General features: G+C 43.3%; 2 protein-coding genes across 3 annotated transcripts; one reads left to right on the top strand and one right to left on the bottom strand.

Annotated features, from left to right (window-relative positions):
- Nucleotides 1-603: 603 nt before the first annotated feature.
- On the top strand, nt 604-42,738 carry SCRN1 (secernin 1). Of its 2 annotated transcripts, none has more exons than XM_049785285.1 (8): nt 604-678; nt 6,311-6,470; nt 24,597-24,778; nt 28,760-28,959; nt 30,785-30,979; nt 36,496-36,661; nt 37,948-38,128; nt 42,141-42,738. In XM_049785285.1, exons 2-8 carry the CDS (start codon nt 6,312-6,314, stop codon nt 42,297-42,299), a joined length of 1,242 nt encoding a protein of 413 aa, XP_049641242.1. In that variant the 5' UTR covers nt 604-678; nt 6,311; the 3' UTR covers nt 42,300-42,738. The 2 variants fall into 2 exon arrangements, with proteins under 2 accessions (XP_049641242.1, XP_049641243.1); XM_049785286.1 differs by lacking the exon at nt 604-678 and adding an exon at nt 1,226-1,264.
- Nucleotides 42,739-57,082: 14,344 nt separating this feature from the next.
- WIPF3 (WAS/WASL interacting protein family member 3) lies at nt 57,083-78,489 on the bottom strand. The gene is made up of 8 exons (XM_049785973.1): nt 78,466-78,489; nt 75,993-76,125; nt 74,037-74,168; nt 70,870-71,346; nt 66,083-66,226; nt 65,002-65,103; nt 60,339-60,415; nt 57,083-57,540 (listed from the first exon to the last, which is right to left on the bottom strand). Exons 1-8 carry the CDS (start codon nt 78,487-78,489, stop codon nt 57,517-57,519), a joined length of 1,113 nt encoding a protein of 370 aa, XP_049641930.1. The 3' UTR covers nt 57,083-57,516.
- Between the last annotated feature and the right edge of the window lie 43,407 nt (nt 78,490-121,896).

The raw sequence follows: 121,896 nt of genomic DNA, 5'->3' as shown, positions 1-121,896 counted from the left end.
CAATGAAGAAGCTAAACATCTTTTCAAGGCCCTGAGTAGGACTGCATCTCCTGTAAACTGGCTCTTCGTGTGTTTGGAGAGGATCTTCTCTTAATCTTGTATAGAGATAGAGTCAGTGACATGTTAGCTGGCAGCACACCTCTCTCTCTCTCTCTCTCTCTCTCTCTCTCTCTCTCTCTCTCTCTCTCTCTCTCTCTCTCTCTCTCTCTCTCTCTCTCTCTCTCTCTCTCTCTCACACACACACACACACACACAGTCACCTGTCTGCAAGAATAACTCGGCCACCTCCGGTGTGACCTTGGGCCAGTCGGTGCCTTCCCCTGCATTTCCATGTCCAGGTCTGACTTCCATTCATCCCGCTGCAAGTCTGGCCTTCTTTCTTTCCTTCTTTCTTTCCTTTTGGAAAGTCAGAACCTCCTCCCTTCTTCCCTAGGAGGGCTTGGACTCGCGCGCACCCTTTTTCCCCTTTCCGGGGACCCTCCCTGAACCTTCCCTGCGCCCAGGCGGGCGGGCACGGGTGTCCACTCCCTCGCGCGGTGGACTCGGCGGTCACGTGGGCCTGGCCAGCCGCTGGGGACAGCGCCCCAGAGCGCCCCACCTTGAGCGAGTTGCAGCATCGGGTCGGGTCCGTCTCTGCTAGTCTGCTAGGTCGCAGCCGCAGCTCCGCGCCCGGTGCGGGTGAGTCGAGCCTCTGCGGGCATCGCAGGCTCAGGGCGTGGCTGGTCGGTCCCCGGGGGTCCGGGAGGGTGTCCAGGGGGGGCCGGCAGAGGCTGACCGGCTGCGGGGACGAATGGATCGCCGCACCCAGGGGTGCGCATCGCATTGCATTGCATTGCACCGCATCGCACCGCGCTGCAGGCCTCTCCGTCCCCCTTCCCGCATCGCGGCCAGCGCAGAAGCCTGCACCTGCGGCTGCTTTCTTGGGGTCCCGCTGCATGCCCACGTCCGCGGCCCGGGGCTGCCCCTGGCATCCCTGCTTGCAAAGCGGGGCCATGCACCTTCCCCGGGATGCACGCGCCCCATCGCGGCCACCAGTGGGCAGTGGGTGCGGGGCCCGTGTCCAGGGACAGACGTGGCAGAGTCGCTCGGTTGGATGGGCCGGTGCAAAACCTCACACGGCTCCCAACCTTCTGGGTCGCACCGAACCGGGGGTGCTCAGGGCGGGTTGGCCCCGTGGCCCCTCTTCTGGGCCTCTCCTGGGTTTCTGGGGGGTTTGTCCCTCCTGTTTGGCTTCTGCTCCCCTCCCTGGATTCTCTTTGTGAGGGTAGGTCTCTTGGGCCGGGTGGGGTGGGGAGGGGAGAGCAAGAGGGAGGGTATGGAGCTGAGTCCGAACTCGGGTTCAAGAGGGAGGGTGGGTTCCTTCATTCAGGGTGGGGACCCGCAGGGCTCTGGAATGTCCTGATCCTGTGGCCCTTCTGTTTGCTGTTTAATTGTGACTTGCAAGTGTCTTGAAGCATGCTTTTGTGCTGGTGGTGGTGATGATGATGAGGTTGATGATTTTGTGTGTGTGTGTGTGTGTGTGTGTGTGTGTGTGTGTGTGTGTGTGTGTGTGTGTGTCCACGGGATCCGAGGAGGCCTCAGATGCAGAGGGAAAATCTATGTTCATTCAAAATGGCAGCATAAAAAAAAGAATCAGGCCAGATGGAAACCACACAGGCCTCAGCTACTTGGAGCCCCTCCCGTGGGGAGGGGTTTGTGCAGCAGGCTAGCTTTTAGGGTGTTCTAAGGTTCAGGGGGTTGAGTGGGAAGTTTCAAGAGCTATAATTAACATCTCTAACTTATCCAGAGCTGGTGCAAAGAGTTGGCTGCAATGCTGTATAATTCCGATTTGATTTTCTCCAGTCATGTTGAGGAGTGCGACTGCTGATATTCTGTATGAGTGTTTTGCGTCTACAAGTGGTTCTGAAAATACAGTGCACAGTAGTAGCCTGCACAGTACAGACAGAGAACAGCAGGTTCTTAGAGAAAAAATTGAACACCATGACCAAATAGCAGACATCAAGAAAAGAAAATACCTGACAGGTGACTCATTTTATTCCAACAACCTTTCTGTTTCCAGGCTGTGCTGACAGCTTTCTTTACATTCAGGAAGGAGGAGATGCATGCGGAGGCTCAGTGCTCCAGGAAGGAGAAAGGTTAGACCAAAAGTCAGAGTTTGAGGCAGCTACAGTGTCAGGGCTGCAATCTCAGTTACCTAGGTGAATCCTCCAGCTAAATACAAAGCCTCAATTCCTACAGTTGGCAACTAGCTCTGAGAATTGAAATCTTCCAACCTGCCAGGTCCAGGAAAATGATTCCACATTTTGTTGTTGTTGTTGCTGGTGGTGTTGTTGTTCTTCTTCTCCTTCTTTTCTTCTTCTTCTTCTTCTTCTTCTTCTTCTTCTTCTTCTTCTTCTTCTTCTTCTTCTTCTTCTTCTTCTCCTTCTCCTCCTTCTTTCTCCTCCTCCTCCTCCTCCTCCTCCTCCTTCTTCTTCTTCTTCTTCTTCTTCTTCTTCTTCTCCTTCTCCTCCTTCTTTCTTCTTCTCCTCCTCCTCCTCCTCCTCCTCCTCCTTCTTCTTCTTCTTCTTCTTCTTCTTCTCCTTCTCCTCCTTCTTTCTTCTTCTTCTTCTCCTCCTCCTCCTCCTCCTCCTTCTTCTTCTTCTTCTTCTTCTTCTTCTTCTTCTTCTTCTTCTTCTTCTCCTTCTCCTCCTTCTTTCTTCTCCTCCTCCTCCTCCTCCTCCTCCTCCTCCTCCTCCTCCTTCTTCTTCTTCTTCTTCTTCTTCTTCTTCTTCTTCTTCTTCTTCTTCCTCTTCCTCCTTCGACTTCTCCTCAGCTTTGTCCTCCTCCTCCTTCAAACCAAGTGGTGCTCAGGGGTTACTATTGGCTTTACACTCAGGAATTACTACTGGTGGTCTTGGGGGACTAGATGGATTACTCCTGCCTATGCGCTCAGAAATCACTCCTGACTATATAGGACACCGGGAGGATGGAACAGTGGTCGGTCCTAGGTTAGCACATGCAAGGCAAATGCCCTACCCTTGCGCCACCGCTTTGGTTCCCCTGAGTGTCGATTCTGATGCAAATTAAAAGATTAACAAAATGCCAAGTTTTCCTATAAAAGTTCCTTTTATCTAAAGGAACAGATTTTTTTGCTTTTAGTGTTTTTGTAGATAACTAACTTAACTAAAAAGCATATTTTTGTAAAAAAGGGTGAAGTCTGACTTAAAAAAAGACAAGCTTGATTAGAAAAGGGGGGCAAATATTTACCTGGGAAATGCTTTCTTTTTCTTTTTCTTTTTTTTTTTGTTTTTTTTTGTTTTGTTTTGTTTTGTTTTTGGGCCACACCCGTTTGACGCTCAGGGGTTACTCTTGGCTAAACGCTCAGAAATTGCCCCTGGCTTGGGGGGACCACCATATGGGATGCTGGGGGATTGAACCGCGGTCCTTCTTTGGCTAGCGCTTGCAAGACAGACACCTTACCTCTAGCGCCACCTCTCCGGCCCCAGAAATGCTTTCCTAACAAACCATTGTTATTTCCAGGCCAAATCTTGGATGTTATATCCTAGGTAAAAAATTAGAAAGTTACTCAGAGTCTCTTAGATATGTCCCAAAACAAACATTTCTTTCATTCAAGAGGGCAGACTGTTGGAAGATACAGTGCATCCTTTAAAAGACTAACTTCACTTTCAGTAATACAGTTATTTTTATGTCTCTCTTGATGCTGATTTTTCCAGGTAAAGGGATATTTAATCAAGGCCACATTTGCCTGTACTAATTCTTTCATCTAGAGGTAAAAACTCAAATATATACATACTTAGCACAGCAGAACAGAGATTCATATTTAGGCCAAATAAATGTTTGCAACTATCAATGAACTAAGATTGAGAAATACCACCCTCACTATCAGGGAAGTGATCTCTTTGAGATTTGGACTCAGTTATTTGCAATGGGGCCACTCGACAGTGGACCTACTGATTTTAGCTTCCCTTAAACCATGGCGGTGAAACTATCACTTCAGTCCCTACCCTTGATCTTTGCCAGATCTGCTTTGATAAAAAAAAAAAAAAGCATCCTTTCCATCAAAGGTTGCTTTGATGGTTGCTCCTTTGAGTGGTGCACCCTTAGTTAATGTCTTTTTTGAGACCAAAATGGTCCATATAATCACCTCTGAGTGTATCTGAGCTTAGGAGAAAGTAAACAACAAGCCTACTTTAAAATAAAATTGAAGTGGGATGGAAGAAAAAGGCTTTTCCTAGAATTTCCCAGAATTTGAATTTAAGACTTTCTGTCCTGTGCCAGTGACTTCGGATCAAAAAAAGCAGGTAGGGAAATTATGCTTGAAGAAGTGTTTGTGTAGAGGCTATAAGGAATTTGGATCATTATTAAGTGGAAAGTGTGTATCATCAGCCTAGTGATCTGTAGTAGCATTGTTTAGTAGATCAGCGCTGTAAGTCTATTACTTTTAGAGATTTTTGTTGAAATCCCACAGTAAGAAAGAAATGTGTCTCCATGCAGTATAGGAACATGCCTGTATGTGTATATATGTGTGGAGGGAAGGTGACTTCCTCAGCAGTGCTTAGGTGAGGTTAGATGATTTTAACTTTAAAAAGGTAGGAAACCATGCCCACAAATACAGCCTCCATGTCTGCATTTGGCCAGTTCCATAGACTCACTCTGTTCTTGAAAGATATGTATGTAAACCAAGCCATGAAAAATAATGAATACACCAGCCCACAGAGCTGAAAGCTGACAACCTTGGGAAAAGAGGGTGGGCCAAATTCCCAACTTACTGAAGCCACACCTGTTGCAACTATCATCCACAATCATGGCTGTGCCAATGGTCCTGCTTCACCACTCCTCTGTGGCTCTCTGCAAAGACATCAATCTGACCAAAACTCCAAGTAGGCTGGTATTTGGGTTGACATCACCAGGACTTTTTTCTTCATACTTCTGGAAGCTCTGGCAGTCAAATCCATGGTCCACAAAATCATCAACAGTGCTTGGAATTCCTGGACAACTCGAATCTTTTAATGCTGTCATCCCAATTATACGCCAATGTGTATCTGAAGCCACCTAATATTCAAAAACAAAAAAAGTAACAGAATGATAACTATCAATAAGAGCTTAATAAATTTTCTAACAATGACTTAATGACATCAGTGAAAGATATAATCATTTCACAAATTTTCTTGTTGCCATAATCCTCTTTGCACCATCTTTCTTTCTTTCTTTCTTTCTTCTTTCTTTCTTTTTCTTTCTTTCTTTCTTTCTTCTTTCTTTCTTTCTTTCTTTTTCTTTCTTTCTCTCTTTCTTCTTTCTTTCTTCCTTTCTTCTCTTATTCTTTCTTTTCTATTTCTTCTTTCTTTCTTTCTTTCTTTTTCTTTCTTTCTCTCTTTCTTTCTCTTTCTTCTTTCTTTCTTCTTTCTTTCCTTTTTCTTTCTTTCTTCTTTCTTTCTTTCTTTCTTTTTCTTCTTTCTTTTTTTCTTTCTTCTTTTTCTTTTCTTTCTTTCTTTCTTTCTTTCTTCTTCTATTCTTTCTTTCTTTTTCTTTCTTCTTTCTTTCTTTCTTTCTTTCTTTCTTTCTTCTTCTTCGCTGTGTAGTGGGGATGCAGAAGGTAAGGTAAGAACTTTAGTTTGGGAAAAAGCTGATGAAATCAGGTAGGCTTCTGAGTCTTTACATTGGATGCCCAGAGATAAAGATTTCATTGCAATGAAATGTGTAGGTCTTTGGCACATGAAGAACACATAGGCATAGGTGATTTTTTCCAGGGAGAAAGACTATCAAGTGAGGAAATAAAATATATGTGGTGAGGATTTCCAGGAATGAAGTAGAAGAGAATAAAACAGCTCAATGGCAGTTTGAAAGGTGGAAGGGAAACCAAGAGATGCTTGAATCTTCTATTGTTGATGAAGGAGGAGTATCTTTTTTATTGATGGGGACCCATACCGCATCCCTACTCCAAATCTGTTCTGTGGCAGCCATGCTTCTTTTGATCTGAGATTTCAGTGATGTACTGATACAAGGTGTGTGTATTTATTTTTCAGTTGCTGCAACAAATTGCAGTGTGTGTTTTGCCTGGGACACAATCCTCTTTCCCTTTCTCTTACATCATTGCACTTTTAGCTGCCAATGAGCTTATCTCATCCCACACTATCTGATCTTGGTAGCTTGGCCATTCTACTCCCACTGCCCTACTCTCCTCTGCTAACTGGTGTCTCTGAATTAGTTGAAGGCACTCCATTCCATAGAAAAATTATTTGGCTGGTGAGATACATGTCAAGAATTCCCTTTTAGAATGTGTTTCCATTCTGGTTTTGGTCTTCTCTTGCAGGATGGCTGTTGCTCCACCCAGTTACTGTTTTGTGGCCTTCCCTCCATGGGCAAAGGACGGTATGGTCATTTTTGGAAAAAATTCTGCACGACCTAGGGATGAAGTACAGGAGGTTGTATATTTCCCAGCTGCTGATCATGATCCAGAGAGCAAGGTCGAGGTAAGTGGATGTAATAGGTTCTCAACGAATACTTATTTCTGACTTTGTTCAGTAGATCTTAACTTCCTTTGTGATGCTTGCTTTCTAGTCAAAGGATCATGTTAGGTCTGTTGATTCCTGTTTTCATTAAACTTTGTCCATACTCTTTGAAACAAGCTCATCTCGACAATTCCATTTTTGTAGTACTAGCATTATACAGTAGAAATTTATAAAACTCAAAAGTCAGATCTATTTATTATGTTCACACCTCCCCACGTCCAGCACCATGTGTTACCATATTTAGGATTTATTTTTGTTTCTATTTTGATTAAAATTTGCATGTTTAAATTATTCCCAATTTTTTTCCACCTTTGGTATATGGAAGCATTATGTATGTGTGTGTATGTGTGTATTTATATATATATATATATATATATATATATATATATATATATTCCACTTAGCCTTTTTTTGGGAAGAGGTCACACCCAGTAGCACTCAGGGGTTACTCCTGGCTCTATGCTCAGAAATCACTCCTGCCAGGATTCGAACCACTACCCTTTTGTATACAAGGCAATTGACCTACCTATCTCAGAGGTTCCCTTAGCTTTTTTTTTAATATATTTTTTATTTAAACACCTTGATTACATACATGATTGTGTTGTTTGGGTTTCAGTCATGAAAAGAACACCACCCATCACCAGTGCAACATTCCCATCACCAATGTCTCAAGTCTCCCTGCTTCCCACAAAACCCCCACCTGTACTCTAGACAGGCTTTCTATTTCCTTCATACATTCTCATTATTAGGATAGTTCAAAATGTAGTTATTTCTCTAACAAAACTCATCCCTGTTTGTGGTGAGCTTCATGAGGTGAGCTGTAACTTCCAGCCCTTCTCTCTTTTGTGTCTGAAAATGATTATTGCAAGAATGTCTTTCATTTTTCTTAAAACCCATAGATGAGTGAGACCATTCTGCATTTTTCTCTCTCTCTGACTTATTTCACTCAGCATAATAGATTCCATGTACATCCATGTATAGGAAAATTTCATGACTTCATCTCTCCTGACAGCTGCATAATATTCCATTGTGTATATGTACCACAGTTTCTTTGTCTGTTGAAGAGTATCTTGGTTGTTTCCAGAGTCTTGCTTTGGTAAATAGTGCTGCAATGAATATAGGTGTAAGGAAGGGATTTTTGTATTGTATTTTTGTGTTCCTAGTGTATATTCCTAGGAGTGGTATAGCTGGATCGTATGGGAGCTCAATTTCCAGTTTTTGGAGGAATCTCCATATCACTTTCCATAAAGGTTGAACTAGACAGCATTCCCACCAGCAGTGGATAAGAGTTCCTTTCTCTCCACATCCCCGCCAACACTGTTTGTTCTCATTCTTTGTGATGTGTGCCAATCTCTGGGGTGTGAGGTGGTACCTCATAGTTGTTTTGATTTGCATCTCCCTGATGATTAGTGATGAGAAGCATTTTTTCATGTGTCTTTTGGTCATTTGTATTTCTTCTTTGTCAAAGTGTCTGTCCATTTCTTCTCCCCATTTTTTGATGGGATTAGATTTTTTTTCTTGTAAAGTTCTGTCAGTGCCTTGTATATTTTGGAGATTAGCCCCTAATCTGATGGGTATTTGGTGAATAGTTTCTCCCACTCAGTGGGTGGCTCTTGTATCCTGGGTGCTATTTCCTTTGAGAAGCAGAAGCTTCTCAGCTTAATATATTCCCATCTGTTAATCTCTGCTTTCATTTGCTTGGAGAGTGCAGTTTCCTCCTTGAATATGCCTGTAGTCTCAATGTCCTGGAGTGTTTTACCTACATGCTGTTCTATATATCTTATGGTTTTGGGTCTGATATAAAGGTCTTTAATCCATTTGGATTTTACCTTGTACATGATGTTAACTGGAGGTCTAAGTTTAATTTTTTGCAAGTGGCTAGCCAGTTGTGCCAACACCACTTGTTGAAGAGGCTTTCTTTGCTCCATTTAGGATTTTTTGCTCCTTTATCAAAAATTAGGTGATTGTATGTCTGTGGAACATTCTCAGAGTATTCAAGCCTATTCCACTGATCTGAGGTCCTGTCTTTATTCCAATACCATGCCTTTTTTTTAACAGCAAATATATGCCAGAGATGATTCCTAATGGAGTGTATACTATATACATATATGTATATATACATATATATATACATATATATACATATATATATATATATACATACCCTGATTTAGCACTTTGGAGTTCTGTATTCCTCTCTATCTATTGGTGCATCTTTCTGAAATTGGGATCTCTTTACAGTCTCAAATGAGTAAGAACCACATCTGTTTCTTACATGAAAGTCTCTAGTTTTATTCTGTATATTTTTATTGGTAAAACTTTACCTTGCAAGGCAAGCGCTCTACCCACTGTACTATCTGTGGTGTACCCCAAGACCCGCCCATATCTGGGAGGAGTTTTGGGAACCGGATAATAGGTGTAACTACCTGCAAGACCTCCCATTTCTGGGAGGGGTCTGGAAAAGGATAGATAAACCTCTGAGCCAGGGGATTCCCCCCTTTTTTGCCGTTTCTCTCTTGGCCCGGCTTGGCTTCCTGGCTTTTGGATCTTTGGGCCGCATGGAGCCCAAAGGGAAGATGGCTAACAGGAGATAAGATGCAGGGCTAGCAAAATATAGCTGAATGCTTAAAAGGTTGACATAGGCCACACACCTGTGGTGGCTAGGGCATAAATAAAGATGATTCTTCCTGAAGCCTGCGTGTGAGTGATTTCACCTGGGCCTGGAACTCGCCGGCTGCATGGAGGTTGCAGAGCCATGTGGGCTGGATGGCATCATCCACCATCCAGCCCCATCGTTAATTATTTAATGCAACATCTGGCGCTCCGAACTTTGACCTGAATCCTAAACCCAACAAAACAGCGAAAATGGTGATATTTCTGCTCTTCTGTTTCATTTTGGCTCTTTTCAGGTGCACTGAGCCCAAAACACTGGGCCACGTGCAGCCATGTTCAAACATGGCCGTGACCCCTTCTAGGGAAACAAGGGCAATTAAAACAAAAGAGGTGGAAGCTTGCATCACCTCCAGCCCAGGCCCAGGCCCAAAACTAAAACTTTGTTACAATAAACAAAAACCTGGGCCTCTTCAAAGACTTATTAAAAGTCTAAATTGGAAACGGAGGAGAAAAAAGACTGTATTGAAAATGGACTGATTTTCTGAGAATGACCTTTGGCTTGAATTTGAATTTCGACTTTGGAAATTTCGCACTAAACTTTTAGTTTAAATCACTTGGAACTTTAAACAACCAAAGCGCCCTGTGAAGGTGTGGCCGAAAACTTGCTTGCAAAGTGCGCCCAAAGAAAAAAAAAAGCTGCGAAAAGCTCCAAGCGGCTGGGCTCGGCTCGGCTGGAATCTCGGCTGGGATCGGCTTGGCTGGGCTCAGCTTTGCCCGGAAAAGCAAAAAACCTGGAATCCACCCTCCAGCGAACCGGGAACCTCATGGTCTACAAAACCGTCTGCGGGAACTGAAACTGAAAGGAAGCCACGTGGTAAAATCAGCGTGGGACAAAACAACATCTGAACTTTAAAAGTTTACAGAAGCCACGTGGTGAGATCAGCGTGGGACAAACCAGCATCTAAAATCTAAAAATTTACAAAAGCCACATGGTGAAATCAAAATGGTGAGATCAGCGTGGGACAAATTAATCATTTAAACTGTGATTTTAGGTGTAGAAACTAAGCAAATAGTCATATATTTCACTCATAGTTGGTAATGGGATAAGTTTTAGCTAGTTAGTGGTTAAAAAATAAAAATAAAGGAAGGTAAAACAGCTTAGCCCAACTAAAACATCTTATTTCTAACCACCTGCATCTTTGTCTTAGTCATTTTCTTTATGATTTAAATGTGTTTTGTTGTCTTTCAAAGTTAATATTTTCAATTGCAAAATGTTTTACTGTGTATTTTAATGTACTTAGCCTGTTTTTAAAATGTATGTTATGCATGTATGCTAAAGTACTTGTGTATAGAAAATATATAGGAACATTAAAGTTCCCCCAATATAGTTTAAAAATATAGGAACATGAAAGTTCCAAAATAGTGCTTGGTAAAAAGCATTAATAGAATTTTAGGTTACAGGTGTAGAGTATATTTTGCAAAAATATGTTTTTGAAAAGGGCTGGTATATTAATTTTCACTTTATTACGTTGGCGCATGAAAATATTTAAAAAAGGGGGAAATGTGGTGTACCCCAAGACCCGCCCATATCTGGGAGGAGTTTTGGGAACCGGATAATAGGTGTAACTACCTGCAAGACCTCCCATTTCTGGGAGGGGTCTGGAAAAGGATAGATAAACCTCTGAGCCAGGGGATTCCCCCCTTTTTTGCCGTTTCTCTCTTGGCCCGGCTTGGCTTCCTGGCTTTTGGATCTTTGGGCCGCATGGAGCCCAAAGGGAAGATGGCTAACAGGAGATAAGATGCAGGGCTAGCAAAATATAGCTGAATGCTTAAAAGGTTGACATAGGCCACACACCTGTGGTGGCTAGGGCATAAATAAAGATGATTCTTCCTGAAGCCTGCGTGTGAGTGATTTCACCTGGGCCTGGAACTCGCCGGCTGCATGGAGGTTGCAGAGCCATGTGGGCTGGATGGCATCATCCACCATCCAGCCCCATCGTTAATTATTTAATGCAACACTATCTGATCCACAAACTATTGTATCTGATTGCATTGACTTATAAATAATAATAGCGATAGTAGGTAGCTTTGCCATTATACCTAAACTGAATGGGGGAAATATTTACTACTTAATATTAAGCAAGATGCTAGTTTTAAGACAGATTTATTTTGTTTATGCATATTACAAACTATATACTAATTCTTTTATTTAATTTTTGGTACTTAGGGCTTATTCCTTTCTTCACTCAGATCACTCCTGGAGGTACTAAGGTGATCATATAGGATGCCTGAGTTTGAACCTAGGTCAGCTATGTGCAAGGCTAGCACTGAACTATTTTTCCAGCTTCCTTAATCCCTATTTAGAATGCTTTAAAAAAGCCTTCAGTAATAACAGCTGAAATTTGTTCAAGATATTTTCACTGACTTATGGTGATCACCACCCATTTTCCCCCTTTCTACTTCCATGGTCAATTGAAACATTTTTGGAATCAAGGAATCAAAGTTTTGGTTTTTGATATATTTAAAAGTGTAAGTGTGTGTGTTTAACTGATAACTGTTTGTTAAAGAATAAAAGAAAAATTAGGGGCCAAAGAGATAGCATGGAGGTAAGTCATTTGCCTTGTGTGCAGAACGACGGTGGTGCAAATCCTGGCATCCCTTATGTCCCCTGAGCCTGCCAGGAGCTATTTCTGAGTCTGGAGCCAGGAGTGATCCCTGAGTGGTGCCGGGTGTGACCCAAAAATCAAAACAAAAAAAAAAAAAAAGAAAAGAAAAGAAAGAGAAAAAAGAAAAATTGGGGCTGAAAAATAAGTTCTTTCTATTGACATAAGCACTGTTCTGAGGTGTTTTACAAAATGAGGTACTTTACAACATAGATTTTTTTTGTGGTTGCAATATTACAGATAGGCATTCATCAATGTGTGTATTATTTTTTTATCTGGGTATTAATCAGCACCCAGGACATGGAAATGAACAGAGTTAAACATGAAGCAGTTGGAGGCAGACAGGCAAAGACCAGTGGGGTCCTCCTGGTGACTCAGAAGCACCATTTCTTTTTCCTATACATGGATGTACATGAAATCTATTATGCTGCGTGAAATAGAGAGATAGACACAGAATAGTTTTGCTCATCCATGGGTTTTAAGAAAAGCAAAGACATCATTGTAATAAAGCTCTGAGACAACAGAGATGAGGGCTGGAAGGACTGGCTCTCAATGTGAGGCTCACCACATAGTGTAGTGAGTTTAGTAAAAGAGAAGACTACACTAAATATTATGACAATGTTAATGAGTGAGAGAAGTTGAATGCCTGTCTTGAATACAGGCAGGGGGTGGGGAAGAAAGGAGATGGGGGGAATTGGTGGTGAGAATTTTGCACTGGTGAAGGGGGCTGTTATGGTGCTTAAATAAAGAAAAAAAAGCACCATTTCTGCACTTAGTACCCTACAGGGAAGAGATGCATCAGGATGAGGGGAGATCAGCCACCTCAGCTGTACTCCACCCAGCCACATGGTTCAAAAAAACTGAAGCAAAGTGGCAGCAGGGTCTTCTTTGGAACTCAGAAGCACCATTTCTGCACAAAGGTCAGCACCCCAAGAAGAACAGAGCTCCATAGTCATACATTTCTCCATGTCACTCAAAAACATCACAACACACAATAAACACCTCTAGACTGCTAAGGTCACAGTGAGAAAGCAACACAAAACCCCACCATGCTTAGTGAACAAATATGGTAGTTCTGAAGATCCAACTAGTATCAGCTCTGATACTAGTCTCTCTGATAAGGATTTTGGAGATTAAATTTTGGAGATTAAATGTTGAGGATGTTTGAAGAACTCAAAGAAACTATAAGATGGACAGTCAATAAAACTCAGATGCTTTGAGAGTAGAAATAAAAATTTCAAGCAAAAATAACAGAACTGAAAAACTTGAGAGGTGAAATGAAAACCTCACTGGAAGACCTCACCAGCAGAGTAACAGCTGCTGAGTACAGAATCAGTGAGCTCCAGGATGAGCTGCAGAGCACCTCATACAACAGGTGTGATATGGCATAGACTGTCAGTGGTTGGCAACATGACAGAATTGCTTCCATAACACTTTCACCAGAACCACTTATCTGTCTTGTTCCACTTTGTCCAGGCTCCTAAACTTCTCTGGACTTCTCTGGTGTAAAATAAATATTCATGAGTTGTGAGGCCACCCAGGCACCATATTTCTAACCCCCACACAGCCAGGTCTGAAGAAGCAGAGTAGGTGTGAAGAAATAATACCAAGCCAGTCAGGAAAGGATAATCATGGTGTCTGTTGCTTTTTGCCTCATGCTTTCTCTGCCTCAGCCCCAAGCCAGAAATTTTCTTTATTCAAACTAATTCCCAATACCTGGAGAGGGGAAGTTGAGTAATCCATGTGTGCTTTTACATATTAAACGAAGAAGTTTAGGGAAGGAGGAAGTTAGGGAAACATCTTTGTTTGGGATTGAAAGCTTTATATCATCTTACAGTCTGGGACATGCAGAAATGAGAGGTTAGTTTACCAATGCTAATATAAGAATTTATATAGAAATTCAGGAACAGAATATTCTTGTCTTTTGGATAAGGAGGGAGTTTGCTGCTGTGTGTTTTTCCTACTGTCCCAGGGTTTGTCTCTTCTCTAATCACTAATATCTCCTCCTCCAGCGACTTATTTCCTTGAAAACAAATCCTTTGATTTTTATGTGAGTCGACTTGATTTTCCAGGGAACATCACTTCCCCTCTATCTGTGTGTGTTAAGATGGAATGGCCCCTTCTCTTCAGAGAGGTTGGCTTGTTCCCCTGCTCCTGCCAAGAATCTTCATGAGGGTTTGTTATGACACTGACCAGTGGAGCCTGGAGGTCATGTCTCATGACCTCCAGTACTGGGTCATGTGAGGATTCAACTTTCTGCTTATTTCTCTCTTCAACTCTAACCCAATGCCTGATGCTGGAAAAATGAGACCCCAAGATCTAATGTTCCTAAGTGAACAACCAGTGCCAACTGCCAGACCTGTGAATAGTGGCCTTTCAAAGCAGTTGCATGTGGCATGGACTTCCTTCCTGTCCTTCCTTGCCCAGGTTCCCCTCCCAACCAATTCACCTGCCTAATAGAGAATTTTGTTATTTATTAGCCTATTTATTAGTTTATTGTTCTATTTATTAATAGACCATCTAATGGACCATCTCACCTTTCCATGAAAATAAAACTTAAGGGCCCGGAGAAATAGCACAGCGGCGTTTCCCTTGCAAGCAGCCGATCCAGGACCAAAGGTGGTTGGTTCGAATCCCGGTGTCCCATATGGTCCCCCCCCCCCATACCTGCCAGGAGCTATTTCTGAGCAGACAGACAGGAGTAACCCCTGAGCACCGCCGGGTGTGGCCCCAAAAAAAAAAAGATTTTTTGGGGGCTGGAGAGATAGCATGGAGGTAAGGCGTTTGCCTTGCATACAGAAGGTCAGTGGTTCAAATCCCGGCATTCCATATGGTCCCCCAAGCATGCCAGGAGAGATTTCTGAGCACAGAGCCAGGAGTAACCCCTGAGCACTGCCAGATGTGACCCAAAAACAAAACAAAAAAAAAGAAAACTTAAAATGTATGCATGCCCGATGGTTTAAGAAGCCAAACTTATGCCTAACCCATTCTACAAACACGGAACACTTTATGTGTGTTTGTCATTAAAAATCAACTGGAGGGGCCAGAGAGAGCACACAGTGGTAGGGCACTTGCCTTGCACACAGCCAATCCAGGACCAATGGTGGTTCAAATCCCCTCGTCCCATCTAGTACCCCAAGCTTGCCAGGAGCAATTTCTGAGTGTAGAGCCAGGAGTAACCCCTTAGTGCCACCGGGTATTGTCCGCCCACCAAAATCAACTGGAATTGAAAATCAACTGGTCACAGGCAACCTGATGGGTTCAGGCCTGCAGGAAGGAGGGTTTGGATATCGCCTGCCCTCTTTTATGCCTCTGGGGCCCTGGGCCTCTTTGAAATACAATTATTCCAGGAGTTCTTGTAGTGTCTCTACAGGATTTTTATGATAAGCGACCAATTGACAGAAAGATGCTTTGTAAACACTACAAGAACACCAAAGGAACCTTCCTTCCTCCCTTGCTTCCTTGTCTGATCCTCTGCACCTCATATGGTCTCCTAAGCAGCATCAGGAGTGATCTCTAAGAGTACCAGGAAGAAATTAGACCTTAGCACATTGGGATATGGCCCCCAAACCAACAAACCATTACAAATACTTCCAAACTAAAACTATTTCTCCAAAAAGTATTGCTCTGTTGTGTGTGTGTTGTTGGTTGTTTGCTTGTTTGTTTATGGGCTACATCTGGCAGTGTTCAGGGGTTACATCTGACTCACTCCTGGCAGGTTTGAGGGGACCATACAGGATGCCAGAAATCAAAGTCCACCATATGTGTAAGGAAAATGCCCTCTCCACTGTCCATACTTCATTTTTTTTTCTGCCTAAGAAGCTTGGCTGACTTGTATACCTCTTTTACAGGGATCTTGACTGGTGGCACCAGGGTTGTGCTCAGCAGCAGGGGCACAGTAGGGAAGGCACAATGGCTGTTTCATTTATTGAAGCCTCTATTGTGTGAGTGTCTCCAGACCCTCTCCCTGGGTGAGACCCAAGAGTGTGTGCCTGTAGGAGATGGGGGGAATCAGGAAGGTCACAATCTGCAGAAGAGCGACCTTTGTCACCATTTCTCAGACCTTGCCATAGCTCATCATTATACCCAATCTGTTCCTACCTGGTATGTTTTCCCAGAGTCACTGGAGGGAGTGGGGGAGATCAACAGGTGATCTGAGAACCTGAGAACGTACTATCAACGTCATGATGGCCTTTAAGCTGAATGCCTCCCCTAATCCCCACACTGCACCTTCTAATTTAAATTGCTTGTATTTGGAGAGCCACGCCCAACTGTGGTTGGGGTTTATTTTCAGCTCTAGGTTCAGGGATCCCTCCTGGACATGCTTGAGAAAGCATATGCAGTACTGGGCATATGCCACTTGCAAGTACCTACAGTACCTTTTCTCCAGTCCTTTCCATTATTTTGGAGGCCTCAGAGTGTTGCTCCAAACTTGAGCCCATTGATGCTGAGTCCACTGAGGCTGCTGGAAATTGAACTTGGGGATGTCTACCTGCCAGCCATGTGCTCCCACCCTCTAAGTGACTGTCCTAGCCCTATTTTATTTGATATTTTAGGTGTTTTGGCACCTGGAAGTCAGTAACAGATCTGTCTGATTCTTCTAGGAAAGGTTGGCTGGAAGAGATGTAGACACATGTTGCCCATCTTTAATTTGCAACCTACAAACTGTGGGGTCCAAAGTATTCCTGTAAGAATTTTTTTTGTCACAATTCTTTCTTTCTTTCTTTCTTTCTTTCTTTCTTTCTTTCTTTCTTTCTTTCTTTCTTTCTTTCTTTCTTTCTTTCTTTCTTTCTTTCTCTCTTTCTTTCCTTCCTTCCTTTCTTTCTTTCTTCTTCCTTTCTTTCTTCTTTCTTTCTTTCTTCTCTTTCTTTTCTTTCTTTCTTTCTTTCTTTCTTTCTTTCTTTCTTTCTTTCTTTCTTTCTTTCTTTCTTTCTTTCTTTCTTTCTTTCTTTCTTTCTTTCTTTCTTTCTTTCTTTCCTTCCTTTCTTTCTTCTCTTTCTTTCTTTCTTTCTGTTCTTCCTTCTTTCTTTCTTTCTTTTCTTCCTTTCTTTCTTTCCTTCCTTCCTTCCTTCTTTCTTTCTTCCTTCCTTTTTTCTTCCTTCCTTCCTTCCTTCCTTCCTTCCTTCCTTTCTTTCTTTCTTTCTTCTTTCTTTCTTTTTTCTTTCTTTCTTTTCTCTCTCTTTCTTTCTACCACTCCTGACAGAGCCCTGTCTCTGCACTCAGAAATCACTCCTGGCAAGTTTGAGGAATCATATGGGATGTCTAGGATTGATCCCGGATCAGCACTTGCAATGAAAAAACCTTTCCTGTTGTGCTACCTGCTCTCTGGTCCTTACTCTTTTTTCTTCTTAAATGGAAATCCCGTTAAGAATTTTAACTGGAGGGGTCGAAGCGATAGCACAGTGGTAGGGTGTTTGCCTTATACGTGGCTGATCCAGGACTAACCTCAGTTCGATCCCTAGCATCCCATATGGTCCCCAAGCCAGGAGCGATTTCAAAGTGCATAGCCAGAAGTAACCCCTGAGTGTCATCAGGTGTGGCCCAAACACCAGAAAAAAAATCAAAAAATAAAAATAAAAAGAATTATAACTGGAGATGGGTGCTAAATATTTTGGTCACTCTTAAAGATGCTTATAGGTGCTTTATGATATTTTTTTTTTTGGTTTTTTTTTTTTTTTTTTGGGTCCACCCGGCAGTGCTCAGGGGTTATTCCTGGCTCCATGCTCAGAAATTGCTCCTGGCAGGCACAGGGGACCATATGGGACGCCGGGATTTGAACCGATGACCTTCTGCATGAAAGGCAAATGCCTTACCTCCATGCTATCTCTCCGGCCCCGCTTTATGATATTTTGCCTTCAGCAATTTCTTCTCAATTCCCTCAAATCCCACTCTATTCCCCACCTCTTTGATAACGTGTCAGTTGTGAAGGTCAGTGTCTTTAACTTGAGAAAGAGACTGCCTGTGGAGTGCATGTGCTAGACCATTGGTTTTCAGAGTTTCGCTAATTGCAGCTTGTGGAAATGCTTCTTAATTGTGAGTTTGCTCTCCAATGGGGATTCTAAAAACCAGCTCAATGCAGCAAACAAGTCTCTACTGGCTCCCTCGGGGACCTGGCTGTGACTAGTCAGACATGGAGACAATGGAGCATGTGTAAGTAAGCAGCCACAGAGGGGCCCTTGTTAAGCCCAGGCTTTTATAGTCCCAGAGAAAAATGCCATAGAGGTCTTGCTACAAAGACATTCACTAGTTTGGGGTGCATACAGACCCCATCTTTCTTCAACCCTTGCTCTGTAGTATGTGAAATCTGGTGAGGGATTTCAGCTCCATGCCTAGAAGGGCCTGATTTAGTCCATCTGCCTATTTGGGGATCTCCCTCCTTCTTCAAATAATGAGTTTGGCCTGAAAAATTTGGCTGCATCTAGTTTAAACTCCCACAGAAAACATGTCCTCTGGGATTTTTTATTTTGTCAGTGTTTCTGTTTAGATCGGATATTTGAGCTCTTAGCAGTTTCATGATTTCACAACATCCTGCTATTCCCCACCATGCCCCCCCCCCACCCAAATAGAGCAAAACAGAGCACCTCTCTGGACCATAAACACACCTTTGACATCCTACTGCTCTCTTTTCTCAGGCTTACCCCATAGTCCAGAATACTTTGCTATGTGGCCCAGTTTTCAAGATCAGGCTGCTTTAGGCAGAGAGAGATCAGGGTTTCTGCTAATATGCCTGGAGCCCAAATAAGCCCAAGCATGTGCTTTGAGACATACACAGACTCCTAAGAGGAACTTGGGAATTCTTTGAGCTGCTGAATTTCAGACCCAAAGCATGACTGGACTCCTAGGAGATGAAGTATAAATACCACAAAGAGAAGATCATGATGTTGGGTTGGTAGTTCAGTTCTTTTTCCTTCATGTAAAGCCCAATGATCTACTTGTGTAAAGAATTTCAGACCGAGGCAATTATGGGAAAATTCACAAATCCCCCCCCCCCATCTCTACTCTGGAGAAAAACCCTCTGTTGAGTTCAGAACTTTGCCCCCACTTCCTAAATAAATTGTTCTTTGTCAGGGTCCTGAGTTGAAGGACAAAACTACACAATTGAAATTAAGCAAAGCAAAGCAGAGCTTTATTCTGTCTACCAACAAGCTACAAACTGATCAATCAGTGCCACCTCGCAGGGTGGTGGCCCTACCCAGGGGGTCACAAACCTGCTAGAAGCAGGAAGTCTTGATTTTTAAATTGATAGGCTGTTCTCTAGGGTGTTTCTACAGTGTTTCATTATGTCCTTTGATGGCTAGATTTCTGGGGTGGTTTATTGTGGTTTATAGAGCTTTGGGGTCTGTGTCATTATTGTTGGGATAGAAACCCAAGATAAAAACCCCTTACGTGGAACTTAGTCTTGTTAGCCTTAAATCTAAACTTAACTTTAGGTTGACAAAATGGGGTCCCTTCTGCTCCAGGCTTCACATTCTGTACTGTTTATCTCCTTCCTGAAATTCTTTCCTGTGAGAGAGGGCAACCTCTCTGGAAAACCTGAGTAGAATTTAGGACTGATTTTCTGGTGCTACAAAGAACAATTCCTTGCTTCATCCTGAGTTCTATGGCTCTCTGAGAAATCAGGTGGCAGGGACTGTTTTACATGCCAGGAAGAACAAGTGTGACTCAGGTGTAGTTCCATGACTGTCTAATGGACCAAGAGAGACTTACAGATTTTATTGCACAGGTGCTCAAAGAAAATTTTTCTCAGCCCTCAACTTCCCAGGCACTTCCTTGAACAATCGAGGCAGGCAGGGAGTGAAATGGCAGACCCCTCTTAAGGCTGCACCTATCTTTCCCCCACCTCACATAAATGGCCTGCAACATCATCATATGTCACTCCTTCATAAAGTTTCCTGAAGTGTTTCCTCTTTTCTCTGACCCTCTATTCAGCTCTTTTTGATGTCTTTTATTTAGTCATCCTGAGAAAAGCATATTGACATCTCATGGGTACCAAAGGTGGGTTACAGAGTGCAGAACTGAGCCATCACAAAGTTTTCCTGCCTCACAGAGCTTAAATTTTAGCCAGGAGAGTGACCATATTCAAAGAATTCATGAGCTTTTAAGGCAATGTAGGATATTTTAGAAGGGGATGGAAATGGTGAGGGAAGGCAGAGCAGGTGTAGGCTGATCAAATGTGCAAGGGCATGAGGCAAGGAGATAAGATATATGAAGGGGCCAAAGTGATAGTACAGTGGGGAGGACATTTACCTTACATGTGGCTGACCTGGATTCAATCTCCAGCATCTCATATGCTCCCCTGTGCTCTGCCAGAAATAATTACTGAATGTAGAATCAGGAGTAGTCAGAGTACCACTGTTTGTGACCCCAAAACAAACAGATAAAATGCAGCACAGTAAATCAGCAGGCCTGAGTGGCACAGCAGTTGGTACTTGGTTAGAGAAATGTGTGTGTGCCATTCATTATATTGCCTAGTCAAACTTCAGGGACTGAGCATTGTCAGGGATATATCTGCCAATAACACTTATAAAAAAAATCTGTGTGTGATTGAACTCAACACAACAAAGAACTGAACATAAAAATTAATGTGGAAAATTAATTTAGGGGTCAACAAATAAACCCATTCCTTACTTTAATTTTTCTCTTATTATTCTCTCTTTTTTTTTATTTTGGGGAATACCTGGCAGTGCTCAGGGATCAGTCCTAGTGGTGCTTGGGATACCAAATGCAGTGGAGAGAATTGAACCCAAGGCAAGACAAATGCCAACTCACTGTAGTCTCTGCTTCCACTGCTATCTTCTTTTCAGTTTTTCTAATAAACCTATGAATTTGAGATTCAACCCTTTTTACCAATTCTTTCTTGAGCAGAACTGTCACTGGGTCTTACTTAGTAGGTATAAGAATTTTGGAAAGGACCCCCTCAAGAAATTTTATAGCCCACTGGCAACTCGGTGTAATCAAAAGAAGTGAACTAAAATTCTTGCACCAAAAGGCTTTTGCTTCACAGAAACAATTTTTTTGTTTTGTTTTTGTTTTTGTTTTGTTTTGTTTTGGGGCCACACCCAGCGGTGCTCAGGGGTTACTCCTGGCTGTCTGCTCAGAAATAGCTCCTAGCAGGCACGGGGGACCATATGGGACACCGGGATTCGAACCAACCACCTTTGGTCCTGGATCGGCTGCTTGCAAGGCAAACGCCGCTGTGCTATCTCTCCGGGCCCTTTTTTTTTGTTTTGTTTTGTTTTTGTTTTTGTTTTTGTTTTTGGGTCACACCCGGCGACGCTCAGGTTCTGCGCTCAGAAATTGCTCCTGGCAGGCTCAGGGGATATAGATCCTGGAATTCGAACCATCATTTGTCCTGGATCAGCTGCATGCAAGGCAAATGCCGTACCACTGTGCTATCTCTCTGGCCCCTTCACAGAAATAATTTTTTAGTTACTTCCTAAATCACATTTTATCTGAGAGTGTAATTTTAAAATATATAACTCAATTAGATGTAGAGCATAGTGGACCATGATTTACTTAAAAGATTTTTTCTTTCTTTCTTTCTTTCTTTCTTTCTTTCTTTCTTTCTTTCTTTCTTTTTTCTTTCTTTCTCTTTCTTTCTTTCTTTCTTTTCTTTCTTTCTTTCTTTCTTTCTTTTTCTCTCTTTCTTCTTTCTTTCTTCTTTTTTCTTTCTCTCTCTTTCTTTCTTTCTTTCTTTCTTTCTTCTTTCTTTCTTTCTTTTTTCTTTCTTTCTTTTCTTCTCTTCTCTTTCTTCTTTCTTTCTTTCTTTCTTTCTTTCTTTCTTTCTTTCTTTCTTTCTTTCTTTCTTTCTTTCTTTCTTTCTTTCTTTCTTTCTTTCTTTCTTTCTTTCCTTCTTTTGGTTTTGGGTCACCCCTGGCAGCACTCAGGGGTTACACCTTGGCTCTACGCTCAGAAATCACTCCTGGCAGGTATGGGGGACCATATGGGATGCCAAGATTCAAACCACCATCTGTCCTGTGGTGGCGGCATGCAAGGCAAACGCCCTACCAGTGTGCTATCTCTTCAGCCCTAGATTCATTTTTTTAAAGAAATAACTTTGGGGAGTTGAATAGAGGAAAAACCTTCCAAGAGGGTTGCAATGTTCTATTGCAATATTAGTTTGCTATTAAAAATTAATGGATCTCTGACAACCTCTGTATATAAATAGCTTTCAGTTTACAAATATTTATGCAGTGAAATACCATTATCCCAGGACAGAGCAGCCCCTCAAAGGAACTGTGCTGATACGGTGTCACCTGGCCAATGAGAGTGCACACTGCCTCCACTTCAGTTCCTCCTACCAGTTAAAGGTTATGAAAAATCAATGCAGAATCACTTTGTGGGCTCAATTCAGTCTGTGTTCCTGGTCTTGAATTTAAAAAGGCCAAAACCGATGGTTGATATATTGCTTTCAGCCGCTAGATTGAAAATATAACTGGCTCCCGAAACTGATAAAAGCTCTGTGTAATTTAGAGGCTGAATTCCATACTGTGGACACCATGGGCCCATGTGTTGTAGACAGATAGAATGTAGAGACAAAAGTTCTCAAGGAGAACTAAGGTTAGTGACTTTTCAGTTGTGGCACAAACAGGAAAAAAGGAGGTTCTGAGTTACTAGATCATGGTGCCCTCCCTTTCCTTTCAGTCGCCTCCACAAACTTGACCGGTTAGACTGTCTTCATGCTTTCTTGAAAGAGTTTGCATAAGTGCTGACATCACCATCATTTTTAATTTTTTTTTTTTGGTTTTTCGGGCCACACCCGTTTGATGCTCAGGGGTTACTCCTGGCTAAGCGCTCAGAAATTGCCCCTGGCTTGGGGGGACCATATGGGACGCCGGGGGATCGAACCGCGGTCCTTCCTTGGCTAGCGCTTGCAAGGCAGACACTTTACCTCTAGCACCACCTCGCCGCCCCTAATTTTTTTATTTAAACACCATGCTTACAAATTTGTTCATACAATGTATCCCACCCTTCACCAGTGCACATTTCCTGCTACCAATGTCCCCTGTTTCCCTCCTATCCTCCCCTCTGCCTGCCTTTGGGGCAGGCATTTTTACTAACCTCTTTCTCTTTTTCCCTCTTTCTTCTTTTTTTTTCTTTTTAGACACTATGATTTGCACTATTGTTTCTAAAGGGGTATTATGCATGTCACTTTACCTCCTTTCAGGACCTAGTTCTTGTCCAGAATGATCATTTTCATTCATTATTGCCATAGTAGACCCTTCTCTACTCTAATTGCATGCCCCTGCTCTTTGCATCAAGCTTTCTGTTATGGACTGGTTTCTCCTGGCCCTCATCTCCATTGTCTCTGGCTATTTTTATTTTATTTTATTTTTTTTTTATATCCCACAAACGAGTGAGATTATTCTACGACATCAACATTTTTTATTTTTATTTATTTATTTATTTATTTATTTATTTATTTATTTATTTGGTATTTGGGCCACACCCGGCGGTGCTCAGGGGTTACTCCTGGCTGTCTGCTCAGAAATAGCTCCTGGCAGGCACGGGGGACCATATGGGACACCGGAATTCGAACCAACCACCTTTGGTCCTGGATCGGCTGCTTGCAAGGCAAACGCCACTGTGCTATCTCTCCGGGCCCAACATCAACATTTTTTAGCATTAGTCCAGTGTTTTACACTAAAGCAATAGTCCAGGCATGACCAATAGAAAAAGGATAAACTTCTTCCAGGGAACGTCACAGCAGCCTGAAGGAGGTCGGAGCAACACTTTCACGAGGTGAGCCCAGAGGCTCTGCAGCTGTTAGAAATCTACCTGCATGTCCTTACGGTCCGTCTTCCTGGCTCAGGGAACAGATCAGATGGTACAGTGGGAAGCATCATGACTGAGAGAGGAAGCTCGGTGCTTGTATTATGGGTGAAGTGTTATTGCTATTTCCCTTCCTTCATTCCTTGAGGACCATCACAGTGAGTGTTCAAGAAAGTATGATGAGTAAATTCAGGGGTCTTAGAGACTTCCTTCAGATAAAGCATCTTCCTTTCTAGCTGCTTTTTAGGTAGAATTTCTTCTACAAATGGGTTCTACAACTTTAAGAGAAGGTTTGATCATTGTTGGTCTAAAAGCACTTTTACCCTCGAGAATACATAGGGATGTTGTGGGACTTTTTGGTGGTTTTTTTGTTTGTTTGTTTGTTTTTGGTTTTTGGGTCACACCTGGCAGTGCTCAGGGCTTACTCCTGGCTCTACACTCAGAAATAGCTCCTGGCAGGCTCGGGAGACCATATGGGATGCCAGATTTTGAACTACCGTCCTTCTGAATGCAAGGCAAAAGCCCTAATTCCATGCTATCTCTTCAGCTCCCCTTTTTTGTTGTTGTTGTTTTTGGGCCACACCCAGCGGTGCTCAGGGGTTCCTCCTGGATTTCTGCTCAGCAATCTCTCCTGGCAGGAACGAGGGACCATATGATATGCCGGGATTCGAACCAACAGTGGTCCTGGGTCGGTCGGTTGCTTGCAAAGCAAACGCCCTACCGCTGTGCTATCTCTCCGGCCCAAATAGGGATGTTTTAATCACCACTATCAGACCAAGAAGAGTCTGACCATCTGACTGGCTGGTTGGTTCCAGATGATGATGTAGTATGATGAACAGCAAAGCTTGAAACTGAAAATTAATTGAGTCACAAGACGAGCATTCACTATGAAACATTGAATGTTGAAGTGTTTCTTTGAAGTGTGGGTAGTCACAGAGGCGTCCTGATTTTCACAGTGGGCATCACAGATGTGGTTCTATGAAATACCTGCATGGTACCCAACAGTGATGGCTTTTTCTTCCCCCTCTTCATGTTTTAGTGCACGTACATTTCAATTGACCAAGTTGCCAGGACTCATGCCATCATGATCAGCAGACCTGCCTGGCTCTGGGGAGCAGAAATGGGAGCCAACGAACATGGAGTGTGCATTGCCAACAGAGCCGTCAGCACCAGGGAGCTGGCAGCAGAGACCGAAGCCTTGTTGGGGATGGATCTAGTCAGGTAATGTGTCTTGATGGGTCTTGAAAATGGCGGCCACGAGCAGGGGGCAGTGCGGAGCAGGATTTCTCTTTGCTCCAACCTCATCTCTGGTCCTATAATTCTCCTATAATTTTGATATAGACTTAGAGGTGATGGGGGGAAAAAGACTAAATTGCAATGGAATATTCTGCAAAAATAAGATAAACATGGGGTCAGAGAGATAACTCAAGATGTAATGACTAAGAAATAGTACTTAACCAGGGCCTGAGTGACAGCACATTGGTAGGGCATTTGCCTTGTAATTGGCTGAACCAGGATGGACCTGGGTTCAATCCTCAGTATCCCATATGGTCCCCAAGTCTGAGCACTGCCGGGTGTGGCCCAACTCCCTCCTCCCAAATTAATAAATAGTACTTTTCTTGTTCTGGTACTTGTTTGCCTTACAAGAAGACAGCTAACTGGGCTCAGCCCCTAGGACCCCATATGGCTCCTTGAGCACTGCCTGGAGAGATCTCTGAGCACAGTCAGTGTGCTCCAAACAAAAAAATAGTAGAATAAAGGCCAACTATATGCAAGGCCCTAACTTGGATTCCAGTGCTGCTTTGACCCCCTCTATTCCCTCACAAAATCCCTGGTGAGGCCTCACTAAAAAGTGAAAATATCAAGTACTGAGATATCTGTGTGAATATTGAACACACTTTATTAAATGAATGAAGTGAGTGAGCAAAGTTCTTGTCAAAGAGTAGAGAAATGGTTGCCTGGGGTTGACTGGAATAGGGGGCTTTTTGCTAATGCAGGCAGGGGTCTTTTGGCATATTGAAAGGTTTTAATCTTTGATTGTAATAATAGCCACCCAATGTTGTGAGTAGACTAAGAACAGGTGAACTGAATTTTCAATAACTGAATGTCCTTGATTTTAAAAGGCTTAATTATAAAGAAAATAAAAAGGTATAGATGAAGCATAGAAGAACAGGGCAAAGGACTCCAGAGATGGTAGAGGGATGAAGGGCCTGACTTGCCTTAAGTAATCCCAATTTTATCGAACATTATTTATGGTCCCCTGAGCACCAGCAGGGATGACTCATGAGCATCGAGTTAGGATTAGCTCCTGAAATCCTGCAGGAGTGCCCCTCCAAATCAGGGCAAAAAGAGAGAGAGAGAATTCCTTTACACACCATGTCTGTCAGTTTTTCTTCCTTCCTCTCCTCTTATGCTCTTGGTGTAACTGGAGGAAGAAGACATGGAGTTTGACACATCAAGGAAGTTTGCTTGTTCATTCAGGGGTCCCTGCCTTGTGCTTGATAGGCACAAGTGAATGGTCAGTAACTGAGTTTGCCATGGGTAGAAGTGGGCAGCCTGGAAGGAAATAGTATTCTGAGAATTGGGGTTGGGTTTCTGGATGGCTACTCAACACTGTATCACCTCTAGGCATCAAAGTCTTTCACTTATTCAATGTGAGGCCTAGACTGGATGGCCTCCTCCCAGAGAAACTCCCCAAGATAATTTCCTCTATGTTTTGACATCTTTATGGGCTTATAGGGAGAAATTGTACATTTACTCAAAGGCCTTATAATTTCTGACCCAGAACTGAAGGCCAAGCCTCTTGAAGACACACTATTAAGGGTGTAAGCATCTTAATACTCCATTCCATCTAGTTCTGACAATCTTGGGAAGACTGAAGAAAAGGAGGGGGAAAACTCCAATTTAAAACCAGTTTTCTCCTGATTAATAGAAGAAAGTATTTGAAATACTAATATATTTTGAGTTTATGTTTTGACAACTGCCTAATACTCAGTTCAGAACCTGAACATAAAACATTTACAACAAATGTGCCTCTTTTCTATTTCATTTAGATATTTGTGCCATAGGTAATGAAATGATTTCAACAACCAATTTATTTATTTTTATTTTAATGATTTTTTGTTTGTTTTTGGAGCCATACTCAGTTAGTGCTCAGGGTTTACTCCTGGCTCTGCACTTATGGGTCACTCCTCGCAGGGTTTGTGGTGCTTGGGATTGAACCCAGGTCAACTGTATACAAGTCAAGTGCCCTCTCCATACTATCTCTCTGGATTCTCAGCAACTAATTTCTAAAGGACCACAGAAGAGAATGTTGTGTTTTTGTTTCAAAGCCTCTACAATGGGGCTACACCATATCAAGTGAGCTGAATCTCCTCAGAAGAATCCCCAGTTGCAGTCACTGGGAGCTGTTAGCAGAGTCAAGTTGAGGCTGTGGGGTATGTGGAAAGGAAAGGGGGCACTCCTGGCTATGCTTTCTCTGGAGGCTTCTGAGAATAGGAGTTCTCATTCCTCATAAGAGATGATTATGTTTACCAAGCAAAAGATCATCATGAAACACTGCCATTATCAATATTGTGAATCACAGAGCCTAAAATAGAAATTAAAAAAAAAAAAAAGGAAAAGCCCAAGTTGGGCAGATTTACTTCCCCAGGCTCTTTTTATCTAGCTTTCTATGTTGCTGGAAATACCTTGTCACAGAACCTTCTGAAAGGAACTTTTGTGGGCCAGTGCCCACTCAATGAGTGTAAAATGATCTGACAAAGGCATTAAGTCCTATAGAAGATTGTCTAAGACACAACTAGGAATCACTTTGTAAACCAAGGTGCTGTAAATAAAAATCTATTCCACCAACAGTTTATGTGGGTTTCTTTCTTGCCATCACCTGCCAAAAAGGGCTGTTTGCAGCCTTGTTGATCTAGAGTACTGTGCATTTCATCTTCCCGATTGCATCCTCATTCTCAGAGGATTTAGTTTACAGGTAGGTGGCATGAAATGCAACCTTAAATACCATATTTTTAGTACCATACGATACACTCCCCATACCTCCAAAGTGAATCTTATGGAGCAAATGCTGCCTGGAGCTAAAGCCTGAGTGCAGAGGAGGAAAGCATCAAAATTACTTGTGTCTTATGGCAGGTGCATCTTTTTGTTTTGTTTTGTTTTTTGTTTGTTTTTTGGGTCCCACCCGGCAGCGCTCAGGGGTTCCTCCTGGCTCTATGCTCAGAAATCGCTCCTGGCAGGCTCAGGGAACCCTATGGGATGCCAGGATTTGAACCACCAACCTTCTGCATGAAAGGCAAACGCCTTACCTCCATGCTATCTCTCCGGCCCCAGGTGCATCTTATAGAGTGAAAAATACGATATATCATGTCAAGCTCCGATATCACCTGGGTGTACTATGTCTGTGCTCTCTTAAGGGTTCCTGGAAGGGCTGGGAGAAGAGAGAGGCTTCCTGGCCTATGATCTAGTGCTTTTTGATAAGAAACGCTGTGACACACATGTATAGAGGCAGGTACTCAGGTGGTTGGAGAAAGAGGAGCAATAGGATGGTCCGTGGTGTTCCCAGTGAAAACTATGAGCAAACAACAGGATGCCAGGATGGTGGTTGCATCTAGGTTTCTCTTCTTTACAAACCAGAATAGTTTGATGTAGTCCAATGTGCCTAAGGAAGGAGGGAAACCATCTTGCAGTGAGAGGGTCTCGCGAAGGGCTGATGGGCTCCAGGGGAAGCTGATGGGAAAGTGGCAAAGGGGCCCAGCTTCCTCTCAGGAGAGCAGCCTCTGAGAACCCTGCCTGTTCTGGTGGTTGGGAGGCAGGTGCCTCAAGTCTGCCCCACCCTATTTTTTTGTTTGTTTGTTTTTGGGCCACACCTGGTGGCTCTCAGGGGTCACTCCTGATTCTGTGCTCAGAAATTGCTCCTGGCAAGCTCAGGGGACCATATGGGATGCTGGGAATCTAGTCTGTCTGTTTTGGCTGAATGCAAAGTAAATGCCCAACTGATGTTGAACAACTCCAGCTTTTGTGCCTCTGATGTACACACACACATACACACACACACACATACACACACACACACACACACACACACACACACACACACACACACACACACACGTTAGCTGGCTTCATCCAGCCCACCTGGCGAGATGCTGGCAATAGCCACAGGAAATGTCCTGGTTTTTGTTTTTGTTTCCGCTTCAGGCTTGGTTTAGAAAGAGGAACAACAGCCAAGGAAGCCTTGGATGTCATTGTCAGCCTGTTGGAAGAGTATGGCCAGGGTGGGAGCTACTATGAAGACGCAGACGGCTGCAGTTTCCAGAGCGCCTACCTGCTTGTGGACCGTGAGGAGGCCTGGGTGCTTGAGACCCTGGGGAAGTACTGGGCTGCAGAGAAGGTCACGAGTGAGTGAGTCGAGGTGGCCCAGGGGTCCTGGACAGGCATGGCCTTTGGAATCCCCCTGTTTTCTCAAATCTGGGGTCAGAATGTCAACTCCCCACCTGCCTTGTTCCTGAGGTTCTAGAGAGGAACCTGGACTCCCCTGAACCTGGTGTATGAGGACACATATCTGATGATACAAACCCATGATTTCATGTTGTCTCTTTGCTTTCTGGGCAGGACCTGGTTCTGCCTGCCAGCTCTTCTGTAAGCCCAGGTACCCCCCCCCCCCAAATTGGGCTAAGGATCCCCTCTTCCTTTTATCCCAGGTCAGTAAGTTCCCCCTTGGTGACTTGCCCCTGGTCACCTAGTGACTCTTGGTTAGAGTCTTGTTTAAGAAGAGGAATTTGTTTCAGGCCCACGAGGTTATGTCTCTGGAATAATGTTCTCAGAACAGCAGTGGATGGAGGATTTGCCTAATGCCCCTTTACCTTCACTTACATTTATAAGCAAAATATTCCCACTGATTTCTCTTACACACACACATCCATCTCCTATTTCTATCTTCCCGAAGCTGTTTGTATTTGAGCAGTGAGAGAAAGGGCTTCTTCAGGTGGAGGGAGACAAACTGAGGAGAAGGAAGTGGGCACCTGTGTAAGTCTTGTTAGCAATGCAAATCACCTTTCTCTTTTCTTAGAGATAGAAATAAGAACATAAATGCCCGGGATTTATTTAGCCATAATAAATGGCCTCATTCGGTGACTGTGTCATGGCTTTATCTACCTCAGGTGGTGCCTCTAAGCACAAGGACCACCTTCTAGACTCCACATCTCTCCTTCTGATTGTAAAATCAAATGGCTTTTATTTATTTAAAATAGGTGTGTTTGGAAGATGGGTGAATGCAGATAAATTGAGGGGTAGAAAATGTTCCTCCTGGGCTGGAGTGGTGGCACTAGCAGTAAGGCATCTGCCTTGCATGCACTAGCCTAGGACGGACCACGGTTCAATTCCCCAGTGTTCCACATGGTCCCCCAAGCCAGGAGCGATTTCTGAGTGCATAGCCAGGAGTAGTAACTCATGAGCGTCACTGGGTGTGGCCCAAAAACTAAAAAAAAATAAAATGTTCATCCCATATACAAGGCCCTGAATTTGAGTCCAGCTCAGATTCCCCTGAGTACTGTGAGGGTGACCCCCAGGGACACACAGCCAGTTGAGGCCTGTTGGTAATGGTGCTTGGCACCCCAGCACTGTCAGATGTAGACCTATAAAAAGGGGTTAACATTAGAGCACAGGTGTGAATGGGGGGGAGGGGGCAACTCATGCTATACCCTGAATGGTGAGGCCCTGAGTTGGATTGTGCCCTCCCACTATGTATTTTGGCACTGCCAGAACTCACCTTCAGCACAACAACCACAACAAAAAGAAGCGAGTAATATATATATATATGGTAAAATATGGTTCCCAGAACCTTCTCAGCTGTCAGAAACCTATCAACCCTTCTGCTTGGCCTCCTCCAAAGAAGCCCATGAATTATTTCTCCCCTCAAAATTGATTCCAGAGGGGCCAAAGCAATAACACAGTGGGTGGGGCACTTGCCCTGCTAGAGGTCAACCCAGGTTCTATCTCCAACATCCCATCATATGGTCCCCTAAGCCCGCCAGAAGTAATTCCTGAATGCAGAGCCAAGAATAACCCCTGAGCACTGTCAGATGTGATTCCCCACCCCCCAAATAAAAGCAAAAAAAAATTTTTTTTGAAGCCAGAGTAAAAATTCAGCTTAAGGGAAGGTTCCCCAGAAATCCCATTTCTCAGTTCAGTTATCAAGAGCAGTATTTCTTTAACTCCCTGCAGAGGAGGTGAGGTGCGTCTGCAGTCAGCTTTCACTCACCACCAAGATCGACGCAGAACATCCTGAGCTTCGAAGTTATGCTCAGAGTCAAGGCTGGTGGACAGGAGAAGAGGAATTTAATTTTTCTGAGGTGTTTGCTCCAACCTCTGACCAACTAGACTGCTCTGCTGACAAAGAGAGCTTAGGAAGGCAAGAAGGTAAGTCAGCACCTGGCTGGTGAGTCTCCTTTTCAGGTCTTTGGTCTTGGAGCTGAAAATACTTCTATTGGGGTGACACTAATTGCAGATGTCCTTACTTCTTACTTACTTACTTACTTACAAAAATAATTGTATATTTGATTTATTTAACCCCATACTTTTCTGTACTTACAAATATTTGTATATCTGATTTATTTAACCCCATATTTATTTACCTGTACTTACAATTATTTGTATATTTGATTTATTTAACTCCATATTTTTCTCTTCCAACAAGTCTACTTGAGGGTAGGGTCTGAGATCTTGTGATGCTTGTTAGAGACCCTTATTTTGTTTTTTAGTTGTTTTTTTGTTTGTTTGTTTGTTTTTACTCATCTTAGGATCTTCTTGTAAGAACTTTTATTCCATAAATATTTGTTGAGTTAATTGCTGAATCTTCCTCAGGAGTCTTTATCTTTTTTTTTTTTTTTTTTTTTGGCTTTTGGCTTTTGGCTTTTGGGCCATACCCAGCAGTGCTCAGGGGTTACTCCTGGCTGTCTGCTCAGAAATAGCTCCTGGCAGGCACGGGGGACCATGTGGGACGCCGGGATTCGAACCAACCACCTTTGGTCCTGGATCGGCTGCTTGCAAGGCAAACGCCGCTGTGCTATCTCTCTGGCCCTGGAGTCTTCATTTCTAATGATGGTCTAGATCAGATCATCTAGATGTAGATCAGATCAGAGTACTGATCAGTTCAGAACCCATATTCAGGTACAAATGGTGGATAGCTCTTATTTGTGTGACTGGGTGCAAATAATTCATGGGAACCATGGTTTACTTTTTATTTTTTTTAAATAAAATGTTTTTGGAAATGCAGTTGCTCCTCCACCCTATTCATTTAGATGTGGCTTATTTAGTATGACAGATGCAGAAATGAACAATTTTAACAGAAATGGATAAGTAATGACAGATGACATGTCCCACAAGCTAAAATATTTTTTGTTTTTGTTTTTAGTTTTTGGTTTTTGGGTCACCCGACAGCAGGTGTTACTCCTGGCTCCATGCTCAGAAATCGCTCCTGTCAGGCTCGGGGGACCATATGGGATGTCGGTTTTGAACCAATGACCTTCTGCATGAAAGGCAAACGCCTTATCTCCATGCTATCTCTCCAGCCCCTAAAATATTTTTTTAAAAAAGATTACTGACACTATTTCTTGAGAAATAGTTTAAAACTTTTGCTGTCAATCTTTCCACTGGGGTAGCAAGATAAAAAGGTGCCAGTTTAAGTTTTTTCACAACTTTTTATTAATATTATTATCTAAAAAATCAACAGTTGAGTGCCTCTGTACTAGTTGCAGCAATAGGATGCTTTATTGAATTCAAAGTTCAGTTAATTCATACAATTAATTTATTTTATATTTTATTTAAACACCTTGATTACATACATGATTGTGTTTGGGTTTCAGTCATGTAAAGAACACCACCCATCACCAGTGCAACATTCCCATCACCAATGTCCCAAGTCTCCCTCCTCCCCATCCGACCCCCGCCTGTACTCTAGACAGGCTTTCCATTTCCCTCATACATTCTCATTATTAGGACAGTTCAAAATGTAGTTATTTCTCTAACTAAACGCATCCCTCTTTGTGGTGAGCTTCCTGAGGTGAGCTGGAACTTCCAGCTCTTTTCTCTTTTGTGTCTGAAAATTATTATTGCAAGAATGTCTTTCATTTTTCTTAAAACCCATAGACGAGTGAGACCATTCTGCATTTTTTCTCTCTCTCTCTCTCTGACTTATTTCACTCAGCATAATAGATTCCGTGTACATCCATGTATAGGAAAATTTCATGACTTCATCTCTCCTGACAGCTGCATAATATTCCATTGTGTATATGTACCACAGTTTCTTTAGCCATTCGTCTGTTGAAGGGCATCTTGGTTGTTTCCAGAGTCTTGCTATGGTAAGTAGTGCTACAATGAATATAGGTATAAGGAAGGGGTTTTTGTATTGTATTTTTGTGTTCCTAGGGTATATTCCTAGGAGTAGTATAGCAGGATTGTATGGGAGCTCAATTTCCAGCTTTTGGAGGAATCTCCATATCGCTTTCCATAAAGGTTGAACTAGACAGCATTCCCACCAGCAGTGGATAAGAGTTCCTTTCTCTCCACATCCCTGCCAACACTGTTTATTCTCATTCTTTGTGATGTGTGCCATTCTCTGTGGTGTGAGGTGGTACCTCATCATTGTTTTGATTTGCATCTCCCTGATGATTAGTGATGTGGAGCATTTTTTCATGTGTCTTTTGGCCATTTGTATTTCTTCTTTGTCAAAGTGTCTGTTCATTTCTTCTCCCTATTTTTTGATAGGATTAGATTTTTTTCCTTGTAAAGTTCTGTCAGTGCCTTGTATATTTTGGAGATTAGCCCCTAATCTGATGGGTATTGGGTGAATAGTTTCTCCCACTCAGTGGGTGGCTCTTGTATCCTGGGCGCTATTTCTTTTGAGGAGCAGAAGCTTCTCAGTTTAATATATTCCCATCTGTTAATCTCTGCTTTCACTTGCTTGGAGAGTGAAGTTTCCTCCTTGAATATACCTGTAGTCTCAATGTCCTGGAGTGTTTTGCCTATGTGTTGTTCTATATATCTTATGGTTTTGGGTCTGATATCGAGGTCTTTAATCCATTTGGATTTTACCTTTGTACATGATGTTAACTGGAGTTCTAAGTTCAATTTTTTGCAAGTAGCTAGCCAGTTATGCCAACACCACTTGTTGAAGAGGCTTTCTTTGCTCCATTTAGGATTTCTTGCTCCTTTATCAAAAATTAGGTGATTGTATGTCTGGGGAACATTTTCTGAGTATTCAAGACTATTCCACTGATCTGAGGGCCTGTTCTTATTCCAATAGTTTTGATAACTATTGCTTTGTAGTGAAGTTTAAAGCTGGGGAAAGTAATTCCTCCCATATTCTTTTTTCCAATGATTGCTTTAGCTATTCTAGGGTGTTTATTGTTCCAAACGAATTTCAAAAGTGCCTGATCCACTTCTTAGAAGAATGTCATGGGTATCTTTAAAGGGATCACATTAAATCTGTATAATGCCTTGGGGAGTATTGCCATTTTGATGATGTTAATCCTGCCAATCCATGAGCACGGTATGTGTTTCTATTTCCGTGAGTCCTCTCTTATTTCTTGGAGCAGAGTTTTATAGTTTTCTTTGTATAGGTCCTTCACATTTTTAGTCAAGTTGATTCCAAGATATTTGAGTTTGTGTGGCACTATTGTGAATGGGGTTGTTTTTTTAATGTCCATTTCTTCCTTATTACTATTGGTGTATAGAAAGGCCATTGATTTTTGTGTGTTAATTTTGTAGCCTGCCACCTTGCTATATGAGTCTATTGTTTCTAGAAGCTTTTTGGTAGAGTCTTTAGGGTTTTCTAAGTAGAGTATCATGTCATCTGCAAACAGTGAGAACTTGACTTCTTCCTTTCCTATCTGGATTCCCTTGATATCTTTTTCTTGCCTAATCGCTATAGTGAGTACTTCCAGTGCTATATTGAATAGGAGTGGTGAGAAAGGATAGCCAGAATTTAGAGGGAAGGCTTTTAGTTTTTCTCCATTGAGGATAATATTTGCCACTGGCTTGTAGTAGATGGCCTTAACTATATTGAGAAAGGTTCCTTCCATTCCCATCTTGCTGAGAGTTTTGATCAAGAATGGGTGTTGGACCTTATCAAATGCTTTTTCTGCATCTATTGATATGATCATGTGGTTTTTATTTTTTTTGTTGATGTTGTGTATTATGTTGATAGATTTACGGATGTTAAACCATCCTTGCATTCCTGGGATGAAACCTACTTGATCGTAGTGGATGATCTTCTTAATGAGACATTGAATCCTCTTTGCCAGGATTTTGTTGAGGATCTTTGCATCTGCATTCATCAGCGATATGATTTGATGAATCATCAAATTTCATTGGAAATGTAGACTTATGAAAAATAAGTTAATAACAAGTACACACGTTAGATGTAAAAATCATGGATCTTACATAGAAAGGATTTGGGCTTATTTGAACCATCGTTTTCCCACCTTGTACCTAGAAGAATACAACATATTATTGGAAATCTTATGTGATATTCTTGATAATTCTAGATAAAATAATCATCTTATTTAAATATTCTTAAAATTATGTTACTAATAATATTTTATGATTTTTAATATCATTTAGAAGTAAATTTAAAAAAGTAAAAACCGGGGCCAGAGAGATAGCATGAAGGTAAGGCATTTGCCTTTCATGCAGAAAGATGGTGGTTCGAATTCCAGCATCCCATATGATTCCCCCAAGCCTGCCAGGGGCGATTTCTGAGCGTAGACCACCCCCCCCAAAAAAAAACTTTGAAAAAAAAAGTTAAAACCTTAAGTTCCTTCTATTCAGTACTAATAAAAAGTATTTTTAAATAGAAATTCTGAAAGAAAACTCTCAAGTTTTAAATATTCAAAACTGACTTGATGTAAATATACAATATAATATAGAAAATGCTTCTTCCCTAATATGAAATCTAAGTCTGATGTAGCCTCTGGATTTAGCTCCTTATTTCTAGGAAACGCAGGACAAAGAAACAGATGAACTAGCAGGAGGGGAGATCACAGGGCATCTCTCAGAAATGACCCAGCAAATAAAATTCAAGAGCGGGAAGTGTGAGGAAGAGAGTGAGATTGAAGTACTACTAGAGACTTGATTTTGGCTCCATTCATTCATAAGATGACTAGGAAATCTGACCATTGTATAGTTGCAGACACCCAGGTCTTTTTGTTTATGGTTTTAACTATGAGGTATGGCTAACTAAAGATTGACAAGGAAGATATGACCTATACTAGTGCTAGAATTTACTGCATGAGATGCTTTGATTCATTTTTATAAACACAGATGGAAAGAATAGTACTGTGCTGAATTATAACTGGAGGCAGAACATATAGAACCAGGCTTCTATGTAAGCAAGATGTGGCCATCTATTATCTGCAAAAATCTAATGATCATAATGATTGAATCTGCATCTCTGTGTCTGTTTTCCACCATATATTTTTTTAGTTGTGAGAACTTGGTAGCCTGCTTAGAGATATGAATATCAGTGTTTTTGAGGTCTTATTCTTAAGTGCTCTATCAAACAGACCCCCCAAATAATGTGTCTTAAAGCAAATGGAAGTTTGAGGGTTGTTTTTTTTTTCACATCACAATTTAGATGTGTATTGGCAGTCTACATCCTATGGGTCTGATATTTTTGGTCCATTTGCTTGCAAGAGAGAAGAAAAGCAAAGGGAAAAGAGAGTGTCTCCTTTTATGGATGTGAAGAGAAATTCATATGTCATTTCTTCTCACCTCCCTTTAGTCAGGATTTATCCCACAGTCACGCCTAGCTACTGGAGAGGCCATGAGTTATGATTGGTGGTTATGTTCCCATCTCTAATTCTGGGTCTCCAGTATGAGGGAAGGAAGATGGTAGATTTTAGCAACAGCCTTTCCATTTTTCTGTTTCCTTACAGAAAGTATTACGGTGCGGACTCTGATTGACATCTTACGTGACAAAGAGGGGGGCATCTGTGCAGACTCTGAGTCTTTCCTCACCACGGCCAGTATCGTGTCTGTGCTGCCTCCGAGTAGGAGCTCACCATGCATCCACTACTTCACTGGGACCCCTGATCCTTCCAGGTTCGTGATTTCCAGGAGCTTCTCTATCAAGCAACCACTAAGTTATGTGCCCCCTTCTAGAATTGAGCCCCATCATTTACTCAGTGTGGTCATTGGGGCATCAAAAGCTCAAGTATCTTGTCTAGTTCTGTGAGACTCTGTGAGTTAGGGGGTCACTTTCTGTGTGAGTATCCATAAATGGGCAGTGTGGTTCAATAGTTAAGAACCAAGACTAGGGGCCAAAGTGACAGTATAGCAAATAGAGCATTTGCCTTCCACGTGGCCAACCTGTGTTCAATCCCTGATACCTCATATCTCCCATAAGCACTTCTCTGAGTGATCCTGAGCACAGAGCCAGAAATAGGTTCTGAGCACCATCAAGTGTGGGCCCCCTATCCCACCAAAAATAAATAGATAAATAAACACATTTAAAAAAATTTGAGACTCAGTTGCCAGTATTCTACTCCTTTCCTCTGGTAGTTAGTGAACCTATCTAAGTTGCCATCTCTGCTCTATACAGGGGTAACACTGGCCCCTGCCTTTAGATGCTTGATGTCAATAATTCTGTCCAACACAGCTTCCCTATCATTTACCAAGATGTGCTTTGATGTGCCACAGTATTAGGCTGTCTCCCTAGGAAAGTTCAGACATTTAGACCACAATTCTCCCTCTGTCTCTTGTCTCTCTCTCTCTCTCTCTCTCTCTCTCTCTCTCTCTCTCTCTCTCTCTCTCTCTCTCACACACACACACACACACACACACACACACAGAGTCCCATTTCTCTAAGATGCATCTACCATGCCAAAGTGCTGCTGCCCAGTGTTGTTACACAAGAAACTGCCCACACTCCCAAGATTCTATTTCTCTGTGATGAGTCCTCACTGCGGTCTTTGGGAATCCAAGTTTGTAAAATCCATTCTCTTTCTAATAGGAAGGAGAGAGAAAAGGAAGAGAGAAAAAGGGAGAAAGAGAGAAGGAGGGAAGGAAAAAGTGAGAGAGAGAACACAGGGTAGAACAAGTATAGAGCTGGCCCAGTGCCTCCTGTTCTCAACACATTGGGCCTCTTTGCCTACTTGGCCTCACTTAAAGGGTACCTAGACCAGGAGGACCTGTGAATCAGCCCTTTGCTGTGAGTAGATGAGTGTCTGCACCCCCCACACACACCTACTCATAGACACTGTATGTCTCACAGGGTCCCCCGGTCCCTCTACCTCAAGAAGCACAGGATGTATTTGCTGAAAGGAAGGGCTTCTCTGGCACCCAAACCCTAGCTCAATTTGTCTGAATCATCCCTCCTTTCTCTCTAGGTCCATATTCAAGCCTTTTATCTTTGTTGATGATGTGAAACTTGTCCCCAAAACTCAATCTCCCAGTTTGGGGAAGGATGACCCTGCCAGAAAGGTGCCTCGATTCCTTGAGAAACCAGACCGCCGGCATGAGCTGTACAAGGCCCATGAGCGGGCGCGTGCTCTCATGGCAAGCAATCAGGTGAGGAGTCAGGGGCCAAAGAAGGGAGGTGGGGAAGGCAGCTCCTGTCTCCACTCCAGTGTGTCTCTCCAAGACATTCAGGCTCCCAAACTACTCCTGGAAATCTAGCCCCACCTTCCACCCAATCTCTTTAAATCACAGAAAAACAAAACAGAAAGAACCAAATAAAGCAAAGTCACCACTTTGACATTATTCTAGTACTAAGGGTAAGGATGTCCCTTTTGAATAACTGGTTACCTAAAAATAACAGAAATGCAGTTCTAGTAGGGAAGCAGTTCTAATATTCTTTGTATATTTGGGGGGGGAGTGGATAAATTTGTTCATGATAGCAATCCTTTATGAAAGCATTTAAAGGAAGCTGTGCTTGACTGAAAGCAATCCAATTCTTAGTTGTCTAAAAGAGTGATTCTTTAAACAAGTTTTTGAGCAGAGTGGTTGCTCAGCACATTGGGTGTTCTTGAGTGACTGCATAAACAGATGGTTAAATGGTCAGATTTATTTTCTGTATATTTTACTACACTTATTTAAAAAAAGATTTTTAAGCTCTTCATTTTAAAAAAATCATTACAGGGATGAGTTTAGTTAGAGAAATAACTACATTTTGAACTATCTAATAAAGATAATGTACGAGGGAAATAGAAAGCTTGTCTAGAGTACAGGCGGGGGTTGGGTGGGGAGGAGGGAGATTTGGGACATTGGTGATGGGAATGTTGCACTGGTGATGGGTGGTGTTCTTTACATGACTGAAACCCAAACACAATCATGTATGTAATAAAGTTGTTTTAAAAAAACATATATATGTATATCATAATAAGGCTTGATACAAATAAATGTAAATTCAATTTTCAAAAAAAATTATTAAAATTAAGTTTAGTTCTCTCTGCAAAACTTTGACTATTAAGTTACATCACGTCAGCACCCACTTCCATGTTCCCCTGTGTCCAATATATGCCCACAAAGGCCTTTTCACTTTCATAGAAAAATCCAAACCTCATAGAAAAATCCAAACCTCTGTTTTACTGAGGAAGGAGGAAAGAACAGGCTTGCAAGCTGCTTCTCCTCTTTCTAAGCATTGGCATATACATTTGGTGTGAACTAGATGAGTTTGCTTTCTTGACTTTGGCATGGTGGATCACAGAAAAAGGAAGAGGCAGAACTAGCAGTAAATCTAGAAAGTGTATTGAGAGGATTTTTACATTTCATAAAACTTGCTCTTCTAAATATTAAGGATGTTCCTTTGTGTAATTTCCTTTTATACACTTGCTGCTTTCAGTATTCTGATTTGCATCACCATGACTAGAATGTGCCTTGGGATGTTTTTCTTTTGGTCTCCCTTAGCCAGTTGGTACTCTTCAGGCAAAACTTGCTCTTCTGTCATGAATGACTACTTTGATGTGTGAACGTTGCACAATTATTTTATAATTGTCCTCCAAGCCAAACCTTTCCCTGAGCCATAATGCCTTTCCCTGAGCATCCTGCCACACAATACAGAATTTTCTTCAAGTTTGTTCAAATTTAGTTCCTGAGCATGTTAGTTTTCTAAGTGGAGGACAGGAAAGCCCAAATGAGTTCAAATGTCACTGTCTGGTATATGGATTTATAGATATTGGCCAAGTATGTCATATAATATTTCAAAGAGTTGGGTCAATAGAGATAGTGCGTTGAAAAATTAGCAATAGTTTGTGCTGCAGATGTGTTAGCGTCCCTAAGCAAAAACCTTAGTGGGTCAGATAAATTTCCACTAGAATAAGTGGGTACACAAGGCAGACAAATATGAAATATGAAAATGAAATAAATGAGACCACACAAAATGCATTGTATGGGGACCCTCGTCCAAGGGACGAGAGACAAATTTACTTTTCACCTGATGACATTTATAAGCACAAACTCTGGTATGCAAGGTGTCCTCAGAACAAAGAGCAGGAGAGCAGTACAATGGAGAACCAGGCCTAGAATCTACATATCAAAACGACTATCCTATAGGTGAGAAAGACCCCTGCTAGAGGGCTGTGAAACAAAAGCTAGAGATGTTTTTGGTTTAGCAAAAAGCAGGTTTTTCAAGAAACCAGGAGGAGAGAGACAGAGATATTTATGATGTTTATGTAGTAGCCGGAAAATAGATTTTAGGGGTGATGGAAATAATTGTTTACCATCATAGAGCTAGACTCAGAAAAACAAGCTTCTGGCTCCAGGTTATATGAGTCACAAATAAACTAGCCAGCAGGAAACTTTTGGTGGGTTTTTGGTACTGACATTTTTTTGTCTGTAGGAAAGCTGAGGCTGGATTTCTATAGTGTCCAAATAAAGAGAAAATGTAATGTTACAGCCATGTTAGAATTACCGCCAATGATCCACGCAAAGGGTCAAATGATTGACTTCGCTAAGCAGGCCTTTTGGCAAATAATTCTTTGGGAGGAAGGCACTGCCCCAGGAAGGCAAAAAGCCATGTCTGGTGCGTGCCTTCTTTAAGTGGGGGGTAACAAGTTTGAGTTAAACAGACTTTGGAAATGATACCTGAGTGCTTAGAGCAGCTTCTCTCTCTCCCAGGATGAATCATACAAATGAAAGTTTTTCACCATTGACACAGAAAATTCACCTTTGGGAGAAGAGTTCTTGCCATCTAAATTAAAAAAAGGAAATTGGGCACAGATGTGGCACATGATTGTTTATGGAGCCATATATTTTTTATTTCTAGGCATTGCAGGATAGAGACAGGACTAGTTCTACTTCACATGAGATCGTGATCTGATAGGAAAGTGGACAAATGAGGAACAGGCAGGGAAAGGATGATTCTAGAGATGTAAAGACATGGTCAGGGGAACCAGAGCAAATACTTTCAGAGAGCCCAGAGATGGGTTCAAGTTAAACTGGGACTGAAGGCAGGGGTGAGGAGTTCTGTTCAGAGAGCAGGATCAAGGACCAGAGAAATGATGTAGCAGAAAAGGCATTTGTCTTGCATGTGGTCACCCAGGTTTGACCCCTGGCACCTCACCTTGTCCCACAGGCTCTTCCAGGATTGTTTAAAGCCAGGAGGAAGCCTTGTGGTTCAGAAACAAACAACAAACAACAACAACAACAACAAAAAGCAGAGACCAGGATTACCTCCAAGATGATCTCTTTGGATCACCTCCGAGGTGATCTCTCCCAAAGAGAGCCCTTGTTTGAAGGAATGTTGCTCATTCAGTTTGACTAATGAGAAGGAGAGATGTAGGGGCATATGAAATTGGAGGACAGCAAGACACACACAAGTCTGCTGTGTGGGCCCTTCTCAGACTGTCATTCTGGATTCTGGATTCTTCCCTGAAAACAGCAGGCTGTTGGAGCCAGAGCAATAGTACAGTGAGGAAGGTTGTTTGCCTTGCATGTGGCTGACCCAGGTTTGATCCCTGGCATTCCATATAGTTCCCTGAGCCTGCCAGGAGTGATTTCTGAATGCAGAGTCAGGTGTGCCTCCCCACACATGTAAAATCACCCACATGCTGTATCTCCAACCCCAGAGAAACAAGTCTGAATCAGGGTTTCACATAAAAAAAATCCAAACCATGCTGAGGGTGAAACATGTGGAGTCTGGCAGTCTTCTACCTCATATCTCCACCAAGCTGACTGCCAGAACTGCCATTTTTTTGAGTGCAGAGACCATCCCTGGGTGGAGCAGTAAAGACAGATAACTCAGGCTATCCTGAGTCAATCCTACCCAGGTTTACAAGTAAGATAATCTCTGTTTTGGGGCAGATCAAATTGTAAACAAACATTCAAAAGAACCAGGATGACCTTTGTTTTAGGTAAAATAAGGTATAACCTAATACATGCACACGTGCACGCGCGCGCGCGCGCACACACACACACACACACACACACACACACACACACACATCAAGCTACTAGAGATATCAGCATCAAGACGACACTGGCATTGTAGATGGGTCCATGGGGCAGTCTAGTGGGAGACAGTGACCCAGAAAGACTTTGATTGCTCCTTTGTCATCATACCCACTTGCTTTTGTTTTCCCAGGAACAAGGCAACAAGCTGAGGGACACAATGCAGGAGCTGGAGAAGCAAGGCCTGGAGGCCATGGACGGGATCCTGAACAGCTCTGTACCCGTGGACCCCACTGAGGTTGGGGACCTTTTCTACGACTGTGTGGACACAGAGATTAAGTTCTTTCTTTAAACGAAGTGAGCCTTCCTTCTGCCCCTTCTCATTGAAAGTTACTAAGTTACCAGCCAGACAAAGTTCTCGCTCTTCTGTTGGAGTGGAGTGAGGAAGTTCTGCTGTGGTCTCTATGTGCCCAAGTCACAAGCTCTGTGAACTTGTGTTCCACCTTGAACCTTGACAAGTTCTCCTTTTTGTGGACCATACGCTCCTTCCTTTCCAATGTGATTTGTGCCCCCCTTTGCTTGTGGTTGGATTGTGTGACTCCTTGTGGGTTTTAAGTTGCTTTTCCTGCATCTCAGTGGCAGTGGACACATTTGCCTTCTCACAGATGCCTGGCTTTGAGAGACAGCTTGACAGTGCTTGTTGGCAGCAAAGCAGAACTCTTTGCAAGTCTTCCTTTTCTTCTCCCAGCAACAGTTCTCTTTCAGGTCAACAAAGGCATGTTCTTTGCTGGGCCCGAGGCTCTTGTTTCTTTGTGGAAAGTGGGGCTCAGGGGTGCTCTCTTTCATTGAGTGCAAGTCTGCAGAGTGCTGGGTCTTTGGGGGTGCAAATCCTGTGGGAAGGAATCAAGTTATCACCTCCCTGGGACTGCTTTCTCTGATTCTCATGATCCCAAAGAGTCCCTGTCCCATGAACTGTCTGAGTGTGGCCTCTTCTTTCAGTACAAGAGTTTAGATAGCTGCCCCCTAGTGGCATAGAGGCAACCATGCAGGAGTGCTTTACTCGTGTGTGTGTGTGTGTGTGTGTGTGTGTGTGTGTGTGTGTGTGTGTGTGTTTTAAAGACACGGTTTTATCCACTAGAAACAAGGCAGCCTATCAGCTGCCCATTTGGATGAGGCCCTAAGTAGAGACCATCCTACAGGGCTGGTTCCTGTCAGTCATTTCAGGCTGGTGGAATGGCCCCGTGACCAGTTCCATCTCCCAAGGATATCCATCTCACAGCTAATGAGGGGGAAGACAAAGTGATTCTCTCAATTCTGTAGCTTCTGGCTAAGGGAACTGGAATGTAAAGAGGCAAATTGTGATCCCAGCAGATGCTTGAATCAGGTGGGTTTGTTTCCAAGGTTGGGTCCCTGTGAAGGATTCAGCTGGACCACTAGAATCTGGAAAACGCCTGGCAGGAAGAGCAGGTGGGGTTGGCGAGGGGAAAACAGAGCAAGGGGAAAAGATGGATGCAGACTTGATTTCTTTCCATTAATCAGTTTCAGTCCCTACCTGTCCAGCCCAATCACAAAGCTGTGTGGAAAGGAGCCGACTTTGATGCTCCTCCTTCCTCAACTGTTCTCAACTGTCCTAAGACAGCAATCGAAGCCAGTAGGTGGTAGAGGGAACCTACCTTGAGTTATTGAAATACTCCATTCTTTGGGGAAGGAGGCAGAGAAGGTAACATGTTTATATAATGGTCAGGATGTAATGAGGGTAGCAGCTTAATCACTCCAGTGTCACAGTTTGGGGCCTGACTTTATAGCAAATGGGGGCTAGCCAGATAGTACAAGGGCAGGGAGCTTGCCTTGCAGGAAGCTAAACCAGGTTTGGCCTTTTGGACCCCAGCTGATTCCCCAAGTCCTGCCAGGAGTGATTCTTGAGTAAAGAATCAGGACTAAGCCCTGAGCACAGCCAGGTGTGGTTCAAACAATAGAAGACAAACATCAGAAGTAAATTGCCATTGGAATCATTATGTCAGGATTCTTGGAGTGACTGAGAACAGAAAAGTCCTCAGCGACCCTGTGTCCTAGGTTTGAGAACTAGAATGGATTCAACCCTCTACCCCGATACACACACTGAACATGAATTCAGTGTTCTGAGTTATCAAAAAGAATTGTTTTCTTTTTCTTTCTTTTTTTGGTTTTTGGGCCACACCCCAAAACACTCAGGGGTTACTCTTGGCTATGCACTCAGAAATCGCTCCTGGCTTGGGGGACCATACGGGATGCCGGGGATCAAACCGAGATCCTGGGTAAGCCATGTGCAAGGCAAATGCCCTACCGCTGCACTATCGATTTGGCCCCAGAATGAGTTGTTTTCTTTAACAACTTAACACCTTTAAGAGTGTTGGCCAGTAGTGGCATTGCTCACTGTGAGCCAGCAAGATAATAACTTCTCCCGGCAGAATCTCCAGCTACAAATACAAGAGGGCCAGGGAAAAACTGCTTGTGGGAAGTAATGTCAACCAAGTGTGGTGGTTTGGAGCTGCTGGGAGTTTCACACTAAGAATTGGGGCATCTCCTCAGAGGAAGAGTAGCTCTTCTGGCAGCTTCTATGGCTGCTGCTGAGTTGGGGCAAGGGAAGGGTGAGAGGTCCAGGGTGACCCAAGATCACCCACAGTGTGGTAGGTAATTCCAAACAAGAGTGTCTGAGTGCTGCACTGCAGTTCCACCAGGAGATCCCTGCCACAGAAATGCGTATGAGACCTGATCTCTCTGAGACAGGCGTGGTCGAGTTTAAGTAATATACAGGGGACAATTCCCTTTATTATGGACAAACAGATTATGTAGGCAGTAGTGGACCTCTGCCTGATTATTGTGCAATGGGAAACTCAGGAGCTACTTCTGTGGCGGGGGGGACACTGACCTTTGTCCTGCTTCTCAGAGAAAGCCCCGTCCTAACAGATGGTTATCTGGGTGAAGGCTGTTCACCATGTTTGTTAGGTATCAGTCTTACCACTAGATACACAGCAGGCCTCTGGCACAGCCTGGCAGCCATTAGGGGGGCAGGAATGTATCGTTGGCAGGCAGGTACACAATGAACAGTCAACACTGGGATAGAAACAGCAATCAGATCTTATGCAGGGGTCGCTTGGGGACAGTGACAAAAAAAGCAAAGACTATAATTACGTGGCTGCACTCATTCCTCCTATTTCTCTATATCAACTTGAAATGTGTTACTGGATTTTGAGTAAAGGGGAAAGAGATTTGTTTGTAAATGCTTCTAACTTTGCTTTTGAAAAAGGGAGTTTTTTCCATAGCATGGTTAATTTCTTGACCAGGGATGAACTATATGAAAATAATGTTTCTGGGCCGTAGTGTCTAAGTGTCTAAAATCCCATTTATATATCATTAGACTTGGGGGGGTTAGTGTACTTGTTCCTTGTGGCAGGAAGAGGACATGGCCTGAAGAGAGCAGTGCCTCCAGCCCCAGAACCCCCATAACTAGATATGAGGTACTTAGTCTTGCTCAGTAGTTGGGAGTTTAACCAGAGATCAAGATGACCTAATGCTTGAAGGGAATCCAGGCAGCCAGGGAAGCAGAATAGAAATGGTTCTTTCCTTCTTGAAGCATTAGGGAAAGGACAGTAGTGCTGTCTGATAAACTAACACTGCAGGCAGATGCCTAAGTTAGATTTTAGCTCTTAAGTTCCTTCGCTGTTAAATGAATCTTTATGGAGGTAAATATAAGGATCCACCAGACAGACTGAGATTGTCATGCCTTTGTGCAGATGTCTTGTTCATGGTCAAGCCTGCAGAGAAGTGGTGTGTCATAGGTCCGCTGTGAAACTTCAGGCTTGAAGGGGCGCCATTTGCTGTTTATGAGGTGGTGGAGCTGATGTGCTGGGCTCTTGGCTGCAGAAAGAAAGGTAGCATGTGAGGGAAAGGCAGTCCCCTCAGCCCACACTTTGAGTTGCCTTTTCTGAAGAGAAAGGCAAAGGAAGTGACAGGTGACTAGATCTCCATCCTCACCTTTCCTGAATACCCTGGCATTTCATTCAAGTAACCCCCAATTCCAATCCGCCCCCCTGCTGGCATCAAAATGACATTTCCAACCTTAGGAAATGTCACCTGCAGGTCGCCTGTGGGAATCAGTATGTTCACATTAGCAATTATGTGGGGAGATAAGAGTCAGAAATTGCCATGGGTAGGGAGTAATGGAAAGGACATCTTTTTTCCTGCAGTGGGGACTGGCTGTGTAGTCTTAACTGTATTTTGTACAAGTAGCTGTGAACCAAGTATTCTCCCACACAGTGGCTATTATCTCTAAATCTAATATCTGAAATTATCTCTAATTACATAGAAGATACAATAAATAATACTGATATTATTCTTTACTTGTCTCTTTTATTTTTTCATGAATAAAGCATAAAGGTGGCATAGGTAGAACAGAAAATTAGTAGATGGAATCCTTAGAAAACCAAATCAACTGTAGCATGTCCTAAATTTTAGCATTTTCCACATTGTTCTGTAAATGGAGTCCCTCTTTCAAATATACAACAGGGGGCCGGACAGTCTTGCAATTAAAGCACTTACCTTATTTACACACGGCTGACCGGATCCCCTAAGCCTAACTAAAAATGATTCCTGAGTGCAGAAGTAAGCCCTGAGCACCACTGGAATGACCCCAAATTCAGGAACATTAGTAATTAAGTAAAAATAAACAATGGGGGTGAGAGAGAAAGAGAGAGGAGAGAGAGAGAGAGAGAGAGAGTCAGAGAGAGAGAGAATATACAGGGCTATGGCACCTTGCATACAACTGACCTTGTTTTGATCTCTGATTCTGCATAGGGTGTTCTGAGCACCTTGAGGAGAGAACCCTAGTCAGAAAGCCTGCAATAGCTCCCAGACCACAACCCAAATAAATAAACAACAAAAACACATAAAAACATATAAAGACAGAAATCAAGACACGTAGAACTTATAAGGACAGAAGGCAAAAACTAAAGCAAGCAAATAAAATATAATAACATGAATTGGGAGGATGTGGCCAAAATTGAAGTTGTTGGTGGGTGAAATGGTATTGAAGGAAAGTTCAATGCAATGAGTCCTCAGAAGTGAATGTCCTGTCAACTATGAATTTATAAGCAAAAGAACTGAAAGTGGTCTCACCACCCAGTGAAGCCCTGTGTCTGATTCTGGCACTGCTAATAAAGAGAAAAGGAGAGAAGAAAAAGAGGAAGGAAGGAAGGAAGGAAGGAAGGAAGGAAGGAAGGAAGGAAGGAAGGAAGGAAGGAAGGAAGGAAGGAAGGAAGGAAGGAAGGAAGGAGGGAGGGAGGGAGGGAGGGAGGGAGGGAGGGGGGAGGGAGGGAGGGAGGGAGGGAGGGAGGGAGGGGGGAGGGAGGAAGGAGGAAGGGAGGAGGGAGAAGGGAGGAAGGAAGGGAGGGAGGAAGGAAGGAAGGAAGGAAGGAAGGAAGGAAGGAAGGAAGGAAGGAAGGAAGGAAGGAAGGAAGGAAGGAAGGAAGGAAGGAAGGAAGGAAGGAAGGAAGGAAAATGAATGTGGATAAGGAATAGAGATATCCCAACAAAAAGGGACTTGTGTGACCTCCAGGTGAGCCAAAACTTACATAGCCACGAGATTGGGATCCCAGAGAGCCAGGAAGAAAACCCCTAAAAAGAAGCAACAGTTAAAGACATTATTGCTGAGAAGTTGCCAGAGCTGAAGAGAATATCTACCCCACACCCTGCCTGCCTGAAGAGAACCAGCTAAGAGGGACCCAAGTATAAACATCCCAAGGCACATCCTGGTCACAATTATGCAAGCTATAGATAGAGAGAGAGACTGTTGAATTAAATAATAAAAATGGCCCTTGGATAGGTTTGGATGGAGGTAGATGGTGATGGAGGCCTTTCTTCTCCAGCCCAGGAACATGTGGCTCCAACTCCCTCCAGCCGGTGGGTCAGCAGGTTCAGGTAGAGGCAAGGAAATCATACACAAACAGGTTCCAAGAAATATCAGCTTTATTCATACCCTAGCCACCAATGTGTGGCCTACCATAACCATTTACGCTGGATTCCTATTCAGCCCTGCATTGTACCTTGTTCCTCAGCCATCTTCTTTCTCCTACTTCTCCAGCCAGGAAAATCCCCCTTTGCCCCTCAGGCCAAACCTTTTGTAACCTCCCCAAGACCCCACCCAAAACGGTAAGGTAACACAAAGAATGGGGGATGTGGTAACAATAGACTACTGAAAGCAAAATCAAAAGGAAATTACATACAAAGGAATGTCTTTAAGATTTATCACAAGTAATCCTCTAGGCCAGAAGGTAGTGAAGGCATGATTGACTTTCAAAAAACTCTTAGGTGATATAAATTGGATCTGTCCCTCCCTTGGGATTTCAAACTCAGAACTCAGCAACTTATTTAGTACTTTAGAAGAAAAACCGTGTTTAAATAGCCCCAGGTGTTTAACTCAAAAGGCCCAACAGGAATTAGATTTTTTTTTCACTGTATTTTTCCAAAAGTCTTATCTTTCCAGGTTCATACCTGGAGAGAAGGTATGGCTTTTAATCTTTGCAAACTTTTATTCTTCTATGGGTACTATTGCTCAGTTGCCTGGGCCACAAGACTGGGTTTCTTTACACAATAAGCAGCCTCATACATTTGTGTCTTGTTTGAAATTGATCACTGCTATTATCATCAAAGCAAGGATCAGAGCAGTTTCCTTGTTAGATTTTGATCCTGATATAATAGTGTTGCCGATTCCAAAAAAGGAAATAGAATGCATAATCCTTCTCAGTGAGCCCCTTCAATGTGCCTTATCTGATTTTTCAAGAGAAATTTCCTCCCATTATCCTGCTGTAAAAGCCTGGAACTTCTTTAAAGGGCATATTTTGTGATATCCTCTATTATTCTCTCCTCTCCTATACTTGACACCCCGTGTTTTACACTGGTGGGCTATCTTCAGGAAAAGGTGGTATCACTGGCCCTTCACTGACCACAACAATACATACTTATTACAAGTTTGCTCAACAAGTGGAAATTACTATTTTAAATTATTTACTAACACATGTTTCAGAGGCATGCAACATAGTAAGTGATTTAGTTTATCTGGTAGAATGGTTGCCATCATAGTAATCGCCTCTTTAAATTTTCATAATCAGGTTGTTCAAGAGTCGCAGCAGCAATTACAAGCACTTCTACAAAAACGTTCTGAGCCCATTTTTATCACTCACGTAAGAGCCCACTCTGGCTTTCCAGGGCAGATGGCTCAAGGGAATGAAGTTGCTGATCATCTGGACATACCAATATTTAACTCACCTGCAGTTAAACATGCAGAACATACAGCATCCACTGTTTTCATGTGAACTATCATGTTTTTTTTTTTTTTTTTTTTTTTTTTTTTTGTGGTTTTTGGGTCACACCCGGCAGTGCTCAGGGGTTATTCCTGGCTCCAGGCTCAGAAATTGCTCCTGGCAGGCACGGGAGGACCATATATGGGACGCCGGGATTCGAACCGATGACCTCCTGCATGAGAGGCAAACGCCTTACCTCCATGCTATCTCTCCGGCCCCGAACTATCATGTTTTATGGAGACAAGCCAGACAAATAGTCAATACATGTACCATTTGTACACCCTTAAATAAAATAACACATGTAGGTGGGGTTAATCCCTGAGGGTTACAGACTAATGAATTATGGCAAATGGATACTACACATGTTGACTTCTTTCCCCCCAAAAATCCTATCTCTATGTAATGGTGGATACATATTCCCATTTCACCTGAGGAGTTCCAATGACTCCTGAACAAGCTAAAGCTGTTTGCATCTTTATGTTACAATGCTTTTCTGTTATGAGCTTTTCCCAATCCATAAAGATGGACAATGGCCCAGCCTACACCACTAAAACTTTTCAATCTTTTTGCAAAAGTGCCAAATCACCAATATCCCCTATAATCCCCAGGACAAGCCATAGTTGAAAGAACTCACAGAACCCTCAAAACTCAATTCTTAAAATATAGGAAATGCCACCCATGAACATTTTATCCTTAACATTATTTTCACTAACCCTCTTAAATTTACCCCCAAGGAGAGCCCTATACAGCAGCAGAAAGACACTTTAAATAGATAATCAGGTACAAAGCAACACAACAATTGATTTGCACTACATCTTGTCAGGGTTATCACAAATAGAAAACCTCAGACACAGTGTATGTTAAGACTGTAAACCTCCTCTCAGAACTAGCATAGATCATCAAAAGGAAGAGGACAAGAAACAGACTACAACATCAAAAGGTAACCAGGACAATAAGCTGACACTACTTAAGGGAGGCAGAGGCTATCAGGAGTGGGAATGACCAGTTCCAGAATCTCAGTTCTGTAGATGAGGGAGCTGATCCTGCTCTCACCAGATTTCATAATTTAAAAAAATGCATGTTACATGAACTCAGTATTACAATGTTTGTATAATATTCAAGTTTGACTGATTACTTTGAACCATTACTAGGAGGACATTACTAGGTCAAATCTGCTGGAAAATAAAGGCAAAGTGGCAAAAGAGTTTGATAAAATCATAAAACACAGGTATATCAACACATGACAACACAGGTATATCAACCCAAAAGACTTTAAGATGACCATTGGAAAGCTAAATCACCATTTTTTCAGGGCACAATCAACAAGATTCAAATGAACTACTTCTATAACTAAGGGACGGTCTTCATCAGGACTTGAACAAAGCTGATAAGCAAAACAGATATATAGAGGAAAACAGTGATCATCTTGTTGACTCAAAAGTCACTCGCTGAAACACAAGCTGTTTGATGAGTCTATTATTGCTACAGTTTTCCAAGGTCAGCTTAAATTCACAGTTCAATGCCTCATCTGTCACCAAGAATCTCAGACATTTGAGATCTTCATTCATTTATCCTTGCCTTTGACATCTATAGATAAATGCCTATTGCAAGATTGCCTTAAGTTATTTTTAAAAGAAGAAAAACTGAGAGAGAATTATAGGGCTTATTGCAGCCACTGCAACACACATCAGGATTCTCTAAAAAGGACAGAAAATTGGAAATTACCACTAGTGCTCGTAATACATTTGAAACATTTTTTCAACAAAAGCAAGAAGATGAAAAAACTGCAGACTTACATGGACTTTTCTTTAGAACACCTTGATTTATCACAGTACACTATGGACTCTACGAACAACCCTGAATAATACCATTTATTTTCTGTTTTGAACCATTATGGTGATATGGGTTATTGCATAGCCTTCTGTAAAGCTACAGCAAGACAGTGTTGGCTTAAATTTGATGATCAAGAAGTTTCAGAAATCTCCAACTCATCTGTAAAATCTTCAGCAGCTTATATTCTTTTTTATATTTCAAAGAAACCTCTGCTATGAATATAGCTGTTTAAATTAGCAGATGTTTAACTGAATGCTCTTTATAGATGTCTATAACAATGTTCTAACATTTCTACCAATAGGAAAACAGCTGCACAATGCATCTGGAAGATGTGAACTCCCACTACTACAGTGCTCATTTTAAAATGTTTTAGTGTCTTAATTTCTATGCTGTTATGTTTATAATAACCTTTTAATGTTTTTGTTGACAATGGTCCATGGAGATATATTTTAGATGGCCAAATTTTGCATTACAGTGATATATTCCTTTGGACTCCCAATAAAGTACTTGTTATGTCTTTTTTTTTTTTTTTTTTTTTTTTTTGGGTCACACCTGGCAGTGCTCAGTGCTTACTCCTGGCTCTACGCTTAGAAATCACTCCTGTCAGGCTCGGGGGACTGACTATATAGGATGCCAGGATTCGAACCACCCTCCTTCTGCATGCAAGGCAAACTCCTTACCCCCATGCTATCTCTCCCGCCCCTCATTATGATGATGTCTTAACAAATATTTTAAATTATTCATTTTCCATTTGATTGCACCTGCTTGTATGATCTAATGTCTTTCCCCACAGAGGTCCTTGGATAAGACATATGAATGCCCTAAACTCTTGCTACAGTGCTCAGACATTATGTTTTTTTGTGTTTATTTTTTTTTTGGTTTGTTTGTTGCTATTTACTTTTAATTCTTGCTAGTATTTTTTTTTACTATATCATATGCCTTTGTTCTCATTTTGCTTTCGGGAAAGGAACCTGGATGTTCAAAACAGGTGATACTATACCCTGAGGTGCAGACTGTTTTTATAGTGCTCATTACCATATTACTTAGTATCCTAGACTTGAACATTATGATTGTTTTTGGAAATGTTCTGTTCTCATTCTAGACCTTGAAGCCTTTATGTTTGCAAAGTTCCCCTCCATCAATATCGATTACTCCTAGAACCTGGAAAACTTTTACATCCGAAATATTGGCTTTATATTTTAAAGTGCTTTGTCTCATTCTACCTGGGTCAATTTTCCAAATGCAACCTACAGATCAATCCTTTTTGTCCATCTGCGTGTGTGTGTGTGTGTGTGCGAGCACGCGCGCGTGCATGCATGTTGGCCACCTCTATGTCTATTTAATATCCGTCCATATTGTATGTAATGTCTGTTTATGTTGTATCTTAGCCCTTCCCTCTGTTGTACTTAGCCCGTTCTTTTCTATTGTTCTTTTTGATTCTCCCACCCCCGATTTATTATTTCTCCCTAGTTAACTCTTTTAGCCTAAGTTCTTAAGTTTTCATGAACTCTCATCTTACATGTTGCTGATGGGAGCCCCCGCCTCCAGCTGGGCTCTTGTCTTTGCCATGGGAAGATGACATCACTGCCGAAGACTGCCCACTGCATGGAGAGAGGGGCTTGGGCAGCACCATTGGCAGGTAAGCTGCTCTGGATCCTTTCCAGTAGTTCATCCTGCATGAAGGTCTTCTGCTCTATGTCATTGCTCTGGCTGCTCCTGCTGTTGGAGTCACTCAACCCATTGGGCTGCAAGTCATCCTCAGAGAAGGCAGGCACATAGCTATTGCTGATGTGCTCTTAGCAATCACTTTTTTTGCCATTTCCCTTCACCATAGACTTTCTCACAACTAGTCTCTGCTTTTGAGAGATCCTCAGCTCTAGGGCATGTCTGTTGAAGCCATTATTTCAGAATCCACAAAACTACATTGCCCACTGAAGTTGTAATCTGGAATTTATACTCTTCTCAGACCATTTCATAAGACTTATAAGGGATATGTATACTTTCCTTGATACTTCTTAAATGTATTTCTTCAATATGTATATTCTTTATTGTATATTTTATTATGTAGTTACAGCTTTCCCCTTCTCTTTAGATCTGCTAGTAGGAATTCTTTAGAAGATAGTATAGATAGTATCCTTGGAGTTTTGTGCTTTTGATAGAAATTGTTTGGTTTGCTATTATCTTCTCCTTAGGCCCCAATAGTATCCTGTGGTTACGTTCTTTTTGCACGGTCACATTAAAATTGAAAAATATTAGAAACTAAGAGGAGTTAGGGATGAGATTCATTAGGGATGAGAACTCAGTAATTTCTTGTTATAGGGGGCCTTCCACCCTGAACATTTGCCATAGTGACTTGACTTAGGCTTTCGTCCCTTGGCCGATCATCCTGAATCTTGGGTCTCATCTTTGGGTCCAGCACAATTTTCTGCACCTACACAGGAATTGACCCTTCTACCAGGATGGGTCTGCCATGGCACATACCCACATGAGGGGTGGTCTCATATGCTAACTTGACTATGGCTTGTATATTAGCAATAACTTGCTTTGAAAGGCAGATTTCCCTGCCTCACCACATAATGGTGAGATGAAACCAGGAGACGCCTCAGGACATTCCTGAATTTGACTTAGCATAAGTGCTAACACTAATATTACCAATTTTTGACACCTGACAGCAAAAACTGTGATTAAGGAGAATCTTTCCTGGGACCGTAAAGGAAGACTTAGGGGTTAGATAAATTAGTGTGCCTGGAGCCTGTAGTTGGTCTTATGACAGGATGCTTCATGAGTAGGGACACCCTGTTTTCAGGCCAAAAGCTTTTCTTTCTATTTTTTTTTATTTTTGCTGTGCCTATTCACAATTTTGCCAACCCCCTTATCTTTTTGTACTTCCTTTAGAACTTTGGGCTTTGTATTCGTTTTACTTCATATTTCTGCATCTTTCTATAGTCAACTAGAAAGAGATGTTGGAGTAACCAGGTGCCAGCCTACGCAGTATATGCCTTGTTACTCATTCGTTGGAAACACCTTTGAATGTAGTACCTTGGATTGTTGTTTAGACCACTTGTTCTACACCCTAGGGTGTGGTCTGGCTCTTCCTAATAAAAATCCCGGGTCTCAGGGGAACGCTCTCTTGCATTTCTGTCTTTCCTCCACTGAGCTCTCTGCTTCTTAGAAGTGGAAGGCTTGTGTGTTGGAGTGTTCTGAACCTGTTTCACCCCCTTCACTGTGTGGATTATTTCCTGCATTGGCATTTACTTCCAGACCAGTGTCTCTCCAATGTTCTTGTCCTAGCAGGGGTCCTCAAACTTTTTAAACAGGGGGCCAGTTCACTGTCCCTCAGATCATTGGAGGGTCTGACTATAGTAAAAACAAAACTTATGAACAAATTCTTATTCACACTGCATATATCTTATTTTGCAATGAAGAAACAAAACACATACAAATACAATATGTGGCCCACGGGCCATAGTTTGAGGACCACTGTCTTAGAGCATGAGGCTACCATCACACCTAAGGAATTCCCAGCCTTGTATAGCCCGAGCACTGCCTAGAGCTCCAAGCACAGAGCCAGGAGTCAACCTTGAGCACCACCGAATGTGGCCCAAGCTCTACTGTTCCCCACCCCACCCCCCTAAAAAAGTACTCCAGTGTGGCTGTATGTTGGATTTCTATTCCTACTCTTTTAGGCAAGTCTTTGGGACCATTCCTAAGACAACACCCAGAAACAGCACCTGGAGGGGAAGTAGATGCTGCCCAAGGCAGGTGACATTCTGAGCTTAGCCGACCTGGAGGTGCAACTCAATGAACTTTGGGCTGAAAATTGTTGCATTTTATGGGGACAGGAGATAAAGTGCTTGCATTCTATATACTGATGTAAAGTGTATAGTGTTTGCCTTGCCTGCAGTCAATTCAGATTTAATCCCCAGAATCCCATATGGCCTCCCAAGCCTGCCAGGAGGGATCCCTAAATGCAGATCCAGTACACTGTCAAATGTGGCCCCAAAACAAAACCAAAAAAACACATTAGAGCAGAAGATCTACCTAGTTCAAATGAGAAAAGTAGAATAGTCTTGCATTTTACAGGTGCATTTGAGAAAAATTTTCTGTTTTCTTCTGAACACCTCCTACTTGTAAATATCATCCACACATGGGTATTTGTTTCTTCAAAATACAAATTTGTTTCGTTAAGTTAAAAACAAAACAAACAATCAAAAGAAAACACAAAGTTCAAAATGTCAGCTCTAAAAGGAAAGGCCTGGATTGGAAGTTTGTGCAGCCTGTGTTGGTTGGGTTCTATTTAACCTTCTTTTCTCTCCCAGAAGCCCTTCTTCCTCTGGCCTAGACTGATACAGCAACCACCAATGGGCTTAAAGAAGGAAAGATCTGGAAACACTTCCACATATTAAAGTTTATTAGGTACAAAGAAATGAATGAGCAGAGAATATCAATAAATACAAAACACAGGTGAAACACAGGGGCAGTCACAGATGACTAGTGTCTAAGGAAAATATTCAAGGGAGCCTGGAGCTATACCTGCCAGAGGAATCCAGTGCAGGGCAAGGGTCAAAGGGCATGTATGGGTGTGGGTTCAGAGATAAGTCCTGGAGAGATATGGAGCCTGATTCCTGAGATTCTCCATAACTCCAGGTTTTGGTTGCTGCTAATTTTCTTATGTTCTTGAATCATTTTTTATTTTTCATCTATTCCAGCTGTGGCAGTGAGAGTACAATGTATAAATAAATCTCTGGTCAGGTCAGGGTCCCCAGAAGGGACATATCTTTGTCTGGGCATTGTTCCTCCTGGTCATTCAAATTTATATAAAAAAGAAGGGAGAAGAGCAGATTCTACTATAATAAAGAAATTCTGACCTTTTGGAAACGTTCTGATAAAAAATTCAATTATGCCCAGAGCTCATAGAGACTCTTTCCCAGTGATTTATTGGTGACCAGTTCTGGGAAGGGAACTTGACTTCGCTTAGTTGTGTCTGCCTGGAACATGGAAACATTTTCTTGCTCTAAACCCCACCCCTGTCCCAGACAACAGCTCAGATGCACAATCATGTGCTGGCCAAACTCCTCCAAACATCAGCCTGTTTGAAGACAGCTTGATTGGGGTGTGATGAGCACATTAAGATTGAATGCCTGAGCCAGTGTAGCCAAAAGAGCTCCATTTCCACTACTCTTCCAACCTCTCCCTCTTCCATCTCTAACGTGCAGAGCTCTGGAGCACTATTCAGGAATCATTGCCCTTCTATGTTCTCTCCTTCCTCTCCAAAATGGGGAGTGGGTGGGGACAGACAGGCAGACCACAAGAACATTTCTATTCTCTGACCAGCTCTGGTGGTGGTGGTGGGGAAACATGTGTGTGACCAACACAGTCAGTCCTGCCTGGCATCTTCAAGGGCAACTACAGTTTATCCCACCTGCCTGAGAAAGGAGGCAGCCCTTGAATGAAGACTGTATTTTTTCCCTGTGGGTACTGGTTAGTTTTCAAAGCTTAGGGAGCCCTTCTATTTTCCCCCCTCCACGAATTGGAGGCAGATTCTTCATAATACATTTGGATCTGTGCTTTCAAGATCTCTGAGCTAGAATAGATTAATTTATGATAAAAACAAGGTGCTTATGTTTCTAAATTGCAGGAGAAACACCCACATCCTGATTAGTCACCCTCTTCGTGGCTGTTTAGAGAGGCTGTTTGTAAGAGGTAACTGGGCATTGTAAACAGTAAAATCTTGGCTACTTGTAGGATCTTTCCATCATAAAAGGGACCCTGTAGTCAGTATGGGGCGGGGAGGTTTCAAACCAAGCCTATGCTTGCTTTGATTTGCATTATATTTAAATTAGATAGCAAAAAATAAAATTACTCCCTGTACTGAAAACCATAAACATCAGACAGGGCCTCTTAAACTCACTGAAGGCTGCAGAGTATGATCAGAGTGCGGGGATGAATGACCTTCAAGGAATCATGTTGTCAGTAAGGCATTGTTTGGTTGTATTTTGCAGTTGGTGAGATTAAAATGTGACATCATGCCAATAAAAAGCCAGGGAGGGGGCTATAATTTTGGGTGGGACCCCTACAAATGAAGGGCGCTTCAAAAATGGAGTGAGTGTAGGAAGGGCTGACCCCCAAGTAGGGGGAGTCATGGAATGGATGCGAGGGGCAGGACTGACTGATGAAGGACAAGATGTACTTAAAAATATTGAATCCATGGATCTTTTCCAAGTGGACTGCAACACTGCTCAACCCCTGTGCACACCAGATTTACAATAAATAAATGCTCCATTTAGAGCCTGTAGGGCAGCTGAGGAGATGGTAAGTGAGGGGAGGTATACTTCTGGGGGTGTCCCACCTTGAGGGAGACCCCAGCTGGCTCCCAGGAACTTGACTTCATCTGTCTTCTCACCGGAGAGTCTTCAGAGCTGACTGTGGAGAGAGGATAACATAAAGAGGTGGGTCATAGCCTGGATATTCCCACTGTATGCAAGAGACCGAGATAGTTTCTGTTGTTTTGTTTTTAATGTTTGGATCACACCCCGTTCTGCTCAGGACTTACTACTGGCAATATGTTATGGAGGGACTCAAGGGACCATATGAAGTTGGCCATGTGCAAGACAGGAGCCTTATCCCCCTTTTAACTTAAGTTGTACCCAAAGGGTGATGATGCAGAAGTCTATGTGATTGGTAGTTTGTAGAAACTCAACTCTGGATACATATGAAAGTTTAATTGGAAATTATAAAAAGCCACATGACAGAGGGATGATGATTGTGGTTATGACTTGATTTTTTTCTGAACACAAGAGTAACACTTTCATGGTTAAAAAGATCTGGGTGGCCCCCAAATGCACCAGCAATATAATATGGCATCATTCCTTTTAGCATAGGCACACTATAATGGGGAAATCATATGTATAGAAATAAGTTCTTATCGACTAGGGAATAAGAACCCATATATAATACAGGTGCGCCTTCCACCCTGAACATATGTCATGGGAACACGACTTAGATCTCATGTGATCAAACATCAACCATCCAACCTCAAGCCCTTGATCCCAACCTTAGAACTGGCACAGTTCCCTGCAGCAGAACCAGGAATTAAACTCCCCGGGGTAGTCCTTAATACCACTCTGGCACTAACTTGCCCAGGGTAGATTCATACGACATCCTGTTGACAAGGAAATAGCAACAACCTGATCTAAGGGCAGGTTACCCTATCTTATCACCTAACAGTGAGATGAAATCAGAAGACACTCCATCCTTTGATCTGTGCAAAAACCAAGATCACTCTACAGAAGACTGACTACAACAACCACGACTGAGCAGAACATCTGAAACCATAAAGAAAGACTAACCTAGACTTCGCCTTAGGATCGATACAAAAACCAATATCTCTAATTATAAAGGACTGACTGACAACCACAACTGAGCAGAACATTTTCTGTTACCATAAAGAAAGACGTTAGGGTTTGAAGCCTGTAGTTGGTTTCATAGCAATATGTTTCAACGATGGAGACACCCTTTAGCTCTTTCTAATTTCACCAATTCTTACTGTGCCTATACAAAAAAACAAGCAACAACTAAAAAAAAAAAAAAAAAAAAAAAAAACCCTTGCCACACCAGCCCCCCTTTTTTCTTTTTATTTCTTTCTATTTTTATTTAATATTTATAGCTTCTAGACAGGGGCTCCTGCCCACTTTTTTTTTTTAACAGAACCATAGAACATGAATTATCTTGTTCTGCCTCATAAATTCAGAAAAGGTGGATGGTACCAGGGCAAGGAATCTCAGAACATTGAGTGGAAATAAAAAATGATCAGATCTAAATACCCAATCCAAAGTCAATGACAATAGAATCAAGCGACCCAAACTACAATAAGCTATACACACACACACACACACACACACACACACACACAAAACCCTGTTACACTAGCAGTCCAGGGGTCTAAAGATGGAGGTATGGAATGCATGCTGGAAACTATGGTGGAGGGTAGTCAACACTGGTGGTGGGAATGACCCCAATTCACTGTCACTATGAACCTTAAATATAACTGTGAAATTCACATTGGTCTCAATAAAGATTATAAAAAAAGATCTGGGGGGGGGGAGAGAAAGAGAGAGACAGAGACAGAGAGAGAGACAGAGATATTAATGGGCTGAGCACATGCTTTTGCCCAGGTTCCATCCCTGGAACTGCGTGGTCCTTAGCACAAACAGAAACAAAAACAAAACCCTGAAACTTCTGGAATGCATGAGGGTAGAAGGCCAGAACATCCCAGAGTAAATATCTGCTGAGTGTCCACTTCTAGCCTTCTTTCTCCTGTGCACAAGTGGTTTCCTGTAAGTCACTCTCAGACAACTTGGTTTGCACCTGTGATGACCCAAGAAAGGCTGCTGAGTGTCCGACCTCTGCTGTGGTTGGCCATGGAGGATTGGGGTGGGGAGGGTACAATTGGCTGTCTTTGACAAAAACCAACCCAGCTCCCAGATACCTGTCCTCCCCCCTCACTCACTCCCACGAGACTGCAGGAGGCTGGTTAGCAGCAGCACACTGGGATGTCCTGGGCTGGGGATCTCTGAGACACAAAGGATCCCCGAAGGTGATGCGTTCACCTTCAATCCAACAGGCCTCTGTTCAGATTCTAGGACAGGGTGGGGGTGGCTGGGATGGGCTGGGAAAGATGCATGACCCAAAGTCTGTCTCATCATACGAGCATCGAGCTAGTTCTCCTCTCAGATTTCAGTCCTTTTTCACCACTAGGAATGGAATAGTGTCTAAATCTACCCCAAATAAATGACAATATGTAAGGGAGGGGAAAAACACCCAAAGGTGCTATAAACAGGAGTTCTCAGGGTGACAGAGAAGGGAATGATGCTTACTTGGGGCTTATTTTTTTGTTTGGGGGCCACATACGGCAACACTCAATGACTGTTCCTGACTGCTCAGTGATCACTCCTGGCTCTGTGCTCAGAGGACCATATGGTTTGCTAGTGATAGAAAGCTCCCCCCATGCCTCTTCAGCCTTCAGATACATTCAGGTGCCTGTTTCCTTCCAGCTGGAAACTAAGTTCTGCCAAAATACCTTCCTCTGAAGAAAATGTCTGTGAAAAAAAAAGCTGATGAAGGAGAACACCAACCCTCAGGACTGCTGTATCCCCAACCTAAGAATGTCCAACTTTATATAAAGTTCAGAGCTGGAGCGAGGAGGGTAAGGGAGGACTTACCTGTGAATTTCTGCCTCTGGCATCATCTGAGCCGGGCCCTGTTGCTTCAGCCTGGAGCCAGGGGCCCGGTGTGTGGCCTAGGTGAACAGAACAATGTCATGATCATGTGCAGGGACGTGGGGTGCTGCACCAAGAACTCGGGTGCAATGGACCTGGCAGCAGCAAGACGCAGTAACTGAGTCCATCCACCACCTTGCAGGCTCCCAGCCACGCTCTGTCTGCCCCACACCCCGCATCTGTGCCACCAGCTCTGCAGGCGGAAGCCCCCACACCCAACACACAGGGCAAAAGAGCATTACGGCCTGAATCTATGCATCTATGATGGAGGCAGATGCTACTTCCAGGGGCATGGGCTGGCCAATAGTTCCGGGCACTGAGCACTCTGCTTGGCTAGTGAAGGAGCCAGAAGGACCCACCTACACTCTGCTCTGGGATATCCCACTCATTCTCTTGACAGTAATTATTTGGACTTTACTATCCGGTCATTGACCACAGCCGGCCAAGCTGGGGGACCCCACAAACGCCACACTAGAACCTGAGTCACCCCCACTAAGATAGAAACGGTGAATGGCTAGACAAATCACACACAGATATTTCTCGGAATAAAGAAGCCAGAAAAATAAAGGCGACCACAAAACAAGTCCTGTCACATCCCCAACACCCCTTCTTTCTCTCCCCTCCCAATGGCTGGGCCATGCATGGTCAATTACTGTTCCAGGTTTTATTTATCTAGCCAGATTGGGGTAATTTGCATATCTCTATCTATCTCTAGATGTATAGTTTAATCAAGTTTCTCAAGGTTGCACTGGTGAAGGGGGGGTGTACAAAAAAAGTTTCTCATCTATAGAAATTCAGATTTAGACATCTATGGTCTAATCAAGTTTTTTGTCTGTATAAATTAGATTTGATTTGGTGAATCTAGCCATTTCAATCCATACTCCAGGGAGAATATGTGAGGGTCCCTTTCTCTGTGACCTCTCCAATATTACCTGCCTCTCCCTTTGTCCCCAATTATCTGAACCACTCAGGTCACTGTGCTCTAAATGAAGCAATGTAAAAAAACAAAAACAAAAAAACACAAAAACGAACCATCACAGAGAAGTATGGTAAATCAAGTATTCTGTGAGCAATGTAAGTGTTTAGAGATTGTGGAATTTGTTACCATTTGTGCCCATGGGACACATGGAGCAGATTTCCAAATATTTGCAAAGATTCTGATAATTGGGGAATCATCTTTGAAGTTCATGAGATAAAGCAGGCTAGAAATTCCATTAAATGGAGCAACCTCAACTATTTTTAAAATTCATTAAAAATGAAAACATATTGAATTGTTCCCTTCTAACGTAGGGTTGACTAATTTTTTATCTCAAAAATATCTTTCAAGGCTTCTACTCTAAATATGTAAACCATCTTCAGAATATCTCAAGGTGAGATACATTTTGCAAAATGATCTTTTGTACAGAAGGTTCTCTGCAACTCATAAAACATTAAGTGGGCACTACAGTGGTTATAAAAACCCCTTAAAAATGGATGTGTAGATTGGATTTAAGATGAACATATTTTTAGGAAAATTAGTGCTAGACTTCTTTAGTCAGTTTATTAGGTAAGCAAAAGAACACAGATATACAGGCTTTGATCTTACACCATGTGGCGATGTGACCTTGACATTATTCTTCTTAGATTTAAGAAAGTCTAGCCCACTTCAGACAAACTTGCCTCTGAACTAGTCCCATTTCCTTCTCTTTTTTATGCTGCCTTTCCTTTTCTCCTGCTTTCCTTCCTCCCTTCTTCCTCCCTTCCCTTCTTCCTCCCTCCCTCCTTCCTTCCTTCCTCCCTCCTTCCTTCCTTCCTCCCTCCCTCCTTCCTTCCTTCCTCCTTCCTTCCTTCCTCCCTCCCTCCTTCCTTCCTCCTCCTTTCCTTCCTCCATCCTTCCTTCCTCCCTCCTTCCTTCCTCCTCCTTTCCTTCCTCCCTCCTTCCTTCCTCCTTTCTTCCTTCCTCCCTTCTTCCTTTTTTCCTTCCTTTCTCCCTTCTTCCTTCCTTCCTCCCTTCTTCCTTCCTTCCCTCCTCCCTCCTTCCTTCCTTCCTTCCCCCTCCTTCCTTCCCTCTTTCCTTCCTTCCTTCCTCCCTTCTTCCTCCCTCCTTCCTTCCTTCCTTCCTCCCTTCTTCCTTCCTTTCTCCCTTCTTCCTTCCTTCCCTCCTCCCTCCTTCCTTCCCCCTTCTTCCTTCCCTCCTTCCTTCCTTCCTCCCTTCTTCCTTCCCTCCTCCCTCCTTCCTTCCTTCCTTCCTCCCTCCTTTCTTCCTTCCTTCCTTCCTCCCTCCTTCCTTCCTTCCTCCCTCCTTCCTTCCTTCCTTCCTTCCTCCCTCCTTCCTTCCTTCCTCCTTCCTTCCTTCCTTCCTTCCTCCCTCCTTCCTTCCTTCCTCCCTCCTTCCTTCCTTCCTCCCTCCCTCCTTCCTTCCTTCCTCCCTCCTTCCTTCCTTCCTCCCTCCTTCCTTCCTTCCTCCCTCCCTCCTTCCTTCCTTCCTCCCTCCTTCCTTCCTTCCTCCCTCCCTCCTTCTTTCCTTCCTCCCTCCTTCCTTCCTTCCTCCTTCCTTCCTTCCTTCCTCCCTCCCTCCTTCCTTCGTCCTCCTTTCCTTCCTCCCTCCTTCCTTCCTCCCTCCTTCCTTCCTCCTCCTTTCCTTCCTCCCTCCTTCCTTCCTCCCTTCTTCCTTTTTTCCTTCCTTCCTCCCTTCTTCCTTCCTTCCTCCCTTCTTCCTTCCTTCCCTCCTCCCTCCTTCCTTCCCCCTTCTTCCTTCCCTCTTTCCTTCCTTCCTTCCTCCCTTCTTCCTCCCTTCTTTCTTCCTTCCCTCCTCCCTCCTTCCTTCCTTCCTTCCTCCCTTCTTCCTTCCTTCCTTCCTCCCTTCTTCCTTCCTTCCCTCCTCCCTCCTTCCTTCCTTCCCCTTTCTTCCTTCCCTCCTTCCTTCCTTCCTCCCTTCTTCCTTCCCTCCTCCCTCCTTCCTTCCTTCCTTCCTTCCTTCCTCCCTTCTTCCTTCCTTCCTTTCTCCCTTCCCCCCTTCTTCCTTCCTTCCTTCCTTCCTTCCTTCCTTCCCTCCCTCCATCCTTCCTTCCTTCCTTTCTTCCTTTCTCTTTCCCTCCCTCCCCTTCTACTCTCCCTCCCTCCTTCCTTTTAAGGATGGAACTCTGGTCCTCCCAGTAGCATACAAGGCAGGTAGCTTATGAGGGTTGCAGCCAGTGGGAATAGTCAGGTGTGGCTATGGGGAACTGTGGAAACAGATGCTTGAACTGCCTTGCCTGGTTGCTCACTCATGGCAGAAACTAATACTTGGCCTCTACAGACCCAGCAGAACCAACTCTCAACCTCGCAGAAAACTATGGTGGCTACCTGGTGGATGAATGGGGCAGTGGAGAGGGGACTTTTGGTGGTGGGTGGATTATAACTTAATGTGGGTGGTGTGGATTGAATTCTATACACAATGTGTCAAGCAAAATATTCCTGGGATATATTACTGTAAACTAAGTATATATCAAGTCGAAGAATGAGAAATACTCTGCCACTAGAATGTCTGCCTGCCCATTTTCACCCCAGATCAGTGTGCTCCAAGGGAAAGAGAAGTACCAGGACTCAGAATGAGGGGAGGAGTCTTCCAGCCACCCCAGCTGGGCTCTGTCCAGTTACAGAGTCCAAAACACTGAGGCAGACAGAAAGACCTGAAGTGGGCTCCTCTTTGACTCAGAAACGTCATTTTCACAAACCTTGGTCAGTGTGCTCTGAGAAGAACATGGCTGCTCTGCTTCACTCTGCAACCACACATTTCTTCTAGTCAATGAGCCCCACCACAACACATAAAACACATATCCATACTGTAAACGTCACAATGAAACCCCACGACACTTAGTGCTTGAAGATGGTAGTTCTGAAGACCTAACTAGTATCAACTACCTATAAAGCCTCTCTGATAAGGACTTTAGAGAGAAAATGTTAAGGATGTTCAAGGAACTTAAAGAAACCAGGGAATGGACTACCACTTAGAACATCCACCTGTTCTCTCAATCTTGAGAAAAAGTGCTGTCGCATTCCTGCCAAGTGAACGGTGAGGTGACAGCTTAGCTGGAACGGATGCAAACTTAATATAGACACCCAAGTGCCTGTCTTGCTACCACCTAAAGGATGTCCAAGAAAAGACTCACACATGACTATAAACCATTCCAATTAAGTACCACAATGTTCTATACAAAGCCCTTAAATGGGGGCTGGAGTGATAGTACAGGGGTCAAGCACTTGCCCTAAATGCAGCAAACACAGGTTTGATGTCCCAATATGGCACCCTGCGTTTCCCTGAAGTGATCCCTAAGCACTACTGCAGGGTGTGAAGGGAAACAGAGGACATTGATAGGTAATGAACTCTCATGAAAAGGCTGATGTGTTGGAGATTATGTGCTTTGTAATTCACGGTGAGGAAATATATTTTGAATTCTCTAAATGAACTCTTGGGCACAGGGATCAAAATTTTTTCTGGAGCTTCTAGAAGCACGAAAGCACTCATCCTGGCCAGAACTCTCCAGCTGCAACTCCCTTCTCTAGGCCGCCAGGGCTCAGCTAGGGATCCCGGGCCTCTGATTCTGGAGGCTCCAGGAAAACTGGGGTCTTTCAGTGTGGTACTTACTTCTGGGTATCTTGCTGGGATAAATCTTCTGGCATGGTTTATATTCATCCGGAGGAGGAAAGTCTTCCACTGAATGGAAGGTGAATTTAGTTTCAAAGTCATCTGCGTACACGAGAAATGGCAATGTTACACTGGTCCTGGGGAGGATGCAAGTGGGCATTGCTCAGGGCACCCAGATGCCTCTGAAGGCCACATCTCCTGCCTCCTGCTGATTGCCCAGCAGGAGTTCCATGAGGGGTTCTTCTGCCCACGTCACTTCTATCCACCTCTCAGTTTCACTGAGTGGCTAGGACCAGGACTTGGAAAGAACAAGATGAACTCTCTCCCTGTCACCAATAACAACTCCCTTTACCAACATCCAAAAGATGATTTGGAAGGAAGGAAGTGTCAGAGGCAGCCTAAGGAGAAGTCAGAGGGGTGTACCAAGTCCCTCTAGGACTCTGACATCCATCCTGAGCTCTCAGGGGCTGGGCAGGGAGATGGGCACCGAAGAGAAGTTCACAGCTGGGATTGGGGGAAGGAGCATATCGTGTGTTGAATTGGGGATCTGGGATCCCCAGAAACCAGCTCTGCCTTGATAACCTGGTGGCAAAGAGAGGGTCTTGGGGACCTTTCAAGGGCTAAGAAGCTGCTTTGTCGTTGAGGTGTTGGTCTGACAGTAGCTCAGCAAACCAAGGGGTGCAAGGACCTTGTGGTCCTATCTGATCCTAGATAACTTTCCTCATCTCCAAATCTTGTCCATAATTGCCCTGTCTCCATCTATCCTTATACCTAGTTAAAATCACTCTGGTTGGACAGACTGGGGCACAGATTTCCCCCACAAACACAGACAAACACAGACAGTTGCAATGTTCCTGTCTTCCTTCTTTCTAATTGATCACAACCAGAATGTCAGCCAGTGTTCCAGATTCCCCTGGACACCCCCACCCCTGTAGTCTTGAAAGAAATGCTGTTTGCCTCTATGTTCTTGTCGCTAACACAGCCTACCCTTGTCTGTGTGATGCCCCTATGTTCTGGGAAGCAGTGAGGAGAGTCCCAGAATTGGGGGGGGGGGGCTCCTTCCTCCATGTGCCTCACTTACCTGCTGTGTGCAAGTTCCCATTCTTCAGCTGGCCTCCTGCCTGCTGGCTCAGGGGCCAGGCCTGCTGGCTCCTGCTGGAAAGCTCCGTTGTGGGCGACCTAGCTGGTGGTGCTGGGGGAGGGTTCAGCTTTCCCCCGCTTGTCCCTGAAGAAGAGACAATAGTGTTAAGGATTCAGATGGGGGATACAAGTGCTGGAAGCTTCTAGGGAAATCTCTGGCTGAGATTTATAGCTGAAGTCTGGGGAGCCTAGAGCAGCCTTGCCCTGCACCTGCCCAGTTCTCCCACTGATGAAATCACACCCTAAACCTCACTATTCTAATCTGTGAAATGGAAATTGTCACTGAATTCTCCCCACTCTGGGCTGCCCACATTGCCCCACCACCAGGACTCCCTTCACTGTGGCTCTCCCATCAGAATTTTCCTCCTGAGCCTCCATCCTGCTCCATTCTGGTCTCCCCTTCTTAGGCAGCAGGCCCCACTAGAGCCTCATTTGTTCTCTCGAGAAGACGGAAGAGGACCCAGGGAACTTAATGAACGGCTGGTCTTCCATGAAGAGTGCGGGGAAAAGGAGGACTGCAGCCATACTGCAGCTCAAAGGTGCTCCGCCTCGCAGTGGCCAACCTGGATTTGGCCCCTAGCTCCCAATATAGGTCCCCCAAGCTATAGCAGATGTGATCCCTGAGAACAGAGCTGGGAGAAAAGTCTAAACACCACCGGGTGTGGCCCGAAACAAAGCATAACACAGAAAATAAAATAGAAGAAAAGAAAGGTTAAGAACCCTCCAGTTCCACTCTGAGCAAACATTAGAGGCACATTTTCTCAGCCAATAATCCTAACAATTCTTATGGGACAGACATTGGTATTATTCTATTTATTAAAAAAAAATTGTATGGGGCTGAAACGATAGCACAGCAGGTAGAGCATTTGTCTTGCACAAAGCTGACCCAGATTCAATCCTTGGCATCCCATATGGCCCCCTGAACGTACCAGGAATAATTTCTGAGTGCATGAACCAGGAGCAATTCCTGAGTATCACTGGATGTGGCCCCAAACCGTTGTGTGGCCCCACACCCGGTGACACTCAAGAGGTTACTCTTGAGTTCATACACTCAGAAATTATTCCCGGCAGTCTTGGGAGAACCATATGGGATGCCTAGGATGGAAACCAGTTGGCTGCATGCAAGGCAAATGCCCTTCCCATTGTGCTCTTGTTCAGCCCCTAAAAACATTTTTGAAAAAGAGGAAAGAGAGTCTGCTCAGAGCAGACTTGATACACAGTGACCTGAGTTCCATCCCTGGCACCACATAATTCTCGAATAATGCTGGCAATCCCCAGCATCACAAGGCCTGGCATGAAATGGGCCAGGCTGAGCATCATTGGGCAGAGTGCTCAGATTCCCAGCCTGTAAACTTCCCTGTCTGTAAGGATACTTCTCACCTGCCCAAAAAGAACATTGAGAAAATTTGTTATGGGGTTACATGGTTGTGGGGAAGTCTTCTCTGCATCCAAGGCATGCCCCTTTTTTTTTTTTTTTTTTTTTTTTTTTTTTTTGTGGTTTTTGGGTCACACCCGGCAGTGCTCAGGGGTTATTCCTGGCTCCAGGCTCAGAAATTGCTCCTGGCAGGCACGGGGGACCATATGGGGCGCCGGGATTCGAACCGATGACTTCCTGCATGAAAGGCAAATGCCTTACCTCCATGCTATCTCTCCGGCCCGGCATGCCCCTTTTTTATCACACCATGAGCATTTAAGAAGTGCAGGTTCTGGGGCCGGGCGGTGGCGCTAAAGGTAAGGTGCCTGCCTTACCTTCGCTAGCCTAGGACGGACCGCGGTTCGATCCCCCGGCGTCCCATATGGTCCCCCAAGCCAGGAGCGACTTCTGAGCGCATAGCCAGGAGTAACCCCTGAGCGTCACCGGGTGTGGCCCAAAAACCAAAAAAAAAAAAAAAAAAAAAAAGAAGTGCAGGTTTTGCAACAATGAGGTACCATCTCACACTACAGTGACTGGCACACATCACAAAGAACAAGAACAATCAGTGCTGGTGGGGATGTGGAGAGAAAGGAACTCTTGTTCAATGCTGGTGGGAGTGCTATCTAGTCTGTCATTCTGGAAAACAATATGGAGATTCATCAAAAAACTGGACATTGAGCTCCCATATGATCCAGCTATACCACTCCTAGGGATATCCTAGGAACACAAAAATACAATACAAAAATCCCTTCCTCACACCTATATTCATTGCAGCGCTATTTACAATAGCCAGACTCTGGAAACAACCAAGATGCCCTTCTACAGATGAATGGCTAAAGAAACTGTGGTATATATATATATATATATATATATATATATATATATATATATATATATATATATAATGGAATATTATGCAGCAGTCAGGACAGATGAAGTCTTGTGGATGTACATGGAATTTATAATGCTGAGGGAGAGAGATAGGCACAGAATAGTCTCACTCATCTATGGGTTTTAAGAAAAATTAAGGACATTATTGTAATAATGCCCAGAGACAATAGAGATGAGGGCCAAAAGGACTGGCTCATGATATGAAACTTGCCACAGAGAGTGGTGTGTGCAGTTGAGGAAATAACTACACTAACAACTAACGACAATCTAGATGAGTAAGAGAAGTAGAATGTCTGTCTCGAATACAGGCAGGGGTTGGGAAGGAAGGAGGGGGGCATTGGTGGTGGGAATGTTGCACTGGTGAAGGGAGGTGTTCTTATTATGACTGAAACCCAACTACAATCATGCTTGTAATGATGGTGCTTTAATAAAAAAAGAAAGAATTCAATAATAATAAAATCTAAGAATGTTAAAAAAAAAAAAGAAGTGCAGGGAGTGAAGATGACTTTTTATTTTTTTCTTTTTTTTTTTTTTTTTTGGTTTTTGGTTTTTGGGCCACACCCGGTAATGCTCAGGGGTTACTCCTGGCTATGCGCTCAGAAGTTGCTCCTGGCTTGGGGGACCATATGGGACACCGGGGGATCGAACCGTGGTCCGTCCAAGGCTAGTGCAGGCAAGGCAGGCACCTTACCTTTAGCACCACCGCCCGGCCCCTTTTTATTTTATTCTTAAGGGTCCTGAGAAGACTCTTCCCCTCTGACTTGAGCCCTTTCTTCTGTAAACGTCATAAGAACCAAATAGGGTCAACTTAGAAATCTTGGGGCCAGAGAGCTGGTATAGGAGTAAGGTGTGAGGTGTGCTTATGTTAGAGCCTCAAGTCCTGCCAAGAGTAATCCCTGAGCTCAGAGCCAGGTATGTCTTGATCTCAAGGAGTGTGACCCAAAGCAAGCAAACAGAAAACCACCACCAACAAAATAAACACTAACAGACATCCTAGATACTGATCGTGTGAATCTGTTCATAGTAACTTTTAAGAATTGGACAAAATTGCTTTTAACATGCTATTCATATAGTGTTAAATATGGAAAACAGTTTCTGAAATATTGATAATTATGCCAATGATACATCTAATTCCAAAAAAAGTGGCAGGAAACACTCAAATATGGCCACTTGTGTCTTGGGGCTCATCACCCTGTTGTAAGCGATAGTCAATCCTTCCTGTGTCCTGGATAAGGAGCTTGTGCTAGTTTTGCAGTTAAGGGGGACAATTGGTTATGCTCAGGAGTTACTCCTGACTCTTTACTCAGGAATCACTCCTGGCTGATCCCAGGGGACCATATAGGCCTGGCAGGGGTCTCAAAACTCGCGGGCCATTTGCGGCCCTCCATACAACATTTTGTGGCCCTGCCCTAGAGGAATCTTTTTCTTTTTTTAGTTGTTTGGGTCACACCCCCCAATGTTCAAGGCTTACTACTGACTTTGTACTCAAGGATCACCCCGACTTTGCCTCCTGCAGCCCCCAGGTAAATTGAGTTTGAGACCCCGATAGGGTATTGAGCCAAAGACTGAAACTAAGTAGGCCGCATGCAAAGCAAATGCCCTCCTTGCTGTACTATCACTTCAGCCCAATTTGCATTTGGGAAACTCTGCATCAAAAGATTTCCCATACGTCTGACCCCGGTTCGATCCCCAGCATGGCTCAAGCAATAGCTCACAAACTCAGAGTCTGTCATGGGTACAGGATTGCCGCCCTAACCCCAGAGCCCTGGGTGTGAGCTGCCAGGACATGACAATGAAAGGACTCTATGTCTGTGTCCCTGTCCAGGTGATATGCCTCTAACTCTACGGGTGTGGACTGAGCTGTACCTCCATAGAAGGACACAAAGATGCATCCTCGAGACCTCAGCACAATCCAAAAGCCAAGACCTGGGGCACGGCCACACGTGCAAACATTACAGCTGCTGGACTTGTGGAAAGGCACTTTTTATAGCTGGACTCAAAATGCAGAGTGTTCTCGAGTCCCCTCCAGATGTGTTCTCATGGGGCAGAACGCTCGCCCTGTCTCCGGTGGTTGAGGACTGGGAGACCCATTAGGGTCCTTCCTGAGTTCCAGTGCGAGTTGGAACTTGGAAGGATGCGCTTGGGCCACCAAGTACCCACCAAGCCAGGCTTGGTCCTGATGAGCTTGGCAAGAGTTCCTCTGCAACGCTGGGCCTCTGGACCCTGTTTTCCTGCTCTAAAGGACTTTCTCCAACGCAGACACCCCGCTGAAAGTTTCCAGGGGCCCCCCCAGCAGGACCCCACGCTGTGCCAGTGCGCAATGCGCCCAGGGGCCTCCGTGGCGCGGGCCACGGAGTGGCGAGACGGTTCCTGGGTCCCCGCATTTCCCAGCCCGGGGTCCCCCCACACAGTGGGGCTCTTACCTGGGCCCCGGCCTGGGCGCTTCTTCTGCGGGAGTGGCTGAACCCCGGGCAGGGGCTGCGCGCTGGGCTTGTTGGGGGGCGCCGGGTAGCTGGGGGACTTAGGGGACACAGGAGGCGCCGGGCTGGAGGACCTGGGGGCGCAGGGGGCGTGGAGGGGCAGCGGGGGTGGCGGGGGCGGCCCGGGGTACCCGCAGGGCGGGAGGAGCGGCAGCGGCGGGGGTGTGGGCAGCGGGGCCAGCGGGGTTTTCGGGGTTCTGTCTCCGGGCAGCGGCGGCGGCGGGGGCGGCGCGGCGGGGACTTGGGGCGCCTTGGCAGGGGTCGGGGCAGGCAGCGGCGGGGGTGGCGGGGGCGCGGGCACGCTGGGCCGAGGCGGAGCCGGCCTGGGGGAAGCGGCGGGGTGGGATGGGGTGCCCGGGGTTTTGCTGGGGAGCCGCGGAGAAGGCGCGAGGGAGCCAGGCATTGGGCCGGTCTTGCCTCCTGGAAGGGAGAGGAGTGGAGTTAGTGCGGGAGACTCCGCTGAGCCTCGAGGTCCAGTTGTCCACACGCCTTCTGGCCTTGCCCTTCTCTGTGCCCAGACCGAAGCGTGTCGACTGTCCTCTGCCCTGCCCCTCTCCATCTTTCGCAACTGCCCTCACACTCAGGCTCACAGCCCATGGCCTCCTGGGTTGCTCCTGGCACTGAGGGTACTTAGGAGAGGGAGGGAGGGAGGGAGGGAGGGAGGGAGGGAGGGAGGGAGGGAGGGAGGGAGGGAGATGATAGATAGATGATTAATAAATAGATAGAAGATAGATGTATAATGCCAGTGATAGATAAATAATAGATAGATAGATAGATAGATAGATAGATAGATAGATAGATAGATAGATAGATAGATAGATAGATAGATAGATAGATAGAAGATAGATGTATAGTCCTGGCACTGAGGGTACTTAGGATGGATGGATACATAGATAGATAGATAGATAGATAGATAGATAGATAGATAGATAGATAGATAGATAGATAGATAGATAGATAGATAGATAGATAGATAGATAGATAGATAGAAGATAGATGTATAGTCCTGGCACTGAGGGTACTTAGGATGGATGGATACATAGATAGATAGATAGATAGATAGATAGATAGATAGATAGATAGATAGATAGATAGATAGATGATAGATAGATAGATAGATGTATAGTGCCAGGGGTTGATCATAGATAGATTGATAGATAGATGTATAGTGCCAGTGATTGATAGATAGAAGATAGATAGATGATAGATAAATAGAAGACAGACAGATAGATACATACATACATACATAGATACATAGATAGATACATAAATAGATACATAGATAGATGTATAGTGCCAGGGATTGATCATAGATAGATAGATAGATAGATGTATAGTGCCAGGGATTGATCATAGATAGATAGATAGATAGATAGATAGATAGATAGATAGATAGATAGATAGATGTATAGTGCCAGTGATTGATAGATAAAGGATAGATAGATGATAGATAAATAGAAGACAGACAGACAGACAGACAGACAGATAGATAGATAGATAGATAGATAGATAGATAGATAGATAGATAGATAGATAGATAGATAGATAGATAGAAGATAGAAGATAGAAGATAGATGTATAGTCCTGGCACTGAGGGTACTTAGGAGAGATAGATGAGAGATAGATAGATAGATAGATAGATAGATAGATAGATAGATAGATAGATAGATAGATAGATGTATAGTGCCAGGGACTGATTATAGATAGATAGATAGATAGATAGATAGATAGATAGATAGATAGATAGATGTCTAGTCCCAGGGATGGAATCCAGACCACCTCTGTGCTAGGCAAGCGCTGTCCTAGCTCTCCACTACCAACCAGGGAAGACAATTTTCTGATTCCTCCACATGAGCAAGTGGAAACCTCTAGAAGGGGGCTGCTTGCATTCTGCTGAAGAGGAAATAGTCCACCCTGAACCGAGGAACCAGCATCTGCTGATGGTTGGGAGCTTCTGAGGCTCCACATTTATCCACCCCAGGCTCATTCACACCCGCCAGTGTTGAGCCAACCCAAGCTGTATGTGGTGTGGGACCAGGAAAGCCAACACAGGGACCCTAGATCCTGGTTGGGCACGTAACCTTAGTCAAGCTACTTTCTTTTTTTTTTTTTTTTGGTTTTTGGGCCACACCCGGCGGTGCTCAGGGGTTACTCCTGGCTGTCTGCTCAGAAATAGCTCCTGGCAGGCACGGGGGACCATATGGGACACCGGGATTCGAACCAACCACCTTTGGTCCTGGATCGGCTGCTTGCAAGGCAAACGCCACTGTGCTATCTCTCCGGGCCCGTCAAGCTACTTTCTTAGGTTCTGGCTGCCACCTGGGTGTTCCTAACACAGACCTGGCACATCCTGTCTCCTCTCTGGTGAGGTATATGAACTGATGAGGCCTATTAAGTGTCAAGCTATAAGGAAGAGATCAGCAATACCATATCCTTACCTGTAGATAGCAGAGGGCCCCCATCAGAGCCCATCTCATTGTTGTCCACATTGCCAACCCACAGGAGGGCACAGCTAAATAAACCACCATTTAAAACCTCTGCGTCTTTAGGGTGTTTTGTTACACAGCAGTGCCTAACAGATACAATGACTGACAAATCCCCAAATTGTCCATAGGAATGTCACGAAGATCCTTCATTGTGATTTGCAACTTGGCTCTATGCCATGGATCGGGTTAGTACATAGCCTATGGCCAATCATTCTTAATAGTCAACAGTAAGAAAGGATGAACTAGAGATAGCACAGCAGTAGGGTATTTGCCTTACAGACAGCGAACCAGGAAGGACTGTGGTTCTAATCCCAGCATCTTATATGGTCCCCGAGCCTGCCAGGAGGGACTTCTGAGTGCAGAACCAGAAATAACTTCTGAGCACCGCTGGATGTGACCAAATCCCCCCATCCCCCCCCCCCCAAAAAAAAAAACTGAGATAGGATGACTGTTGGAAACATGCTTTGGAAATGTTCCTGCCTTTCGACTCCCAAATACATCTCCTCCCATCACTGAGAACGTTTACCTGGCAGGTGAGTACTGCTGCCCTGCAGTGTTCCATAAGGCTTATGCCCTGTAGTGTTCCAAGAGGCTGGCTCAGAGATTAGCTGAGCTCTCTCTTACCTGCCACATCTCTCTGGCCTGTTGGTCGCAGCCCAGGGAAACCCCCAGCAAAAAGGTCCCCCAGGGCTGGGGGGGTGCTCCCTCCTCGGGGTGTAGTGGCTCCACCTCCTTCTTTATTTGTTCCTTTTGAGCCTTTAGAGAGAAATAGCAAGTTGACCCAAGTAAATCTTTCTGCTTGTGAAAAACAAAAACTTTACATTTTTTTCATGCTGAGGCCTTAATGTACCTATTATTGAATTGGAAGACTGTTGGAAAAAATGCAAAGGTCATCGCACAATAGATAAACACAATGTGATGTAACCCTTAATAAAATACAGTTAGGCTTTGGAATCACATGGGGGTGCTTCCCCCAATCAGACACAGCTGAAAATTCAGGTATGATTTTCTGCTCTCTCACAAACTTAAAATCTAATATCCTGTTCTTTACTGGTAGCTTTGCTGATTATATGAATGATTCGTAATATTTTGCATCTATTTGAGTAACATACTAGATTCCTACAATAAAATAACATAAAGAAAAAACAGTGTTATTAAGAAAATTGTACAGGAAAAAATACATTTACATGATGTTATCATACTAGAAATTTGTGTCATCTGTTTACAAGATGAAGTATCTGTCAGTCCCTGCATTCATACTGTCTTGTGATACAAAACCATAGATGCTAGCCATGTTCTGATTAGGCATTGCATATAAAAGTTATTGTAGATAAGAAATCCACACTTGAGGCCGGGGAGATAGCATGGAGGTAAAGCATTTGGTTTGCACGTAAAAGGTCAGTGGTTCAAATCCCGACATCCCATATGGTCTCCTGAGCCTGCCAGGAGCAATTTCTGAGCATAGAGCCAGGAGAAACCCCTGAGCGCTGCCGGGTGTGACCCAAAAAAAAAAAACAAAAACAAAAATATTCACACTTTTTTATAGGCCTAGTGATTAATGCTTTGATGATCTCTAAAATATATTTCTAATTATTTTTTTAAAAATTTATTTCTAAGTGGACCAGTGCACTGTGTTTCATGGGTCACCTTGATGGCCCAGTCAAAGAAAGAAGTTTCTGTTTCGAGTGACTACCCAGAGAGACGGTGGATAGCATCATGCTAAGTGCAAGGAGCCAGCCATAAAAGATGACCAACACAGCATGATCCCATTTATAAAAAGTGTCCCAAATAAGCAAATCCACAGAGGCAGAATGAAGACCTCATGGTTTCTAGGAACTGAGGTGGTCCACAATTGCTTGTGGATGTGGTGTTTCCTCTGGAGGTAAATAAAGAGGTTTGGGAACTAGATAGATAAATGTCACTGAATCAGACACTTAGCACAGTGAATTTTTTTTTTGTTTGTTTGTTTGTTTTGGGTGAGGCACACCCAGTGATACTCAGGGGTTACTCCTGGCTATGCGCTCAGAAATCGCTCCTGGCTTGGGGGACCATATGGGATGCCTGGGATAGAATCTCCTAGGTCAGATGTGTGCAAGGCAAATGCCCTATCACTGTGTCACCGCTCCACTCCTTAGCACAGTGAATTTTGAACTTTGTAATTTATACATTAGGTCACAGTAAAAGTTCTCCATGAGGGACCAGAGAGATAGCACAGCAGCGTTTGCCTTGCAAGCAGCAGATCCAAAACCTAAGGTGGTTAGTTCGAATCCCGGAGTCCCATATGGTCCCCCTTGCCTGCCAGGAGCTATTTCTGAGCAAATAGCCAGGGGTAACCCCGAGCACCGCCGGGTGTGGCCCAAACCCCCCCCCCCAAAAAACTTATTATGAGCAGTTTTAAAGCATTTAGAAAACAATGGAAGCTGCTCTAATAGAGCCTTCCGCAGATTGAAGGAAAGCTCAAATTGGCTGTCCACAGAGCAGGGCTGAGCTCACTGAAAGTGTCTCCAGTAGCAGATGTGTGCAGCCCTTGTTCTGTGTAAGCTGCTGACTGCAAGCCTGCCCACGGGGCTGCTTACTTACTCTCAATTTGAGGGGCGCTACGGTCATTGATCTGTGTTACTTTGCGCAGGCGAGTTCCTTTCTGGATGTCAGCCAACAGTGCACTCCGACCTTTAGCATCTGCCTTCCTCAAGATGGGAGTGTCTGTGTTTATCTGTAAGAGACGAAGAGCAATGCGAGATAAGCAAAAGATATTTGTAGGTCAGCCTATGTCTTGACTGTTGGAAGGTCCCACAACAGCCCAAAGCACACATCTCAACAATGGAGACACCATTAGTCTTGGTGCCCTTCTGCCCTGTTCATATCTCTATCTATCTATCTATCTATCTACCTCTCACTTTCACTCTCACTCTCTCCCTCTTTCTCTCTCTCTCTCTCTCTCTCTCTCTCTCTCTCACACACACACACACACACACACACACACACACACACACACACACACAGAACTCACAAGGTCTCTCCTCCTTTCCCATCCCTCTAACCCCTTGGTATGTTCCATCCACATCCTGAGTTCCTGCTCTCAGGATCCAAGTGGTCAACTGGTCTGGTATCCCCAGGTCCTCCTGTCCTCAATCAAATCCTCTCCAAACTCCAGTTTAGTGATGAGCTTGGTTGATTCTGTTGTACTGTCTCACCCGAACTCTTCTAAGTGGTGCAGAGTTGGTTTAGGCCCAGTACAAGGCTTATAGATCTTATCACCAACACAGACTCTGCCTCCAGGAGCTGGTTTTGCAGGGGCAATAGCTACCCTTTAGGATCACTGAGCAAAACTTTGAGGAGTTCCAGAGAAGCCAGAGTCCAGAAGATAGGAGAGAAAGGAAGGGCAGAGCATTAATGATGGGGTAACAACTGCCTTTGCCCCTGCAGCAGAGAGTGCGACTTGAATCCTCACAAAAACCACACAATTCAAGCTGGGGGATAGGCATCCTTCATGCCTGCAGATGATGGAACAGACAATGAAACTCAAATTGATTCATTTCCAAATGTGTGAGCTTCCTTCTGCCTGTACCATAGCATGGGTATGATATGACCTTATGATACAGTCAAGAGAATGACTTTCCTCCTTGCTCTGAAAACTTCCCAAAGGCAGTTTAACCTGTGAGACTCCATTAGACACTGACTTCCAGTATCTTGTGCACTAGAGGGCTCCCCTCTACCTCTACAAACACCCTAACTTCCCTTTCATTCTCTCAGGAGGCAAGAACGAACAGCTCCCATCAGGGCTAACATGGTCCTGTGTATATTCGGTTTGGTGAGTTTAGCACAAAAAGTCAACTTCACTAAGCTATTACAGGGTGAGGAAAACACATCCCCAAGGCATAGGTGCCCCCAATCACCTATCCGTAGAACAAGAAAGCAGGACAGCACCTCTGAGTTTGTTCTTATTCTTCTCTATGTTGTGGAGCATCCGTAGAGCTCATTGTGTGCTTGGGACCACAGTGGTAGAGTTTGACACTCCATAAGGGATGAGGTGCCCAGAACAGACAGAACCTGCACATTCAAGCTCTATTTCCAAGCTCCCCTTTCTCCAGAACTTTCCGGTTAACACTGTTAATGGAGTGTGACAATTTGTCATGTTCCATGCAACCCTTCTGTTCACTTGGTTATGCTGAAGTAAGTTCCAGATAGAATAGCTCATTTTGGAGCCAGAGTGATAGCACAGCAGTAGAGCAAGTTGACCCAAGTAAATCTTTGTGCTTGTGAAAAACAAAAACTTCACATTTTTTCATGCCGAGGCCTTAATGTACCTATTATTGAATTGGAAGACTGTTGGAAAAAATGCAAAGGTCATCGCACGACAGATAAACACAATGTGATGTACCCCTTAATAAAATCCAGTTAGGGGGCCGGGCGGTGGCGCTAGAGGTAAGGTGCCTGCCTTGCCTGCGCTAGCCTAGGACGGACCGTGGTTCGATTCCCCGGTGTCCCATATGGTCCCCCAAGCCAGGAGCGACTTCTGAGCGCATAGCCAGGAGTAACCCCTGAGTGTCACCGGGTGTGGCCCAAAAACCAAAAAAAAAATAAAAATAAAAATAAATAATAAAATCCAGTTAGGCTTTGGAATCACATGGGGGTGCTTCCCCCAATCAGACACAGCTGAAAATTCAGGTATGCTTTTCTGCTCTCTCACAAACTTAAAATCTAATACCCTGTTCTTTACTGGTAGCTTTGCTGATTATATGAATGAAGGAAAGGATAGCCCATTTCATAAAAGTGCAAAGAAGCAGAAGAATGATGCAAATGAACCCTTCCCCAGCCCCCACCCACTCAGCCCTGAAACGCTGAAGAAGAAAGTGGATCCACTGTGAAAGTCAGCAATACAATGACAGGTCTCACAGTCTAGGCTGGCAAGGTATCTGCCCTGTCTAGCAAAAAAGAATAAAAGCTTTTGCATATTCTTTTGCCAGCCAAACTCTAAGTGAATTAGGGGCGGTATTGTATGGAAGAGCAGAGGCTGGCTGCGCGGCCTAGATAGAATCTTCTGAACTCACACCTGCTCTGTGCTAGCAGTTGCCATTCCTAGGTCTGTCTGGTGGACATGGGTTTCCGTGAGAAACATGCACCAAAATCTCAAGGGTTTTCCAGTTCAGATCTCCCCCCACTAGCTGAAAATGAGATCTCCGAGGTGATTTGAACCTTTTCATGAGAACTCGGGTTTCTACAGGCCTTGCACATTTCCCCTGCTTCCTGCCTTCTCCCACTCTGCTCCCTCCAGCTATTGAATGAGTCAGTCGGAACCTTCCATCCAACCTGGAGCTACTCCTGCCTACAGGCCGACATCTTTATCAGGCAGATGGGAGATCACTCAGAGCTTGGTATCTTCAGAACTCCATGAGAGATTTATTTAGAAAAATTATCTACAAGATTAGGACAGACACAGTGTTCCCTGCACCCCAAATGTGTATTCATCAGTTGTTCCAGAATAAGAAGTGTCGAGGTCTGTTTTATGTCTTGGTTTTAGAAACACCAGCAATAAAAATTAAAAAAAAAAAAAGTTGTGCAATAGCACAGCAGTAGAGCATTTGTCTTGCACACTGAACGACCAGGGTTCAATCCCCAGCATCCCATATGGTTCCCCAAGCCTGCCAGGAGCGATTTCTCAGTGCAGAGCCAGGAGTAACCCCTAAGCACTGACGGGTGTGACCCCCCCCCCCAAAAAAAACCTCATGGCAATTAGAATCCACTGCAAAAAAAAAAATGGACCTCCTTCTTTGAGAGCTGGTGGCATCTGCACAGCTATGACAGCAGCCTAGAATAGACTGTCATCTTCCCTGCTCTGCAGATGGATCTTGCTCTGTGTGCTGGTTCATGGAAACACTGGTGAGAGTTCAGAGTGGCCTTATATGTCACCATGTTTGTTATCAGAATCAGGATTCTCGGTTGGCATCACACAGTTAAGGTGTATTGGGTCCACTGGAGCATCTCCACCAGTGTCACGACTTTAATTCTTGCATGCTGGCCATTACCTTCTCATCCACAGATGTAGAAGCCAACCCAGACCACAGCTACTGGGGCTGGAGCAATAACACAGCAGGGAGGGTGTTTGTCTTGCACACAGCCAACAGGTTCAGTCTCCATCATCCCATATGGTACTTGAGCCTGCCAGGAGTGATTCCTGATCACAGAGCCAGGAGTAACCCCTGACATCACCAATCGTGTCCCCCAAATAAAAACAAAACCACTGTTATTCTGCCACAATCTCCCTGCAACATTTTTCTGAACACGTGCTCCCTTTTCACCCCTCATGCTGAGGTAGTACAGCCATCTTTACCTCCCATCTTTGAACCCCTGACAGGGCCTGCAGCAACCATCTTTGACACATGTCCTCTGTCACTCCCTCTACAGAAACCCTCACTGGCTGTGCTGTCAGAATCCAGTGCAGAAGGCATTCGCCATCAGCCCAGATTATCCTATCTGTGAGCACTGCGATGGGAGCTCACCCCTAGCTCTGACTTTAAGCTAAAGGACAATGCTCATCTACACTGTGTTTAGAGGTGGGGGTTAAAGGTGGGAATCCCCCTTTCACCCATAAAGCAGCCCACTCTCTCCTCCACCTTCAGCACACTGGAATCATATTCCACATGATATTGTAAAGATTTTCCATTTCCCTTAGGATAAAAAAAAAATCAAAGTCTTCATTATTGTGTTTGCCAGATTTGGGTGGATTTCCATATGCTGCCCTGTGTACCTGTGAAGGCCAGTGATTCTACTCAGAGCTCAGCAACTAAACAGAGCAGCTGACTGCAGTTTCCCTGATAGCACATTTGAGTCTCCTTATTTTCCTTAGCAACAGTCAGCCGCCTGGTTCCTATACAAGTCCCAAGTGCCTGAAGTAAGGAAAAACATCAGAAAAATAGAAACCAAATTAATAGTAGCACAAAGGTCAGGAGTGGCCAGAGTCAAAAGAGACACAAGGAGATGCAAAGAAAGAGAGGAGGTGAGCCAACAAGTGGAGCCAACTTACAGGCAGGAATGCCCATGTCCACAGCCATAGAGCCAACAATTCAGAAATGCACCAGCATGTGGGAAGCAGAGAAGCCACTGGGTAAAAATACCTCTTTGTTTAAGTTGGTATTTCGCAGGCATTCAGGGTCACACATGTAATGTCTGTGTCTTCTGCTGAGCCACATCCCAGCCTTAAAAATCCTTTTTGAATTTAAATTGCTTTATTTAAACACTGTGGTTACAAGGTTATTCATAATCCACTTGTGTTTTTTCCCCCCACAGTCTCAAAGTTGTTCATGATTGAGTTTCAGTCCTACAGTCTGACACCATTCACCAGGACACATTTCCCACCACCGCCAATGTCCCCAATTTCTCTCCCTTCTCTCCCTTGTCTGCCTCTGAGGAAAACTTTATTCTTCCCTTTCTCTCACTTTCTGCCTCTGTCTCTGTCCCCTGTCTGTCTGTCTATCTGAATCTATCTATCTGTATCTATCTATCTATCTATCTATCTATCTATCTACCTATCTATCTCTATCTCTTCCATTTTTCCTTTTAGGCAGAGCTTGGGAGGGGGGGTATGGATCACCAGAAAGCTCTGTGCGTGGGAATCACCCTTTGTGGGTTCAGGGAACCATGTGAAATTCTGCAGATCAAATCCCAGTTAGCAACATGCAAAGTAAGTTGCCCTATCGATATGGCACCCCAAAAATCCACCTTTGGGGCTAGAGATCTAGTATAACAGGTCATATACCTGTCTAGCATGTGACTGACCCAAGTTTGATTCAGGGACTGCATTTGATCCCTTGAGCACAGCAAGATATGGCCCCAAGGCTCTCTCCTCCCCAGTCTATCTTTATATGCATAGGGTAGCTCTTTTAGCAGTATTGCAGCAAAAAGAATTTAATTTTTTATTTGTTTGTTTTTTGGAGCCACACCCTGGAGCACTAAGGAGTTACTCTGGGCTCTGTACTCAGAAATTGTTCCCGACAGGCTCAAGGGACCATATGGGATGACAGTGATTTAACCCAAGTTGGCCCTGGGTCAGCCATGTGCAAGGTAAATACCCTACCACTGTGCTATCACTCCGGCCTGGGAACTAAGTCTACGTAGTGCACAGAATTTCTGTAGCCTGAAAAGATGGTGAAGAGAAGCCAGCAGAGTAAACCCTCAACTACTCATGTCCAGGTGAGTTTTGACCTAGACCAACTATCTGGCCAAATTTGTGAGACAGTGTGGAAGAGGTCAGTGTTGTTCTGAAGGAGCGGAACCCCTCCCCACTCTCCCACCTGACTCTTCTTCTGTTTGTACATAGGTACACACAGACCAGTATATATGCTCACCTGTTTGCCCTCCCATTTATGTATGGATGGCAGATATGTATGGATGTAGACACACACCTTACTCATTATTCATTTTCTGGGAAAGGACTTCCAAGCTGGTCTTGGGACTAGGGTCCTAATCTATGTTCCGAGTGCCCTCAGTGGTTAGACACTCACTGTCTCACTTTCCCTCTCCAAAGACTCTCCACCAAACCCAGGAATCCAGCTGCAAACACATTCCCGCCCCCTTAAGAAATGCTTCAGTCTTGTTTTCTGTGTCTTGAGGAATTCAAACTACTCTGGGCTACTCTCACATTTTTTATTTGTTTATTTTCTACTCCCAAGCTGTTACTTGTTTTCACCTCCTCCCATGTCCATTCCTCCTGAATTTTTTACTTCTCTTTTCAGTGCCACACCAGCCTGTGAGTTCTTAGAAACCCTTGTCAGTTTTTGAATTTTGGACTTTTACATCCCCTTCCAACGCACACTGTGTACAATTCTTCTCACTTTATCTCTACCAATTTATGGGGGCTTATAGTCTTTTTTTTCTATAAGCCACTCTCACTGGTTTGAAATTATTTTATTGTGCTTCATTGGCATTTATTTCTTTTTCTCTTTTTTTTTTGGGGGGGGGGGGAGGTTTTGGGTCACACCCGGCAGCTCTCAGGGCTTACTCCTGGCTCTACGCTCAGAAATCGCTCCTGGCAGGCTCGGGGGCCATATGGGATGCCAGAATTCAAACCACCTTGCATGCAAGGCAACAAACACCCTACCTCCATACTATCTCTCTGGCCCCTGATTGGCATTTTCATGGGAAATGACTTTTTCATGTGCCTATCCAGGGGTTCCTCAAATTCTTTAAACAGGGGGCCAGATCACTGTCCCTCAGACCATTGGAGGGTCTGACTATAGTAAAAACAAAACTTACGAACGAATTCTTATGCACACTGCATATATCTTATTTTGCAATGAAGAAACAAAACAGATACAAATACAATATGTGGCTTGTGGGCCATAGTTTGAGGACCACTGCATAGACCATCCAGATGAAAATACCATTTTTAAAAATTTTTTATTTTATTGAAACAATTGTGGTCAATCAAACCCTTCATAGTTGAATTTAAATTATACAACGAGTCAGAGCCCTTCCCACCACCAGTGTCAACCTCCCTTCACCAATGACCCACCCACAGAGTGCATCCTATCCCATCACCCTTTGTCTCCTGGCCTGCCAGTATAACAGGTCCCTTTAAATTTAGATGGTTAAAGTTTAGGTCCCTTGATTCTATTGTCATTTACTTTGGCTTTTAGTTTTGTCCTTATTTATTTCCCCACCAATGTATCTGAGACCACTTGGCCTTTCTTTGATCCTTTCTTCTTAATTTTATAGAAAAATAGGAGAATATGTAGTAAAATAATCTGTGTCCCGAGGTTCTATGAAAAAGGCAGAACTCCCAAATTTAAAATATAAGAGAAAAAAATACAATTTAAAAAAAGGTATATGTGTGGCAGATTTTTTGGTCTTTTTGTTTGTTTGTTTGTTTGTTTGCATAGGCACAGTAAAATATAGGGGAAATAGAAAGGAAAAACCTTTAAATTTCGCCTAAAAGCAGGGAAACCTTATCCTGAAGCAACCAGGCATAAGACCAACAACAGGCTCCAAGCATACTAAGTTGTCTAATCCCAAAGTCTTTCTCTGTGGTCCCAGTAAAAACGCTTCACAGTCACGATTGTTGCAGTCAGGTTTCTGTAGCTAGAGATCCTGGTTTTTTGTACAGCTTCTATATCAAAGTCAGGGTGACATAGAGTGTCTTCTGGTTTCATCTCACCATTAGGTGGCAATGCAGAGAACTCTGCCCTGAAAGCAAGTTGTTGCTGTTACCAAGTTGTCAGGGTGCCATATGAACACATTCTGGAGCAAATTAATGCCACAGCAGCATGAGGGTCATCTCTGGTAGAAGACCAATTCCTGGTACTGGTGTAGAAACCCATGCTAGTTCCATAGATGGGATCTAAGGTTCGGAGATGAATGGCCAATGTCCAAACTTCTGGAGCCTAAGCCTAGTCACTGTGACAAAAGTTTAAGGCCCCACTATATATATATATATAATGTATGTGTTTCTATCGCTATTAGATAAGAACTTGTTTCCACCTGTAAGATTTCCCCATTTTTATGTGCCTTTGCAAAAAAGAAACAATGCCACGTAGTACTACTGGTCCATATGGAGGCAAAAATAACAAGCCAAACAATCCCAATATCCTGGTTCTAACATGAACTCAGAGCACAAGAGGGATTTATCTACTAGAATTTTCTAGTAAATAGATCCAAAAAAGGAGTGGGGAAAACTGCCACTACATAAGAAGACAGACAGTAAGAATTATACCTATTAAGGAAATACATCTAAAGAAATATTTGAAGCAGATATACATATCCCTTTAAGTCTTTTGATATAGTCTGGGGCAGGGGTCCTCAAACTTTTTAAACAGGGGGCCAGTTCACTGTCCTTCAGACTGTTAGAGGGCCAGATTATAGTAAAAACAAAAATTATGAACAAATTTCTATGCACACTGCATATATCTTATTTAGAAGTGAAGAAACAAAATGGGAATAAATACAATATGTGGCCTATGGGCCGTAGTTTGAAGACCCCTGGTCTGGGGGGAGGATAAAATCTGAAGCACAGCTTCAGTCTACAACATGGTCTTGTGGAGTCTGAAAAATGGCTCCCATGAGTCACATTTCAGAAAACATCCTCAAAGTAGGGGCTTCTAAAAAACTGAATTTGGTAGGAAGCAACAGTCCATATTGAAGGCAAGGGGGGGAGAGGGGGGAAGGGGCCCCTGAGAGCAAATCAGCAGCAGTGGCAGCTTCTTCTTGGGCTGAGGCAAGGCAGGCGGGGAATCTGTCTTTTTGGTTTGGGAGCTGATTGGCAGGCTGGGTGGGGGAAATGTTCCAGTTCCTTAGGAGTTAAGAACTGAGGGTAAAAAGGGTTAAATGGGGGAAGATAACAGATCTGGGGTCAGAGAATGAAGTACTAGAAAAGAATTTGTAAAGCGGTAAGTGAAGGGGAGGAAGAAGAGGTTGTATATAACAGGAGAAAAGACAATAAACAACAGATAGACATTATGTATATATTACAGAGGGACATTAAACAGACATTGAGGTGGCCAACACATACACTCATGTGCACACATAGATAAAACACTGAGGATCGATCCATGAATTATAGTTGAAAAGCTGACCCAAGTAGAATTGTCAAAACACTTAAAAAATGTAAAGTGCCGGCAAGTCAGATGGAAAAGTTTTCCATTTTCTAGGCCTTAATTATCATGTAAGCGATAAGGTAAAGAGCACAGTGAGAGAAGTCTATGCCATTAAGAATCATCTAGACTCTCGCAGGGGTCCTCAAATTTTTTAAACAGGGGGCCAGTTCACTGTCCCTCAGACCATTGGAGGGTCTAATATAGTAAAAACAAAACTTATGAACGAATTCTTATGCACACTGCATATATCTTATTTTGCAATGAAGAAACAAAACAGACACAAATACAATATGTGGCCCGCGGGCCATAGTTTGAGGACCACTGATAGAGGGTCTTTACCATCCAGGTTCCTGTCCTAAGAGCAAACTAAAATCATGTGTATTTTGGTATAATGGTAAACAACCTAAAATTGAAAACAGGTTACAATAGCATTCAATGAGTAATCTCTGTAGTAGGAGTTTATGGCATGCAGTTGCTAATTCCATCCAATTGCTATCTTCTGTGGACATAAGCATTAGATTATATTAGCAGGCATAGAAGAAGACTTTTAAAAATATAAATATATATTTATATATCTAGGCTTGATCCAGGAAAGCAACTTTTAAAAACAGGCCAGAGTTGGGAACCTCAGCCCTGAAACGATTAATAATTGATACGTCATTCTAATAGTGTCTCCAAACCTTGATTGAGGTTGAGTATTTTAGACAAAAGGAAGCAGACTAACTTGCAAAGAGATGCTCTAAGAAACTAAGAAGGCTACAACCTGCAGAGGTGACAAGGACGGCAACAATGATGACAGAGAGAAAGGGGAAGGCTTTCCTGGCACAGTCTTTGTTCCTAATATTTTCCATACAGGCTCCTTCAAGGGGCATCAAACAACCCCAAGACCTGGCTCTAAGAATCCGCTGATCACCAGTTGATGATGCTGCAGTGTTAGAGGAAAGCTGTAAGCGATCTGACAGTGAGCAAGTGGAAAGTTGAACCTGCCAAGTCTGGCTTTGTCACCACTACACTCTGTAGACACTCAGCTTTGGCATTCGCCAAGGGAAGCAGCGCAGGTGATACCCCTGGGCAATCCCTGGAAAGCCTGCAGCTGGGGGAGAGGGAGTGAGCAATTCCTGCCAGCTAGGCCCACAGGAAGTGCTACATCCAGAGGTGTTGGAGCTGAAGGAGGGCCAGAATAGGGTAACCAGGAGGGAAGGGGACAGTGAGACACAGAGACAGAGAAGCTGCTGCTTCTAGGAAGGCAGGTGCCTGGGAACCTAAATAAGGGCCCATCCTAGTGTGGCCAAGGTTGAACCTTTGAGAATTGACTCTGAGAACAGTTCCGTGGGTGCAGAGAATGTGAATTGACAGCTCCCATCTCAACAGGCGGAGGACTGGGAGCCCTTCAGATGGAAACTGGGCAGAGTAATCCAATGCTGGGCAGCTGATAACCTTCATTGTGAGTAGCCTGTACCTGAAACTCCCAGGCTGGGTAATAAAACCTCCCTTGCTTAGCCTGCAGATCTCTCCTCCCCTTTCATTCCTGAGGTCTATGGGGCATAGGCAGGACTCACAGCCCAGAGTCTCTTGTTCACACTGAAACAGATTCTGAATTGAATTTCCAAGAAACTGGACCAAAATGAACCAAAAAGAAAGTCATTCCAAATGTTCTGAAAAGTTCAAGGTATTTGTGGACTTTGGACTTGGATTGGGAGGACTCACAGACCACTTGAGAACAACATTGAGTTTCATTGTTGGGTATGAGAGGAAAAGTTTTTACGTTCATCCCACAACCTGCTTCCAAGCTGGGTTTGGCCCATGAGGTCACCGCGCTGGGCTGCTCCGTTTCTGTTCTAGAAGCTGAACATCACTATTGAACTCAATGAATCGCTTCGATGAAAGAGTGGTGATGAAGAGCTTTCTCTCCCTTTCTGGCATCAAAGTGTTCATCTCACCAGGCCTGATATCTCTGTTCTGCATGTTCTCAACTTTCCCTTAACAACGCTGTTTCTTTTGTTGCCGGTTGAGCTGGCAAAAGTATAGTCAACTTCTATCAGAAGTTGTGAGAAGACAATCTAATTTCATGGAAAAGTGTTGGGTTCAAGGAACCATCTAACAATCTATTCCTTTGAGGGGCCGGAGTGGTAGCTGGATTCCCTTGCCCCACCCCCACCCCAGGGCATCCCATATGGTCCCCTAAGCCAGGAGAGATTTCTGACTGCAGAGTATCACCCGGTGTGGTCCAAAACCCAAACAAACAAAACAAAACAAAAACCCCAAAAAACAATGTATTCTTTTGAGTTTTCAGATAAGGAAGCATGTGAAAGCTCTCCTTTGCAATTAGTTGTGTCATCTTGGTCAGGCCTGGGGTTTTTCCTCAGTCTTCTATCACAACAACAGGAGACATCTCTTCTGTGCAAAACAAAGATTCAAGGATTTGAGAGGATGGGCAGAAAGGTAGGACAGAAAGTTAAGTATCTTGCCTTGCATGCAAAGGCAGTTAGGGTTGTGGTTTGAATAAGAGAGTCTAGCAAGGTCATAGGATATAAAGTCAATACAGACAAATCAATCATGTTTCTGTGTGCTAACAAGAAACAATTAGAAGTTGAATTTTGTTTTGTTTTGTTTTGTTTTGGGGCCACACCCAGTGACGTTCAGGGGTTTCTCCTGGCTCTGTGTTCAGAAATTGCTCCTGGCTCTGGGGACGTTATGAGACGCCAAGGGCTTGAACTGAGGTCTGTCCTGGGTCAGCCGCGTGCAAGGCAAATGTCCTACCAGTGCATTATCACTCCAGCTCGAAGTTGAATTTTTTTAAGTTCACTAATTGAATCACTGTGAGGTACACAGCTACAAAGTTGTTCATGATTGAGTTTCAGTCATACAATGTTCAGCATCTTCACCAGTGCATATTTACTGCCACCAATCCCCCTAGTTTCTTTCCTATCTTTCCCCCAGGCCCATCAAGGGCAGACATTTTTCTTCTTGTTCCCTCTCTCTCTCTTGTTTTTTTTTTTTCCATTTAGACACTGTGGTTTGCAATATTGTTACTGGAGGGGTATCATACATATCACTTTATCTCCTTTCAACACCTAGTTTTTATCCAGAGTGATCATGTCCAACTCTCATTGTCATAGTGGTCCTTCCTCTACTCTAACTACATCTTCCCACTACCCTGTCATCACTATTGTCTCTGGATATTATTACCATATTATTTTTTGGTATATATCCCACAAATGAGTGAGAGTCTATGTCTATCCCTCTCCATCTGACTGATTTCACTCAACAGATCACTCTCCATATCCATCCATGTATTAGCAAATTTCATGACTTCATTTTGTCTAATAGCTGCATGGTACTCCATTGTGCAGAAGTACCAAAGTTTCTTTATTCACTCACCTATTCTTGAAAACTTAGGTTATTTACAGATGTTGGCTATAAATAAATAGTGCTATGATAAACACAGGAATGCAGAGGGCTTTTTTTGCATTGTACTTTTGGTGCCTAGGATGTATTTCTTTGAGTGGTATTGCTGGATCACAGGGAGCTCTATTTCCAGTTTTTTTTTTTTTAATTTTTTTTTTAATTTAAACACCTTGATTACATACATGATTGTGTTTGGGTTTCAGTCATAAAAGGAACACCACCCATCACCAGTGCAACATTCCCATCACCCAAGTCCCAAATCTCCCTCCTCCCCCCCCAACCCCCGCCTGTACCCTAAACAGGCTCTACATTTCCCTCATACATTCTCAATATTAGGACAGTTCAAAATGTAGTTATTTCTCTAACTAAACTCATCACTCTTTGTGGTGAGCTTCCTGAGGTGAGCTGGAACTTCCAGCTCTTTTCTCTTTTGTGTCTGAAAATTATTATTACAAGGGTGTCTTTCATTTTTCTTAAAACCCATAGATGAGTGAGACCATTCTGCGTTTTTCTCTCTCTCTCTGACTTATTTCACTCAGCATAATAGATTCCATGTACATCCATGTATAGGAAAATTTCATGACTTCATCTCTCCTGACAGCTGCATAATATTCCATTGTGTATATGTACCACAGTTTCTTTAGCCATTCGTCTGTTGAAGGGCATCTTGGTTGTTTCCAGAGTCTTGCTATGGTAAATAGAGCTGCAATGAATATAGGTGTAAGGAAGGGGTTTTTGTATTGTATTTTTGTGTTCCTAGGGTATATTCCTAGGAGTGGTATAGCTGGATCGTATGGGAGCTCGATTTCCAGTTTTTGGAGGAATCTCCATATCGCTTTCCATAAAGGTTGAACTAGACAGCATTCCCACCAGCAGTGGATAAGAGTTCCTTTCTCTCCACATCCCCGCCAACACTGTTTATTCTCATTCTTTGTGATGTGTGCCATTCTCTGGGGTGTGAGGTGGTATCTCATCGTTGTTTTGATTTGCATCTCCCTGATGATTAGTGATGTGGAACATTTTTTCATGTGTCTTTTGGCCATGCGTATTTCTTCTTTGTCAAAGTGTCTGTTCATTTCTTCTCCCCATTTTTTGATGGGGTTAGATGTTTTTTTCTTGTAAAGTTCTGTCAGTGCCTTGTATATTTTGGAGATTAGCCCCTTATCTGATGGGTATTGGGTGAATAGTTTCTCCCACTCAGTGGGTGGCTCTTGTATCCTGGGCACTATTTCCTTTGAGGTGCAGAAGCTTCTCAACTTAATATATTCCCATCTGTTAATCTCTGTTTTCACTTGCTTGGAGAGTGCAGTTTCCTCCTTGAAGATGCCTGTAATGTCCTGGAGTGTTTTGCCTATGTGCTGTTCTATATATCTTATGGTTTTGGGGCTGATATCGAGGTCTTTAATCCATTTGGATTTTACCTTTGTACATGATGTTAGCTGGGGGTCTAAGTTTAATTTTTTGCAAGTGGCTATCCAATTGTGCCAACACCACTTGTTGAAGAGGCTTTCCCTGCTCCATTTAGGATTTCCTGCTCCTTTATCAAAAATTAGATGGTTGTATCTCTGGGGAACATTTTCTGAGTATTCAAGCCTATTCCACTGATCTGAGGACCTATCCTTATTCCAATACCATGCTGTTTTGATAATTGTTGCTTTGTAGTACAGTTTAAAGTTGGGAAAAGTAATTCCTCCCATATTCTTTTTCCCAATGATTGCTTTAGCTATTCGAGGGTGTTTATTGTTCCAAATGAATTTCAAAAGTGTCTGATCCACTTCTTTGAAGAATGTCATGGGTATCTTTAGAGGGATGGCATTAAATCTGTATAATGCCTTGGGGAGTATTGACATTTTGATGATGTTAATCCTGCCAATCCATGAGCAGGGTATGTGTTTCCATTTCTGTGTGTCCTCTCTTATTTCTTGGAGCAGAGTTTTATAGTTTTCTTTGTATAGGTCCTTCACATATTTAGTCAAGTTGATTCCAAGATATTTGAGTTTGTGTGGTACTATTGTGAATGGGGTTGTTTTCTTAATGTCCATTTCATCCTTATTACTATTGGTATATAGAAAGGCCATTGATTTTTGTGTGTTAATTTTGTAGCCTGCCACCTTGCTATATGAGTCTATTGTTTCTAGAAGCTTTTTGATAGAGTCTTTAGGGTTTTCTAAGTAGAGTATCATGTCATCTGCAAACAGTGAGAGCTTGACTTCTTCCTTTCCTATCTGGATTCCCTTGATATCCTTTTCTTGCCTAATCGCTATAGCAAGTACTTCCAGTGCTATGTTGAATAGGAGTGGTGAGAGAGGACAGCCTTGTCTTGTGCCAGAATTTAGAGGGAAGGCTTTCAGTTTTTCTCCATTGAGGATAATATTTGCCACTGGCTTGTGGTAGATGGCCTTCACTATATTGAGAAAGGTTCCCTCCATTCCCATCTTGCTGAGAGTTTTGATCAAGAATGGGTGTTGGACCTTATCAAATGCTTTCTCTGCATCTATTGATATGATCATGTGGTTTTTATTTTTCTTGTTATTGATGTTGTGTATTATGTTGATAGATTTACGGATGTTAAACCAGCCTTGCATTCCTGGGATGAAACCTACTTGATCGTAGTGGATGATCTTCTTAACGAGGCATTGAATCCTATTTGCCAGGATTTTGTTGAGGATCTTTGCATCTGCATTCATCAGTGATATTGGTCTGTAATTTTCTTTTTTGGTAGCGTCTCTGTCTGGTTTAGGTATCAAGGTGATGTTGGCTTCATAAAAGCTATTTGGAAGTGTTTCTGTTTGTTCAATTTCATGAAAGAGTCTTGCCAAGATTGGCAGTAGTTCCTCTTGGAAAGTTTGATAGAATTCATTAGTGAATCCATCTGGACCTGGGCTTTTGTTTTTCGGCAGACATTTGATTACTGTTTTAATTTCATCAATGGTGATGGGGGTGTTTAGATATGCTACATCCTCTTCCTTCAACCGTGGAAGATTATAAGAGTCCAAGAATTTATCCATTTCTTCCAGGTTCTCATTTTTAGTGGCGTAGAGTTTTTCAAAGTAGTTTCTGATTACCCTTTGAATCTCTGTCATATCAGTAGTGATCTCTCCTTTTTCATTCCTGATACGAGTTATCAAGTTTCTCTCTCTCTCTTTCTTTGTTAGGTTTGCCAGTGGTCTATCAATCTTGTTTATTTTTTCAAAGAACCAACTTCTGCTTTCGTTGATCTTTCGGATTGTTTTTTGAGTTTCCACTTCGTTGATTTCTGCTCTCAGCTTTGTTATTTCCTTCTGTCTTCCTATTCTTGGGTCCTTTTGTTGAGCATTTTCTAGTTCTATTAGCTGTGTCATTAAGCTACTCAGGTAAGCTCCTTCTTCCTTCCTGATGTGTGCTTGCAAAGCTATAAATTTTCCTCTCAGTACTGCTTTTGCTGTGTCCCATAAGTTCTGAGAGTTTGTGTCTTTATTGTCATTTGTTTCCAGGAACCTTTTTATTTCCTCCTTGATTTCATCTCGGACCCACTGGTTATTGAGCATGAGGCTGTTTAACTTCCAGGTGTTAAAGTGTTTCTTCTGAGTCCCTTTGGAGTTCACAAATAATTTCAGAGCCTTGTGGTCAGCGAAGGTAGTCTGCAAAATTTCTATCCTCTTGATCTTATGGAGGTATGTTTTATGTGCCAGCATGTAGTCTATCCTGGAGAATGTCCCATGTACATTGGAGAAGAATGTGTATCCAGGTTTCTGGGGATGGAGTGTCCTATATATATCCACTAGGCCTCTTTCTTCCATTTCTCTCCTCAGGTCTAGTATATTCTTGTTGGGTTTCAGTCTGGTTGACCTGTCCAGTGTTGACAAAGCCGTGTTAAGGTCCCCCACAATTATTGTGTTGTTGTTGATATTATTTTTCAGATTTGTCAACAGTTGTATTAAATATTTTGCTGGCCCCTCATTCGGTGCATATATGTTTAGGAGAGTGAATTCTTCCTGCTCTACGTACCCCTTGATTAATATAAAATGTCCGTCTTTGTCCCTTACAACCTTCCTGAGTATAAAGTTTGCATTATCTGATATTAGTATGGCCACTCCAGCTTTTTTATGGGTGTTGTTTGCTTGGATAACTTTTCTCCAGCCTTTTATTTTGAGTCTATGTTTGTTCTGACTATTCAGGTGCGTTTCTTGTAGGCAGCAGAAGGTTGGATTGAGTTTTTTGATCCATTTAGCCACTCTGTGTCTCTTAACTGGTGCATTTAGTCCATTGACGTTGAGAGAAAGAATTGTCCTGGGATTTAACACCATCTTTATTTCAAAATTTGGTGTGTCTTTTGGGTAGTCTTGTCTTAGATTAGGTCTTTCAGTTTTTCTCTTAAGACTGGTTTTGTGTCTGTGAAGTTTCTGAGCTGTTTTTTGTCTGTGAAACCATGTATTCTTCCATCAAACCGGAAAGTGAGTTTTGCTGGGTATAGTATTCTGGGTGAAGCATTCATTTCATTCAGTCTTGTCACAATATCCCACCACTGCTTTCTGGCATTGAGCGTTTCTGGTGACAGGTCTGCTGTAAATCTCAGGGAAGCTTGCTTGAACATGATTTCCCCTTTTGATCTTGCTGTTTTCAGAATTCTGTCTCTATCTGTGGGATTTGTCATTGTGACTAGGATGTGTCTTGGGGTGGTTTTTCTGGGGTCTCTTTTGGTTGGTACTCTTCGGGCATGCAGGATTTGATCACATATATTCTTTAGCTCTGGAAGTTTCTCTTTAATGATGTTCTTGACCATTGATTCTTCCTGGAAATTTTCTTCCTGGGTCTCTGGGACTCCAATGATTCTTAAGTTGTTTCTGTTGATCTTATCATAGACTTCTATTTTTGTCTGTTCCCATTCTTTGACTAATTTTTCCATTGTCTGCTCATTTGCTTTAAGTTTTTTGTCCAATCTCTCCTGCTGTATGGAATTGTTATGTATCTCATCTTCCACAGCACCAAGTCTATTCTCAGCTTCTGATACCCTGTCCCAGAGCTTATCCATTTTGTCATTCACTTCGTTTACTGACTTTTTCAGTCCTGTTAGTTGACATGTTATTTCAGTTTGGAGTTTTGTCATTTCTGCCTTCATATTTTCTTGGTTCTTATTAGTGTTCTGTTCAACTCGATCCATGGTTTCTTGGAGTCTGTTGAGCACCTTCCATATTGCTAGTCTAAAGTCCTTATCTGAGAGGTTGATTAGTTGTTCAGTCATTATCTGGTCCTCAGAATTGTCATCTTCATTCTCTATGTCTGATGCTGGCCTGCGTTGTTTCCCCATTGTCACACTTGTATTGTGGGTTTTTCTACGTGTTGTGGTGGTATTCATTGTCTATATGATGTAGGCAGCACACTCCTCTGGCTCCTCCCTTTCTGGATGGGCTGACTTGCCTTTAAGGGAGGGGAGTCCACCGTGGATGAAGCCTCACACTGGGTCAAATCTTAGGCCCGAGCATGCAACAGAGAAGACAGTCCAGAGAGAAATGTTTGCTTCTGTGATATAGCGCCGTTCTTAGTGTGATTTTTCCTTCTTATTGCAATGGAGTTCTTTCCTTAGAAAGAGTGCACGGCCGCGTAGCGAAGCGGAGCGGCCGTGCTCCTCTGAGCCTCTTTTTGCCCCACTCGCAAGAGTTTCACGCAAGAGGACAGTAGACAGACATAGACAGGTCACACTCACAGTCTTTCACAGCTGAGCCCCACTGGGCCGGTGTACTTTCGCGGATTTTCCCCGCCTGGTGTCACACACAGGGAGCCAGCTTTTGCAAAGGTTAGCCGGTTTTTATGCTCTGAAGTCCCTCCCTCCTATTTCCAGTTTTTTAAGGAATATTGTTTACCAGAAAGACTAGATCAGTCAGCATTCCCACCAGCAATGAATGAGAGTTCCTTTCTTCCCATATGAGATTCCTGGTGTCCCATATGTTTCCCTAAGCCTGCCAGGAGCGATTTCTGAGCTCAGAGCCAGGAGTAACCCCTGGGCACTGCCAAATGTGGTCCAAATATATATAGATATAGATAGATAGATTTTATTACTATATATATATGTATATAAAAAGTAATAAAATAAGTAAACAAACCCACGAACCTCTGGAAAGTGGAAGAAAGAGAAAGTGCAGAGTATGAAGACCTAATTTTACAGTTTAGAGAGTCCCAGCATAAAGTCAAATGTTGATTCACATAGACTTTAACTGTATATTCTTTAAAGTTACAAAAGATATTGGTGAAGGACTGGAGAGATCGTATAGTGGGAGGACACTTGCCTTGCATGGGGCAGACCCAAGTTCAATCCTTGGCACCATACAAGGTCCCTAGAGTCCTTCCAGGAGTGATTACTGAGCATAGACGCAGGAGTAAGCTCTGAGTACAGCTAGGTGTGGCCCTTAAAAAATAACAAAATATTATCGATGAAAAGTTATATGTCATATTCCGAGTTTAGAGGTTCCTAAACAGTTAAATAAACATGGTTTGGGAGTAATGCCATGGAGGGTATTTGGGCAAGATTAACACTTAAATTAGCATCTTGAGAAAAGGTTGCTCTCACTAATTTGGGTGGGTGTCAGCCCAGTTACCAAAGTACAGAGAGGAGGCTGACTCTGTTCTCCGGGGGTAGCGAAGAGATCTGCTGCCTTTGGACACCAGGGTCCCTGGTTCTCAGGCCTTTGGTTCTAAAGGAGCTGTACTATTAACTTCCCAGGTTTTTCAACCTGTAGGTGGTAAATTGTGATTATCAACTTGCAAATGTGAGACCATTCATATTTAAAAATATTTCCTTAAAGTATATCTCCTATTTTGAGGGGCCAGAGAGATAGCATGGAGGTAGGGTGTTTGCCTTACATGCAGAAGAAAGGTGATTCAAATCCTGGCATCTCATACGGCATATGGTCCTCTGAGCCTGCCAGGAGTGATTTCTGAGTGTAGAGCCAGGAGTAACCCCTGAGTGCTGTCGAGTATGACCCAAAAACCAAAAACCAAAAGCCCCCCCAAAAAAGTATATATCTTATTTTTTGGTTTCTGTTTTGTTTTGTTTTGTTTTTGGGTCACACCCAGTGGTGCTCAGGGGTTACTCCTGGCTGTCTGCTCAGAAATAGATCCTGGCAGGCATGGGGGACCATATGGGACACCGGGATTCGAACCAACCACCTTAGGTTCTGGATGGGCTGCTTGCAAGGCAAGCACCGCTGTGCTATCTCTCCGGGCCCTATTTTTTGGTTTCTTTGATAAATTCTGATGAACACATGTTGATATTAATACTCTGATTAATAATGAATATCGGGGCTGGAGAGATAGCATGGAGGTAGGGCGTTTACCTTGCATGCAGAAGGACAGTGGTTTGAATCCTGGCACCCCATATGGTCCCCTGATCCTGCCAGGAGCGAATTCTGAGCGTAGAGTCAGAAGTAACCCCTGAACACTGCTGGGTGTGACCCCAAAACAAAACAAACAAACCAAAAAAAACCCCAAATAATGAATATCAAAAAGTAAGGGGGTTGGGAGCAGGGAAGAGGCTATGAGGGGAAGATACCAATGAGAAAATCAGACTTATTCATCCCCATGTCCTTCTGTTCTGTAGAGTCAATGCATCCCAACAAATTTATCCTCTTTAATAGCTTTAGGCAAAAAAGTGATTATCTCTGAAATGCTCAAACTACACTCAAACTTACATGGACATTTCACTCTCATGATTGAATTTCCATACCAGGCCTTTTTTTTTTTTTAACATTTTGACACTGTGTACTACTGGTGGTTCACACTTAAATGTGGCCTATTTCACACAAATTCAAACACCAACATGTTAACACAGGCATGTATTAATGAGATATGCTCACAGGGTCACTCACAGAACTCTGATTTCTGTCCCTTCCTAGAAAAGAGTAGGTCCTCCCCTAGTCTCCTGCCTCTGGGTCTCCCTTCTAATCTTGAGGCCCTCAAGTGGGTTGTTTTTTTTGCATCAGGAAAAAGAATGAATACTCAGAATAAATTATATTTCCCATTTATCTCCCAGTTATCTTCAAAAAAAATTGTCTGATATGGGACCGAAGTGGTGGCACAAGCGGTAGGGCGTCTGCCTTGTGCGTGCTAACCTAGGACGAACTGAGGTTCGATCCCCTGGCATTACATATGGTCCCCCAGCCAGGGACGATTTCTGAGCACATAGCCAGGAGTAACCCCTGAGCATCAGGGGGGTTTTGGGTGTGGCCCAAAATCCAAAAAAAATTGCTTTGACAATATGTGAAGTCTTCATGAAACAAGATCTGTGGGCCAGGAGCTAGTGTCGGTAAACACACTAACTTGAACCAATTTAGAGAAGAACATACTCTACCAAACACCCCCATAGTAACTCAGGGATCACCCTTTAGTGCCAGAAAGAACCCCTTCATCCCTTCCACCTTAGGCCTTTCTCACCACAGCATGGCTAAATCATTGCCAAACACAGCCAAGCAATTCTGCCACTCTGTTCTGCATAGCCAGACACATTCTCCCCAAATCCCTCATTCCCTCTCTGAGAATTCAGAGGCTCTTAGTTCAAAGGTGCCAGTTCCATGATACAGTTTCTGGAAGTATAAGTGGATCTTTCTCTAGCCTACCTGATATTTCCAATCAGGGAAACAGCACAGTTCTAGAACCTGTAAACATCTGTGGTTTTTAAGTCTTACTGTAATGTGTTGTGTGTCTCAATAATCTTGTGGTTGGGGCCAGAGAGATAGCATGGAGGTAAAGCATTTGCCTTGCATGCAGAAGGTCAGTGGTTTGAATCCCGGCATCCCATATGGTCCCCTGAGACTGCCAGGGGCAATTTCTGAGCATAAAGCCAGGAGTAACCCCTGAGCACTGCCAGGTGTGACCCCCCCAAAAAAAACAAAACAAACAAAAAAATGTGGTTGAGTGTTGGTGCTTTTCTTTTTTCACCAAATAAACCACTGCATGCCAGGAATTCAGTTCATATTTGTTTGACATTCTTCCTCCATTAAGCACAACACTTTGCTCTAGGATTCCCTACAAAGGTTATTGCTATTTTGGGAGGACACATTCTAAAATATGAACTGATATCTGAAAAAAATAAGATAGAGTAGGTTCGACTTCCCAGCATCCCATATAGTCCCATGCCAGGAGCAATTTCTGAGTGCATAGCCAGGAGTAATGCCTGAGCGTCACCAGGTGTGGCCCAGAAAACAAAATATATATATTTGTTATATTTTAAAAAGTTATTATATATATTTTTTAGTTTTTTGGGCCACACCTGTTTGATACTCAGGGGTTACTCCTGGCTAAGCGCTCAAAAATTGCCCCTTGCTTGGGGGGACCATATGGGATGCCGGGGGATCGAACTTCGGTCCTTCCTTGACTAGCGCTTGCAAGGCAGACACCTTACCTCTAGCACCACCTCATCAGCTTATATTTTAAAAATTGTTATATTTTAAAACTTCCCAGCTATCCTAGTGAATGTTTCCCAATTGCTCTGATGTTTGATTGTGTATATTATTTTGCAGCTTATTCTTAAAATTATCTCTGCAAAAATATTCTAATGGGACACTAAAGAATCAAGCTGCGGTCTGTTCTAGGTTAGCTGGGTGCACAACAAAGGCCCTGCCACTGTGCCATGGCTCTGGCCCCCAAACAAGTATTCTTTACCTTGAGAATCACAGAAGGAGTCCGTGGAGTCCCCAAAGTGTGACTCATGCCACACACTCTCATGAATGACACCCTTGTATATAAGTGTGTGTGTGTGTGTGTGTGTGTCTGTGTTGGTTTTTGGGTCACACCCGGCAGCACTCAGGGATTACTCCTGGCTCTGCACTCAGGGATTACTCCTGGCTCTACACTCAGAAATCACTCCTGGCTCAGGACCATATGGAATACCAGGGGATCAAACCACAGTTTGTCCTGGGTCAGCCGCATGCAAGGCAAATGCCCTACTGCTGTGCCATCGCTCCAGCCCCAACCCTTGTATATTTTTAATAAAACAGGGCCACCCTAAATCCTCTCTGCAGAAAATCCAGGAGCAGATATCTGTTAAACTGAATGCCAGCAATTCTTGAGGAGACAAAAATAAATGTGGGGTCATGACAGCTGCAGTAAATCCAGAAGAAAACACAGACTTTCATGGTCTCGAGTAACCATCAGAACGTCTTTCTGACAACTCTGACAGCCACAGAAGTTTGCTTCAATGGAATAGACCTTCCATTGGATAAAAGATTAAATAGATCAAAGGAGGAGCTATTTTTAGTTCACTTCTCTTCACTGTATTTCTGTCTTACAGCTCCTAAAATTAGGCTGATGGCTGATTGAGGTGCCTATAAGCACAGTGCTACAGGCTTCCACAACCACAGCTCCTGTATACTGTAAGGTCAGACCTCCCCATCCTATCCCACCCAGAAACTCTGTCTCCAGAGAACCTTCACTTCAGGCAACATCATGCTCAGCCTGAAGACCAAGGCCATAGCCAGCTCAGAGAAAGGCTGCATAAAGGCCCAGAACTTCCTGCCAACAGTCGTGCCAGCCCTCCTGCCAGCTCCAGGCTCATCAGCTGACAAAGCCCCTGGAAGTCACAAGTCTCTCTTGGGACTAAGATACGAATAGGGTCAACAAACACCAAGAGCTTTACAGGTGGGGCCAGATCGGTGGCACAATAGTAAGGCACTTGCCTTGCACGTGGCTGACTTAGGACGGACCAAGGTTCGATCCCCCAGTGTCCCATATGGTCCCTCAAGCCAGGAACGATTTCTGAGCATAAAGCCAGGAGTAATCCCTGAGCATCACCTGGTGTGCCCCCCCCCCCCAAAAATAGCTTTACAAGTGCTTCCGGCCTCATCAGTTCATCCCATATCATGACAAGTCAGAGTCAATAGCTGGAGGAGAATATATATAATACATTGAGAGAATATATGACAATGCTACTATGAGTGTAAAAAATGATTAAAGCAGGGTTCCAGCTTAGCATGGAACTACAGTCTATGCTTCATAGCATACATAGCACAGCATAATATATGCTGCAGCCTTCTGACCCATCTCCCTTCCTTAGACTCATTTCCCCTGTGTTTCTCTCTCCCTTTGGGGTTACTCGGTCTTTCCTGGGCGTTTCCGTGGTCTAGTCCCTCATCATGCTGGGTCAGGGTCCACCTCAGGACCTCACTCACTCTCCTTTCTGTTTCTATTTTTGAAGGAAATAGTTTTACTCTGAAAATAGGACAAAGAGAGAAATAAATATGTCCTAAGACATATCTGACTCTACTTCCCTTTTGAAAGAGCCTGTTACACTGTGAAGTATTGAGGCCTAGAACTGAATGGTAGATTTGGCAGGAGGTATAAATCCATTCGTAACAACATTTCATCAGTCACCTCCTCTCACCACCATTCCTTCCAGTATTTAACAAAAAGAACTTGGTTATTGCACATAAGCCCATTAGAGTAGATTTTTCCCCCTAGGGGTCCTCTGCACAGTCCAGAGGGCCTAAATCCCTCATTCCAATCTCAATTACTCACTTAAAGCATGTGTCAAGGTCAAACAACTATGAAAATTCATATCCTTGCTCCTGAGTGTTTCCTATAATAAAACATTAACACATACAATCACTGGTAGTGTTAATACCATACAAGGGAATAACACACTCCACATCTTTCCCCATGCTGAGAATTAAATAAATGAGCCACAGACGAACATTCTTTTGAAGCCTTCAGAAGTGAGTTCTATAAATACATGGAACATTCTGGGGGAAGCACATCTCCGGTACAGCCTCATGAAGTTGGCCTATGTGGAGGTCATCGTAGGTGACATAAGTGACATGAGCTTCAATCTCACTGTGATCCTCAAGAAGGTATGTAGTTATTCATCACACATGAACCTCCAGAACATTTTTCCTGTTTTCCTCTCTCAGCTAACTTGTCTACAATAAGATGACACCCAACAGTTAACCCAAAACAAAGGCTTCCCTCCACTTTCTCCCCCTCTGTCCCCCCAGGTTTTTCCTTTGATATGTAAAAAGTTCTCCTGGATCACTCTGCCCTGCCCCGTCCTAATGGATTTTGTCCTCAGATAATAAAAATAAGAAGTACTAGCTTTTGACTCAGGCAAAGAAGCCACTGATTTCATTACTCTCTCCTGACTGGCTTGGCTTATTATTTATTTTTTTTATTTTTTTTTTTTTAATTTAAACACCTTGATTACATACATGATAGTGTTTGGGTTTCAGTCATGTAAAGAACACCACCCATCACCAGTGCAACGTTCCCATCACCAATGTCCCAAATCTCCCTCCTCCCCACCCGACCCCCGCCTGTACTCTAGACAGGCTTTCCATATTCCTCATACATTCTCATTATTAGGACAGTTCAAAATGTAGCTATTTGTCTAACTAAACTCATCACTCTTTGTGGTGAGCTTCCTGACGTGAGCTGGAACTTCCAGCTCCTTTCACTTTTGTGTCTGAAAATTATAATTGCAAGAATATCTTTCATTTTTTTTAAACCCATAGATGAGTGAGACCATTCTGCGTTTCTCTCTCTCTCTCTCTCTCTCTCTCTCTCTCTCTCTCTCTCTCTCTCTCTCTCTCTCTCTCTCTCTGACTTATTTCACTCAGCATAATAGATTCCGTGCTTATTATTTCTTTGCCACTACCCTGCTTCTTCAGGCCCATCCACCTGAGGTTAAAGATACAGAGCGTGGGGTGATCTCAGAACTTGTGGGTTTTATTTTACAACTGGTGCTTGAACAAAACTCGGGACCCAGAGAACTGAGAAGACCCTAATTGTGTTGAGTTATTAGACTGTCTCCTTGAATTGAACTGAGTGTGCAGTGTGTGCACTCTATAGGGGTCCTCGGGCTTCCCCCCCCCCACTCTAGGGCCACATAGGAAAATCTAATGGGTAGCCGGGCCCCAGGGGTTAGCTTTCTGAAAAATGAGGGAACTGGGATTCACTCTGGTCTTCTCTTTGCCTAAGAGTGACTATATAATCCCAATGTTTGTTTCACAAACATGTCCTACCAGCACTTCACCTAAGAAGCTATGTCCATTTTTAGGCTTTCCCACAGGATCTCATGGGTTCCCACATCAGCCCGCATCTGAGGTAGCTGGGGGCACAACACTTCCTCTCCCTTGCACTGCCCACCCATACAAACTTTCCACTTGCCAATTTGACCTTTGAAGAACACTTAGAGCTTTAGAAATTGCTTTGTTTTCCTTCAGGCACTTCCTAGCAACCATGAACATGAGATGAAACAAAAGTCAAGTAAAATGAACGGGGGCCGGTGAGGTGGCGCTAGAGGTAAGGCATCCCCCGGCGTCCCATATGGTTCCCCCAAGCCAGGGGTAATTTCTGAGTGCTTAGCCAGGAGTAACCCCTGAACATCAAACAGGTGTGGCCCAAAAAAATCAAAATAAAGTAAAATAAAATAAAATGAACAGAAAATCAAGACTGCTCTCTCGAGATTCTGCTCCCCAACATGTTTGAGAGACAAAGCTGGGCCAAGAGCAAGGTTAGGCAGAGGGCATCTGCTGTGCCAGAAGCTGGGCTGCCAGGGTGGCTGCTGGGGCCAGTCCAACTGGCACGTGACTCTTGTCAATGTGCTTCCCTTCCAGGGCCAAAGGGCATCAGTAAGGTGACCCTTGATTGTCAGAGTTACTCCTCCAGGTCCTCTAGGTCTTGGGCTTGAGTGCTGCTCAGAGCCCAAGCAAACTGAACAAGACTGGCCCTGTCACTAATGGGGAAAATGGGTTCCTTGAACCTAAAATTGTCTTATTAAGGCTACTGTAGTGGTGAGCAAGGTCTTGAACAGCCTTGATGAGGAGTTGTATTAATTCTATTTGCCCAGTCCCAGTAACCATGAAACTCGGACCTAGGTCCCCTGCCATGGAAGCCTTTCCTTCCCAGTACAAGGGGTTAGTATGTGCCCTGGGCACTAGGCTCTCTGGAACCTTGGTTATTATTGGTTGTAAGTCTTCACTTTTCTCCATCCACCCCAAGCTTTTCATGGTGATTCTGAAGGGAGATGGCAGGTGGGTGGGTCTGCACCTCCATGATGACCTATGAGACTGATAAAGCCCCACATACTTGGGACTTGAACTCTTAAGAACTGCCTTTTATAGGGGACCGGAGAGATAGCATGGAGGTAGGGCATTTGCCTCACATGCTGAAGGATGGTGGTTCGAATCCCAGCATCCCATATGGTCCCCCGAGCCTGCCAGGAGCGATTTCTGAGCTTAGAGCCAGGAGTAACACCTGAGTGATGCCGGGTGTGACCCAAAAACTAAAAAAAAAAAAAAAAAAAAGAACTGCCTTATGCTAATCATATGGGTCAACCCAGCCATGCTGCCATCTAAAAAAAGACCTGGTTGGTTCCCAGACACTCTCTTCTCAGAATCCTTCTGCAGATCCCAAAATCAACCTGCCAACATCAAACCCACCATTGCTTTGCCTTTCTTCCTTCTTTGAGGAATTTCCTGTGAACAATATTTCTTTTTAAAATCTGAAAGGAAGTTGTGGAGTGAGAACATGATCTCTCTCACTAAATAATGTTTCTGTTCATTGTAACCATCTGAGCAGAACAGACATGATTTCTGAGGGCCAGAAAGATGAATGCATTTCCTTAGGAATCTTCTAATTTCAAGTATTTATTATTTTTATCCTAAAAGCATGCATACACCCTGCACTTCTGACCTCAAAAAAGCCAGAAAAGACTAAACATTCCTGTGATGTTCTTAGCGCTTTGGTAATTATCCATAACAGTTTGAGATCTACTTTCTAAGACAATCCTCTGGCTGGCACATTTTATTTCTAGGAAATGAACTGCCCTATATGTAAAAACTCTTCATCAGCACAGCCTGGAATGATCTCTCATGAGTCCTGGAGATATTTCTTCATAACAGCATATATATTCATCTGAATATTAGATAATATACCATGAATTACAAGATAATAAAGTAGAGCTATTTCTATAGAGTTCTTCAACATTTTACAAGCAACCACAGCAAAGATGGTCTCACTACCTCTCCCTTCTCTGCCTTTAGGAATTAAAAAAAAATGATCACAAGAGATTCCAAGGGGCAGGAGAAAATGCCAATGATTATAATTCTTCTATATTTGGGGGACCTTGAGGCCAAGAGGTTTGGTCATCTGGGAAAGCTTTGCTTTCATAATTTCCATAATACCCTCTGTGCTTTATCTGAGGAGAAAGTACCAGCAATATGAGATATCCTTTCATTGCACACAACAGACCAGAGTTCAATCTGGCTTCCCATGTGTTTCCCCAGGGCACTCATCAGGAGTGATTCCTGAGTGCAGAGCCAGGAATTATCCATGTGCACAGCCAGGTATGGCCCCAAAATCAAGAGTAGCAAGGACCATTGTAATAGCCAGCCTCACTTCTTTCCTGACATTCCCAGTTCAAAGTCACTTGGATACCTGGGTCAATTCTTATTCGATTTTTTTGACGTGGTGGGGAGTCTCCTAGTGGGTCTCAGTGTGTCTATAGCCCACTCATTGTGATCGCTGGCCAATAAAGCTGGCAATGATGCTACTCAGGTTTCAGGGTCACCAGGGGCTCGCCTCTTTATACCCAGTGGCCTCGAACCAGTGCTGCTTGAAGGGCCACATGATGCTGGGGATTGAACGAGGATTGGGCTCAGTCTTGTCTTTTTGCCCTGCAATTTCCTAATTTTTTTTTTTTGGTTTTTGGGCCACACCCGGCGGTGCTCAGGGGTTATTCCTGGCTGTCTGCTCAGAAGTCGCCCTTGGCAGGCATGGGGGACCATATGGGACACCAGGATTCGAACCAACCACCTTTGGTCCTGGATCGGCTGCTTGCAAGGCAAACACCGCTGTGCTATCTCTCCTGGCCCCAATTTCCCAGTGTGGTCCATAAATTCCTCACTACTAGAGATGACATGACCCCTGAGCTGAGAAGTAGCACCAAAACTTCACCCAAGTCTAATCCCGAAATGAACAGAATCTAGTTAACAACCTAGAAAGAGCCAACTCACAATAATAGTGAACTGAAAACAGACAACCTAGACATACATGGGCCATGTTCACATTCATTGAAAAAATAGTTTAATCATATAATCAATAGTTATAAATCATTTCTGACCTATAAGAATAAAATTTGGCAGGCTGGAATAATAGTATAGTGGGAGGCACTTGCCTTACATCCTTCTGACTCGGGTTTAATGCCCAACATCCTATATCAGGGGTCTTCAAACTATGACCCTCGGGCCACATGCGGCCCGCAGAGGAGTCTGATCCGGCCCGCCAGCAGTGAGTGCTGTTTGGTTGCCAAGATACCTACCAGCATATACACTCAGTGTATATCCAAATATCAGGAACCATGCACTCAAAATGGTAACCATCTTTGGTAGCACTTATGCCTGTGAACAGACTTTTTCAAGAATGAAACATCTGAAATCTCCAACCAGATCAAGATTAACTGATGCCCACTTGCATCACTTGTTACGGCTGGCAGTGACAAACATGGAACCAGACATTGACCATTCTTTAGCCAAAAGCAGGCCCACAGTTCCCATTGAAATACTGGCGCGTGATCTGTTTATTTATAAATGGTTTTCATTTTATTTATATAAGATATGTGCAGTGTGAGTAGGAATTAGTAGCTCGGGGCCAGAGAGATAGCATGGAGGTAACGAGTTTGCCTTTCATGCAGAAGGTCATCAGTTCGAATCCCGGCGTCCCATATGGTCCCCCGTGCCTGCCAGGAGCAATTTCTGAGCATGGAGCCAGGAATAACCCCTGAGCACCGCCGGGTGTGACCCAAAAACCAAAAAAAAAAAAAAAAAAAAAAAGGAATTAGTAGCTCATATAGTCCGGCCCTCCAGCTCTCTAAGGGACCGTAATCCAGCCCCCACTTTAAAAAGTTTGAAGACCCCTGTCCTATATGGTCTCCCAAGCCCCATTCAGAGTGATCCCTAAGAGTGGAGCCAGGAGTAAGCCCTGAGAACAGTCAGGAATGCTCTCCCTTCCCCAGAAAAGGAATGTTTGGCTTCGGTAGCAACATTTGCCTCAAGGTCAGGCCACTCCTATCATTTTAAAAGCATTTAACACTCAGTCTCCAACACCACCTCAGTCTGTGAAATCGAGTTCCTCCCTCCTTGCAGCTGCTTAATAAGTCCCATTTGGGCATAACTTGAAGCTGGCTTGACTAAGGAAATGTGCTAAAGGGGGGTTCAGGCAGGAGGCCCTGAGATATGTGTCCCTGCTTTCCAAGCTGAAGCAAGCGGAGGCCATGAGGCAGCCTGCCTAGCTGGAATGTGGCTGCCTTGTGAATAAGTAGCCCTGTAACCCTAAAGTTCAGGAGGTTGTGGGCAGATCCTGAGCATCTATACACCTATACACCTGAGCTACAATACAAGGCATTTACCAGGGCACAGAGTCTTGTTTTGGGGCATCCACTGAGTACCCATTGGTGCCCAGGTCCTAACACTGTGGCTGGAATCGAGACTCCTGTCTCAAGGCAGGAAGATTGGCAATATCAAGGATATTTTTTTTCCTATCTTTGTTTTCGGGGCCATCCCCTGGGCTTCCTCCTGGCTCTGTGCTCAGAGTGTGGTACTGGGGTTCAAACCCAGTTCAGCAGCATGGAACAGTTTTTATTTATTGTGGTGCTGGGAATCACACCTAGAACCCAGCACAGGCTCCTTTCCCTCAGAGCTGCATTCCCAATCTCTTGGGCACAGGAAGCCAGATTGGGGGACAACTGGGTGGGCCGAGTGTCACTAAGCAGCCGGTGTTCAGTGTTAGATTTCTGGCTCTCCACAGAGCAGTTGCATCTCTTCTGGTCACAAACCAAACTCTTTAACTTGAGAAAATATCATCTGTCAGGAACTTATCCTGGGACCAATAAGAAAGACCCTAAGTTAGGCATCAGCCTAGGATTTGTACAATAACCAAGATCTCTAATTGCAGAGATTTGACTTTGACAACTGCAACAGAACAGATCTTCTGGAAACATAATGAAGGACTCTATCCTAGGCTTGTCCTAGGATCTGTGCAAAAACCAAGACCACCAATTACAAAAGATTGATTACAACAACAGTGATGGAACAAAACTGCTAGAACCATAGAGAAAGACACTATCCTAGGCTTTATCCTATGACTTGTGCAAATACCAAGATCTCGAGTTAGAAGCCTGATTCTATCAGCCACAGCTGAGCACAAAGTTTCCTGGCACCATAAAAATTCCTTGGGGTGTGAAAAGGAGCTTGACCGGAGTCTGTAGTTACTCCCATGACAGTATGTTTCAAGGGTAAAGAAACCCTGTATCTTTTAGGCCAAGGGACTTACCTTTCTAATTTCCCCAATATTTACTATGCCTATGCAAAAAAAAAAAAAAAAACCCAAAAACAAAAACAAACAAACAAAAAAGAAAACCTTGCCACACAAGCCCCCCTTCCATTTTTCTTTTCTTTCTTTTTCTTTCTTTTGGAATTGTTTGGTTGCTTTATTTGTTGCTGTGGTGCTTTTTTATAGTTGCTGGTTTTGGTCTTTTGTTTGATTTTTGTTTCTTTTTTTGTTTTGTTTATTTTGTTGTTGGTTTTTTGTGTTTTGTGGGTTTTTTTTTTTTGTTTTCTTCTTTTTTCCACTTTCTTCTTTTTTTTTTTTGTTTTAGTTTTTGTTTGTTTGTTTGTTTTGGGGTCACACCCAGCAGCGCTCAGGGGTTACTCCTGGCTTTACGCTCAGAAATTGCTCCTGGCAGGCTTGGGGGACCATATGGGATGCCGGGATTTGAACCACCGACCTTCTGTATGCAAGGCAAAGGCACTACCTCCCTGCTATCTCTCTGTCCCTCTTTCTTTTTTTTAAATTGATATTTATAACCTCTAGATGAACTCCTCCTGGTTTTTGTTTTGTTTTGTTTGTGTTTTGTTTTTTCTTCTTTTCATGTCTTTTTCAAACAGAAACACATAATTTGAATCATCTTGTTCTGCCTCGTAAATTGAGGGGGGAAAATGGATGGTACCAGAACCAAAAAATTGTATGAACATTGAGTAGAAATAACAAATGATCAGACTTAAATACCAAACCCAAAGTCAACGACAACAGAATCAATACCCAATCTTCAACAAGCTCTAAACAGAGGGGACCAGTTACACTTACAGTCCAGGGGACTAAGGAAGGGGAAGCTGGGAACAGAGCTGGAGGGAGGACAACACTGGTGGTGGGAATACCTCTGATTCAATGCCACTATGTACCTTAAATATTACTGTGAAAGACTTGTAATTCACGTTGGTCACAATAAAAATTATTCAAAGTAATATCACTGCCAGAACAGGCAGAAATATGGGCTGCAGGCAGTTGTAAGCAGCTATGTTTCTTGCCGAGATTTGAACTTTATTGAGATGTCAGGTGTGGAAATCTTTTAGTTGAGCCCCAAACCAGGGCACTGAAGCCCAAACTCTCCTTTGCACCTTCCAAACCATGCATAGGAGCATGTCTCGCCCACTGCACTTCCTGTGTGAGGGAGGAGGCTTATGGGGCCCACACCTGCACCCATCAGCAAGGACTAAACAGGGGGCCAGGCCAGTTCACTGTCCCTCAGAGCATTGGAGGGTCTGACTATAGTAAAAAACAAAACTTATGAATGAATTCTTATGCACACTGCATATATCTTATTTTGCAGTGAAGAAACAAAACAGATACACATACAATATGTGGCCCGCTGGCCATAGTTTGAGGATACTGGACTAAGGGGTCAACACTAACAACAGGGTAGAGGTGAGAACCACTGAGGGATGGGGAAGAGACAGACCTGGACCAAGTGAATTTGGACTCAGCAAGGAGCTAGGGTCCTGATTCAGAAAATTCACCACTAGCTGGGGAAAGAAAACTCAGCAGAGAAGGGGTACCCTGTCATGCACGGGCCACCCGAGTTTGGACCCCAGCGCCACATAGAGAGACCTGAGTACTGCCAGGATAGTCCAGTAGTCCATAGTGTCGCTGGCCCAAATATTACACTGTCCAGTCCTTGACTGAAAATGCCTGAGCGCCCTCTGAACACTACTTGAGAGCACCCCTCAAAAAACTCCAAATGGATCAAATCAGCAGTTCAAGTGGATTCAAAGCAACTCACTCACTCTCCACAGAAAACCCTAGAGAAAAATACTTCTTACCACTGGTGCTGACTGCGGGGGAGGAGGAGGAGCCCCCAGCGGTGGAGGAGGAGGAGGGGGCGGTGGAGGCGGGGGTGGTGGGACAGGCATGTGTCCGTCCCAGCTTTACTGTCTCTGGCTTCGGAGTGGTCTCACTGAGGACAGTGTCCGCCCTGAAAAAGAAAAAAACATGCTGTCTGTATTCATAATGTGTGATGTCTTTATACGGTGATGCACCATGTTTTTATTCATAGGGCTGATGTGCGATGTCTGTATTCATACAGGTGACGCTGTGACCCAGTTATGAGCACATTCTCCCACTTAAAACCCATTCATCTTGTCAATAAATGCCTGGGGAGACGGAAGAAGGAGGCAGATTTATACAGAATTGGGTGATCAAACTGGTAGCATTCAGCTCTCAATATAAATGGGACATAAACGGGCCGGAGAGATACAACAGCGGCATTGCCTTGCATGTGGCCAACCCAGGAGGAACCTGATTGTTTCCTCCCCCGAGCCTGCCAGGAGCGATTTCTGAGTGCAGAGCCAGGAGTAACCCGAGTGCTGCTGGGTATGGCCCCAATACCAATCAATAAATAAATGGGACATAAAAGTAGTAACTCCTCTTTTTATGTGATGTCCTCAGATACTACATCCTTCCTCTTGATGATTTTCAGAGCATTTGAAAAATACTTTGCACAAGTCCCCAGGTTTCTGGGAGCACCATGGAATAAGAATCAATCTTTCCCAAGAGTCACAGGTTCCACAGTATTCAAAATACAGTCCCTCAAAAGGCTTTACAAAGAGCACAAGTCATTTCAGTTCCTGTGCCACTTCCAATATTCCTTTCTGTTTCTGGGCTGTTGCTTTCATACCACCATCTTTTTTTTCCTCTTCATTTAAACATCTTGATTACATAAATGATTGCGATTAGGTTTCAGTCATGTAAAGAACACCCCCTTCACCAGTGCAACATTCCCACCACCAATGTCCCAAATCTCCCTCCATCCCACCCCACCCCCACCTGACTCCAGACACGCTTTCCAGTTCCCTCATTCATTCACATAATTATGGTAGTTCTCTGTGTAGTTATTTCTATAATTGCACTCACCACTCTTTGTGGTGAGCTTCATGAAGTGAGCTGGAAGTTCCAGCCCTCCACCCATACCACCATCTTGATGAGAGAGAGGCATTTCTTTGTAGACTTTGAAATGGTATTTGCTACTGAAAGGGCTTTAGGGCTTTTTTTTTTTTTAATAACAACTATGTTTTAAGCAATTAACAAGGTAGAATATTGGATCTCCAGAGAAATGTGTTCAAACATGTCTCTCTTTGTCTCTCTGTGTGTTTGTGTCTTAGAATCCATCGCAAGACCTACTCCATATGCTTCAACCCTAGTATTAAAATAACTTCAATGAACAAGAATGAAGAAAACCCACACAAGAATCTCGAAAGAGTTGAAGCTATAGCACAGGAGATAAGGTGTTTGCCTTGAGGCTGACCCTGGTTGGACTTCCCAGCACCACATACCCAGCATCACTCCTCTGAGCGCAACCAGAAGAGATTCCTGAGCACAGAGCAAGGAAAAAGCTCTCGATTCTGCAGGGTATGACCCCACAAAGCAAAGAAACAAGCAATCTACGGGGCTGAAGATGTAGCACAGCGGATAGCTCAGAAATAACCCTTGAGTGTCTCCGGTGTGACTCCAAACCAAAATTAAATAAACAAACAATCAATCTGGAAGCAAAAAAGAAACAAAATTAACCAAATTAGGGGAGACAAGACTATGTTCTTTCACACCCGGCAGCACTCAGGGGTTACTCCTGGCTTTAGGCTCAGAAATCGCTCAGGGCAGGCTCGGGGGACCATATGGGATGCCGGGATTTGAACCACCATCTTTCTGCATGCAAGGCAAACACCTTACCTTCATGCTATCTTTCCGGCCCCGACTATGTCTTTCTATTCTTTCTATTCTAGCAGGCCAGAACAAAACCTAAACTTTTTTTCCTTAAGCTTGAAAATCTTATGACATTTGTATTATGCTGTGTTAATATTTTTTTTCCAGAGGCAGAGAATAAGCATAAAATATTTTATAAGCGTGTAATACTCGAGCCTTAATACCATTCACTGGCGATGCTATTTCTATTTACCTTTATTAACATGCTAATTTTCACAATGATCCTCTAAGGTCAATAATATAATCCCAAAGGAAATTACATTCATAAACAGTAAGTAGTTTGCACATAACTAGTAAGAGATAGACCTTGGATTAGAACACAGACTTATTCTAAAATCCAACCTCCTTTCAATTTTTAAAATCATATTAAGACGTGCATAACAGAGGTCAGAGAGATAGCATGGAGGTAGGGTGTTTGCCTTACATCCAGAAGGATGGTGGTTTGAATTCCGGCATCCCATATGGTCCCCCATGCTGGCCAGGGGCAATTTCTGAGCCCAGAGCCAGGAGTAACCTCTGAGCACTGCCGGGTGTGACCTCTCCCCCCAAAAAAAAATAATCAAAAAAAGAAAAATGATGTGCATAACATAAACTTATCATTTTATCAATTTTAAAGTTTTAAGTGACTTTAAGTACACATCTAACTTGTATTTAATAGTGGAACCATTAAATTTCCAGAACTTTTCCATGTTTAGTGGCAACTCAACAGAAACTTCCTCTTTCTCCTCTCCTTATCTCTGAAGCTCTATTCTGCATTCTGTCACCATGAATTAATTTATTTTAAATATGTCCTGTAAGTGTTGACATATTTAATGTATCTTTGTTTTTTTTTAACTTTACTGATTGATTAATTGGTTTTTGGGCCACACCAAGTGGTGCTCAGTGGCTACTCCCGGTTACTCAGAAATTATCCCTGACAGGCTGGGGGACCATATGGGATGCCAGGAATCAAACTAGGTCCCTCCGGGTTGGCCACATGCAAGGCAAATGCCCTACCACTGTGCTATCTCTCCGGCCCCTATTTAATGTATCTTTGGAAGGTGATGGTGCCCTCTTGTAACAGTAATTAGAGTGGGACATACCCCCTGGACTGTGCCTTGTGGGCGAAGACTGAAATCCTGCAGTAATGGCCCACCACTTAGCCTTCCTGAAATAAAATTCAGAGTGGAAATGCTTAGGATGTTCAATAAGCTCAATGAAACAATGGATGGACTACCAAAGTAAGTAAATAAATAAACCACTCAAAAAGACATGAGAGCAGAAATGAGAAAAATACAAACAGAAATGTCAGAACTGAAAAACTTGGTAAGAAAAATTAAAAATTAATCGGATGGCCTCACCAGCAGAGTAACACCTGCTGAGGACACAAAGAAAGATTAGAACCTAAGCTATGCTACATCAGTAAAGCAAAGAAAGGAGTTGCAGTGCTTGATTTTGGTTTGGGGCCACACCTGGTTATAGTCTTGCTTCTGTGCTCAGGGGTCACTCCTGAAAGAACTTAGTGGTTCTGCTTTGCTGGCATCACAGGAAAAACTTCAAACTTGAGGAGCAGGAGATATTTTTATATGCAGCACTTGATGGCTATGCAGAGTTTCTGACGGATATAATAATAAAGCAATTATCCAGAGAAGCACTTTGTTAAAATCTGGCAGCTATAAATGCAGAGCTCCAAGAAGTCACAAGCTGTTCCTACATGTCCTTGGATGTTTTGTGGTTTTTGCACACATTTTAAAGTACACAATTTTGCTTTGTGATGATTAAAAAGTGTTGAAGAAAAAGCCTTCTCAAAGCCTATTGTATTTTCTCCTAACTCAGGAACTAACTCTCAAAAACATCAGTGTAGGTTAGATTATTATTTATCACCTTTTTTTTATATCTGTGGCTCCCTTTCTTCATAAATCCCCAACCCCATCCAACTTGTTGCCGCCCCCCCCCCCCCAGTCTTCTCCCTGCTTATGCAGTTTTTACCTGTGTTCTGCTTGGAATATCCTGGGAGCCCACAGTGGGGCAAATGGCACCTGGTTGAGATACTCTAGGTTAGAAACTGAAGCCCCTATGGAGCTGGTGAGGGGAATAGAATGAATTCTTCATGCTCCAGAATGCAGGGCTCAGTATCTGATCCTCATGCCTCAGCCAGACCTGAGGTCCACTTCAACTCTGCTTTGCCCAGATGGTTATGTAGCCAAGTCCTACAGAACCTCGTGGGGGTCTTTTTGGGGGAGGCAGGGAACCACACCAGGTAGCACAGCACACATGGTTACTCCTGGCTTTGTGCTCAGAAATTACTCCTGGCATGCTCAGGGTACCATATGGGATGCCGTGGATCAAACCCAGGTCAGCAGCATGCAAGGCAAACACCCTCCCCTCTGTGCTATCTCTCCAGCCCAGTTCATTTTCTTTCTTTATGCAAGCTATAATGATTAACACATTATTTGTTATCAGCATTAAAGCCAAAACTAGACAGAGACTATAATCCAGATTATAAAGGGCAGGAATGAACATACTCTCTGCATCTGGGAAGCCCTAATTCCATCCCTACCACTACATGATATCCTGAATACCAGTATGTGTGACCTGAGCATTCAGCAAGCAGCAGGCCCAAGCATGGTTAAAGCAAAGCAAAATAAACAATAAAGCAAAACAGAGCTGACTCTGTTGGGCCTCTTAAGCATGGCAGACATTTTGAGGCTTCCCTCTACTCTGCTTGCTTCAGACAGGGAACTTTGATACTCTTTGCATCCATCCCCTGAGGGCTTCTTCTCCTGAGGTGACTTCTTTCCTGCCTGGGGACTGTTGATACAGCTGACTCTGCTGGGCCTTTTAAGCATGGCAGACATTTTGAGGCTTCCCTCTGCTCTGCTTGCTTCAGACTGGGAACTTTGATACTTTCTGGCATCCATTCCCTGAGGGCTTGTTTCTCCTGAGGTGAGTCTTCTCACCACAAGGGGTAGAACCAGAGGAGCCTGGCTGCTCCACTTCGAGGCCACACACTCCTCCTAGCCAATGAATACCACCACAACATGGTGACAATGAGGAAACTATGCAGACCAACATCAGGCATAGAGAATGAAGATGGCAACTCTGATGACCCAACATCAGCCAACCACCTATTTAGTCTTTCAGATATAAAGTTTAGAGAACAAATATGGAGGATGTTCATAGAACTCAAAGAAAGTATAGAATAGAACACTAATAAGAATCAGGAGAATATGAAGATAGAAATTAGAAAACTCCAAACTAAAATATCAGGTCAAATAACGGGTCTGAAAAACTCAGTAGATGAATTGAAAGACTCAATGGATAAGCTCTCCAACAGGGTAACAGAAGCTGAGGATAGAATTAGTGAGCTGGAAGATGAGATGCATAACAACTTCATACAGCAGAAGAGATTGGAAAAAAAAAACCTTAAAGCAAATGATCAAACTATGGAAAAATTACTCAAAGATTATGAACAGGTGAAAATAGAAGTCTTTGATAAGCTCAACAGAAACAACTTGAGAATCATTGGAGTCCCAGAGAACCAGGAAGAAAATCTCCAGGAAGAATCAATAGTCAAGAACATCATCACAGAGAAACTACCAGAGCTAAAGAATACATGTGACCAAATTCTGCATGCCCGAAGAGTACCAGCAAAAAGAGACCCCAGCAAAAATACCACAAGACACATCCTAGTCACAATAATGAATCCCACAGATAGAGACAGAATACTGAAAGCAACAAGATCAAAAAGAGAAATTACATTCAAGGGAGCATCCTTGAAATTTATAGCAGACCTGTCACAAGAAACACTCAAGGCCAGAAGGCAGTGGTGGGATATAGTGACAAAACTCAATGAAATAAATGCTTTGCCTTTTTGCACCCAGCAAAACTCACTTTCAGGTTTGAAGGAAGTATACATAGCTTCACAGATAAACAACAGCTCAAAAACTTTACAGACTCAAAACCAGCCTTAAAAGAAAAACTGAAAGGTCTAAATTAAGACAAGACAGACCAACAAACACACCAAACTTCTACACAAAAATGACAATAAATTCCATGACAATTATCTCTCTCAATGTCAATGGACTAAATGCACCCGTTAAGAGATACAGAGTGGCAAAATGGATCAAAAACTGAACCCAACCTTCTGCTGCCTACAAGAAACACACCTGAATAGTCAGAACAAACATAGACTCAAAATCAAAAGCTGGAGGGAAATCATCCAAGCAAGCAACACTTCTAAAAAAGCTGGAGTGGCCATACTAATATCAGATGACACAAACTTTATGCTAAGAAAAGTTGTAAGAGACAAAGATGGACATTTTGTACTAATCAAGGGATATGTACAGCAGGAAGAAATCACTCTCCTAAACATATATACACCCAATGAGGGACCAGCAAAGTATTTAATACAATTGTTGACAAACCTGAAAAAAGATATCAGTAATAACACAATAATTGTGGGAGACCTCAACATGGGCCTGTCAACACTTGATAGGTCAACCAGATTGAAACCCAATAAAAATATACTAGACCTGAAAAGAGAAATGGAAGAAAGAAGCTAGTAGATATATATAGGACACTCCATCCTCAGAAATCTGGATACACATTCTATTCCAATGTACATGGGTCATTCTCTAGGATAGACCACATCTTGGCACATAAAACATACCTCCATAAAATCAAGAGAATAGAAAATTTGCAGGCTACTTTCGCTGACCACAAAGCTCTGAAGTTAGACCTTAAGGACCTTGTAAATTAGTTACAAGACAAGTTAGTTACAATGGGACACACAAGAAAAACTTTAATAGCTGGAAATTAAACAGCCTGCTACTGAACAACCAGTGGGTCCGAGATAAAATCAAAGAGGAAATCAAAACTTTCTTGGAAACAAATGACAATGAAAATACAAACTATCAGAACCTATGGGACACCGCAAAAGTGGTACTGAGAGGAAAATTTATAGCTTTGTAAGTACACATCAGGAAGGAAGAAGGTGCATACATGAATAGCTTAATGATGCAGCTTACAGAATTAAAAATGATCAACAAAAGGAACCAAAAATAGGGAGACAGAGGAAATAACAAAACTAAGAGCAGAAATCAATGAAGTGGAAACCCAAAAAACAATCCGAAAGATCAACGAAAGCAGAAGTTGGTTCTTTGAAAAAATAAACAAGATTGATAGACCATTGGCAAAACTCACAAAGAAAGAGAGGGAGAGGGCCCGGAGAGATAGCACAACAGCGTTTGCCTTGCAAGCAGCTGATCCAGGACCAAAGGTGGTTGGTTTGAATCCCGGTGTCCCATATGGTCCTCTGTGCCTGCCAGGAGCTATTTCTGAGCAGACAGCCAGGAGTAACCCCTGAGCACCGCCGGGTGTGGCCCAAAAACCACACAAAAAAATCTTACCACAACAGCCCCTTCTCTTGGGGCCAGAGAGATAGCACAGCGGCTTTTGCCTTGCAAGCAGCCAATCCAGGACCTAAGGTGCTTGGTTCAAATCCCGGCGTCCCGTATGGTCCTCTGTGCCTGCCGGGAGCTATTTCTGAGCAGACAGCCAGGAGTAACTCCTGAGCAATGCCGGGTGTGCCCCCCCCCCAAAAAAAGCCTCTCGCCTTCCACAGACCCTTGTTTTTATCCCCCAGAATCAGGTACCACCCAATGGTGGGATCAGATACCACCCAATGGTGGAAGCAGAATCAGGTACCACCCTAGGGTGGGGGCAGAATGCCAGGTCACACCCTAGGGTAGGGAACAATCACCGATAAGGGTAGGGTCAGTAACATAATAATCCCCTAAAATATTTACATACACAACAATTCCCCCGATTGTTTTTAGTAAACAAGCAATATTGTTTATAATTATTAAAGGAAAAACTAGTCAGTAATAAAGGAGTGGCTGTTTGCATAAGCACATCACAAGAAAATATAAAGAAAAACTTCTAACCTAAACACAGGGTGCCCCTCCCTTAATATAAATGAATGATAATAATCTTTTGCAATCCTGACTCTGCCTTTAGCCAAAGGCGGGTAATATTACCATAGCAACAACGTAATAGAGTGAAAATTAACATACTACCCTTTTTCAAAAATATAACATTTCTGCAAAATATACCATACACCTGTAACTTAAAATTTTTTCAATGCTTTCTACCAAGCACTATTCTGGAACTTCTTTTTGTTCCTATACTTTAAACTATTTTGGGGAATTTTTTGTTCCTATTAACCTTCCCTACACACAAGCACAAAAGCATAAATACAGAACATACACTTTGAAAACAGACTAATACATTAAAATACACAGTAAAACATTTTGCAATTGAAAATATTAACTACGGAAAACAATAAAACACATTTAAATTGGCAAGAACCTGACTTAATCAAGAGATACACCTGAAGCAAAGTTAGATTGTTCATTTGGGCTTTACTGTTATTTCTCCCCTTTTGGACACACGCATCGCCACTTCTGGCCTAACCATAGCTTTTTGCCGCTTATTTGCCGCAGGACAGGCATTCTGTGCTGATCACAGCCACCTTTTTTCCAGAAAGCACTTTGGAAGCCGGCTCCGCTGCCGCAGCTGCTGCAACGCAACCTGTCCGCAGCTTTTTCCGTAGGGCGCGTCTGGATGTTAAGAGTTCAAAGTGGTTTAAACTAAAAGTCCAGTCCAAAATTTTCAAAGTCGAAATCCAAATTCAAGCTGTAGGTCATATTCAGTAAGTTAGTCCATTCTAAATACAGTCTTTTTTCTTGTCACTTTTTAATGTAGGCTTTCCATCAGTCTCTGAGGAGGCCAAGGCTTTTGTTTCTTGTAACAAAGTCTCAGTCCTGGGCCTGGGCCTGGGATGGGAATGCTACAAGCTTCTACCTCCCATGTTTTAGGAAAGGAAGAAGTCAAACTCTCACTGTTTGCAGAAAACCCTAAAGACTCTTTGAAAAAGCTTCTAGAAACAATAGATTCATATAGCAATGTGGCAGGCTACAAAATTAACACACAAAAATCAATGGCTTTCTTATACACCAATAATGATAGGGAAGAAATGGACATTAAGAAAAGAACCCCATTCACATTAGTGCCACACAAACTCAAATATCTTGGATCAACCTGACTAAAGATGTGAAGGACCGATATAAAGAAAACTATAAAGCACTGCTCGAAGAAATAAGAGAGGACACGCAGAAATGGAAACACGTACCCTGCTCGTGGGTTGGCAAGGTCAACATCGTTAAAATGGCCATACTCCCAAAAGCATTGTACAGATTTAATGCAAAATACCCATGACATTATTCAAAGAAGTGGATCAAACACTTTTGAAATTCATTTGGAACAATAAACACCCTCGAATAGCTAAAGCACTCCCTGGGAAAGGGAATATGGGAGGCATTACTTTTCCCAATTTTAAGCTGTATTACAAAGCAATAGTTATTAAAACAGCATGGTATTGGAATAAAGACAAACCCTCAGATCAGTGGAATAGGCTTGAATACTCAGAGAATGTTCCCCAGACATACAACCACCTAGTTTTTGATAAAGGAGCAAGAAATTCTAAATGGAGCAGGGAAAGCCTCTTCAACAAGTGGTGTTGGCACAACTGGTTAACCACTTGAAAAAAAGTGAACGCAGATCCCCAGCTAACACCATGTACAAAGGTAAAATCCAAATGGATTAAAGATCTTGATATCAGATCTGAAACTATAAGGTATATAGAACAACATGTAGGTAAAACACTCCATGACATTGAGACTAAAGGCATCTTTAAGGAGGAAACGGCACTCTCCAAACAAGTGGAAGCAGAGATAAACAGATGGGACTATATTAAGCTGAGAAGCTTCTGCACCTCAACGGAGATAGTGCTCAGAATACAAAAGCCACCCACTGAGTGGGAGAAATTATTCACTCAATACCCATCAGATAAAGAACTAATATCCAAAATATACAAGGTACTGACAAAACTTTACAAGAAAAAAACATCTAACCCCATCAAAAAATGGGGAGAAGAAATGAACAGACACTTTGTAAAAGAAGAAATGTAAATGGTCAAAAAGCACATGAAAAGATGCTCCACATCACTAATCATCAGGGAGATGCAAATCAAAACAACTATGAAGTACCATCTCATGCCACTGAGATTGGCATACATCACAAAGAAGGAAAACAAGCAGTGCTGGTGGGATGTGGAGAGAAAGGAACTCTTTTTCACTGCTGGTGGGAATGCCATTTAGTTCAACCTTTATGGAAAGCGATATGGAGATTCCTCCAAAAACTAGAAATTGAGATCCCATATGATCCAGCTATATCACTCCTAGGGATATACCCAAGGAACACAAAAATACAATACAAAAATTTCTTCCTCACACCTACATTCATTGCAGCACTATTTACAATAGCCAGACTCTGGAAATAACCAAGATGCCCTTCAACAGATGAATGGCTAAAAAAAACTATGGTACATATACACAATGGAATATTATGCAGCCGTCAGGAGAGATGAAGTCATAAAATGTTCCTATACATGGATGTACATGTAATCTATTATGCTGATGAAATAAGTCAGAGGGAGAGAGATAGATGCAGAATAATCTCACTCATCTATGGGTTTCAAGAAAAATGAAAGACACTTTTGCAAAAATTCTCAGAGACGAAAGAGATGAGGGCTGGAAGGTGCAGCTCATGACATGAAGCTCAACACAAAGAGTGGTGAGTGCAGTTAGAGAAATAACTACACTGAGAACTATCCTAACAATGTGAATGAATGAGGGAAGTGGAAAGCTTGTCTTGAGTACAGGCGAGGTGGGGTGGGGAGGAGGGAGATTTGGGACATTGGTGGTAGGAATGTTGCACTGGTGAAAGGGAGTGTTCTTTACATGACTGAAATCATACAACTACAATCATATTTGTAAGCACGGTATTTAAATAAAGATTAAAAAATAATAAAAAAATAAAGCAAAACAAAAATTATAGTTCTGTCAGACATCAGACCCTTAATTACAAACTCCCTTTGTGATCTGTCCCCATGCCAAAACTCCTTTGCCACAAATAACTAGTGAAAGATAGAGTGGATAAATGCCCCCAGAGAGAAGTGGAGTGCTCAGGAGTCTCATTACCAAGGCAAGAGTCAGGAGGAAGGACAAGAAGTAAAGACTTGGTAAAAGTTTTTTGCAATCTTCAAGCAAAAAATCTGTGGCTCCAAGTGTCTGCTGAGATAAAAAAGAAAAGCACAGATGCAGAGACAGAAGTAAGGCAAGGAACTGAGGTTAGAAGTTTCTGTATGGATGAGAAAGCAGAGGAACAGGCTAGACTCTTTTCTTGAGCAGGCTGGATATCTGCCATCATGTGGACAACTTTCCCATCTCTGAGAGATTTCTCACACTGCAGGTTCATTTATTCTGGCCTGAAATCAGGGAATCCTTTTCCCAGGAATAACCACTAACTCAGAGACAAGAAAACAGATGATCAACTCCTGGGGCTTGGGGGACAGACTAGCAGGGAAAAGGCCTGGCACTGGGGTGGGGGTGGGGGTCCCTCTCAGCTCTACCTGACTAGTGACAAATGTCACTAGTCTACAAATGTCACTCTGGGCTAGACCTTCCCTTCACCCCTGACAAATGTCTCAGCTCCAGATTTCCACGTTAACACTCAGTATTGAAAGGTGGGTCACTTGGGGCCAGAGAGATAGCATGGAGGTAAGGCGTTTGCCTTTCATGCAGAAGGTCATTGGTTTGAATCCCGGCATCCCATATGGTCCCCTGAGCCTGCCAGAAGTGATTTCTGAGCATAGAGCCAGGAGTAATCCCTGAGCTCGGCCAGGTGTGACCCCCCCAAAAAAATTAATAAAGAAAAAAAAAGAAAGGTGGGTCACTAATCCATCAACAACATATATACAACTGGGGTTCAATAGAATGCCTGAGTGTTGAGAAGGACTCACAAATGGTTGAAGAGCAACCTCTTCTCTGGGATTTGGTAGGACTGGGGTGGTAGGAGGGCAGATGCTCAAGCATTCTAGAAGAGGAAATCTGGGGGCCGGAGTGATAGCATAGCAGTAGGGCATTTGTGTTGGATGTGGCCGACCCTGGATGAACCCAGGTTTGATCCCCTGTATCCATGTTTTCTCAAGCCTGCCAGGAGTAATTTCTAAGTGCAGAGCCAGGAGTAACCCATGAGCATCGCCAGGTGTGCCCCCCCCAAAAAAAAACCAAAAAATATAGACAAATAAATAAATAAAAATTTGGAAGAAGAACTCTCCCACCTACCTATCTTCTCTGTTTATGTTTCTACTTTATCGATGGGTCTGTGCACAGGCAGCAGAAGTCTGCACAGCTGGTTAGCACTAAGTCATATAGGCAGGCTTGTGTGTCTATCAGCGGCGCTTGGCAAGATCTTGGAAGATCTTCTAGTAAACAACTTTACACAACTTTAGTCACTCTTGTCAAAACTAGATTCTCTTATTTTTCCAAAAGTAGTCTGTCAGATGTCAGCCGTTCCCAAAGAGAAAAATGTGACTATTTTTACAGAATAAAAAGCCACATCGTGGCGATTAAACAAAGCATTTCTCTGCAGGTTTAATACAAGCATTGGAACATAAACCCTGAGAATAAAGCTCTCTCTCCTGGCAGTCTTTGTTTTGGCATGGTCTCACAGATTCTCTTGGTTCTTGAATTCGAAAATGGTGGGTGGGTTGGGGGAGTAAGAACAAAGATTTCCCACTCTGAAACTAATGTGGGTGAACTGAACCCCATGAGGGCATCTGTTTCTCACACTGTGGTCTCCTAGGCTCCAGTCCAGCTCCCAATCAGTCATTTACTTACCAATGGCACCCTAGGGCCAAGAAATCAGATCCCTGAGGCCCAGAGCACATAAAGTACACATGAAAAGATCGCCTGTTTCTGCCTATTCCACACAAGGGAGAGGTTCCGACTGTCCCTCTGATTCTGACCATCTTCACTCAGCATTATACCCACTAGTCTGCACAATTGAGCTTGCCAAAGGGGCCTGAGTGGCTGAGGAGGCAAGGAGGGGACCTTGAGACACCAGTAGAAGTACACAGACACTGGTGGTTGGTACAGTGTTGGGACATTGTATGCCTGAAATTCTATTCTTAATAGTGTTGGAAGCAACAATGCTTAGATTAAAAATTTGGAAAGAAAAATGTCCCTCAATGATGTGGTCAAGTTGGCAATGCTTTAAGTAAAATAACTAAGAAATTTTTGGAAACACTTTTCCAGCTGATGGTGAAAATGAGTTATAAGTGGTCACATCCTATTGCAGCTTTATTTCTTTCTTTTTTTAATATATTTTTTATTTAAGTAACATGATCATATTTGGGTTACAGTCATAACCAGAACACCCCCCTTCACCAGTGCACCATTTCTCCCTCCCCCATTCCCATCCCCTGCCTGTATTCGAGACAGGCATTCTACTACAGTAATTTATTTTTAAGTTCAGTAAGTTGTATTTTT

The sequence above is a fragment of the Suncus etruscus genome, chromosome 13 (genome assembly GCF_024139225.1).
Source record: "Suncus etruscus isolate mSunEtr1 chromosome 13, mSunEtr1.pri.cur, whole genome shotgun sequence".
In the NCBI taxonomy this organism is placed as follows: domain Eukaryota; kingdom Metazoa; phylum Chordata; class Mammalia; order Eulipotyphla; family Soricidae; genus Suncus; species Suncus etruscus.
Note: the sequence above shows the minus strand (reverse complement) of the source record. Positions and strands in the feature narration are given on the sequence as shown.

What these genes read in the sequence shown, in the direction of transcription:
- SCRN1 (XM_049785285.1), top strand. Translation starts at nt 6,312, where the DNA reads ATGGCTGTTGCTCCACCCAGTTACTGTTTTGTGGCCTTCCCTCCATGG. An exon ending in ATCCAGAGAGCAAGGTCGAG is followed by an intron (nt 6,471 to 24,596) that starts GTAAGTGGATGT and finishes TTCATGTTTTAG; the next exon opens with TGCACGTACATTTCAATTGA. An exon ending in GGGACCCCTGATCCTTCCAG is followed by an intron (nt 36,662 to 37,947) that starts GTTCGTGATTTC and finishes CTTTCTCTCTAG; the next exon opens with GTCCATATTCAAGCCTTTTA.
- WIPF3 (XM_049785973.1), bottom strand. Translation starts at nt 78,489, where the DNA reads ATGGCAACTGCTAGCACAGAGCAG. An exon ending in AGGCCAGAGAGATGTGGCAG is followed by an intron (nt 71,347 to 74,036) that starts GTAAGAGAGAGC and finishes TCTCCCTTCCAG; the next exon opens with GAGGCAAGACCGGCCCAATG. An exon ending in TCCCAGCAAGATACCCAGAA is followed by an intron (nt 60,416 to 65,001) that starts GTAAGTACCACA and finishes CTGTTCACCTAG; the next exon opens with GCCACACACCGGGCCCCTGG.